At 35.4% G+C, this 120,269-nt stretch overlaps 12 protein-coding genes, 4 long non-coding RNA genes and 1 pseudogene across 35 annotated transcripts; 13 read left to right on the forward strand and 4 right to left on the reverse strand.

Annotated features, from left to right (window-relative positions):
- Nucleotides 1-25,417: 25,417 nt before the first annotated feature.
- On the forward strand, nt 25,418-29,826 carry LOC107414935 (SWR1 complex subunit 2). Of its 8 annotated transcripts, none has more exons than XR_001581188.4 (13): nt 25,418-25,688; nt 25,804-25,873; nt 25,960-26,031; nt 26,118-26,164; nt 26,306-26,573; nt 26,964-27,039; nt 27,142-27,261; nt 27,403-27,471; nt 27,914-27,956; nt 28,390-28,455; nt 28,675-28,865; nt 29,163-29,265; nt 29,367-29,826. XR_001581188.4 is itself a non-coding variant. In XM_016023145.4 (13 exons), exons 1-12 carry the CDS (start codon nt 25,621-25,623, stop codon nt 29,201-29,203), a joined length of 1,131 nt encoding a protein of 376 aa, XP_015878631.3. In that variant the 5' UTR covers nt 25,418-25,620; the 3' UTR covers nt 29,204-29,247; nt 29,367-29,826. The 8 variants fall into 8 exon arrangements, 2 of the variants coding, with proteins under 2 accessions (XP_015878631.3, XP_015878632.3); XM_016023145.4 differs by having other exon boundaries at nt 29,163-29,247; XR_003055066.3 differs by having other exon boundaries at nt 25,420-25,688; nt 29,166-29,265.
- Nucleotides 29,827-30,461: 635 nt separating this feature from the next.
- LOC107414997 (uncharacterized) lies at nt 30,462-44,490 on the forward strand. 3 transcript variants are annotated; one of them, XM_016023238.4, is made up of 23 exons: nt 30,462-30,798; nt 30,903-31,005; nt 31,400-31,476; nt 31,584-31,775; nt 31,858-31,977; nt 32,070-32,132; nt 32,247-32,399; nt 33,142-33,306; nt 33,917-33,994; nt 34,110-34,187; nt 34,988-35,170; nt 35,281-35,349; nt 35,433-35,528; nt 35,748-35,818; nt 36,749-36,877; nt 36,960-37,036; nt 37,112-37,152; nt 37,708-37,782; nt 37,857-38,014; nt 38,789-38,893; nt 38,980-39,055; nt 39,665-39,747; nt 39,968-44,490. In XM_016023238.4, the coding sequence occupies exons 1-23, from the start codon at nt 30,604-30,606 to the stop codon at nt 43,638-43,640; spliced, it is 6,060 nt and encodes a 2,019-aa protein (XP_015878724.3). In that variant the 5' UTR covers nt 30,462-30,603; the 3' UTR covers nt 43,641-44,490. The 3 variants fall into 3 exon arrangements, with proteins under 3 accessions (XP_015878724.3, XP_060675701.1, XP_048326258.2); XM_060819718.1 differs by lacking the exons at nt 30,462-30,798; nt 30,903-31,005; nt 31,400-31,476; ... (2 more) ...; nt 32,070-32,132; nt 32,247-32,399 and having other exon boundaries at nt 33,248-33,306; nt 34,972-35,170; XM_048470301.2 differs by lacking the exons at nt 30,462-30,798; nt 30,903-31,005; nt 31,400-31,476; ... (2 more) ...; nt 32,070-32,132; nt 32,247-32,399 and having other exon boundaries at nt 33,248-33,306; nt 34,110-34,179.
- A 912-nt stretch (nt 44,491-45,402) lies between these two features.
- On the forward strand, nt 45,403-48,767 carry LOC107414912 (protein AGENET DOMAIN (AGD)-CONTAINING P1-like). The gene is made up of 3 exons (XM_025072203.3): nt 45,403-46,300; nt 47,493-47,939; nt 48,412-48,767. Exons 1-3 carry the CDS (start codon nt 45,818-45,820, stop codon nt 48,445-48,447), a joined length of 966 nt encoding a protein of 321 aa, XP_024927971.3. The 5' UTR covers nt 45,403-45,817; the 3' UTR covers nt 48,448-48,767.
- Nucleotides 48,768-49,276: 509 nt separating this feature from the next.
- LOC107414925 (large ribosomal subunit protein eL13z) lies at nt 49,277-51,296 on the reverse strand. Of its 2 annotated transcripts, none has more exons than XM_016023134.4 (5): nt 51,144-51,296; nt 50,316-50,448; nt 50,026-50,159; nt 49,718-49,876; nt 49,277-49,644 (listed from the first exon to the last, which is right to left on the reverse strand). In XM_016023134.4, the coding sequence occupies exons 2-5, from the start codon at nt 50,422-50,424 to the stop codon at nt 49,423-49,425; spliced, it is 624 nt and encodes a 207-aa protein (XP_015878620.1). In that variant the 5' UTR covers nt 50,425-50,448; nt 51,144-51,296; the 3' UTR covers nt 49,277-49,422. The 2 variants fall into 2 exon arrangements, with proteins under 2 accessions (XP_015878620.1, XP_015878621.1); XM_016023135.4 differs by having other exon boundaries at nt 50,316-50,431; nt 51,144-51,294.
- Nucleotides 51,297-54,799: 3,503 nt separating this feature from the next.
- LOC132805132 (uncharacterized) lies at nt 54,800-56,144 on the forward strand. The gene has a single exon (XM_060819978.1). It carries the CDS (start codon nt 55,406-55,408, stop codon nt 56,057-56,059), a length of 654 nt encoding a protein of 217 aa, XP_060675961.1. The 5' UTR covers nt 54,800-55,405; the 3' UTR covers nt 56,060-56,144.
- A 716-nt stretch (nt 56,145-56,860) lies between these two features.
- Nucleotides 56,861-58,805, forward strand: LOC107414960 (protein TAB2 homolog, chloroplastic-like; annotated as a pseudogene).
- A 6,220-nt stretch (nt 58,806-65,025) lies between these two features.
- On the forward strand, nt 65,026-68,542 carry LOC125421455 (uncharacterized). Of its 2 annotated transcripts, XR_009640494.1 has the most exons (7): nt 65,026-65,364; nt 65,607-65,674; nt 66,235-66,402; nt 66,524-67,615; nt 67,842-67,929; nt 68,055-68,112; nt 68,194-68,542. It is a non-coding gene; the product is annotated as an uncharacterized LOC125421455 (long non-coding RNA). The 2 variants fall into 2 exon arrangements; XR_007239806.2 differs by lacking the exon at nt 65,607-65,674.
- A 585-nt stretch (nt 68,543-69,127) lies between these two features.
- Nucleotides 69,128-70,530, forward strand: LOC125421468 (uncharacterized). The gene is made up of 3 exons (XR_007239814.2): nt 69,128-69,206; nt 69,457-69,522; nt 70,095-70,530. It is a non-coding gene; the product is annotated as an uncharacterized LOC125421468 (long non-coding RNA).
- A 3,018-nt stretch (nt 70,531-73,548) lies between these two features.
- LOC107415006 (pentatricopeptide repeat-containing protein CRP1, chloroplastic-like) lies at nt 73,549-80,739 on the forward strand. 4 transcript variants are annotated; one of them, XM_060819714.1, is made up of 6 exons: nt 73,550-74,894; nt 75,030-75,182; nt 75,373-75,444; nt 75,633-76,424; nt 77,312-80,080; nt 80,255-80,739. In XM_060819714.1, the coding sequence occupies exons 1-4, from the start codon at nt 73,674-73,676 to the stop codon at nt 75,738-75,740; spliced, it is 1,554 nt and encodes a 517-aa protein (XP_060675697.1). In that variant the 5' UTR covers nt 73,550-73,673; the 3' UTR covers nt 75,741-76,424; nt 77,312-80,080; nt 80,255-80,739. The 4 variants fall into 4 exon arrangements, with proteins under 4 accessions (XP_060675698.1, XP_060675699.1, XP_060675697.1 ...); XM_060819715.1 differs by having other exon boundaries at nt 73,549-74,894; nt 75,373-75,540; nt 77,312-80,739; XM_016023254.4 differs by having other exon boundaries at nt 77,312-80,739.
- LOC132805107 (uncharacterized) lies at nt 77,396-78,175 on the reverse strand. Its single transcript, XM_060819903.1, has 2 exons — nt 77,755-78,175; nt 77,396-77,697 (listed from the first exon to the last, which is right to left on the reverse strand). The coding sequence occupies exons 1-2, from the start codon at nt 78,173-78,175 to the stop codon at nt 77,396-77,398; spliced, it is 723 nt and encodes a 240-aa protein (XP_060675886.1).
- Nucleotides 80,740-81,387: 648 nt separating the features above from the next.
- On the forward strand, nt 81,388-82,668 carry LOC132804928 (uncharacterized). Its single transcript, XR_009640151.1, has 3 exons — nt 81,388-81,839; nt 81,985-82,140; nt 82,264-82,668. It is a non-coding gene; the product is annotated as an uncharacterized LOC132804928 (long non-coding RNA).
- Nucleotides 82,669-87,375: 4,707 nt separating this feature from the next.
- Nucleotides 87,376-91,010, reverse strand: LOC107414996 (late embryogenesis abundant protein At5g17165). 2 transcript variants are annotated; one of them, XM_016023236.4, is made up of 2 exons: nt 90,647-91,010; nt 87,376-87,935 (listed from the first exon to the last, which is right to left on the reverse strand). In XM_016023236.4, exons 1-2 carry the CDS (start codon nt 90,763-90,765, stop codon nt 87,656-87,658), a joined length of 399 nt encoding a protein of 132 aa, XP_015878722.3. In that variant the 5' UTR covers nt 90,766-91,010; the 3' UTR covers nt 87,376-87,655. The 2 variants fall into 2 exon arrangements, with proteins under 2 accessions (XP_015878722.3, XP_015878723.3); XM_016023237.4 differs by having other exon boundaries at nt 87,376-87,932; nt 90,647-91,001.
- Nucleotides 91,011-93,658: 2,648 nt separating this feature from the next.
- On the forward strand, nt 93,659-95,851 carry LOC107414941 (uncharacterized). Its single transcript, XM_016023158.4, has 6 exons — nt 93,659-93,894; nt 94,011-94,223; nt 94,648-94,814; nt 95,120-95,201; nt 95,297-95,365; nt 95,527-95,851. Exons 1-6 carry the CDS (start codon nt 93,769-93,771, stop codon nt 95,695-95,697), a joined length of 828 nt encoding a protein of 275 aa, XP_015878644.1. The 5' UTR covers nt 93,659-93,768; the 3' UTR covers nt 95,698-95,851.
- A 685-nt stretch (nt 95,852-96,536) lies between these two features.
- On the forward strand, nt 96,537-98,402 carry LOC107414948 (B3 domain-containing protein At4g01580-like). The gene is made up of 3 exons (XM_016023168.4): nt 96,537-96,806; nt 97,145-97,681; nt 97,837-98,402. The coding sequence occupies exons 1-3, from the start codon at nt 96,678-96,680 to the stop codon at nt 98,110-98,112; spliced, it is 942 nt and encodes a 313-aa protein (XP_015878654.3). The 5' UTR covers nt 96,537-96,677; the 3' UTR covers nt 98,113-98,402.
- Nucleotides 98,403-99,273: 871 nt separating this feature from the next.
- Nucleotides 99,274-101,901, forward strand: LOC107414962 (putative B3 domain-containing protein Os03g0621600). Its single transcript, XM_016023179.4, has 3 exons — nt 99,274-99,600; nt 100,673-101,173; nt 101,300-101,901. Exons 1-3 carry the CDS (start codon nt 99,481-99,483, stop codon nt 101,573-101,575), a joined length of 897 nt encoding a protein of 298 aa, XP_015878665.3. The 5' UTR covers nt 99,274-99,480; the 3' UTR covers nt 101,576-101,901.
- A 509-nt stretch (nt 101,902-102,410) lies between these two features.
- Nucleotides 102,411-105,595, forward strand: LOC107414947 (B3 domain-containing transcription factor VRN1-like). The gene is made up of 4 exons (XM_016023167.4): nt 102,411-102,726; nt 103,118-103,816; nt 104,142-104,434; nt 105,320-105,595. Exons 1-4 carry the CDS (start codon nt 102,625-102,627, stop codon nt 105,327-105,329), a joined length of 1,104 nt encoding a protein of 367 aa, XP_015878653.3. The 5' UTR covers nt 102,411-102,624; the 3' UTR covers nt 105,330-105,595.
- Nucleotides 105,596-108,802: 3,207 nt separating this feature from the next.
- Nucleotides 108,803-112,187, reverse strand: LOC107414957 (uncharacterized). Of its 5 annotated transcripts, none has more exons than XR_007239421.2 (7): nt 112,096-112,187; nt 111,939-111,987; nt 111,175-111,285; nt 110,538-110,677; nt 110,131-110,190; nt 109,541-109,653; nt 108,803-109,355 (listed from the first exon to the last, which is right to left on the reverse strand). It is a non-coding gene; the product is annotated as an uncharacterized LOC107414957 (long non-coding RNA). The 5 variants fall into 5 exon arrangements; XR_009640118.1 differs by lacking the exon at nt 112,096-112,187 and adding an exon at nt 110,814-110,917 and having other exon boundaries at nt 111,939-112,089; XR_007239419.2 differs by lacking the exon at nt 112,096-112,187 and having other exon boundaries at nt 111,939-112,089.
- Between the last annotated feature and the right edge of the window lie 8,082 nt (nt 112,188-120,269).

Consider the following 120,269-nt stretch of genomic DNA (forward strand, 5'->3'; position numbering starts at 1 on the left):
TGTAGTACTTCATAAAGCTCTGTATACTGTATGGGACACTTATGTATTTGTATTGCACTGGATTACTGTATTTTTATTTTGGAGTGCTGAAATTTGTGGAACCAGTTCGTCGTACTGTGGGAGGAATAAGGGAACAATTATAGAAGTGTGTTTTCAGTGCAGGAAATTTTGTGGTAAGTCCATCCCTTAGGGGAGGTTCTGCCGGATCTTCCACAGAAGGGTCCGGTAGGGTTTCCCTGGGATCAGGGCTTGTCTAGGGTTCCGGTGGGGAACTTTGGACGGGTCCTGACAGTTGGTATCAGAGCATAGGTTCTTGTAATCCTAAGGGACTGTGCATTGCTGTACAGCCCATCCGTAAAGTCCTTCCTTTTGTAATCGTGCTTAAGTGTCCCTGTTTCTAAACTCTTGTTTGTTTCTTCAGTTTTTAATCGACTACGATGAGTCGGCGGGACACACGTAGAACTCGGGAACGCTCGGCTGAGAGTTCCGGGAGTCGATCAAGCCTTAGAGATCTGGTCTCTCAGCTAACTAGAGCCTTAGGAGGTTCAAGCTCTAGTAACCGATCCGTGGATCAGGCTCGACGTTTAGGAGCCGTGGAGTTCGATGGAAGCCAAGGCCCAGCTGCAGCCTTGAAGTGGCTATCCAGCATGGAGAAAATCTTGGAAGAGGGGATGCAGTGCCCCGATGAGGATATGGTGAGGATTTCTGGGTTCATGTTAGAGGGAGACGCCCGGAAGTGGTGGCAAATGGAGAAGACCCGCAGAAGGCATACGTGGGACCAGTTCAAGATTGCCTTCTCTACTGAGTTCTGTCCTCCTGCCTACCGTGAGGCGAGAAGGAGAGAGTTCGAGGGACTGCGCCAGGGAAACATGACGGTGACAGAGTACGAGAGGAGGTTCCGGGAGCTGTCAGAGTTCTGCATGCACTTGATTCCCGACGATCACGCGAAGAAGGTGAGGTTCATAGACGGGTTGAACGAGAGCATCGGCTACACCCTTTCTGGGTCAGTACACCCCACCTATCAGTCCGCCAGGGATGCAGCGCTCGAGCTAGAGAGACAGGCGGAGATACACAGACCCTCGAGGCGCAGACCGTTCGAAGGTTCGTATAGCGGGGTACCTCGACAGGGGGCATCTAAGAAGAGTCATAGTTCAGGCTCAGACAGTGGTGGGTTCAGCCCTCGAGGCAGATTTCAGAGGAGAGGCGGCTATCGTATGCCCCAACCAGCGCGCCATTCCATCAGCGGCGGCACGAGCTCATATCACTCTGGGTTTAGCCCCAAGCCATTCTGCAGACGTTGCAATAGAGCACACCATGGGATTTGCCAGTTTGAGGGTGTGTGCTTTCAGTGTGGACAGGCGGGACATATTAAGAGAAATTGCCCTTATGGAGAGGCGGGAGTGTTAGGGGCGAGCCCACCATCACATCAGGCCAGTGGGTCGCGGGGTCAGAGTTCCCGAGGGAGTTATGCAGTAGGAGGTTCATCGGGATCAGTCCCACAGCCTGTTGGACCGAGCAGGGGTAGAGGACGGAGGCCCCAGCAGACAGGGCAGGGTCGAGTGTTTGCGATGACGCAGCAGGAGGCCCTAGCTACACCGGACGTCGTGGCAGGTACGTTGAATATATTTGGTAATGATGCATTAGTACTTATAGACCCGGGAGCAACACATTCATTCATCTCCAAGGAATTCGTCACTCGGGTCGGTATGACCCCTACTCCTTTAGAATGTCTAGTAGAGATAGCCACTCCTGCAGGAGAATCCTTGTGGCCTAGCCAGTTAATCAAGGAATGTTTCTTCTGCATCGAAGATCAAGTGATGGAGGCGGACTTGATCCTGTTGGATCTGTCCGGACTTGATGTAATTTTGGGCATGGATTGGTTGGCAAGGAACCATGCATCTGTAGACTGTTTCAGCAAGGAAGTTACATTCAGGAGGCCAGGGTTGCCAGAAGTAGTATTCCGTGGAGGAGTTGGAAGGCCCTTACCGAGGTTGATATCTACCCTTACCGCCAAGAAGCTACTGAATAAAGGTTGCCATGGGTATTTGGCTCATGTGATAGATACCCGAGTAAGTGGGGTCAGGTTGGAAGACATGCCCGTTGTGAGGGATTTCCCGGACGTGTTTCCTGAGGAGTTACCAGGATTGCCTCCGGAAAGGGAAGTTGACTTTCCCATTGAATTGATTCCAGGCACCGTGCCTATTTCTCTACCACCGTATCGGATGGCTCCAGCGGAGTTAAGGGAGCTAAAGGTCCAGTTGCAAGATTTGGTAGATAAGGGGTTTATTAGACCAAGTATATCGCCGTGGGGAGCCCCAGTTTTGTTTGTAAAGAAAAAGGATGGTAGTCTAAGGCTATGTATAGACTACCGACAACTTAATAAGGTCACCATTCCTAATCGCTATCCGTTGCCAAGGATAGATGATCTATTCGACCAACTCCAAGGTGCCAAGGTGTTCTCCAAGATCGACTTGAGGTCGGGATACCATCAGTTAAGGATCCGAGAGTCGGACATTCCTAAGACTGCCTTTAGGACGAGGTACGGACATTATGAATTCCTAGTGATGTCGTTCGGACTCACCAATGCCCCAGCAGCTTTCATGGACTTGATGAATAGGGTGTTTCGTCCGTACTTGGATCATTTTGTCATTGTATTTATCGATGACATTCTGATCTATTCAAGGAGCCAAGAAGAGCACGTGAGGCATTTGAAGAGAGTGCTCCAAACTTTAAGGCAGCATCAGCTATATGCTAAGTTCGACAAGTGTGAATTCTGGTTGAATCAAGTGGGTTTTCTCGGACATATCGTGTCGGCAGAAGGTATCTATGTGGACCCTGATAAGGTAAAGGCAGTGTTGAGTTGGGAGCGCCCTACCACTGTGAGGGAGGTACGAAGTTTTCTTGGATTAGCGGGTTACTACCGTCGTTTTATTGAAGGGTTTTCAAGGATTGCCGGGCCGCTTCATAGATTGACCCGAAAGAATGTTGAATTTAGTTGGACGGACAGGTGTGAACAGAGTTTTCAGGAGTTGAAGCAAAAGTTGACATCCGCACCTGTTTTAACTTTACCTGATGGGAATGAAGGTTTTGAAGTTTATTGTGATGCATCCCATCAAGGGTTGGGTTGCGTGCTAATGCAGAATCAAAGGGTGGTAGCGTATGCATCTCGGCAATTGAAGCAGCACGAACAGAATTACCCTACGCACGACTTAGAATTGGCGGCGGTAGTCTTTGCTCTAAAGAAGTGGAGGCACTACTTGTATGGGGCCGCGTGCCAAATCTATACCGACCACAAGAGCCTCAAGTATATTTTCACTCAGAAGGAGTTAAATATGAGGCAAAGGCGATGGATGGAGTTGTTAAAGGATTATGACTGTGTGATTGACTATCACCCGGGTAAGGCGAATGTAGTGGCAGATGCTTTGAGTAGGAAGGCTACTGAATCCCTTGCTCACATCCAAGTCATCCAACTACCTCTCATGGTGGAGTTGAAGAAGATGGGGGTGTTAATGCATATGCATCCTTCAGGAGTTCTCATGGCTAGCTTCCAGGTACGACCGGTGTTGGTGGATCGTATAGTAGAGACCCAAATGGAAGATCCTAAGTTGAGGACAATTAAGGGCAAGGTACAAGAAGGTCTTGATCCGGAATTTTCCATAAGGAGGGATGGAGCCCTCGTGTATAAAGGACGACTTTGCGTTCCGGATATCCCAGGACTCAAGAAGGAGATTTTGGAGGAGGCGCATAGCTCGATGTCTGCGATGCATCCTGGGAGTACCAAGATGTATCGGACGCTTGTTAAGTATTATTGGTGGATTGGTATGAAGAGAGAAGTGGCAGACTTTGTATCAAAATGTTTGATTTGTCAACAAGTGAAAGCAGAAAGACAGAAGCCTTCGGGACTACTCCAACCTTTACCGATTCCCGTGTGGAAGTGGGAAGAACTCAACATGGACTTCGTATTCAAGCTTCCTTCCACACCTAGAAGGTACGACGGCATTTGGGTAATCATTGATCGTCTCACCAAGTCGGCACACTTCCTACCGGTACGAGAACGTTTTTCGCCCGAGAAGTTAGCCCAGTTGTTCGTGCAACGCATTGTAAGTCTTCATGGAGTACCGTTAGCCATCGTCTCCGATCGAGATCCGCGCTTTACTTCACGACTATGGCGGAAGTTGGCTGATGCACTAGGAGCAAGACTTAACTACAGCACCGCTTTTCACCCACAATCTGATGGACAAGCAGAGCGCACAATCCAGACATTAGAAGACATGCTAAGGTCTTGCATTATGCAATTTAGCGGTAGCTGGGATGAACAACTGCCACTGATAGAGTTTGTCTACAACAACAGTTATCAAGCGAGTACTGGAATGTCCCCGTATGAAGCTTTATATGGGAGGCAGTGTCGGACACCTTTGTGTTGGAGTGAGGTAGGAGAAGAGAGGCTCCTTGCAACAACTAATGCGGTCGGATCTGAGTATTTAAGGATGACCTTGGACAAGGTGAAGATCGTTAGGGATCGATTGAAGGTTGCCCAAGATAGACAGAAGAGTTACGCCGATGTGCGTAGAAAGGATTTGGAATTCGAGGTAGGAGATTGGGTATTCCTAAAACTATCTCCATGGAAAGGAGTAGTACGTTTTGGACGACGAGGTAAGTTGGGTCCTCGTTATATTGGGCCTTACGAGGTTACGGAGAGGATTGGCCCGGTGGCGTATAGGTTGGCGTTACCGGAAGAGCTAGCTCGAGTACACAACGTGTTTCATGTGTCGATGCTACGGAAGTATATTGCAGACCCTTCGCACGTACTCGAGAGTCCGGATATAGAGATAAGGGAAGATCTTTCGTATGTGGAGCAGCCAGTACAGATTTTGGATCGCGAGGAACGCACGCTACGCAACAAGACTATTCCTCTAGTTAAGGTCTTATGGCGGAACCACTTGGTCGAGGAAGCAACGTGGGAACCCGAAGCACAGATGCGTGAGCAGTACCCGTATCTGTTCCAGTGACGTGCGGAAATTTCGAGGACGAAATTTTTGTAAGGGGGGAAGGCTGTAACACCCCGTCCCGAATCGCACCGGAATCCGTGCACGTTGACCGAGGTTGACCGTTGACCGTTGACTGAAGGGGTCAAAGTTGACTTTTTGACTCGGTGGGAATTTCGAGTTGACCAGGGTACCGTGGCGAAGTGCATGACGCCCTGAGTTCGTAGACTAGTAGCACGTCGAAAACGGAACTACGGTTTGAAAGTTATGGACGAAACAAGTTGCGGTCCAAACTGTCCAAGGGGTGCCGGAGTTGACTTTTTGTTTATGGGGAATTGAGCTTTGACTCATGCATGGTTGTGAAGTGCTCGTCGATACGAGTTCACAGACTAGCGGCACGCTCAAAACGGACATCCGGTTAAAAAGTTATGGACGTTTGAAGTTTACCGGATACCGTATTATTTTAATATTTTTTTTGGGTCGGTGAACAGTGAAACGCCACGTGTCAGTTTCTGATTGGTCCACGTGGCATGAACAGTGTCATGCAGGGGTTTTATTTGTTAAAACACTCGGGGAAGAGAGAGAAAGAGAGAGAAGAGAGAGAAAGAGAGAGAGGAGAGAGAAAGAGAGAGCCACCGCCGGCCACCGGATTTTGCCACTGTTCCGGCCGAGTTACTGTACACGCGCCGGACAGAAAGGTTGCCCACCTCATTTCCGGCAAAACCTCCAAATTTCACGGCAAACGGCCGCCGGACGCGCCCGGATCGGACGTCCGAAGTTTGGCGGCGATTTTTCCCCTCCACCGCCGGCCACCGCGAATCGGCACTATTCCGGCCTATAAACAGTACACGCGCCTGACAGCCTTGATCCTCTCCTCAAGTCCGGCCTACCCACCAAAAATCACGGCCATCGGACCACCGACGCGCCGGGATCGGAGCGTTTTCCGGCGAGGGGTCGAAAATCTTCAAACGGTGATTTCTCCGCCGTCCGACCTCCGTTTTGCTCACCGTCGGTCCCGTTGGATTGCTCTCCTCACGATCTACAAATCTGCAAAATTTCACAGCAAACGGCCACCGTCGGAAATTACTGTTCCGGCGACGGTTGCCGGTGACGTGGCGGCCGCCGGAAAGTACTGTTCCGGCGAGTACCCCGAAAATTCCGGCCAGCTCCAGTCCGCAGTGTTCGACCTCCTGAACCCAAATCCGACTTCCGTTTCCACCAATTCGCGACGGTTTGGGAGAATTGCGGAGCCGAAACCCGAAAAGCTTCCCGATAAAATTCCGACCCCGTCGGGTACGATCATCGGAAATTAAGACCGGATCTGTGATTAGCATCACTCGAGCTTCGATTCGGTATATAATTCGTAAATTTTAGTTATCGTTTGGTGTTCGCTCCCCGGGTACCCATTTGGGGATTACCCGAATAAAATATTAATATTTGTGGTTTTGGTACTGTGGATGTTTTAGGTGCACGTGCAAGTAGCGGAGTCGATCCTGCGGAGGATCTTGATTGAGATACGTGCACAAGGTGAGTGACCCACCTTCAAATTAATTTGGGGAATTTAATTGATGAATATATTATGTGTGAATTAAATATTTGGAATTTAATTTCTATGTGCCAAATATTTATTGGATTTATTGTAGAATTATTTATGAATTTATTGGATTTAAGAAATGTGCATTTTATAAAAGTATGCCATGTGAAATTATTTTATGGATTTGAGGATTTTGAAATTAGTGTGGTTTTAATGGTAAATTGGGTACGATTTGATTTTCAAATATTTCAAGGAAAATATTTGGTTATGTTGGTGATTTCAATTTTTATGAAATATGCCCATAAAATATTATGGGATTTGATTATGATATTTCGAGAAATTATTTATGCTTGGAAAAAATGTGGATATTTGAATTGATGGATTTGGGAGTTGGTGGATTTGAAAATCATGGAATTTATGGTATGGATTATAAGGAAATTGTGGAGAATTTCCCGGTTCAAGCGGATGGATTATGCCCGCTATGCTTATGAAAAATGTGAAATTTGTTTTATGATTTAAATTTATGGATTTTATAATTTTTAGATGCACCGTGCACGTACTGGTGTTCTGATTATGTGATATGGTATATGTGATATGGTTAGTGTGCACACGGTTGTGATTAGCGCGCAGGTGGGTGTGAGTAGCGCGCGGTTGATATTATGAGGGTGTCCTGTGGATGCCATCGGAGAGGGCGGCCACCCCCCTTTGGCCGGGACACCAGGTTAGCAGCGGCGCAGTGGGACGCCACGCGACCGTATGCCGGTTTCTTTCTATAACCTCCTGTCTGGCGGTACCTTGGGACGCTGGGTACTGTTGGCGCCACTGGTATATAGTGAGTGCATCAAATGATTTTCAGAACTGTGTTTTAAAAATAAAATGTTTGGAAACTGTATTGGAATTAAAAATATAATATTACTGTTCTGGTATTTAATTGATGTCTTGGTTTTCGGGAAATATGAATAAAGGGTTTTGTGAAAATGTTTTAAAAGGGGAACCTTTCCAACTGAGAGAATTGTAAGGGTTTTGAGAGACATTATTATTTCCAAATAATTATTATTTATATACCTATTACCGTGGTATGATAGTGTAGAGTAGTAGGGTCGCTCACTGAGATGATTAGCATCTCACACTCTTAAATTTCGTTCCTCTAGGTACCAGGTAGTCGGTGTTCACTCGGAGCGGACTCGATCTTCCTCGCTGTATTTGTTCGCGCAGTACCTTGTTCTTCTTTTACTGCAGTTGTAATATTTCGTTCACTTTTGTTGTATTCTGTATTTTGTAGTACTTCATAAAGCTCTGTATACTGTATGGGACACTTATGTATTTGTATTGCACTGGATTACTGTATTTTTATTTTGGAGTGCTGAAATTTGTGGAACCAGTTCGTCGTACTGTGGGAGGAATAAGGGAACAATTATAGAAGTGTGTTTTCAGTGCAGGAAATTTTGTGGTAAGTCCATCCCTTAGGGGAGGTTCTGCCGGATCTTCCACAGAAGGGTCCGGTAGGGTTTCCCTGGGATCAGGGCTTGTCTAGGGTTCCGGTGGGGAACTTTGGACGGGTCCTGACAGTTGGTATCAGAGCATAGGTTCTTGTAATCCTAAGGGACTGTGCATTGCTGTACAGCCCATCCGTAAAGTCCTTCCTTTTGTAATCGTGCTTAAGTGTCCCTGTTTCTAAACTCTTGTTTGTTTCTTCAGTTTTTAATCGACTACGATGAGTCGGCGGGACACACGTAGAACTCGGGAACGCTCGGCTGAGAGTTCCGGGAGTCGATCAAGCCTTAGAGATCTGGTCTCTCAGCTAACTAGAGCCTTAGGAGGTTCAAGCTCTAGTAACCGATCCGTGGATCAGGCTCGACGTTTAGGAGCCGTGGAGTTCGATGGAAGCCAAGGCCCAGCTGCAGCCTTGAAGTGGCTATCCAGCATGGAGAAAATCTTGGAAGAGGGGATGCAGTGCCCCGATGAGGATATGGTGAGGATTTCTGGGTTCATGTTAGAGGGAGACGCCCGGAAGTGGTGGCAAATGGAGAAGACCCGCAGAAGGCATACGTGGGACCAGTTCAAGATTGCCTTCTCTACTGAGTTCTGTCCTCCTGCCTACCGTGAGGCGAGAAGGAGAGAGTTCGAGGGACTGCGCCAGGGAAACATGACGGTGACAGAGTACGAGAGGAGGTTCCGGGAGCTGTCAGAGTTCTGCATGCACTTGATTCCCGACGATCACGCGAAGAAGGTGAGGTTCATAGACGAGTTGAACGAGAGCATCGGCTACACCCTTTCTGGGTCAGTACACCCCACCTATCAGTCCGCCAGGGATGCAGCGCTCGAGCTAGAGAGACAGGCGGAGATACACAGACCCTCGAGGCGCAGACCGTTCGAAGGTTCGTATAGCGGGGTACCTCGACAGGGGGCATCTAAGAAGAGTCATAGTTCAGGCTCAGACAGTGGTGGGTTCAGCCCTCGAGGCAGATTTCAGAGGAGAGGCGGCTATCGTATGCCCCAACCAGCGCGCCATTCCATCAGCGGCGGCACGAGCTCATATCACTCTGGGTTTAGCCCCAAGCCATTCTGCAGACGTTGCAATAGAGCACACCATGGGATTTGCCAGTTTGAGGGTGTGTGCTTTCAGTGTGGACAGGCGGGACATATTAAGAGAAATTGCCCTTATGGAGAGGCGGGAGTGTTAGGGGCGAGCCCACCATCACATCAGGCCAGTGGGTCGCGGGGTCAGAGTTCCCGAGGGAGTTATGCAGTAGGAGGTTCATCGGGATCAGTCCCACAGCCTGTTGGACCGAGCAGGGGTAGAGGACGGAGGCCCCAGCAGACAGGGCAGGGTCGAGTGTTTGCGATGACGCAGCAGGAGGCCCTAGCTACACCGGACGTCGTGGCAGGTACGTTGAATATATTTGGTAATGATGCATTAGTACTTATAGACCCGGGAGCAACACATTCATTCATCTCCAAGGAATTCGTCACTCGGGTCGGTATGACCCCTACTCCTTTAGAATGTCTAGTAGAGATAGCCACTCCTGCAGGAGAATCCTTGTGGCCTAGCCAGTTAATCAAGGAATGTTTCTTCTGCATCGAAGATCAAGTGATGGAGGCGGACTTGATCCTGTTGGATCTGTCCGGACTTGATGTAATTTTGGGCATGGATTGGTTGGCAAGGAACCATGCATCTGTAGACTGTTTCAGCAAGGAAGTTACATTCAGGAGGCCAGGGTTGCCAGAAGTAGTATTCCGTGGAGGAGTTGGAAGGCCCTTACCGAGGTTGATATCTACCCTTACCGCCAAGAAGCTACTGAATAAAGGTTGCCATGGGTATTTGGCTCATGTGATAGATACCCGAGTAAGTGGGGTCAGGTTGGAAGACATGCCCGTTGTGAGGGATTTCCCGGACGTGTTTCCTGAGGAGTTACCAGGATTGCCTCCGGAAAGGGAAGTTGACTTTCCCATTGAATTGATTCCAGGCACCGTGCCTATTTCTCTACCACCGTATCGGATGGCTCCAGCGGAGTTAAGGGAGCTAAAGGTCCAGTTGCAAGATTTGGTAGATAAGGGGTTTATTAGACCAAGTATATCGCCGTGGGGAGCCCCAGTTTTGTTTGTAAAGAAAAAGGATGGTAGTCTAAGGCTATGTATAGACTACCGACAACTTAATAAGGTCACCATTCCTAATCGCTATCCGTTGCCAAGGATAGATGATCTATTCGACCAACTCCAAGGTGCCAAGGTGTTCTCCAAGATCGACTTGAGGTCGGGATACCATCAGTTAAGGATCCGAGAGTCGGACATTCCTAAGACTGCCTTTAGGACGAGGTACGGACATTATGAATTCCTAGTGATGTCGTTCGGACTCACCAATGCCCCAGCAGCTTTCATGGACTTGATGAATAGGGTGTTTCGTCCGTACTTGGATCATTTTGTCATTGTATTTATCGATGACATTCTGATCTATTCAAGGAGCCAAGAAGAGCACGTGAGGCATTTGAAGAGAGTGCTCCAAACTTTAAGGCAGCATCAGCTATATGCTAAGTTCGACAAGTGTGAATTCTGGTTGAATCAAGTGGGTTTTCTCGGACATATCGTGTCGGCAGAAGGTATCTATGTGGACCCTGATAAGGTAAAGGCAGTGTTGAGTTGGGAGCGCCCTACCACTGTGAGGGAGGTACGAAGTTTTCTTGGATTAGCGGGTTACTACCGTCGTTTTATTGAAGGGTTTTCAAGGATTGCCGGGCCGCTTCATAGATTGACCCGAAAGAATGTTGAATTTAGTTGGACGGACAGGTGTGAACAGAGTTTTCAGGAGTTGAAGCAAAAGTTGACATCCGCACCTGTTTTAACTTTACCTGATGGGAATGAAGGTTTTGAAGTTTATTGTGATGCATCCCATCAAGGGTTGGGTTGCGTGCTAATGCAGAATCAAAGGGTGGTAGCGTATGCATCTCGGCAATTGAAGCAGCACGAACAGAATTACCCTACGCACGACTTAGAATTGGCGGCGGTAGTCTTTGCTCTAAAGAAGTGGAGGCACTACTTGTATGGGGCCGCGTGCCAAATCTATACCGACCACAAGAGCCTCAAGTATATTTTCACTCAGAAGGAGTTAAATATGAGGCAAAGGCGATGGATGGAGTTGTTAAAGGATTATGACTGTGTGATTGACTATCACCCGGGTAAGGCGAATGTAGTGGCAGATGCTTTGAGTAGGAAGGCTACTGAATCCCTTGCTCACATCCAAGTCATCCAACTACCTCTCATGGTGGAGTTGAAGAAGATGGGGGTGTTAATGCATATGCATCCTTCAGGAGTTCTCATGGCTAGCTTCCAGGTACGACCGGTGTTGGTGGATCGTATAGTAGAGACCCAAATGGAAGATCCTAAGTTGAGGACAATTAAGGGCAAGGTACAAGAAGGTCTTGATCCGGAATTTTCCATAAGGAGGGATGGAGCCCTCGTGTATAAAGGACGACTTTGCGTTCCGGATATCCCAGGACTCAAGAAGGAGATTTTGGAGGAGGCGCATAGCTCGATGTCTGCGATGCATCCTGGGAGTACCAAGATGTATCGGACGCTTGTTAAGTATTATTGGTGGATTGGTATGAAGAGAGAAGTGGCAGACTTTGTATCAAAATGTTTGATTTGTCAACAAGTGAAAGCAGAAAGACAGAAGCCTTCGGGACTACTCCAACCTTTACCGATTCCCGTGTGGAAGTGGGAAGAACTCAACATGGACTTCGTATTCAAGCTTCCTTCCACACCTAGAAGGTACGACGGCATTTGGGTAATCATTGATCGTCTCACCAAGTCGGCACACTTCCTACCGGTACGAGAACGTTTTTCGCCCGAGAAGTTAGCCCAGTTGTTCGTGCAACGCATTGTAAGTCTTCATGGAGTACCGTTAGCCATCGTCTCCGATCGAGATCCGCGCTTTACTTCACGACTATGGCGGAAGTTGGCTGATGCACTAGGAGCAAGACTTAACTACAGCACCGCTTTTCACCCACAATCTGATGGACAAGCAGAGCGCACAATCCAGACATTAGAAGACATGCTAAGGTCTTGCATTATGCAATTTAGCGGTAGCTGGGATGAACAACTGCCACTGATAGAGTTTGTCTACAACAACAGTTATCAAGCGAGTACTGGAATGTCCCCGTATGAAGCTTTATATGGGAGGCAGTGTCGGACACCTTTGTGTTGGAGTGAGGTAGGAGAAGAGAGGCTCCTTGCAACAACTAATGCGGTCGGATCTGAGTATTTAAGGATGACCTTGGACAAGGTGAAGATCGTTAGGGATCGATTGAAGGTTGCCCAAGATAGACAGAAGAGTTACGCCGATGTGCGTAGAAAGGATTTGGAATTCGAGGTAGGAGATTGGGTATTCCTAAAACTATCTCCATGGAAAGGAGTAGTACGTTTTGGACGACGAGGTAAGTTGGGTCCTCGTTATATTGGGCCTTACGAGGTTACGGAGAGGATTGGCCCGGTGGCGTATAGGTTGGCGTTACCGGAAGAGCTAGCTCGAGTACACAACGTGTTTCATGTGTCGATGCTACGGAAGTATATTGCAGACCCTTCGCACGTACTCGAGAGTCCGGATATAGAGATAAGGGAAGATCTTTCGTATGTGGAGCAGCCAGTACAGATTTTGGATCGCGAGGAACGCACGCTACGCAACAAGACTATTCCTCTAGTTAAGGTCTTATGGCGGAACCACTTGGTCGAGGAAGCAACGTGGGAACCCGAAGCACAGATGCGTGAGCAGTACCCGTATCTGTTCCAGTGACGTGCGGAAATTTCGAGGACGAAATTTTTGTAAGGGGGGAAGGCTGTAACACCCCGTCCCGAATCGCACCGGAATCCGTGCACGTTGACCGAGGTTGACCGTTGACCGTTGACTGAAGGGGTCAAAGTTGACTTTTTGACTCGGTGGGAATTTCGAGTTGACCAGGGTACCGTGGCGAAGTGCATGACGCCCTGAGTTCGTAGACTAGTAGCACGTCGAAAACGGAACTACGGTTTGAAAGTTATGGACGAAACAAGTTGCGGTCCAAACTGTCCAAGGGGTGCCGGAGTTGACTTTTTGTTTATGGGGAATTGAGCTTTGACTCATGCATGGTTGTGAAGTGCTCGTCGATACGAGTTCACAGACTAGCGGCACGCTCAAAACGGACATCCGGTTAAAAAGTTATGGACGTTTGAAGTTTACCGGATACCGTATTATTTTAATATTTTTTTTGGGTCGGTGAACAGTGAAACGCCACGTGTCAGTTTCTGATTGGTCCACGTGGCATGAACAGTGTCATGCAGGGGTTTTATTTGTTAAAACACTCGGGGAAGAGAGAGAAAGAGAGAGAAGAGAGAGAAAGAGAGAGAGGAGAGAGAAAGAGAGAGCCACCGCCGGCCACCGGATTTTGCCACTGTTCCGGCCGAGTTACTGTACACGCGCCGGACAGAAAGGTTGCCCACCTCATTTCCGGCAAAACCTCCAAATTTCACGGCAAACGGCCGCCGGACGCGCCCGGATCGGACGTCCGAAGTTTGGCGGCGATTTTTCCCCTCCACCGCCGGCCACCGCGAATCGGCACTATTCCGGCCTATAAACAGTACACGCGCCTGACAGCCTTGATCCTCTCCTCAAGTCCGGCCTACCCACCAAAAATCACGGCCATCGGACCACCGACGCGCCGGGATCGGAGCGTTTTCCGGCGAGGGGTCGAAAATCTTCAAACGGTGATTTCTCCGCCGTCCGACCTCCGTTTTGCTCACCGTCGGTCCCGTTGGATTGCTCTCCTCACGATCTACAAATCTGCAAAATTTCACAGCAAACGGCCACCGTCGGAAATTACTGTTCCGGCGACGGTTGCCGGTGACGTGGCGGCCGCCGGAAAGTACTGTTCCGGCGAGTACCCCGAAAATTCCGGCCAGCTCCAGTCCGCAGTGTTCGACCTCCTGAACCCAAATCCGACTTCCGTTTCCACCAATTCGCGACGGTTTGGGAGAATTGCGGAGCCGAAACCCGAAAAGCTTCCCGATAAAATTCCGACCCCGTCGGGTACGATCATCGGAAATTAAGACCGGATCTGTGATTAGCATCACTCGAGCTTCGATTCGGTATATAATTCGTAAATTTTAGTTATCGTTTGGTGTTCGCTCCCCGGGTACCCATTTGGGGATTACCCGAATAAAATATTAATATTTGTGGTTTTGGTACTGTGGATGTTTTAGGTGCACGTGCAAGTAGCGGAGTCGATCCTGCGGAGGATCTTGATTGAGATACGTGCACAAGGTGAGTGACCCACCTTCAAATTAATTTGGGGAATTTAATTGATGAATATATTATGTGTGAATTAAATATTTGGAATTTAATTTCTATGTGCCAAATATTTATTGGATTTATTGTAGAATTATTTATGAATTTATTGGATTTAAGAAATGTGCATTTTATAAAAGTATGCCATGTGAAATTATTTTATGGATTTGAGGATTTTGAAATTAGTGTGGTTTTAATGGTAAATTGGGTACGATTTGATTTTCAAATATTTCAAGGAAAATATTTGGTTATGTTGGTGATTTCAATTTTTATGAAATATGCCCATAAAATATTATGGGATTTGATTATGATATTTCGAGAAATTATTTATGCTTGGAAAAAATGTGGATATTTGAATTGATGGATTTGGGAGTTGGTGGATTTGAAAATCATGGAATTTATGGTATGGATTATAAGGAAATTGTGGAGAATTTCCCGGTTCAAGCGGATGGATTATGCCCGCTATGCTTATGAAAAATGTGAAATTTGTTTTATGATTTAAATTTATGGATTTTATAATTTTTAGATGCACCGTGCACGTACTGGTGTTCTGATTATGTGATATGGTATATGTGATATGGTTAGTGTGCACACGGTTGTGATTAGCGCGCAGGTGGGTGTGAGTAGCGCGCGGTTGATATTATGAGGGTGTCCTGTGGATGCCATCGGAGAGGGCGGCCACCCCCCTTTGGCCGGGACACCAGGTTAGCAGCGGCGCAGTGGGACGCCACGCGACCGTATGCCGGTTTCTTTCTATAACCTCCTGTCTGGCGGTACCTTGGGACGCTGGGTACTGTTGGCGCCACTGGTATATAGTGAGTGCATCAAATGATTTTCAGAACTGTGTTTTAAAAATAAAATGTTTGGAAACTGTATTGGAATTAAAAATATAATATTACTGTTCTGGTATTTAATTGATGTCTTGGTTTTCGGGAAATATGAATAAAGGGTTTTGTGAAAATGTTTTAAAAGGGGAACCTTTCCAACTGAGAGAATTGTAAGGGTTTTGAGAGACATTATTATTTCCAAATAATTATTATTTATATACCTATTACCGTGGTATGATAGTGTAGAGTAGTAGGGTCGCTCACTGAGATGATTAGCATCTCACACTCTTAAATTTCGTTCCTCTAGGTACCAGGTAGTCGGTGTTCACTCGGAGCGGACTCGATCTTCCTCGCTGTATTTGTTCGCGCAGTACCTTGTTCTTCTTTTACTGCAGTTGTAATATTTCGTTCACTTTTGTTGTATTCTGTATTTTGTAGTACTTCATAAAGCTCTGTATACTGTATGGGACACTTATGTATTTGTATTGCACTGGATTACTGTATTTTTATTTTGGAGTGCTGAAATTTGTGGAACCAGTTCGTCGTACTGTGGGAGGAATAAGGGAACAATTATAGAAGTGTGTTTTCAGTGCAGGAAATTTTGTGGTAAGTCCATCCCTTAGGGGAGGTTCTGCCGGATCTTCCACAGAAGGGTCCGGTAGGGTTTCCCTGGGATCAGGGCTTGTCTAGGGTTCCGGTGGGGAACTTTGGACGGGTCCTGACAGTCCGTATGCCGGTTTCTCTCTATAACCTCCTGTCTGGCGGTACCTTGGGACGCTGGGTACTGTTGGCGCCACTGGTATATAGTGGGTGCATCAAATGATTTTCAAAACTGTGGTTTAAAAATAAAATGTTAATGAAAAATATAATTGTTACCGCTTCTGGTATTTAATTGATGTCTTGGTTTTCGGGGAATATGAATAAAGGGTTTTGTGAAATTGTTTTAAAAGGGGAACCTTTCCAACTGAGAGAATTGTAAGGGTTTTGAGAGAAAATATTATTTTCAAATAATTATTATTTATACTTATTACTGTGATATTATATGGTATAGTAGTAGGGTCGCTCACTGAGATGATTAGCATCTCACACTCTTAAATTCCGTTCCTCTAGGTACCAGGTTGTCGGTGTTCACTCGGAGCGGACTTGATCTTCCTCGCTGTTTTAGTTCGGCAGTACCCTGTTATTCTTTTATTGCAGTTGTAATATTTCTTTCACTCTTGTTGTATTTATTTTGCACTGGATTACTGTATTTATTTTTTTAAGTACTGCAATTTGTGGAACCAATTTGTAGTTTGTGGGAGGAATAAGGGGATATTTTTGAAGTGTGTTTTCAGTGCAGGTAAATTTGTGGTAAGTAAATCCCTTAGGGGAGGTGCTGCCGGATTTTCCGTTGGAAGGTTCGGTGGTATTTCCCTGGGATCAGGGCTGTCTAGGGTTCCGGAGGAGGAATTCTGGACGGGTCCTGACAGTTGGTATCAGAGCATAGGTTCTTGTAATCCTAAGGGACTGTGCATTGTTGTGTGTCCCATCCGTGTCTAATCTCTCGTTTTACCCGTGTGAAAGCGTTCTTTCTGTTTGTCTCGAAGTAAATTCGTTGCCCGAGTTTGAATAACTCTAATCTTCGAGGGTGTCAATTAGGATCATCTAGCCTAACAGGAAATTCCTATGGCCTAGTCGATGGTCGAGGATGCCTTTTCTTTTTGAAGGTCAAGCTTATCATCGTGAATGGTATCCGTTTCGTTCATGGAGAAGAATGATGATTGCCTAAGGATGTGTGTCGATCGATTTCAAGGCGTCAAAATATATTTCCAATCGATTATCAAAATTAAATGCTTTTCAACGTGGTATTGGAAATTAAAGGTGTTTTATTCAAGTATTTTTGGTTTGTGTTCGTACATGTATTTGTATGTTATATCGTTTGATATTATACTGCACCATATGGAGGCGGCGAACCAATGTGGTCCATGTAGAGCTAGCCCCATGATCATGTTGCCTATGAGCCCGAGGAATTGGACGGCCAATATAGGCAACCACCCTGGTTTGTATTGGTAGCAGAGTGTCGGCGACAGTTGGAATCATGGATTACGTAACATGTAGAAGGTATCGTACGTACCTCCATTATAAGCGTGCATATTTTATTTTATGCAATGGATTTTAAGATATGATTTTCAATGTGGAGTTTTAACAATTGCCTATGCAAGTTAGGTATATTTGAAAAATATATTTTATTATTTGTTTTATGTTATGGTTTTTCCAAAAGCGACTTAAGGTTAAGTATCGCCAATTAAGAATCCAAAGCAGGGTATCGTTGAGTTCAAAAAGGAGATCCTAAAGGAAGCACGTGATTCAATGTATGCGATACACCCCAAGGGTATAAAGACGTATGGAATGCTCACTGGATGACATGGTGGTTTGGCACGATAAAGGAAGTTGCAAGATCCGAATAAAGGTACTTAGGTCACCGATAAGTAAAAGTAGGGAGATGTAAACATGGATTTCGTGCTTAAACTATCGTTCACAAAGTGAAGGTACGACAGCGTTTAGAGAATCAAGCAAGATCCGGATAGCGACTAAAGTTCTACTTGGTGGTTGATGAGGTTAATGAGATGAGGATGATTCCTTAGGCATGGTTAGATGATTAAGCATGGTTATTTTCATTCTAGAAGCTAAGATCTTGATATCTTATTTCCTTGGAGATTTAAGGTTCGTATTGGTGGTGCTTCATCGATTCAAGGTGGTTGATATTGTTGGTGATAATTTACAATGATAAGGAGTATGATTTTTGGGACGGAGTTAGAATTTAAGAAGTGTGGAATACTTTATTGGGTTAAGGATCTAGTGATTTGTTCATAGTATTGGTGGTGATGCTAGAATTAAGATTTAAATTTCTTATTGCTTGAGGTGTGGATTCATGGAATTTATTTGAAATGAGGGAAACTTAGGGTTTTCAAGAATGGTATTTGGATGTTGAGAAATTTTATTCATGACCTTGATGAATTTAGTTAAAAGAAAGATTGATGTTTGTCGAGGTTAAGACTATTGGTTAATCAATGAGGAGCAAGGGTTTTATAATTGTAAGTACTAGGAGGGTAATCAAGGACAAGTGAATTAATCTCAACCTTAACTTGGTGATACCAGTATTTGAGGAAATTAGACTTAAGTTCTAATCTTACCTTTTGAATTGCTGATCGAGTTACGAGAGTTGGTTGTTGGTTTAAGGATGCATGCTTCAGAAGCACTTTATGGTTAGCGTTCGATTATGACCAAGATGACATTATTGGTGGATTGGTATGAAGAGAGAAGTGGCAGACTTCGTATCAAAGTGTTTGATTTGTCAACAAGTGAAAGCAGAAAGACAGAAGCCTTTGGGACTACTCCAATCTTTACCGATTCCCGTGTGGAAGTGGGAAGAACTCAACATGGACTTCGTATTCAAGCTTCCTTCCACACCTAGAAGGTACGACGGCATTTGGGTAATCATTGATCGTCTCACCAAGTCGGCACACTTCCTACCGGTACGAGAACATTTTTCACCCGAGAAGTTAGCTTAGTTGTTCGTGCAACGCATTGTAAGTCTTCATGGAGTACCGTTAGCCATCGTCTCCGATCGAGATCCGCGCTTTACTTCACGACTATGGCGGAAGTTGGCTGATGCACTAGGAGCAAGACTTAACTACAGCACCGCTTTTCACCCGCAATCTGATGGACAAGCAGAGTGCACAATTCAGACATTAGAAGACCTGCTAAGGTCTTGCATTATGCAGTTTCGTGGTAGCTGGGATGAACAACTGCCATTGATAGAGTTTTGTCCTCCTGCGTACCGTGAGGCGAGAAGGAGAGAGTTCAAGGAACTGCGACAGGGGAACATGACAGTGACCGAGTACGAGAGGAGATTCCGAGAACTATCAGAATTCTGCATGCACTTGATTCCCGACGATCACACGAAGAAGCTGAGGTTCATAGACGGATTGAAAGAGAGCATCGGCTACACCCTTTCTGGATCAGTACATCCCACCTATCAGTCCGCCAGGGATGCAGCGCTCGAGCTAGAGAGACAGGAGGAGATACACAGACCCTCGAGGCGCAGATCATTCGAAGGTTCGTATAGCGGAGTACCTCGACAGGGGGGCAGCTAAGAAGAGCCATAGCTCAGGCTCAGACAGTGATGGGTTAAGCCCACGAGGCAGATTCCAAAGGAGAGATAGTTATCGTATGCCCCAGCCAGCTCGCCATTCGATCAGTGTGGATACAAGCTCGTATCAGCAGTCACGCATTAGTTCTCCGCGGATTTGTCCACTTTGTAGGGGGAATCATTCTGGGCAGTGTCAGATGGATGGTTTATGCTTTCGGTGTGGGCAGCCAGGCCACATAAGGAGGGATTGCCCTTATGGTAGCGGCAGTGTGCTAGAAGCAGGTCGACGGACACAGCATACGGGGATATTTCCAGGACAGAGTTCCCAGGGGAGTCAGCCAGTAGGAGTTTCTTCGGGATCAGTCCAGCTGTCTGCAGGATCGAGTCGAGGTAGAGGAAGGAGACCCCAGCAGACAAGTCAAGGCCGGGTGTTTGCTATGACGCAGCAGGGAGCCAGGACTACGCCCGACGATTTCACAGATCAAGTGATGGAAGCAGACCTGATCCTGTTGGATCTATCCGGACTTGAAGTAGTGTTGGGCATGGATTGGTTGGCAAGGAACTACTTAGTCGAGGAAGCGACATGGGAGCCCGAAGCGCAGGTGCGTGATCAGAACCTTTGTTTGTTCCAGTGACGCGCGGAAATTTCGAGGACGAAATTTTTGTAAGGGGGGAAGGCTGTAACACCCCGTCCCAAATCGCACCGGAATCCGTGCATGTTGACCGAGGTTGACCGTTGACCGTTGATCGAAGGGGGTCAAAAGTTGACTTTTTGACTCGGTGAGAATTTTGAGTTGACTAGGGTACCGTGGCGAAGTGCACGATGCCACGAGTTCGTAGACTGGTAGCACGTCGAAAACGGAGCTACGGTTTGAAAGTTATGAGCAAAACAAGTTGAGGTCCAAACTGTCCAAGGGGTGCCAGAGTTGACTTTTTATTCATGCAAGGTTGAGTGTTGACTCATGCATGGTTGTGAAGTGCTCGTCGATACGAGTCCGTAGACTAGCGGCACGTCCGATTTGGACATGTGGTTTGAAAGTTATGGACCTGTAAAGTTTTTCAAATATTGTATTATTTTAATATTATTTTTACACGCATAACGAGGTGCCACGTGTGACTCAACGAAGGTGGCCATGTGTCAACATGGTGAAATGACACATGTCAACCATGTGTAAAAAAAATCAAATTATTTTATTATTATTTTAAATAATAATATTATTATTAATATTATTTAATTATTTCTTTTTTTTTATTTTATTTTTTTTTATTTCTTTTTCCTTTTCCTTTTTCTTTTTCTTTTCCTTTTTCTTTTCTTTTTCTTTTTCTTTTTCTTTTTCTTTCCCACGTGGGAAAACACCATTCTTTCTTTTTCTTTTTCTTTTTCTTTTTCTTTTCTTTTTTCCCTTCTTCTTCCCCGAAATACACACGCACGCAGCTTTTCTTTCTTCTCTCCCGACCGTCCCTCTCTCTCCCGTGTTTTTGAATTCTGGCCACCCATAGCCCTCACGCGCCAGCCACCAAGGAAGCCCACCACCTCGCGAGCTTGGCCGCCAAGTTTCACGGCCAGCCGCCGCCGGACGCGCGCCGATCGGGCCGGAGAAGCCGCCGGCCGGCCAAGTTTCTCTCTCCTCTTTTCTTGTGTTTTCCGGCCAGCCCACTCCCAATTGAGCCTCCTATCCCCCTATTTTGGGTCCTCTGAATCCAAAAATGGCCTCCAATCCCAGAAATTCGAAGCGGTTTGCGAGATATGGGGAAGTGAACACCGGCCGAAACTTTCCGACCAAATTCCGGCTACCTCCGGCGGAATTGGGGTCGACGGAGACCGGATTGGTGATCCTCGTCCCACAAGCTTCGATTCGGTATATCATTCGACCATTTTGGTTAAAGTTTGTGTTTGAGCCCCCGGGTACCGGATATTATTTACCTGAATAAAATATTAATTTATTTGACTGTCCGTGAATTTTGTTCTAGGAGCACCGGTGAGTCGTAGAATTGATCCCGTAGTGGATCATGGGTTAATTGCGTGCTCCAGGTGAGTGACCCACCTTCAAATTAATTTTGGGGAATTTAATTGATGAAGATATTATGTGTGAATTAAATATTTGGAATTTAATTTCTATGTGCCAAATATTTATTGGATTTATTGTAGAATTATTTATGAATTTATTGGATTTAAGAAAATGCGAATTCTACAAATTTATGCCGTGTGGAATTATTTTATGATTTTGAGGATTTTGAAATTGGTGTGGTTTTAATGGTAAATTGGGCACGATTTGATTTTCAAATATTTCAAGGAAAATATTTGGTTATGTTGGTGATTTCAATTTTTATGAAATATGCCCATAAAATATTATGGGATTTGATTATGATATTTCGAGAAATTATTTATGCTTGGAAAAAATGTGGATATTTGAATTGATGGATTTGGGAGTTGGTGGATTTGAAAATCATGGAGGAATTTATGGTATGGATTATAAGGAAATTGTGGAGAATTTCCCGGTTCAAGCGGATGGATTATGCCCGCTATGCTTATGAAAAATGTGAAATTTGTTTTATGATTTAAATTTATGGATTTTATAATTTTTAGATGCACCGTGCACGTACTGGTGTTCTGATTATGTGATATGGTATATGTGATATGGATATTGTGCACACGGATATGATTAGCGCGCAGGTGGGTGTGAGTAGCGCGCAGGTGATATTATGAGGGTGTCCTGTGGATGCCATCGGAGAGGGTGGCCACCCCCCTTTGGCCGGGACACCAGGTTAGCAGCGGCGCAGTGGGACGCCACGCGACCGTATGCCGGTTTCTCTCTATAACCTCCTGTCTGGCGGTACCTTGGGACGCTGGGTACTGTTGGCGCCACTGGTATATAGTGGGTGCATCAAATGATTTTCAAAACTGTGGTTTAAAAATAAAATGTTAATGAAAAATATAATTGTTACCGCTTCTGGTATTTAATTGATGTCTTGGTTTTCGGGGAATATGAATAAAGGGTTTTGTGAAATTGTTTTAAAAGGGGAACCTTTCCAACTGAGAGAATTGTAAGGGTTTTGAGAGAAAATATTATTTCCAAATAATTATTATTTATACTTATTACTGTGATATTATATGGTATAGTAGTAGGGTCGCTCACTGAGATGATTAGCATCTCACACTCTTAAATTCCGTTCCTCTAGGTACCAGGTTGTCGGTGTTCACTCGGAGCGGACTTGATCTTCCTCGCTGTTTTAGTTCGGCAGTACCCTGTTATTCTTTTATTGCAGTTGTAATATTTCTTTCACTCTTGTTGTATTTATTTTGCACTGGATTACTGTATTTATTTTTTTAAGTACTGCAATTTGTGGAACCAATTTGTAGTTTGTGGGAGGAATAAGGGGATATTTTTGAAGTGTGTTTTCAGTGCAGGTAAATTTGTGGTAAGTAAATCCCTTAGGGGAGGTGCTGCCGGATTTTCCGTTGGAAGGTTCGGTGGTATTTCCCTGGGATCAGGGCTGTCTAGGGTTCCGGAGGAGGAATTCTGGACGGGTCCTGACATAAACAGAATTGAAGGGGGGAAAAAAAGGGGTAAAAAACAAAGGATGTCCTTCCCAAGTGATTGATGTCCATTCGCTAACAACCATTAATGTCACGATTTCCATAATATCTTTAAATATGAGAAGGTAATTTGCTTTGGATAACATATATATATATATATATATACACACACCCACACACACACACACACATATTCGTAAATTTCTTTAAACAATATTTAGAAACATAAAGAAACTTAATTTTTATTAGTTTAAAATCAAACATTTTATTTTTTTCTATATACAAAAGAATATTTATTTATTCCATTCCACAAAATCAAACAAAAACTTTGAAATATATTTTTAATAGTTTTATCATTGGAGTAAATTTAGAAATATAGAATTATAATTCAATAAAATTTCATTAACAAACAAAATTAAATAATATAATAATTATAAAATCATCAACAAAAAGCAAAAGAGAAATCCAACTTTAATATTAGGTTAAAAGTATTGTAAATTATTGGAATGCTCAAACAAAATTCAGTTTTTATTTTTCGACATATTTTGGAAAATAGTAGAATGATTTAAGATGGAAAAATATTGTAATAAAAAATAATAATAAAACATTCAATTCCTAATTAAAAAAAAAAAAGAATTATAGTAATCATAATGAGAATTCCTGATGAAAAACAAAGAATTCTACTAATGAAAAACAAAAAAATTCTAATAATTTTAATTTCCTAATGAAAAACAAATTAATAAAGGAACTCTTTTTACATATATAGAAGTGTATATATATATATATATATAAAGAAGCTACGGTACGGTCCATCTACATGTGGATCTGCACCAAAGTCGATTTAAAAAAAAAAAAAAAAGTTAGCTTTGTTGTCTATGTGTACATAACTGTACACAGCAAAATCAACACTTCTTTTTTTTTTAAGTATCAACTTTGATACAGATCGGCATGCCCACGGACCGTACCGTAGTCTTTCTATATATATATATATATGTGTGTGTAAAGTTATACATTAAACATTATTGAAAAAAGAAAGAAAAAAATCTTCCATAAGTTGATAACGAGATTTATAATAATAATGTTCGTTATGATATTATTCAGTGTTTTCTTACCTCCAAACATAAGAATATTAATGTTTGATAAGTGGATATTTTGGATAAATTTTTGTAAGAATATCAAAGAAAACATTTTATTATACACTTAAACTTTGGAATTTGTGATAAGTGAAACAATGTTATATTGGATATGATAAAAATAAAGAAAATGAGAAATTTTCTATGTAAAATATAATTTTATTTGTTTTTCTAGATGGAAATGATTGTATTTGTATTTTATTTCTGATATAAAATTATGATTTCTCTATTGTTGGATTGTTTTGCTAAATAATATTCTCAAACTAATTTTATGCCTGCAATAATATAATGAATGATTATAATAAGTTAAATAGTTAAACTACTAGGGCCTAGCAATGTGTCAAACATATATTCATATCATATCCTGTTATATTGTGTTTATATCAAATTTTTTTATCCGAATACAACCGGTTAACTTTTTATATTTAGATATGTAGACTTGAATTCATTTAATAAATTTTTACATAATTTATCATCCAACATGTTAATCCATAAAGTATATATGTTAAATTTTGATTAAGTACCAAAATGATATAATAAAGCATTTTTTTTTAAGCAAAAACAATCAAATAGAAATGTTTATTGTAAGGTAAACATCTCAAAGAAAAAAAAAAGCATCCACGTACTAAAATTCCACGTACATTAATTATTGTCAATTCAAAATATTATAAATTAAATCTATATTAAACATCCATATAAGTAACATGCATTATCAATTTAAAATGTTCAAAAATTATAAATTGGGCCATTATTTAAAATTTAGAAGATAATAAATCTAGAATATATCACTATTTAAATTTTTAGATAAAATTAATTATGGGGTAAAATTATTATGTTATATAAAATTACATAAATATCCTAACTAATGGGTTTAATGGTTTTATCCATTATTATTTGATCTTTTAATGATTTTATTAATTAATATTGATTTAAACTCAAACTAATATCATAAATCAAAACTCATAAATTGTCATAAATTGTCGTATAAATTTATATTATATTAATAGATTGTGTTATATTTTGTCGGCCTATATAATACTTTAACAAATGGTAAACACCTGTGGTCCTGTACAAGTGGAAACCTTCGAAAACCTTCCTAACTTCCTTTGACATAAGTTTGATTGCACTGGAGAGTTGCTCATATTCCTGGTTGTTAGTAAATTAAAATTTTCTTTTTTTGGTTTTTGATTACACAAAATTTAGTATTCAAACAATATAAAAAACTATTATTAAATAAAATAAATATTAATTCAAATATAATTGAGTCATACTTGGACTCAGCCTTCCGGCCCATTCCATAAAAACTTTTAACCCAATGTGACCCATCGGACCTTTGATGGATAAAAGAGAACCAGATGCCCCATTCGGACTTATTACTTGAACGGGTTTTGAACAGGGCCAAGCCGACGGATGAATCTAACTTTTTTTCTTTTTTTGGTGGGGTAAAACGGATGAATCTAACTTCATAAATGAATTTTTTAGGGCATATAAATATTTTGATCGACTTAAACCAAAGAAAAAGAAAATATATATAACGATATCTATTTAATCCATCATCGAACTCGAATCGGTTCCTTCCTGTGCTTTCTGCCTCAAGCGCGAAGCAGCACCGGCAACAGTGAAACGCCACCGTTTTGGCTCTCACAATCTGTGTCGCTATGGACGCCTCCATGGATGACGCTCCCGTTCTTCTCGACCGCGCTTCTCGAGCTAGCAGAGGGAAGAGGTGACCCAAAAAACTATAATTAAAAAAAAAAAAAAATCTCCATTTTTGAAGTAGCATAAATGTTTCTTAATGGCTTCCTTCTCAGTTTGTTTCATTTATTTTCATTTTCTGTCAGGATGACAAAGTTGCTGGACGACGAAATTGAAGAGGACGAGTTGTTTTGGAACCAGGATGCTCTCAAAGAGGTTTTTCCTTTTTTTTTTTTTTTTTTTGGGAAGAATTAATGCGTTTGTTTCGAATTATCTAAATATATTTTGACTGCATTTGGTAGGAAGAGGATGATACTAACTATGAAGAAGAGCAAGAGGTTGCTGATGAGTTCGATAGCGATTTCGACGAAGATGTGAGTTCTTATTTGGCTTTCTTTGTGAATTATGAAAATCTTCTGTATTGCATTTCTTTTTGGGCTCAGTCAAAATTTGTTTGTAGGAACCTGAGCCAGAAGAAGAAGCGGAAAACAATGAACCAGACGACAGGTTTGAGTTTTTAAATTTAGATTTGTTTTAGAATTTTAGATATCCTTTTGGGTAGAATATTGGTGAAATCTGAGGGTTTTTTTTTTTTTTTTTGTTTTTTTTTGTTTGTTTGTTTGTTTGTTTGTTTGTCCCCTGTATTAGGGTGCGGCCCAAGAAGCGGCTAATTTTTCCGGGAAAAACATTGGCAAAGAGAAAGAAGAAAAAGAAAGTGCTTTCGGATCTTGAAGGTTCTCCCAAGGATGAAGATGAAACAATAAATGAACAGTCTACAGAGCAGCAGCATCATCATCATGACGCCCCTGAAGAAGGAGAAGGAGAGAGAACAGTGAGAAAATCTACCAGAACTGCTGTCATTATTAGGCAAGCTGAGAGAGATGCAATACGTGCAGCCTTGCAAGCCACTATGAGGGTCAGTTTTGTTTTTAACTTTTCTGTTTGTCGTTGTCAGAATTCTGATTGTGGAGTGAGTTACTTTTAGTGGGATAAGGATCATGATGAATGACTACATTATTGGTCATTTTGTCTGCGATGTAATGCATGGATATAAGCTTGAAATATGTATTACGATCAGGTGCATGATATAGACTTTGGACTTGTGAGCTGCCTTGGTATACTTGAGCATTCTTATGGGTACTTAGATTGTAGTGAGATCCTTATTGATGTGTCTTCCTAACTTGTTTAGTTCGTTTGGTATTTTACCATTTTATTATTTGTTTGATATGCATGCAAGCACTTCTTTCAACTATGGAGGAGTGCTATGAAACAAATTTGTCTTCAATGCCAGTTCCTTTTGTAACAGCCAATAAAGAGAAAAAAGGAGGGTGAAGAGAAGAGGATGACCCAGGAAGAGATGCTTTTGGAAGCAGCCCAAACAGGTTTATACAATTCCCAATGTTAGAAGATGAGAAATGGAATGGACTGCTGGCAACTTTATATTTTAATCTGATGTTTTGAACTTCATACATGTAACTTTTCAGAAATAATGAATTTGAGGAACCTGGAGCGTGTTTTAGCAAGGGAGGAAGAAGTTAAGAAAAGAGCTATCGTGCATAAAGCTATCTATAGTGGCCCACAAGTACGATACTTTTCAAAAGATGGTAAGCTTTTTCATTTTTTTGATTTTTCTGCTTTATGATGTAATTGTTCTAAGTATCGAAGTGTAGTTTCAACTTTTGATTTTTATGGAACATGATTTGATTTTAAATATCACTTGTCGTTGGATCATGCATTTTGTGCAGGTTATTCATCTTTGGAATTCAGTAAAGGATTGTCATTTCAGTCAGAGATTTCCACTACTCCGATTCCATGTAAGTCAATTGTAGTAAATTTTTAGTGAGCATTTAAATGCCAGTAACAATGCTTGGAGGATCTTCATGTCCACAATTTGGTTGATTGTTTAATTGTTCTTCTAGATCGTCATGCTATATGGCCTGGTGTTTTCGTTTGCTTCAGTAATTAATGCAGCTTGTTGGTGTTCACATAAAACTTATACCCTTCTCTATGGTCATTGACTTGTAGAAACAGTACTTCATAGCATTTTGCAGCTGAAGTGCATTGGCTTTCCTAATGGCGTCAAGGAAGTACATAGAATGAAACTGTTCTCCTTTCAAAATGATGTGTCTAGATTTTTAACGTACTTAAGATGATTTTGTAGTATTTCCTGGCTCTGTTGTATTCCTCTAGACTCTAGTTATGTTTTGTAACCAGGTTTGATTTATATATATATATATATATTTCTCTACTTTGCAGATCCTGAGAAAGCTGTCTGTGCCATTACCGGTTTACCTGCCAAGTAAGATATTTTATTTCTTAATGGTGGCTTTTAATTTATGATTGCAGTCTTTGTAGCCATATTTTTAGTGAGCATATTGTTTTGAACTTTTAATTTAAGGTGTCATCCCTAAGCTCGATTTCTAGAAGGTCCAACAGAAAATAAGAAAATAAAGACTATATGAAACGTGGTGGATTGTTTAATGTTTGTGATTGACCATACAGCCTTTTGCTTTGTCAACTGCTAAGACTTATTTTGGGTAACAAATGCTATTTAGTTCTCTTCATGAGTGAAAAAGAGAAAACAGAGAGAGTGTGGCAGTAAATGTTTAAATGAAATGTGTTCAAATGGCAATAAAATGGAGTATGATTGTCAATGAGGTTGGAGCCAAAAATTAACTACCTTGTTCTCTCCAACTGTAACTCCTGCTCACTGGATTTCATTGATGTTGTAGGTATCGTGACCCAAGGACAGGGCTACCTTATGCAACAAAAGAAGCGTTTAAAATCATACGAGAGCGGTATGGCTTTCCTTGCTTCCTATTAGCCTCTATCTCTTTCTTCCTCTTATCTCTTTTTCTTCTGTTTCTTTGAAATTTTGTTGTTCATCCTTGTGCAATATTTACCTTATTAACATTAAGGTTCCCTTGCATTATCTAAATCTCAATCACTAACATTAGTTTAAAATATATTTCAATACTTTTTTAACACATTAACTATATGTGATTTCCAGTTTTCAGGGTGAAAATAGTGGTGTCCAGAAACATATGGACATGGGAAATTTATTTGATTCACTTTCTGGGAAAGGTTTTTCAGCAAGGCATAAGAGATCAGCAAAGTCAATTAAAAATGAAGCGTCATTTTCTCGGCATTTGGCACGTTTCCGCAGAATTCCAGCGCTTGAAGATGAAGATTCAGATTAGCTGCCATGGTAATTACAAGGATTAATGACTATTTTTATTGTCTAATTTTATTGGTTTATTCTACAAACTGCTTTCAGTGAGAAATTTCAATATGTATTGCCATTTCCTGTTGCATATCTGTCATCAAAAGGATTTTCTCCTGCTGTTATGCATTTTTTTTTTTTGGGGAAAAAAAGGCTACATGTAGATGTCGGACTAAATTTATCTTATTGCATTTTACTACTACATTTAAATTTTTTTGGTTCTCTGTATTTTGTCTGTTGGTTTGCAGAATGATTCGCTTTTGATGTTTGTTCTTTTATTAGCAGAGAAACCCTTTGACAAAGATATAAGGATTCGATGGTGATAATAATGCTCTTCAAGCTATGAGAATTTGTCGTACATAAAAATGTGGGTTGATGTAATTGCGTGAGTATTACTACTTATTCTTGCATGTAACGTAATTGTTTTCTAATTCCTTTTCATGTAATTCTTTTCCAAATTCAAATATATGTTCAAATTTCCTGCAGCAAGATTTACATTAGGTTATGCCATGGAGTCTGGAGAGTGGAACCCGTGTCCAACTTCTTCATTGTTGATTAAAAGAAGCAAGCGTTGGAAGCAGTTTGTTGGTACATTTCCCATCACGAGTTCGTGTTTAGAAAGCCCTGGTCTCTAAAGCGCAATGGCACCGGCTTATAAAGGCTGTGGCTTTATATAATGAACAGGGCTGGCCCAACTTTATCTGTGGCCTTAGACCCAAAAAAAAAAAATAATAATAATAATAATAATTAAATAGTATATTTACGTAAATAATATTAATTATCATATATTTATAGTTATGCCTTTTTTTTTTTTTAAATAGGACAAAGACTTTGCTTTGAATTTCTAGTGAGAACTGTTTGTTGCTTCTAAACATTTTCTTTTTCAAGTGGATGTAGATTATAGTAATCTTTTTCAATGTAGTGATGATGTCGATAGTTTTTCTTATGATAATTTACAAATATGGATGCAATTTCATATTTTTATCAATTTTGACCCAACAAAACGTGATTTTTTATTTGAGCATAAATGTGATCTTGGAAGCCTCATCGTTATTTTCACCTTTTTAAACCTTTTTTTTTTTTTTTTTTTGGGGTAAACAGCCTTTCAAAACTATTAATTGAACTGCTTTGATTGCATGGTCATAATATATATGTTTATAAGTCTCAATATTTATAAAAGGGTGACATTGTAAGAAATGTTTTGGAACCGTGATAATGTATAAAAATTAATAGAAGAAAAAAGCCAAAAAGAAATACATTAGCGAATGATTTTTCTCCTTCATTGTTTCAAAGGAAATATTTCTCATATATATAAATGGTGTACCTTCACATGCCCGTATGATTCATCCAAAAATAAAAAAAATTAAAAAAAAAATAAAAACGTACGGAAACAAATTGACAATTTATGCTCTGATTTTCAAACATCGAATTTTGGTATTTTAAAAAAATTTCCCAACTAAAAACTAAAACATATCTACCACACGTCACTAAATCGGATGATGACGTGTCACTACATTATACGACACGTCGCTGTAAGTTATCGTGGCTAGGTTTTAAAAGCAACAGCCGGTCGTAACGGTCGGTTTTTACCATCTTTGAAGAAAATTAGGTTCATTATAAAAGTAAAACCCTAGAAAACCCTCAGCCGCAATCCACTGACTTTTAGTGCATTACCGGAAAGCGAAATTCCGGCGAAGCGCGGCTCCTATGCGGGTATCGAAAAATGGGAATACCGGCGTTTTATAAATGGCTGATGGACAGGTACCCTCGCACGGTGGTTGACGCAGTCGAAGAAGCCGCCGGATATGGAGGCTCTCCGATCGACACCACCCGACCTAACCCTAACGGTTTGGAGTTCGACAATCTCTACCTCGACATGAATGGGATCATCCACCCCTGTTTTCACCCCGAAGGACTGGTACTACTACTAGCAATTTTTCCTGTATTATATTTATACGTTTTTGTTTTTCCGTCAAGTTTGAAAATTGAGTGATGAAATTTTGTGAGCTATGGATATTGCAGCCTGCTCCCAAGACGTACGATGAGGTATTCAAGGCAGTTTTCAAGTACATTGACAAGATATTTTCCGTTGTCAGGCCTCGGAAGCTTCTGTTCCTCGCCATTGGTGAGTGATATTTGTTAAGAGTGCTTGATTTTTGTTAGTTGGGGATCGTTAATGGCAATGTTGTGGAATAATAAAACAAGTAGTGGAGATGTTTATCGTCTTAAGTGTATACTTTTTGATTCAATGATAGACAGTAAAATTTAGAATTTACGTTATTTCAAATTTAAAAGTATTGAATGGCAAAGGGACAATTTTTCGTCTGGTGAAAACTTTCAGTGTGTTGTTGGTTCTGCAACAACGGCAAGTATGGTTTTTGAATTGTGTGTCTGTATGGTCAAACTTTATTCTGTGAAGGAAAGAGCTTTGCCTGGTTTATCACCTTTGAATAACAAATGTATCTTATAGATATGCGTATCTTCTGTTTTTTTGATTTGTTGACATTTATTCTGTGCAGATGGTGTTGCACCTAGAGCTAAGATGAACCAACAACGGTCAAGGCGTTTCAAGGCTGCTAAAGATGCTGCGGATGAAGTGAGTCTTATAATCATTAGAAACTATACTAACTTGTAACATTCATGTTGATAATAAATTTTATTGCTATTGGTCTTTATTCTAATTGAGGATTTGATTTATTTCAGGCCGTGCAGAAACAGATGACAGGAAATGTTTGTGAATTAAAAGAGGAGAAGTTTCCTTCTTTGGAGCAGTCTAATAAGCTGGACTCAAATGTAATCACACCTGGAACTGAATTCATGTCGTTATTGTCTTCAGCGCTTCGTTATTACATAAATTTAAGAATGAATGAGGATTTGGGATGGCGTGGATTAAAGGTAGTCTTAAAAATCTTTTGCTATAGTATTCAAGTGTTTCTCTTTCTCTGTGTGCTAATTTTTAATCATGAGGGTTTTCTAGGTTATTCTTTCAGATGCCAGTGTTCCTGGTGAAGGGGAGCATAAAGTAATGTCTTATATCCGTTTGCAAAGAAATCTACCTGGATTTGATCCAAATATGAGCCACTGTCTCTACGGGCTGGTAAATATAATTATTTCTTGTGGTTGTAGACAAAATCTACTACAGATATTTCAAGGTATTGTCAATGGGGCTAACACTCTCTGTTGCTTTAGGATGCTGATCTTATTATGCTTGCACTGGCCACCCATGACATCCATTTCTCAATTCTTAGAGAGGTTTGTGATTCAGGGATGTGTACACTTAGAAAATTATTGCTATTTCTAAGATACTGTGGTATAGGGAAAGAAGAAATCCACTTAATTCCACTTGTACTTTTGTGTGTGCCATAGGATGTTCAGCTACGTAGGAAAAATTCAAATAGATCTTCAAAATTTGCAAGGCATTCTTCACTGATGGATCAGGGACAAGTTAGTAGATTTTTGGAACAAATGGAACCGGTTAGTGAGAATCTAGAAGCTTACATATCAAGACAGAGATTTCAGGTCTTTCTCTTTTTTATTTTACTTTATTTTATTTTATTTTTTGATGATGAACCTAGCTATATGTGGTTGAAGTAATGATGTTAACTATTTCTTGCTGATGTAGATTGAGCAATATAGTGCACATGACATAAGAACGAATTTTGTGTTCTTCCTGGTTTGATGATGTCTAAAGGATGATGCATATATGTTTACACAAACAAACATATTTATGTGTAACATGTATATGCTTTGGTAGTATACTTAAGTTGAGACAGCTATTCTTCTATGAATTTGTAGGTGGCCATAATTTTTGGTTCAGATTCTTTATGATCATAATATTTGTACAGCTCATATTTTTTCTTCTATTGCATTTCTAGTTCCCTTATTTTTAATTTTTTTTTTTTGTCCTGTTGCATTTTTAATTTCTTAATCCCTATGGGTTCTGGTTTTTGTGTATATATTTTAATGGTTTAATATGCAGATATTTTCTGTATGTCATAGAACAATTAGTTAGATTTAGCATGTGTTACATATTAAGATGTTTATATTAAAATAATGTGTTTAAATCAGCTGATATCATGTCATCCATTGCAAATAGCATTTTGAGATTGAAGTGTCAATGAAAGAAATTTTGTAATTTTAATACTAGAAATCAAAATCTTATATGTTTTGTCCTTCATTTTGTTGATAAATCTATGTCTGATTTAGATATTCTTGTTCTAAAAGCATTTTTTTTTTTTTTTCCTGGCATCTTCTGTTACAGTTCCTCAAAATTTGGGTTCTTAGAGAGTACTTAGTCCTTGACATGAAAACCACAGAGCCAAAGTTGGAGGGAGATTCGGAGCGTTTCATTGATGATTTTGTCTTCATGTGTTTGTTAGTGGGAAATGACTTTTTACCTCACATTCCCTCGTTGGAAATATCTGAGGTTGGCCAACTGAGATGCTTATGAACTCATATCAACTTGGAACTATTAATTGAGTTACTAATTCTTATATAGATTAGATTTTTCTTCTAGCTGTGCAACTTTTACTTTATTTGTTTACTATCAAAAAATAGATTGCAAAGAAATTTTGTTTATTGAATCTAATTAAGTGATTATTTCATTGTCTCTTCTCTCATTTTCTAAGTTTATTTCATGCTAAAAATCGAAGAATATAAATCTATAGCTGTGCGTCTTGATTTAATCTTCTAGAATATGTTAAAATTGACAGACCTTATGGTGATTGGATTAATCAATTTTTTTTTTTTTTTTTTTTTTGATTGTTGATTTTTTCTCACACGAATCAAAATCTCAGATATTAACGTCTTTGTCTAGGATAAGGATTTCATGCATACTTATATACAGTACATACAAATGTTAGAAATAATTCTCATCATGAATGTATGTGATATTTGAAATACTTTATTTATAATTTCTAGTATTTGTGTTCTTACATTTTTGGTGTATGTTTATGGGCTAATTTAACTATAGTCCTAATTTATATGGTCTTTGTTGTATGTCACTGAAGGTTCATATGGTTCTTGGTTTTTCTCAGGGAGCTATTGATCTGCTCATGATGACCTACAAAAGGGAATTTCAGAGAATGGGCGGTTACCTTACTAATTCTTTTGAGGTAAACAGCTGGAGTTTTTTGCTTATTCTTTGCTGCTGTTGATTTGTTTTCATCTTGCAGCTTTTTATCTTCTCCCTAGCTTACTAAAATCCTCACTTCTGTATGTTGTTTGCAGGTAAATCTGGAAAGGGTGCAGATTTTTATAGAAGCTGTGGGACAATATGAATGTGGAATCTTTAACAAACGTATGCAGGTACTGCTTAGTGATTATATGCTTTGTTTTGGTTCAAGAGACTGAGCAAATATTTTACTTCATTGCCGATTTGATGTTTTTGCACTTTGTGTATTATGTTGACCAAGGAAATTACTAATTTTAGTAAGCTTATCACTTGCTGATGAATTGGGAGTAAGAATATGGAAAGAAGAGTTTGCATTTTGTTAGATAGTTATTGGCTTGGAGAGAATCTTCAAGTGACTGATTGACTATGGTTTCTATAAGTGTATGTAGTCTTTTATTGTGGCCGCTAAATTGAGGAAGCCCTAAAAGTTGATAACAATGTTTTGCTTATCATCTCCCTTTGTTCTCTGGGCTAATTGAAACTTATACTGGGGGTCTAAAGCTATTTTTACTTCTTACCCTGCTGGTCCTTGTTAAGCCTTTTAGGTAAAATCCTAGTAAAAGATAGAATAAGTGCCTCCCATGGGTTGGGCAGCTTCAATGGCCTGCTGCCTGTTGAAGGATTAGCCTTTTCATACGAATATTTAGATGGTTCCATAATTGAACTTTTACATATGCATTATCAAACATTTTTATTTGGTAGAAATTTATGAAATTATATGTACACTCTGCTGGATGGCTGCTTCGGTTATGTAGTATTGTTTTGAGGAGGATTAGCCTTTTCATATGAATGTTTAGTTCGTTCCATGATTGAATTTTTACATATGCATTATTAAACATTTTTATTTGGTAGAAATTTATAAAATTAGATGTACACTATGCTGGATCGCTGGTTCGGTTATTTAGTATTGTTTTGAAGGATGCTTTTGATTCAGTTACAAAAACAAGGGGAGCTTCGCTATCAATGTGCTTCAAAGAATAAAGTTGTTTCCAATTATTCCACAACGCTTAAAAAGGCTAGGGTGGACCAAGATTTAACAAATGTGAGCATTTTGCAAGATTCAAATTTCAATTGCACTTCAAGTGCATGCGGTGGCTTGGATACTGTGATTGACAAGGTATACAAATTCAAATTTTGCAAAATTCTAAATTCAATTGTACTTCAAGTATCAATGGGAAATACTTTTTAACTGGGAATTTTGTTTTTGTGAACCTTTCATTGAATCAGCCAAGTGCTATGGAGATTCAAGCACCGCTCAACTCTGCATGCCGTGGCTTGGATACTGTGGTTGACAATGTATACAAATTATGTGCTTCGAATATTCCATTTTAATACATTGTAAATGTTTTTCATACTTGAAAGTCTTGGTTTCTTCGCAGATTAAATTTGGAGAAGAAGGTTGGAAAGAAAGATACTATGCTGAGAAGTTTGAAGTTAAGACTAAATCTGATTTTGAAAAAATGCTGAAGCATTTGGTAAGGGAAGTTAACATTGTTCCTTACTGTTTTTATACTTATGTAAGGATGGGGGAGTGTTGACTTGTGTTATAGTTCTCAATTTTAAGATTTCATTTTTAATTTCTACTGATGTTTTGACATCTCTTAAGTGTCAATTGAGATAATTCCTTTGCATATCATTTCTGTTTCACTTCTGTAAGGTGGTTTTAATTTTGAAATTTGTTGCAATATTTGCAGGTCTTGAAATATATAGAGGGAATATGCTGGGTCATGCGCTATTATTACGAAGGAGTATGCTCCTGGCAATGGTATGGTTCTCTTCTTCTACTTTAGGGAAGCGTCTAACTTTTGCCTGGTATTCATAATGTTTGGTTAGTCATATGAATTTTAGGACTTGGAAGTAATTAAATTAAATTTTAAGATACAAATTAAGGATAAATTTGTAGTTTTAGAAAATCTGATAACTATTTTTCTAGGGATTTTCATAATGACACTTATTTGGGTAGGAACAACTTTTCTACCACTTTGGAATTTGGGGATCCAATTTCCCAGGTCCACACTTTCCCATCTTCTAAAAACTATCCTAATGCAGGAAAGTTTTCACTTTTCCCAGGGATTTTAATTCCCACTATCTTTATCAGTTACCAATGGGGCCTTGGTTTTCAGCAATGCACTGTTTGCAATTGCCAGCCCAACAAGAATCAATCTGTTACAGTAATTGTTCTTCACAGCTCCCCATTTCCTTTTTTTCTTAGTATGAAGAACAAGTGGAATCATGGACTAACCATATGGTGCCTGGATCATTCTGATTTTTGCATGTTTTGCTTTGTATGTGTTCTGAACCTATGGTGCGCTTGAAAGAGACTTTTAGTATCTTGGGCTACTCTTTTTTGCATTGGCAATTGTGATGTGTACTTTAACCTAGTCTGTGTATCTGCCTGTTTGGTGTATAAATTCTGTACCTACCGTGTGAATAATCTGGCTGTTCATGTTTGTGAACATGTATTCTTTTGTAGTATTAAAATGCTACCTATTATTAACTTGAGCTGTTCTTCTCCACCGGTATGCAAGCATATTACATGCTTGGCCCATGCATTTACATGATTTTGAACAAGAATTGTTTGAAAATATCAAATGCTGACCATATCTTCAATCAATTAGTATTTCAAATATATTTTAAATCTGATTGAAATAAATCTAATTGAAATCAAGTTGATAATGTCAGTTTTAATCTGCAGGTTTTACCCGTATCATTATGCTCCATTGGCCACAGATTTTTGTGATATTGGCATTTTAAAGATTCAGTTCACACTTGGTGAACCATTCAAGCCATTTGATCAGTTGATGGCTGTATTGCCTGCAGCAAGGTTTTTACCAAACCCTTTTTTTTTTTTATTTTGGTGTGTGTGTGTCTAGTTGCAGAATCTGACTCAATTGGTGCACCTACAGTGCACATGCTCTTCCTTCGTGTTACAGGAAACTTATGACTGATAAGTTTTCACCTTTGTTAGATTTTTATCCTACAGGTATGATTTTGTTAACTAGGTTTATCTTTCTTGTATTAGCCAATATATCACTTCTAATTAGAATTCGCTTGGCAGATTTTGATCTTGACATGAATGGGAAACGATTTTCTTGGCAGGTAGGGTTTGTTTTTGGCTTTCTTATTTTTGTTTTTTTTCAGCATATTACAACTATATTTCTTTATTTAAATTGGTCAATGTGAACATCATAGATATTGAGAAGTTGGCTTCGCATGCTAGCTAGCTCATACTGAAATATTTTAGGCATCTCTGATGCTAGGTTTAGATATCACCATGCAGAAAAACTATTCTAAATTTTTAAAGGACCCGTTTACATGTACAGACTTCTTCGCTATCAGGTTCAAACTATTGTTCAATGGCAAGGCACCTCAAAATGATTTCTTTCTACACCACCTCACGATGGCTTTCTTATCTGCAGTTTTCCTAATACTATTGTTTATATTTATACTTAGATAATTTCCTTTAACCGAAAAATGTTAGCGTTCAAAATTGCTGTGCTTATTGAGAATTAGAGTGCCTTTCCACTGGGCCACTTTTTAGGTGTTGTGCTGTGTGTTATTTGCCAATCTTGTTATCAAGTAAAATGTTATGCTAACATTTTGATATCTGTCTTTGGAATGATTTTTTATTTGAACATTTCCCTGGACTATCAGGCTGTCTGTAAACTTCCATTTATTGAAGAATCCCGCCTTCTTGCAGAGATAGCAAGAGTTGAACACACACTGACGGTAATATTTCTTAACTTATAATTTCACCATGTTTTCCTTTTTCAAGGTTTCTCACTGGCAGCATCTGTATGTAGGATGAAGAGAGACTTCGGAACAATTTGGGTTTGGATATACTATTTGTTCACATGTCTCATCCTTTAGCAGTGAAGATAGTTTCATTCTCCAGGGAGCATACTAGCCCTCTGGAATTTCCTAAGTCTGAAGTTAAGCAAGAAATTGACCCGAAATTCAGGTATATTGTTATAGTTGTTATTTGTTTTCTAATCATCCTTAAAGATTGTGTGAAACTAGTAATTAACATTGTGCTTCCTGTCCTTTTTGTGCACAATATTCTCTTTCCATTAACTTGCAAGCTTCAAAAAGATTGAATTTTTTATGAATCTTGTTACAATTTAACCCTTTAATTGTGCAAAACGAATATTCAGTTTATGTTACCTGCTATTTGACCTAGGATTCAGAGAAGTTCAAAATATAAGAGAATGCACTAAATATTCAACTTGCATCTACTATCTTTAACCTGCTTCTTACATATGGCCTTAAACAATTAAGGAACAAAATATTGTTGAGTTGTTGAGACTAGAGGTGAGAAATTATAAAACTTTGGTTTACGCAGGGCAACTTACATTCTTATATTTGTAAGTATTCCTTCTCTGTAATATGTGCTGAAGATAAGTTCCTGACTTACCATTGAACCTGTTGATTAAGGTGTTTTGGTTCTTGTGGGTTGTTTGATGCTATGACCTTAGCATGTGAAAGACTTGTGTTTTGACTGCTATGAAAATGGCAGTTCATGGTAGAAAAGTAGCTCACTATGCTATGATAATGATAATAATAATGATAAAGATAATGAAGATATCCTTACAAGGCAAGGCAAATTGTTAATGGGAATTCTGAACTTTCAATACAGTTTTATATAAAACTGTTGGAGGATGGAGTTTTAATCTTCTTTCTCTTGGTTCTCTTGCAATTCTTGTGCTAATCAAACAGCATTTTCTTTAATGTGCAGTGGTGGAATGAATGGCTATATGGTTATCTCTGATAAACCTGTGCAGCCTGCACAAATTTATTCACCAATTGAAGGCATGGAGATAATTTCAAATAATGAAGTCTTGTATGTTATGCTTGCTGAACTTGTTGATTACTTCCAATTCTATTTTTCTGTAATATCTGATGAATCCTACTCTCCATCTTCTATAGATCCATTTTCTACAAGAACCCTCCTTTCCATGCCCACATTCCAAGACCACCGGAGGGAGTATACGTGCCTGGCAAGGTATAATTTCATTTTCTTTTTTAGAAATTCAGACGATTTATCAAAGCTGTAGTTTTCCTGAATTCTGGAAACTTGACCTTCAGTTCTTTTTAATTGTTCCGAGCTGAATTACATCTTGTTATAGACTTATAGTTGATTAATGAAATTTTTATAGTAAGTGAATACTTGTATTGATTTGATAACGCGGTTGTTATTTCTGAAACTCCACATCCATGACATTAGTCAATGAAAGCTTGTACCTAGTCTAGAAAAGAATTTTTTGAACATGAAATATACTTTTTTGAAGCCATATTTTTTGGAGGTAATTTTAATCAGTCAGGTTTAATTTATGACAATCATGAAAATTCTATAATGTTTCTTTGGGAAAGCTTTTTAGATTTTTATTTGTTTATTTATTTTCGGTTGGGAATACTTTGTATGTTTTTCCATGTAGTTACTATAGTATCTGCCATATTCTTCTTCTTCATTTTTTATTTTTTTATTTTTTGCTAACGGATTGGTATTTGACTGTGTGTGGATGCTCCTGATAGTATATTAAGATGTCTTCCTGAACCTTTTTTTCCTCCTATATCTTGCAATTTTTTTGAAGTGTGTGCTTTTCCGTGTCAGTCTATTGGTAAGCAGGACACATTACCTCCCCTAATTCTATGGCATCAGAAGACAACTGTTGTTGGACGCTTACATTTTAAAAGGTGAGAATCTCTAACCATATCCTCTTTCTATATGCAGTGTCCTAAACTGTGAAGCCCAAATGTAATTAATTAAGGATAGATAAGCCCTCATATTAGGTGAAATTTTTTAGAGCTCATCATTTATTTTACGTGCTATATCTTTTCTTCTATCAATTTATCAAAATTGAGGTTGCATTTGTTTGAATTTACTTTGCTGAGCACAGTTCAATTGTTTTGCTAGGATCCCAATCCCCAATTCTATTTGTGGCCCACCTCTTGCGAAATGGGCTCATGAACTTGTGTCCAAGTATTATCCTGCAAAGCCACTAAACACCTTGGTAAGCAAGAGACAAATTGGTCAGATAAGTGCAGATGGAATAACAAGCTATACAAATTCTCAAACAGTTTGTGTAGATGGGAGAACTAAAAATCGCAAACGGAGACGTAAACAATGTAGTAGTGATGCTATCATCCTCGCTGATAGCCATGTAGGTGTAAAAGATGCAATTTCCAATTTGTACTTAGGAGAAAAAGTAGCTTTGAGTGACAATGGAGGTGATAAAAGCTGCAGTAATGAAAGATCTAGCAAACAAGGCAACTGTATTCTAGATAACAATCGAGGTGCTGAGCAATTGTCATGTGGATTGAAAAGCTCTGTTGATGGTAGATTAGTTGATGCTGAAGGTGAAAATGTTGTGGCTGAATCTCAAAAACGGAGAAGAAAACGTAAGCGTAGTAAAGGGAATGGCATGCCAGGTAATCATATTGCCAGAGATGGAATGGAATGTTTGAGTGACAATGCAGGTGATAAAAGCTGCAGTAATGAAAGATCTAGCAGCCAAGGCAATTGTATTCTAGATAACAACCGAGGTGCTGAGCAATTGTCATGTGGATTGAAAAGCTCTGTTGATGGTAGATTAGTTGATGCTGAAGGTGAAAATGTTGTAGCTGAATCTCAAAAACGTAGAAGAAAACGTAAACGTAGTAAAGGGAATGGCATGCCAGGTAATCATATTGGCAGAGAAGGAATTGAATGTTTGAATTCAGGAGAAGCTATCAGTCTGGTTGGGACTGAGAGTAATGGAAACTGCACCAATGGTATTAAAATCTTGGATAGCCATATGGCTGATGATGGATGCAAACAGACTGAAGGAATTGGTATTCCAGATGACCATGCACGTGTAGGTGGATTAGCTTGTGATTCAAATTTGGAAAAAGGAATTTGTTCGGGTGGTGCTGAAGGTGAGAAGGTTGTGGAATCTCGAAAAAAGAAAAGAAGACGGAAACGTAACAAAGGTAATGGCGTTCCAGAAACCATTGTTGGGGGAGATGGTTTGGCATGTTCAAGTATGAGAGAAGCAATTAGTGCTGTAGGGACTAAGAGTAACGGAGACTGGATAGATGGCTATAGGATCTTGGATAACCATGTGACTGGAGATGGACAGAAAAAGACTGAAGGGACTGGTATTCCAGAAACCATTGTTGGGGGAGATGGTTTGGCATGTTCAAGTATGAGAGAAGCAATTAGTGCTGTAGGTACTAAGAGTAACGGAGACTGCATAGATGGCTATAGGATCTTGGATAACCATGTGACCGGAGATGGACAGAAAAAGACTGAAGGGATTGGTATTCCAGATGGCCATGTAGGTGCCAATGGATTAGCTTGTGCTTCAAAATTGGAGGAAAAAACATGTTTAGCTGGTGCTGAAGGCAAGAAAGTTGTTGAGTCTCGGAAAAAGAAAAGAAGACGGAAACGTAACAAAGGGAATGGCATTCCAGATAACAGTGTTGGGGGAGATGGATCAGCATGTTCAAACATGAGAGAAGAAATTATTTTGGTTGGGCATGAGAGTAATGGAGATAAAATACACGGCAATAGGGTCTTGGATAACCATGTGTCTGAAGATGAAAAGAAACATACTTTAAGAACTGGCCCGTTAGATGACAATGAAGGCGGAGGTGGATTAGCTTGCGATTCAAATTTGGAAAAGAGAATTTGTATAGCTGGCAATGAAGGTGAGAAAAAAGTTGTTGAATCTCAAAAAAAGAAAAGAAGGAAACGTAGAAAAGGTAATGGCATTCCAGAAATCAATGTTGGGGGAGATGGTTTGGCATGTTCAAGTATGAGAGAAGCAATTAGTGTTGTTGGGACTGAGAATAACAGAGACTGCATAGATGGCTGTAGGATCTTGGATAACCATGTGACCGGAGATGGACAGACAAAGACTGAAGGGATTGGTATTCCAGATGGCCATGTAGGTGCCAATGGATTAGCTTGTGATTCAAAATTGGAGGAAAAAATATGTTTAGCTGGTGCTGAAGGTGAGAAAGTTGTTGAGTCTCAGGAAAAGGAAAGAAGATGGATACGTAACAAAGGGAATGGCATTCCAGATAACAGTGTTGGGGGAGATGGATCAGCATGTTCAAACATGAGAGAAGAAATTAGTGTGGTTGGGCATGAGAGTAATGGAGATAAAAGACACGGCAATAGGGTCTTGGATAACCATGTGTCTGAAGATGAAAAGAAACAGACTTTGAAACAGACTTTAAGAACTGGCCCGTTAGATGACAATGAAGGCGGAGGTGGATTAGCTTGCGATTCAAATTTGGAAGGAACAATTTGTTTAGCTGGCAATGAAGGTGAGAAAAAAGTTGTTGAATCTCAAAAAAAGAAAAGAAGGAAACGTAGAAAAGGTAATGGCATTCCAGAAATCAATGTTGGGGGAGATGGTTTGGCATGTTCGAGTATGAGAGAAGCAATTAGTGTTGTTGGGACTGAGAGTAACAGAGACTGCATAGATGGCTGTAGGATCTTGGATAACCATGTGACCGGAGATGGACAGACAAAGACTGAAGGGATTGGTATTCCAGATGGCCATGTAGGTGCCAATGGATTTGCTTGTGATTCAAAATTGGAGGAAAAAATATGTTTAGCTGGTGCTGAAGGTGAGAAAGTTGTTGAGTCTCAGGAAAAGAAAAGAAGATGGAAACTTAACAAAGGGAATGGCATTCCTGATAACAGTGTTGGGGGAGATGGATCAGCATGTTCAAACATGAGAGAAGAAATTAGTGTGGTTGGGCATGAGAGTCATGGAGATAAAAGACACGGCAATAGGGTCTTGGATAACCATGTGTCTGAAGATGAAAAGAAACAGACATTAGGAACTGGCCCGTTAGATGACAATGAAGGCGGAGGTGGATTAGCTTGCGATTCAAATTTGGAAGGAAGAATTTGTGTAGCTGGCAATGAAGGCAAGAAAAAAGTTGTTGAATCTCATAAAAAGAAAAGAAGGAAACGTAGAAAAGGTAATGGCATTCCAGAAATCAATGTTGGGGGAGATGGTTTGGCATGTTCAAGTATGAGAGAAGCAATTAGTGTTGTTGGGACTGAGAGTAACAGAGACTGCATAGATGGCTGTAGGATCTTGGATAACCATGTGACCGGAGATGGACAGACAAAGACTGAAGGGATTGGTATTCCAGATGGCCATGTAGGTGCCAATGGATTAGCTTGTGATTCAAAATTGGAGGAAAAAATATGTTTAGCTGGTGCTGAAGGTGAGAAAGTTGTTGAGTCTCAGGAAAAGAAGAGAAGATGGAAACTTAACAAAGGGAATGGCATTCCAGATAACAGTGTTGGGGGAGATGGATCAGCATGTTCAAACATGAGAGAAGAAATTAGTGTGGTCGGGCATGAGAGTCATGGAGATAAAAGACACGGCAATAGGGTCTTGGATAACCATGTGTCTGAAGATGAAAAGAAACAGACATTAGGAACTGGCCCGTTAGATGCCAATGAAGGCGGAGGTGGATTAGCTTGCAATTCAAATTTGGAAGAAAGAATTTGTTTAGCTGGCAATGAAGGTGAGAAAAAAGTTGTTGAATCTCAAAAAAAAGAAAAGAAGGAAACGTAGCAAAGGGAATGGCATTCCTGGTAGTGATGTTGGGGGAGATGGATTGGCTTGTTTGAATATGAGTGAAGCAATTAATATGGCTGGGACTCAGAGTAGGGACTAAAAGGGAATGGTGCTTCTAATGAACATAAAGCTGCAAATGGATTAGCTTGCCAATTAAATTTGATATGAAATTGTTTTGCTCAAATTGGTAATTCCAAGTTCGTAACACCCAAGTCTCAAAACCAGGAAAGAAATGAATGGAATGGAATGGGTTGAATTCGAGAGAAGCTCTTATTGTGGTTTGGGCTTGGAGTTAGGGAAACTGCACAGGCAACAAAATTTGGAGGATGGAAAGAAACAGACAAAAGGGAATGGCATCCCTGACAACCATGCAAGTGCTCGCAGATTAGCTTGACATTTGAATTTGGAAGATAGAAATAGTTTAGGCAATGCTGAAGGTGAGAAAAGTGTATTGGTTGAATCTCATAAAAAGAGACAAAAGCGGAAACATGGAAGAGAGTGATGTTCCTGGTAACCATGTGCCCGAGTATGTACGGATATGCCGTTTGAATTCTATCGAGAAGGAGACCGAATCTCCATGGATGGGACTGGGACTGGGACTGGGACTGGAGGTGATGATGGTGGATCTGAAAAACAGAGGAAGAAGCAAAAAGGGGAAGCAAAGGGTAAAGTTAGTAGCCTAGTGCTAGAAGTCTTATAGAGCCATAAATTTTTGTATTCTTAGTGTTGTAACGATAAAATTTTGCTTCTTGTTAAATTACATTAGTTTGTTTTGTTATTTTGCCTCTGTGTTTTAACAATATCATTTTTCTGAAAAAAGTAAAATTTTGCGATTCTTGTTGGTCAATATGCTTGACGTATAGACCACAATTAAAATATGCTGTATTAGTTAATTCCTATTAAGGCAATTTTCATTTTCATCTGCTTAAAACTAAAGCTGCAAACAGCATTATTTTTTTTAGCAAATTGCAATGTTTCCTTATTGGTTTTTTGTTTTGGGGTTACAATAATTTTCCTAAACAAAAGGGGTTTTCCATTTTTGTTTGTTCTTTTTGTTCTTTTGTTTCTTTTTATATGACCATGTACGAGACTATCTTCGAAAGATAAAAGTAAGTAAGAAGCTTCTTTCGTTTCCGTTTTAGAAAACAGTTGTCTATTTTCTTGTTTCTTGCTTGGAAGAAAACAAGTGACTAATAAAACATCTCTTGTTCTCTTTATTTCAAACTAATTTCTCATAACTTGAAACAATTTAATAAAATATCTGTCAATTTGATCTTTATAAGATTTACAAGATTTTTAAATTTCACACCCAACACAATCTCCCATTCTTAAATCTATTAATAGTGTAAAAACTATATTTAAACAACAAAGCATATTAAACTATATTTAATAGTTTGGGTAAAGCATATTTCACTTTGTAATATATACAGGTATTCACGTTCCACAATAAGAAAAAAAAGTACTCATGTTGCACTTTAACATCATATATATATATATACATATATATATATATATTTTTTTTGGGTAATAACCCACTCTTACATCTCGTGTTTGAATGGAAAGCGAGAATTCTCAAAAAATAACACATTTTTGTTCCCAGTTATATATTATATTATAATGGTAAACACATATAATTTTCTTTTTATCAAACACACTAATTTTCTTTATTTTAATCATGTATTCAATACTCTAAAAATAAGCTTACAAGTTTCAAATAATTCTTCGCAAAATAAAATGCGAAAAATATTAAAATATATATATAAAATAAAAATAATACTTTCTTCAAAATTGGAAACTCTCGCCAACTCAAATAAAAATAAAGGAAAAAAAAAAAATGAAAAGGAAGGCAGAAGCGAGAGGTTGAGTGGCAATTGGTAAAAACCGGACAATAAACGAGGGTGTTTACGTCCAATGAAAATACGAGGGTGGTTAAGTGGCAATTGGTAAATCCCAACAATAACCTAGGGTATTTACGTCTAATAGAAAATAAAATTTCCCGCCATGGCCTTTTCTTTTTTGTTTTTCGCTCTTTGTATGCCAACCTTGTCGCTTCGTTACCTCTTCACATTCCATACATTTTCCATATTTCTTTTTTCCACAGAATTCCATTTCAGGAAAACGCTAGCGAAAACGAAACCCTCATTTTCACACAGAGAGCTCCAAAGAAACCATCCATGGCGGACGAGATCGGTAATTACTTGGAAGCAGGCCAAGAAGTTGAAGTCATCAACAAGGTTCCGAACAAACATACCATGATGCTCCCGGCCATCATCATCCAGAAAGGTTCGGACACGGCCTTCTTGGTCGAGTACAAAGCGGCATCGGTGGCGAAGCCTGAGAGTTCCAAGATTGGCTCCGGAAGCAAGCGCAAAAGCACTGGTGGTGTTTCCAGAGAGGAGGTGGACGTGGAGCTCTTGAGGCCCGTCCCTGCCAGAGAGAGCGACGACTATGAGTTCCGTTTCGCCGAGAAAGTCGATGCGTTGTTTGGTGAAGGTTGGCGTTACGGCGTCGTCGTTGACGTCAAGAAGAATTTGACGTTCGACATTTTCTTGGAGTTCGAGAAGAAGCCACTCAAGTTTGCTTTGTCGGAGATCAGGGTTCATCGCGACTGGGTTAACGGAGCTTGGGATCCTCCTCTGCAAGAAAAGCAAGAAATGGTATAATAAGTTTTTTAACATTTCTAGTTTACTTTTCTTTATCTCTCTCTCTCTTTTTTTTTTTTTTTTTTTGGGGACATATTTTAGTCTTCTGGATTATCGATTCCCTTTGTTTGTCAGTTTTCACTATTGTATGTGTTAAATCATGATCAACCACGGAGATTGATAATTTATTAGTTTCTTGTTCGTAAAAATTTCAGGTTTCTTTCCTTATTTATTTATTTATTTTATGCATTTATAGGAAATCGAATGGAGAATTTATTAGATGAGGTTAGAAGTTTTCTATTAATGTGCAAAGTGTAACCCCTAACCGTGATCATCGATCATCTTCGGATAGAAGATTTCTATATTAATGTCTTTTTATTTGTAATTTTTTTGTTTTTAACGGAAACAATGATATGGAAACCCTAAATAATGTATAGTTTATTTTAATACGTTTTCTGTTAAGTAGCTTAAGTATAACTAGGGGGGTTGAATTTTTTTCTCATATATATATATATATATATGTATATATATATTTAAAAGAAGTTTCAACTTAAAAAGTCTCCTAATGGACACATTTTCCCTCTGAAAGAGCCATGCATTTTTACGAAATAGACTGTTGTTGAAGATCTTATGTAGATTGTAACAGTAGTTTGATATATTGTTTATGAAGTGTTTGTGTATACAATCAAGCATTTAAAGAAACAAGATAATTGGTTTGGTTTCTTTTGTTTTTTGGTTTGCTGAGCTATTTGACATCCCCATTTTGGTATATTCTGTATTGGCTATAATTTTAGAAACTCCTAAATGGTTCTTGATTTCGTTCAGGGGATAGTATTATGCCCATATATTTTCGAGATTTATATCAATTTAATACCTAAAAGCTAGCTATGGTTTAATTAATTATGAAAACTGCAGAGCTTACATAAAAGCCAGCTTGTACATCGGTTTCCCCTATGAAGCATTTATTTGCCTTTATTTTTTTTTCATCCTTTTGATTTTTATTTGGATTAATTGCCCATGTCATGTATGGAACGTGTGACAATACATGAGGAAAATCTTCCATTTAGAATAGATATATAACCAGATGAATGTGCAAGATTCATATAGGCATCGTCATATCAACTTCTAGTTTTTCATTATTTTATCTTTTGAATTTTTGGGGCTTCTTTTCGTTATTTAACTTGGCTCCCCAAAATTTATCTTGTAGGATGTATCAGTTGCTGCAGAAGAAACACCAAAAAAGAAGATGAAACTAAGCAAAGGGGCAGATGTTGAGGTTCGTAGTGATGAAGATGGACTTCAAGGTGCTTGGTTTGCTGCAACTGTTGTCAAAACGTTGGGGAAGGACAAGTTTCTCATTGAGCATAAGAACATAATGAGCAACGATAAAAAAGAGCTTCTCACTGAAGAGGTTGATTCACAGCACGTAAGGCCTAATCCACCAGAATGTGTTGCCGTTGATGCTTTCAGTCTCAATGAAAAAGTTGATGCTATGTATAGAGATGCATGGTGGGAGGGTGAGATTATCAAGGTCCTTCGTGGGGGAAAGTATAGAGTTCACTTTGAAGGAACAGGGGACAGAATGACTTTTGAACACTCTCTCTTAAGGCAGCACCAAGATTGGACTGATGGCAAATGGGTGTTGGCTTCTCAGGTATGATTATAAATACCAAACACTACCCTTTTTCTATTGATGCCCTTTCCTTCATTGCTTGTTGATGTGTATTCACAATCTGTCGATCAAATTCTGTTCATCTGGGTACTTGATATGTGACTTGGTTAATAGATTGTGAATGGAACAGTCATCACTTTTCCAGACAATTTAGTCCAAAAATATCAAGATTTGAGATTTCAAATACAACTTTTGAAAATTTAGATGAGGTAGTGTAGAATTTCGAATCACATTTGGAGGACATATTGGCTTCAAAGTAATCTTGAGAAAGTGCAGATACAGAACAAAAACAGAGGAAAAAACAAAAGGGAAATTCTACTGAAATTTCATGCTGCATCATTGCAGCTATTCAGTGATTAAAAATATTGTACTTTCAAAGAAGCGCCTTCATTATTAGTATGTAAATTCATGCAGAGATTCTTTTTCTGATTTGCTGATGGATGACTTTTCTCAGGCCACGGAAGACAAGAGTCACAAAACTGATCCATGAACAGTGGAAAGAGTAACTTTGCAATTTGAAATGAAGTGCTGAAAGCTTACCATCCGGAGAAGTTGTCCATGTTGGCTATTCATTGGCATGTTGCCCGACCCTTTTGGAGAGTTTCTTTGAAGAACATTTTTACCGGTCTAACAAAGAAAACTCTTACTAGTTTTTTGGATATACTCTTAGGTAGTTGGAATTGCCTATCACTGTAAGAAAATGCTTTGGGAATGTTTCATGGTTAGCATTTACTTCACGAGGTAGCAGATGCATACCATACCATAGATTTTTGATTGATCTGAAACTTTTTCTTGAATAATAGGAAATAATGCTCTATTAATCTGGAATTACCTTTATCCTTGCATTTCTTTTGATGACACCAGTTAAGTAATATTCTATTGGTCAATTATCGATGACTTCATAATCTTTCTTAAGTTTAATGTTTATGGATTAAGCTTTCCGCCCTACTTCCTACATTTGCATTCACGGACAGAAGATATATGCTTGGTTTATTATTACTAACTTTTGCTCTTCTACAATGAACATCAGCCTAGGCATTAATCAAACAACAATACCATATGCCCAAAATATGCACGTTAACTGTCTGCAACCCTGTAACTAGACTCCAAATCAAATATGCAGCAGACTTTTTAATCACACTAATCATCGGACACAAGCTGATCATGAAAAAGGAGTTGCCTTTTGATCAAGGTATTCTCCATTTGACTAGAAGATCACTTTCAAATTAATAATTCTAACTTTTCACCCCCCCATATGTCTACAAATGCCATAACATATTCGATCCCAAATGATCCCAAATGAACCATATACAACGTCATAACCATAAAAATTTTCTAATATTGATTAACCAAGCAGTATCATGATATTAAAATTGGTCTCCAAAGAAGTATATCAAAAAGAACCAAACAAAAACCGGGACATTTCTAGACCAGTAAATTTTAAAGCCTATGACATTAAAAATAACTACTTCTTATCTTCCTTCTCAGCCTCTGCTGCCTTCTTTAATCTGGCACCAATATGACGTTTGTTCGTCCGCTCCACACGAAGTTTGTCATATGCCTTGAATGATTTCAACTCATCAGTTACCTTCACAAGCTCCACGGATGGCTTCTCAGGCACTATAGGCAAGTATGGTCCCTGGACCTGGGTTGCATTGGCTAGTTCCTCCGGAACAGAATCTCCAGCCTAAAGCAAAATGAGTAAATTTGTGTATCATGCACGCAATTAGTTGTAAACTGTTTTACCATTCAGTACTTACCTTGAATTTGCGAGCACGTCTTGGAAAGACCACTAATTTAGCCTTATAAGTTTTGAGCCTCTGAACATTAGTTTGAAGACCTTCCAAAGATCGATTTTTTCTGCGATGATCAACTGCTATACCAATTGTCGGTGCAAGCTTCTTTGGAATACCAGCAGCCTAGTTATCAATAAGAGCGGAAAACCATTACTAGCAGATATATTAATACCAATGGTCAGTGTAACAATCAACAATATTTAACAGTACTATAAGCCACCTCAAAGGGCATTTGAAGGCCATAAAAACTAAGGTAAATATAGCAAACCCACCTTTAACTCTTCCAGGCTAAAGCCCCTTCCAGCCCTGACTTTCATGTTATACTTCAATGTCTGTCCATGAACAACTGGCCGGAGAGGTCCAGCAGTGGGTCGGGGAAAATCCTTCACAGCCTTTTTCTGCCGAGCTGGTACCAGTTTCAAAAGCAAAAAAATATTACAAGTAATCCAAATTGCTTAGTGAGTGTTCTGTGCATTATGTAAGTCTATCAAAAGACAAAATATTACAACTAAGGGTCAAAAGCAGAGGGCAAATCCATAATAAGTATAATAAAGTCACAAACCAGTCCTTCTTCTGGCTTTCCGGGCTGGTTGATTGAACCAAGTCTTGACATAATTCTGCCAATGCTTTTTGAAGTGACCATTAGGGATAACATTGTTGTGCTTCACCATTGCTTACCTATAAAATCACGGAATCTGTTAAGAGACTATTTTCAATTCTTTGCTGATATTAATGTCATATTATAGTGAACACCTAATGCAACTTGTCACAATACAAAGAAATGTTACTAAAGGACTAACTTAATAAGCAAAGATAAACATATAACCTGAGATTACTTAAGGACAAATTTCCAGTAAGCAATCCAAGAAGTAAGAAACTCGTAATTAAAGTAAAAACACTTTAAAAAAAAAAAGTTCAAACTTTTCTGACCCTTCTTTCTTTCTTTCACTTGCTATTCCGGAAAACCAAATTGAAAACAAGCACCATGACAAACAAAAACCATGAACCAAGTTAACAAAATATCCACATCATATGAAGCAACAACTAGATCCTACATATCTAAGAACAGCTTCTAAACGACTTAAACCATCAAGTGAAATGGGAGACAAATGCTAAGATAAATAAATACAAAAAGCACGTTTTTCTATAGATACAGAGCTTTACAAATTCTGATTCAGCAAGTACAGAACACCTCTTTTAGCAAATAAATATATATATGTATATATGTATATATCACAACTTGAAATTTGAAATTTTTAGCAAATGCTACTGCTCGGAACCTAAGAAAATGAAAAGAAAGTTCACACAAAAAAAAAACAAAAACTTTGAAGCTGAAAGAATTGAAAACAGGAAGCTAAGAGAGGGAGAGACAAAGCGAGAGAAAACTTACAATCGACAATCGCCTTCGCCGCAGAGCACAATGGTGAAGCTAGGGTTTCTCTTCCTGGAAGAATGGTTTCTTTTCGTTATCGGGTCGAATTTAAGTTTGGCTAGGGTGGTTCAAAACAATCTAATGAGCCCTCTTGGCCCATATAACAAAAATAATGGGTTTAAATCGGCCCAAAATAAGTCAGGATAAAAAAATGGGGAATTTGGTGCGTGACCCTGTTGGAAGGGCACTCACGATTGTTGGAAGGGCACTCATGATATATGCCCGTCCATTCCTAAATTTTTTTATTTTATTCTCTTATTTTTTAATATTTTTAAAATACCTTTTTACCACTGCCTCAAAAATTTAGAATCTGTTTGGCCGGCTATTTTTAGAACAGTTTTCTGTTTTTAAAAACAGAAATTTATTTCTAAAACAACAATATAGCTGTTTGGCCATTTGTTCCTAAAAACAAATTTAAAAAAAAAAATTAGAAAAACATCAAAAAGATGTTTCTACCTGCTCTCTCACCTTCGTCACTCGACGCACTCCTTCATTGGTTTTCAAAACTTTCACCGCTTTTCGACCCACTCACACCAGCTAACCTTCATCGAACAGATCTTAAATAGCCAGTCGTTCCTTCAACAAATTTTGAACAGATCTGTAACACCCCGTCCCAAATCGCACCGGAATCCGTGCACGTTGACCGTTGACCGTTGACCGAAGGGGTCAAAAGTTGACTTTTTGACTCGGTGGGAATTGCGAGATGACTAGGGTACCGTGGCGAAGTGCACGATGCCACGAGTTCGTAGACTGGTAGCACGTCGAAAACGGAGCTACGGTTTGGAAGTTATGGACGAAACAAGTTGCGGTCCAAACTGTCCAAGGAGTGCCGAGATTGACTTTTTGTTTATGGGGAATTGAGCTTTAACTTGTGCATGGTTGTGAAGTGCTTGTCGATACGAGTTCACAGACTAGCGGCACGCTCAAAACGGACATCCGGTTAAGAAGTTATGGACGTTTGAAGTTTACCGGATACCGTATTATTTTAATGTTTTTTTGGGTTGGTGAACAGTGAAATGCCACGTGTCAACTTCTGATTGGTCCACGTGGCATGAACAGTGTCACACAAGGGTTTTTATTTGTTAAAATTCCCGGGGAAGAGAGAGAAAGAGAGAGAGGAGAGAGAAAGAGAGAGAGAGAGCCACCGCCGGCCACCGGAGTTTTCCACTGTTCCGGCCGAGTTACTGTACACGCACCGGACAGAAAGCTTGCCCACCTCATTTCCGGCAAAACCTCCAAGTTTCACGGTGAACGGCCGCCGGACGCGCCCGGATCGGACGTCCGAAGTTTGGCGGCGATTTTTCCCCTCCACCGCCGGCCACCTTGAATCGGCATTGTTCCGGCCATTTTCCGGCCACACGCGCCTGACAGCCTTGATCCTCTCCTCAAGTCCGGCCTACCCACCAAAAATCACGGCCATCGGACCACCGACGCGCCGGGATCGGAGCGTTTTCCGGCGAGGGGTCGAAAATCTTCAAACGGTGATTTCTCCACCGTCCGACCTCCGTTTTGCTCACCGTCGGTCCCGTTGGATTGCTCTCCTCACGATCTACAAATCTGCAAAATTTCACAGCAAACGGCCACCGTCGGAAAATACTGTTCCGGTGACGGTTGCCGGTGATGTGGCAGCCCGCCGGAAATTACTGTTCCGGCGAGTACCCGAAAATTCCGGCCAGCTCCAGTCCGTAGTGTTCGACCTCCTGAACCCAAATCCGACTTCCATTTCCGCCAATTCGCGACGGTTTGGGAGAATTGCGGAGCCGAAACTCGAAAAGCTTTCCGGCGAGATTCCGACCCCGTCGGGTTCGATCACCGGAAAGTAAGACCGAATCCGTGATCCTCATCACGCGAGCTTCGATTCGGTATATAACTCGTAACCCTTAGATGTCGCTTGGTGTTCGCTCCCCGGGTATCCATTTGAGAATTACCCGAATAAAATATTAATATTTTTGGTTTGTGCACTGTGGTTGTTTAGGTGCACGCGCGAGTAGTGGAGTGGATCCCGAGGAGGATCTTAGTTGATTTGCGCTCTCCAGGTGAGTGACCCACCTTCAAAAATTATTTTGGGCAATTAATTAAATTTAATTGGTATTTAATTTAGTATTTAATTACGCTCATGTGGTGTGGTTTAATTATGGTTTTAATGCGGTTTAATTTAATTTATTTGTTATGCATGAGCAAGGTATGTTTCGGTATTAATTTTACGTGGTTTCAAATGTGATTTCTCGGGCATAATTGGGTTAAATATTTTGTGAAAATATTTGGTTAAATTTTATAAATTATGCCCGCGGTATTTTTTTATGGTTGCATTTTGTATTTCGAGAAAATTGTGGTTTGTTGTTATCGCTGTTTCGTACCGGGTGATTGGATAAAATATGTGGGATGGTGTTTTGTGAAATTTTGGTATACTTCCCACGGTGGTTTTTGGAAAAACGATACGGTTGGATGTTTATGTTTATTTTTAGACGCACTCATACAGTATTGGTGTTCTGGTGTATGGTGTATGGACACGTGGTTTAGCACGCGGTTATTATATGGTTTAGCGTGCGGTTATTACTTCACCCGTGAGTTGCCATTGGACCGTGGGCAGGCAAGGTTATTGTTGCGCACAGCCGCCCCCCTCCTTGGCCGGGTGATGGTTTTTAGCAGTCGGTACTGTCGGGACGCCGAAGTGACCACTGCAGGTTTCTCTCTTTAACCTCCCGCCAGTCGGTGCTCGGGACGCTGGGTATCGGAGGGCATCACCGGTATATGGTGTGGTGCGTCAGGTGTAATTGTCGGTGTAATTGCAAATAATGGTTTAAACCTCAAAGGTGTTCAAAATTTATTTATTATAATTTATTATATTTTTATTATATATTTGGGGTATGTATTTATTTAATTGTTGTTGTTAAATTATTTAATCCCTTGGTTTTTGGGAGGTATGCACATTGGGTTTTGCGAAAAGGTTTTAAAAAGGGAACATTTCAAACGGAGCGATTGGTGAGAGTTTTGAGGGAAATCATTATTTTCCAAAGGTTATTATTATTTATTATTAATTGTTGGTATTTGTTCCACTCCTTAATTATTATTATTTTATTATTATTATTAAAAGGTGTTCAGTAGTTCGGGTTACTCACGGAGATGATTAGCATCTCACACTCTTAAATTCCGTTCCCTTAGGTGCAAGTGGTGGTAGACGTTCTTCCGGAGCGAACCAAGTTTTCCGCTGCTGTTGTGTTTCGAGAAGTTTCTTTGTACTCTTTCATTTCAGTGTATTATTTCTTTTCAGCCTTGTTGTATTTCTGTTGTTTAGCACTTCTTAAAGCTCTGTATACTATTGGAATACTTCTGTTTTATTTATGCACTGGACTGTTGTTGCTTTGCGAAGTGCTGGAATTTGTGGAATCAGTTTGTAGTTTGTGGGAGGAATAAGGGGATGTTTTTAGAAGTGTGTTTTCAGTGCAGGTAAATTGTGGTAAGTAAATCCCTTAGGGGAGGCTCTGTCGGATTTTCCTTTGGAAGGTCCGGTAGGGTTTCCCTGGGATCAGGGCTGTCTAGGGTTCCGGGGAAGGGATTCTGGACGGGTCCTGACAAGATCTCTGCTCTTAAAGTTCACCGATCGAGGTTTTTCTTCTGTTCTCAAATCTTTCAATGTTCTATATTGTTATACTAATATACTGGTTGGATTTCATATTTCTGTGGATAAATTAAGTGTGTTTGTAGTTTTGTTGGATTTGGATTTAATTGCTTATTATCGATTGTGAATTTTTCTTGGTTAACATTTGAGTCTCATACCAATTTCATGATACTCTACAACTTTCTTTCTTCTTCTTCTTCTTCTTCCTCCTGACATCTTCGATGAAACTTCTTTATCTTTTCCCTCTGCCAAGCTTGCCATTCCTAAAATAGAAAAAAAAAATTAAAAAAAAAGGGGCTCAAATTCAATCCAATTTTGCACATATACTAAGTGGTATTCGAAACCAGTCAGAAAGTCACTTTACATCGAATACATGGTCGAAGATGAACTGGTAATGGTGCGGGTGGCGTGCAAGTCAGCCTCAAAACCTTGCCTTCCATTTTCCTTTTTTTTTTTTTTTTTGGGTTTTTTCTTTGGGGTCTTTTCCTTCTTTATCAGATAACCCGATACAGAGGGTGTGAGAGTGCGACTGAATAATTGTACTTGGGATAGACGGAGATAGATAAATAATCTTCAAAAATGGATCAAGGATCCTCTAAACATGGTCTTGCTTTTATGGATAGGTTGTGTTACTGTATCTGGTGCAATCCTTTTTCTTGTAATGACAAGAATGTTAAATGGTGTCCTGCCTAAGAAATCACAAATAAATGTTTGGTTCGAGGTCAATAATCAAATCCTTAATGCTCTCTTTACCCTCATGTGCTTGTACCAACATCCAAAGCGGTTCCACCACCTAGTACTTCTAATCAGGTGGAAGCCAAAGGATGTAACCACACTAAGAGAGATGTACTGCAAGAACGGTAAAAAGAAGCCCCATGGCCGAGCTCACATTATGGTAGTTATTGTGTTACTCCTTGTGAATTGCTTCGCTCAATATACACTTTGCGGACTTAACTGGGGATATAAGAGATCTGAACGACCTGCTGCTGGTGATGGCATCAGCCTCTCTGTTGCAATTGCTGGCGCAGCAATTGCTGGTGTGTACACCATGATGAGCTCCTTTGGAAAGGAGTATGACTTGGAAGTTGATGAGGAAGTGCAGGATCAAATTCTCATTAATATCACTAGGCAAGCCAAGCACTTGGGATCATTTGAGAGGAGATTCTCATTTGCATCAAGAAATGAGCATAGTTGGTGGAGCATGAACCTGAATGGAATGGAGGGTTATTTGATATTGGGAATGATTTTTCTGTAGCTTATTTTTCTCTCTTCTGCTGCATATGCCTTTTCCGGTGGAATATGGAAAGGCTTGGTTTTGGTAACATGTATGTTCACATTGCAACTTTCTTCCTCTTTTGCTCAGCTCCTTTTTGGATCTTCAATTTAGCTGTTGTCAATATTGATAATGAAACTATAAGGGAAGCATTGGGGTTAACCGGTATTGTCCTTTTTGGATCTTCAATTTAGCTGCCGTCAATTACGTTTAATAATTTATTAATAAAAAAATAATTGATTGATAATGTAGCACATATGGAATGAAGAGATATAGTTCTAGAAAGCTAATTATAAACCAATAAAAAATTATATACATACAGTTAAAAAATATATATAACTATATATATATATATATATTATAATATCAATAAATCAATACTAATAGGAAAAAAATTAATTAATAATAATAGACAAAAAAAGTTCTAACGGGAAAAAAAAATTATATTATATTTCAATATATATTTTATATTATATATATGTATATAATTTATGAATATATAAATGAATTAATATAATGTAAATATATATAAATATATTATAGCTACATATATTATATATAAGGTTCTTTGTATGGAAAAAAAAAAATCTTATATGTAATCTAAAAAAATAAAAAAATAAAAAACTGTTTAAAAACATATAACTAAATATGTTTTCTATTTTTTGGTATTGAAAATTGTTTTCAAACATCAATACTCAAATACTCTTTGTTTTCGTTAAATAAAAAAAAAACAGTTTTCTATTTTTATTTTTAAAAATAATGTTTAAAAAAGGAAAAAAAGTTTTAGGCCATTAACTTTTACCGCTGCCTCCAAAACTTATCAGTGGTCTTATCAGTTACTACTGAAGAAAACTTCCATGGCGAGCTTAAGCTTCAACCCCACTGACTCAGAACCCCAACCGTTAAATCCCATAAACCCATCTCCAACTCCACCTCTCTCGCAAAACCCACCAAAATCTCATACAGTTTCTCCACAAATCACTCAAGAAAATGGCAAAGATTGGAACTTTTTCAACCCAATTCAGCGTCCAAGAGCGCACTTTCTGTTGAGCAAGAAGAAGTGGAATTCGATTATGAAGAAGAGGAAGACGACCCAACTGCTGAATTAAGCTATCTTGATCCGGAAACTGATCCCGATAGTATTTCTGAATGGGAATTGGACTTTTGCTCAAGACCCATATTAGATATCAGAGGGAAAAAGGTTTGAAAAAGGTTTGGGAGCTAGTAGTTTGTGATGAATCTCTGTCTTTACAGTTCACAAAGTACTTTCCAAACAATGTGATCAACATCGTTACTTTGAAAGATGCTCTTGTTTCGATTAGTGATTGTTTGGGCGTCCCTCTACCTGATAAAATCCGCTTCTTCAGGTAAATTTTAGCTCAAATATGCAGTTTTCTTTGTAGACTATAAGAATATATTGTCAGGTTTGTATGAATGGTTCTGTATAATGAAGTATAGGTCACAGATGCAGACCATTATATCAAGATCGTGTAACGGGCTTGGTATAAAACCAGTTCCTAGTAAAAGGGAATGTATGGAATTCTTATTTACAGTCTTTTTCTTTATAGTTTCTTAGTTTCATAAACAATTTTCTTTACTGCAATTTTCCATAAGAAAAATTGGGGTTTTGCTAGTAAGTCTGATTCTTGGATTATTAGTAACCTGTGTTGAAGTTACAATCTCTGAATCTGCTTAGTTTAGAAAACATTCTTATGGTTTGCTTTTTTTATTTTTTTTTTTTCAGTGTCTGTCACTGCTGCTGTGGTTGGATGAACGTTATGAAAGTGTATATACTCGACATCCTGGTTTTCAGAAAGGATCTAAGCCACTTCTTATATTAGATAACCCTTTCCCAATGGAACTTCCGGAAAATCCTTTTAGGGAGAAATGGGCTTTCGTCCAGTTACCATTGTCAAGTACAGAAGTACTAAACAGCAACTTTAGCCTGCTATATTGACGATTACAATTCAATTCTATACTAGAAACCACTATATTAATCTGTTATTTGCTGCTGATATTACATTTAGGAAGAATTGTGGCAAAAAAATGCGTCGTTTTTGAACTATTTCTCATTTTATATACTAACTTTGAGTCTCCTGTTTTCAGATGTAAAGAAGGAGGTCTCATCCTTAGAAACAAAACCTGTATTTGGTGCAAGTTTAGATTTGGATTTACTGGGAATTGAAATCGATGAAAATACACTTATTCCAGGACTAGCTGTTGCTTCTTCACGTGCTAAACTATTAGCAGGTAACTTTTATACATCGATGATGTTATTTTTCTTGTGCAAATGATAATTTTGCTCTTACAACTTGAAGTTTGGATATTCTTACAATCTTTCTGCTCCTTGAACAATTGTGTGCTATTCCTATTTTCAATTAACAAGCTCCATTTTTATGTTCTGTTGCAGCTTGGATAATGGATTGGAAGTGTGCTCCGTAGAAGTTGATGTATCCAAGGCAAGCTTGATTCTTTCAGTTGGAATTTCTACGCGTTATGTCTATGCTAGATATAAGAAAACCCGAACGACAACAAATGAAGCCGAATCTTGGGAAGCAGCTAAGAAAGCTTGTGGAGGTTTACACTTCCTTGCTGTACAGGAAGAGTTGGATTCTGATGATTGTGTTGGGTTCTGGCTTCTACTAGATTTGCCACCTCCACCTGTATAATTTTAAGAGTTTCTTAAACAAAAAAGTTTACTATATCAATTTTTCTTTTCTTTTCTTTTCTCTCTCTCTCTCTCTCTCTCTCTCTCTCTCTCTCTCCATTCATATATATATATATATATATACTAATTTTTCCATTCTTCCAGCCACGAAGGCTATAGCTTATTTTCATTTGGGAGTAGGACATGTTGGTATATTTACCAAAACAGTGATGGAAACTGAAAATGGAATTCGTTCCATGAACCAAAGGTACCACACAGATGTCTTTTAACTTAACAACAAACCCAATTTCAGATAATAACTTTTCTTGACATTTAACCAAATTATTTCCTATTTCTAGTTTTTTAATGTGGACATATATTTAGTTTTTTTGTTATTTTCTTATTTTCTCATCATATCTATCTCTACTTTTTATCTTTTTCAATGACCTAACTTCTATCTACTACAACGTTCTACTCTTCAATTACTTAAGCACTTATTTTCAATTTTAATTAGCATCGCATTCTTCATTTTCTTTTATAAAATTACAAATTTTCATGGGAAAGAAAAATGATTATCCACATTATTTAACAAAAAAATTGATTAATTGACATCACATTCAAGAAAGTGTAAAAGCCATGAAGGGCTTTCTTCAAGCCAAACATTCTAACTACCTTCAAATCAAAGGAAGAAAAATAAATTTAAATATATCGTTAACATAAATTAATTAATATTATTTATATAAAGGAAAAAAAAAAAAAACTACATAAGCCCCTTTTTTTTCTCTCGCCTATGGCCATGTATAAATTTTGTCCGGCCATGGAATCTTCCGGCCTTTATTTTCTAGGTCTCTTCATTTGTGGTATTGTTTTGGTTAAATAGTATTGCGTGTTCAGTATTTTGTGTGTTTTTTTACCGTTACAGAGATGCTATTCGATAATAATGATAATACGATATTAATGTGTTCATGGAATTCTGGTGGGAATAATAATTTATTCTTGGCGCTCATACACATTATCTTCCAGATGTATTAATTTGTAATGATTCATAACATTTTTAAAAGAATTGATGGCAAAAAATTGGCAATTACCGATGGTCCATCGATAATCAAGTATATTAGTGTTATTTGCTTTATTTGCACACTTTTTGTGTTATCTAATCTTAATAATCACATTAAACTTTACATCAAGGTGTATTAAGCATTTATTTTCATTCACATAGGCCCCATTATTGTATTCGTATAGAAGTGTGGTGATTTGAACTGAAAAATTTAAGAATCAACAATTATCGATGGATCACTAGTAATTACCGATACAACATTGGTAATTTAAATTTGTCTGTTTCTTCAAAGTAAATCACCACAATTCCATCGAACAACTTTGATAATGTTTATTTTGACCAAGAACATGGAAAATATAATTTTATTAATGATCCTCAACAAAAGAATCCACAAAAAATTATGATTTGAAAAAATTGGACAAATGGAAATTACCGATGGGCCATCTGTATTACCGATGGTCTCCATCGGTAATGTTTTCAGCTACTATATGGAGATCTGTATTGGATTACCTACAGTTTTCATCGGTAATATCGATTGCCTATCGGTAATTATGGTTGTTTGTATTTTTAGTCATTTTTTCGAAATCTTTTGTATATTCTTCTGTTTAGGAGTAATATTTAGCATATTCTTGGTGGAAACACCCACTATCAAAGTTGTTGGATTGAATTGTGGTGAGTTGTTTTGAAAAAGTGGACAAATTGAAATTACCGACAAGGTTTCGATAATTACCGATGAAACTGTCGGTAATCTTTCTAGTAAGTATTTTGGATTACCAATGGTTTCATCGGTAATTACTGATAGACTGTGGATAATCAACAAAGTTTGTAATTTTCTCACTTTTTTCAAACTTTTTGTGAATGCTTTTGTTCAGGAGTAATATTTAGCATGTTCTTGGTGGAAACATGCATTATCAAAGTTGTTGGATTGAATTGTAGTGAGTTGCTTTGAAAAAATGGACAAATTGAAATTACTGATGGGTTTCGGTAATTACCGATGAAACCCTCGGTAATTTTTTCAGCAAGTATTTTGGATTATCAACGGTTTCATTGGTAATTACTGATGGACCGTCGGTAATAAACAAAGTTTGTAATTTTCTTACTTTTTCTGAACCTTTTGTGGATTCTTTTGTTCAGGAGTTATATTTAGCATGTTCTTAGTAGAAACATACATTATCGAAATTGTTGGATTGAATTGTGATGAGTAGCTTTGAAAAAATGGACAAATTGCAATTACCGATGAGGTTTCGGTAATTACCAATGAAACCGTCGGTAATATTTTCAGCAAGTATTTTGGATTATTGACTGTTTGATCGGTAATTACCGATGGACCGTTCGTAATCAACAAAGTTTGTAATTTTCTCACTTTTTCTGAACCTTTTGTGGATTCTTTTGTTTAGAAGTTATATTTAACATGTTCTTGGTGGCAACACACATTATTGAAGTTGTCAGATTGAATTGTGGTGGTTAATTGCTTTCAAAAAAAGGGATAAATTGAAATTATCGATGGGGTTTTGGTAATTACAGATTAAAACATCGGTAATATTTCCAGTAAGTATTTTGGATTACCGACGTTTTCATCCGTAATTACCGATGAACCGGTGGTAATAAAATTTTTTTGTAATTTTCTCACTTTTTTCTGAATCTTTTATGGATTCTTTTGTTCAGAAGTTATATTTAGCTTGTTTTTGGTGGAAACACACATTATCGAAGTTGTCGAATTGAATTGTGATGAGTTGCTTTGAAACAATGGACAAATTGAAATTACAGATAGAGTTTCAGTAATTACCGATTCAACCGTTGGTAATTTTTCCAGCAAGTATTTTGGATTACCAACGATTTTATCGTTAATTACTGATGGAAAGTCGATAATTAACAAAGTTTGTAATTTTCCCACTTTTTCCGAACTTTTTGTGTATTCTTTTATTCAAGAGTTATATTTAGCATGTTCTTGGTGGAAACACACATTATCGAAGTTGTCCGATTGAATTGTGGTGATTTGCTTTGAAAAAATTGGACAAATGTAAATTACCAACGGCCCATCACTAATTACCGATGAAAATCGTCGGTAATTTTTCCACCAAGTACATGGAGACCTATATTGGATTACTGACAGTTTTCATCGGTAATTACTGATGGCCATCGATAATCAATTTTGTTTGTAATTTTTTCATTTTTTCCAAACCTTTTGTGGATTCTTTTATTCATTATCATTCACCTTCTTCAATGATAAAAACCATAAGAAAGAGAAGAAAACACAAAATGGTAATCCAATCTGGATGACCAAAATTACCAAAGGGCTATCCGTATTACCAATGGAAGCCATCGGTAATCTCTCCAAAATTTGTGAAGGTTACTGGAAAAGTTATCGAAGCCGTCGGTAATACCGATGGCCCATTGGTAATTTTTCCTTTTAAATTTTTTGATCACAAATCATCAAAATTCATTACAACTACTTTTCAATTATGTATTGAACAATAAAATATAAGAAGGAAAAGTAAACACAAATAGATGATGGTCCCAAGTTTTCCGCTCAAACAATACATACTTTGCTTAAAAGTAATCATCTCTTCGATACAGAAAACTCTTTTTGAAGTGGATAGATTGAAATAGTGTTCTCGGATCAAAATTGTCAGTTACTATAGTTTAAAAGAAAAGGTTAAATAATTAAGAGAATAATTATAGAATGACAAATTGATTTAATTGCTCAATCAGTTTTAATATTATTATTTAATTGACAATCAATAATATTCAAGGTACTTGCTAGGATGCCAAAATTAACACTGACTTGCAAAATTCTTTTTCTAACAAATTTTACATCACAATGAGATAATGGTTTCAATAAACAGCATACGATTTCAACAATTTTCATCCAAGAGTCAAATCCACAAATGAAATCCTGCTCTTTCCTGAAAAAACTTAAGCTGAAAAATATAACATTGAAACTCGAATTCAAGTTTGCTCGAATTGAGAACAACTGTGTGTCCACATATTATTTAGATGATCCAATATGGTTCAACCTACCATGCTAACCAGGCCTCTCAGTTGATCAATTTTTTGCTTCTTCCGGTAAAGATAGTAAAACCTTCTTGCTCGAACCAACATGATTGCAAAGAAGCTTCAGCATTTTCCTTCCTCTCATCTATTTAAGCATCAACTTCATGTGAGTTTTGCTGTTCAATCCACTGATACCAGAATCCTATTTTATTACAAATAAAATCCAATTAGAGACATCAACTTAAACTAATATAAAACATTTAATTTTTCTTACATTATGTAAAAGGCTATGGTCTCCATTGCATTAAACTAATATGTCGCATCTGGTGCGCTTTTTGGACAACTGGGAGCCATGCTTTTAGAGCTTCTTTTACCTGTGAGGATATAAATATATATATACACATCCATTTATAGGCTTCTATTCTAATGTATGAATGGAAGCTAAAAACTAAAACACAGTCCTATATTTTCCTTTTCTAATACATAAATATATTTGTGCAGCCTTCAATTCCAATAAACAGGTATAACCTATTAATACCATGGAGCAAAACATCACGGCTAAAATCCAATAACATAGAAACTAAGAAGAAATATTAGACTAGGAGAAGTGACATTACCAAACAAACATTGTATTCAAGAACAAATCATCATTTCATTAAATATATGCACAAATAGATTTAACTGTTTTGTTATAATTCCATTTTCATTTCTACTTGAGCCAAAGTATAATACAGCGGACAAAAACAAGACGTATACCATAACCACTTTCCACTTATAAACATGATGCAATAAAATTGATGGATTATTGAGGGAGGTGCAGAAAAACGGCAACAGCAGCAGCACCACAGCAGCAACAGCAGGAGCAACAGCAAGCTCAAAACGACGGCCACTTTGGCATGAACAGTAAAAGCACCTAAAACAAGGGAGAATAGAGTACTACAGTGGCTGAGAAACAACTAAGATTCTTTTTTGTGGTGGTTACTGGATGAAGGGAAAATTATACCTGGCAATTCGGGTTGGTGGGTCGTGTTCGTGTCAACCCGTTTAATAATCGTTTCAAAAAAGCCTAACCCGAACACGACCCATTTATTAATCGTGTCAGGTACCTAAAACACTAACCCGACCTGTTTATAAATAGGTCAACACGACACGACCCGTTTAACACGATTATTTTAACGGGTCGTGTTGACCTATTAACCCGTTAACCTGAAATTGACCTATTAACCCGAAAACTAACCTATTAACCCGTTAACCCGAAAATTAACCTATTAACCAGAAAATTTTTTTATTTTATTTTTATTTTTATGTTTTTGTTTTATTAAAAATGTATTTTTTGTTTTTAAAAAATTAGTAATAGAAAATTATTTTTATAAAATTTTTAATTTATAATATTTTTTAGTTATTAAATATTATATTAGTGATAAAATATTAATTTAAAATTAAATTTAAATGGGTTGTAATAGGTATATAATCGTGTCGGGTTGAAACTGACACGTTTAATAAATGGGTCGTAACGGGTCAATTTCGAGTTAAACAGGTCAACCCGAAAATGACACGATTAATAATCGTGTTAAACAGGTTGACCCGATTATGATCCGAACCCATTTATAATAAACCCAAACCCATTTATTTTGTGTCATTTTCGAGTCGTGTCGCCGTGTCATGATCCAAATTGCCAGGTCTAGGGAAAATAAAATAAATGGATATGGATGTCATTTTTTACTTTTATTAAGGTTAAACTTGATATGGAGGGTAGAACAAAAACGATAAAAACGAGATGGGCAAATATCTTTAAGGCCCTTAAAAAAAGGATATTGGGCCAAATTCTCCTAGAAAAATTGGTTCTTTTTGTTATTGGGTCAAAATTTAGATAAGCCCATTTAACTAAAATGGTGGGCCTAAAATAGAAATGGTTTTTACCAAGTATGGCCCAGCCTAGCCCAATTAAGTATAATGGCCCAATTGGGCATATAACTAAAATAATGGGCCTATATCGGCCCAAGATAAGTCAAAATCGATACGATTTCTATTCATTAACTGGTGGAAATTTAGCTACGCTAGGCCTGATTTGAAATAAAATAATGGGCCTCAATTGGCCCATATGACAAAAATATTGGGCCTCTATCGTCCTAAAAGCATTCAATAGAAAAAGGGAAATTTGGTGCAATATCCTTTTTTAAAGGGCTATAAGGATATTTGCCCTTCTCATCTCAAATGTTTTTGTTTTGCCATTTAATTTTTCAATATTCCTAGATTATCCTTTTCAAATATAAAAGAAAAAGAAAAAACTAATGAGACGTATTCCATTTTTTCTCTAACCTGGACGGAGCATGAAGAAAAGAGGAAGAGAAAGTGAGAGAGAATGAGGTCGTTGCTAGCGATCGGAGGCAGAGAGAGGTTAGCACCATTTGAATCGAAGATGGAGAGAAGCCACCTCAAGTAGCCAATTGACGATTCGAGAAGGTTCGCGCTTTTCGATAATCGGCAGTGGTTGTGTGGTGAAAACCTGATGGAGAACACCGTTGTGCTTTCGCTTACGGACCAAAGTGAGGGCACGATCGAAATTCCAACACAAAAGAAGCATTTTGGGTGAGTTTTCATTTCATAAGAAAAATATATATATATACACATTATAACTTTTCGTTTCCCTCCCCATTTTTTGTCTTTCCTGTCTTCTTTTCTCTTTTGTTTCTGACATTTTGTCTGAACCATGGCAATTTCAAGCTACATTGTCCCCGGGTATCTCCTATAATTTCTCATCAATTTCTTACTTGAATTGGATATTGCTTCAAAAAAATTTCAAAACCCGTGCAATTTTTTTTTTTTGTTAGGGCATGGAAATAGGAGAAACTGTGATTTGAAACTCAGTCCAATGGGATTCCTTATAAAAGGAGGTTTGGTGAGCCTTCAAACGCTAACCTACAGTTCTGCTTCAAACAAATTCCATACTAGGAGCACTTTGGCTAGTTTTATATAAATCATTTGTATTTCAAAGCTAGACACAATGTGGTATGCATATTTCATCTTAAACATAAATGCATATATCGCACTCAAGCATTACTATACATAATTTGAAAAGGAAAATTGATGACATTATTATGGTATGTGCTGCAGTGACAATAAAAATGATAGCTTTATAAATTTTGGAGAAAGCAATAGGAGTTATTGTGAGAGAAAAGGAAGTTCATGCTTATTTTTATGATATTAAGACCAGTAATTATTTTCACCTAAAGATGACTACCTCAGCCAAAATAGAGTAGAATATATAGCTGCCAATAGCTGAATATAGCGTAATCCTCTATAGAAAGTAGCCCTGTAAGTACTAGATTGTGAGGGAGGAAAGGAGGAAGAACAAATGGTACCTAGGTTTAATCTATCATGTATACTTCCTTTAACATACTCTAGACATTCAAAACCTTGTGCATACATACTGAATATTCTTCATCTTTTTGGTGTCAGGTCAGTCATCATCCAATGATTGTTGCTTGCCACTGTGAGGGTAAAGGATGGAAATTTTGGGGTGATAGCAATTTGAAGAGTAAATTTTAGGGTCACTCAATTCAGCTTGATCATGTTGTTCTTTTAATGGTGGAATTTGATGACAGAGAAATTTTTCAATGGAGTAAGGTAATGACTAATGATTCGACTAATATTCCTTCTTCTTCTTTTTTTTTTCTTTTTTTTTGTTAAAAGAAATATTTTTTATATTATTTATTCCTTATTGTGTTTCTGTTCTTTTTTCTGCCAGGTTACAACATCAATTAACAACCTTATATTGGGAAAGCTCTATTGTGACCACTGTGGTACAATGCGTATACAAGGGAATCATAACTATTCTTGCAAGCTGAAATTCAAGGAGCAATCTATCATTGACCAAACTCCTCACTAGATATTCTTTCTTTATCTTTTAATTTTCAAATGTTTACTTGCATATAGTTTTATATGGATATTTGGAGGTCTTCTTAGATGACTGAAAAAAAGCATGGCAATTTTTTTCTCTAGGAACGTAATGTGGCATAACTTCTTCAATTGTTTGGTTTGTTTCTTTGTGGAATGAGATATAATTATGTTGTTTAATAACTTTAATTTAATTTGATGGAAATTATATTAGGTGGAGGCTATCAAATTATTGAAATCTCTCTCCATATTTGTTGACAAAGGATTTATTTTATTTTATGTTATTTTTTTGAAAGCCTAATATATAATAAAGTCTGGACAGCCTATAATCCCATTATATTGGAAATATAATTCCTTTAGTTTCTAAATATGATGATACCAACTTCGAATCCTCCAAAGGGGTTGGAGTTGACAGCAACAGAAATTTTTATTAGTTAATCCTTTATGGGAGTTGAAGTTGTCTGCAAGAACAATATGTATGGATTATGAGAGGTGGAGCATCAATCATTTTCTTACCCCTTTGGTTTTATTTTGCTTCTAGAAGAAAGCCATTTTTTATTTTTTTTAAAATAAATACATCAAACCAAAGGATTCTATTTTTGGGTGAACAAAATGGATTGAGGGTATAGATTCTGTTAATAAGTACTATAATATTGTTAACAAGCTTAAGGATTGTTCTTTTAAAATTATTGCTGTTTTCTTTTTCGGTCAGATACATGGTTTAGTTCAAGATAGAAATGGAAAAACAATAGCAATACTATTTGGAAAATGGGATGAGAGCATGCATTATGTGGATGGAAATTGTTCTGGGAAGGGAAAAGGATTGGAGTCTTGACCTGATGCCCAGTTGCTTTGGAAGAGGAGCAAGCCACCCCAGTTTCCTACAAGATATAACTTGCCACGCTTTGCCATCACCATGAATGAACTCACCCATGGATTAAGGGTAGTTTCGATGACTTCATTACTATTACTTAATGCCCTGGTTTGAAACACTACACTGGAACATTTTTTCTTTATTTTTTTATTTTTCCCAATTGCATTTTTAGCATGGACATGAATTGATGACAAGAGATTTTAGAACATGCAAACAAAATAAAATCACTCAAGTGCTTTTAATTTTACTATTGTGTGAGTGGATGAGGACTTCTTAATCTTGATTTTAATTGCAGGAAAAGTTATCCCCTATAGATTTAAGGCTCAGGCCCGATCAAAGGTATCTAGACATTGATTGCTACAACTTTTTATCCCTCGCCACAGGTAACATACATTTAAGTAACCGTTGTTGTTAAATTATTCATTTAAGTTATAATTTAAGTTATAATTTCCTGAAGCTTGTATCCCGAGGTACATAACAACACATTGATTATTATGTTTTCTTGCAGTCTTGATGTTACAGATAATGAAATTCAAACCATGCCATGGGCAGCGATTCTTGAAAAGGTTGTCTAGCTACAAAGTTCACAATAGCTCTGTGTGGTTAAGGATCTTTCTGCTCATGATGTTGTGATGCGATTGATGCAGAAGGAAAACTACTTGATTGGAATGCTTAACAAGGGAGTACTTGCATTTCCAATCTCAAAATGGGTCCCTGGTGTTGGTCCAACTGTCAAATCTGGTTCAAAGGGAAAGCGTCATTGTTTGATACTGACTAAAACCCTTGAGTGGACCTTAAATTGGTGCATACTACAAAGCATGTTTGATAGGTATGTTAAACTTGACCGTGCATTTCTTGTCATGGATTTCTGTTCATATTTAAGATACATATTTTGATTGGTGCGTACAGTTGGACATATGTCAAGATGTAATATGTAAAATGTCCATTTCATATTTCTTAGACAATATGTAGAAGACAAGAAGTTATTTTTAAATTTGGCAGTTCTTACAAGTTTGTTCTTTTTAAGGGATGGTTACTTCTTATCCTAGATGCTTTATTGAACTTTATACCTTGCCTTTTAAAAGACAAGGTGGCAACGCAAATTAGAGATAGCCCTCAAATAGTCAAACAACCTTTTATAACGAGGAAATTTAAAATGTTTAAAAACTTGATATAATTAAACCTATGATTTTATCCAAGGATTTGACTTTTGTTCATTTTCCAGTAAAAACATGTCACGTTTAATTTTCTATTTGCAAATTGATATCTTATAATGAATAAATTTTTTGCAATCAATTTATTTGGTTTGAATTCTGATTCTTCCTTATTTTATTTACAACTGATAATTTAAAAACTTAGAACCCAGTGGAGTTGGAAGGTTTGAAAAAAGCACACATTCGAGGTGGCATTGCAGTGGTGCAATATCTTATCTAGTTGGATAAGCAGGTAGTCCGTGAAACTTGTGCATCTGTTTATTTCTTAGACAAGTAGTCAATATACCCTTTTTGGAGGAAAAGCTTTTTATGAAAACAATAAAACTAAAAAAAAAATAAATAAATAAAAAGATGTTTAAGCTTTTAGTGCATATACAGATGCAGGAGATATATGGGGTTTCTGGTTACTTCTTGAAGGGAGATGAAGTGACTAAGAAAAAGCAATTGTAAGTTTATTTTTTGTTTTTTGTTTTTTTGTTTTTCTAGGTTGTTATGCAACATCTAACATTTGATTGAAATACTAGTTGAGATGTATTGTGGCCTAAATATTGCCTGAAAGAGGAATGTAAAAGGACATAAACCATATTAGACAACTTGTCAATACACAGCTTGTGTATACTTCTATGTGTCTGCATGCAATGCTCTGCTTGTGCAGTTTCAATACACACTAATCAAATAATGATGCAATGATTGCAGGCAGACACGTAAACTGACAGAGGTGACTGCAAGCGATAAGCTTGAGAGTTTTCGTGCAGGAAAAAGGTACTGTGAACTTCAAATGAAAATTCTATATGATAATAAGTGGTAATTGTTGAAAATTCTATATGATATCTATGAACTTCAAAAGAGGTATCTCTGACATTGTCATTTATGCACATGAGTGGTAATGGTTCTTAAGTTGTATTGCATGGGCACAACCTGCTTTTGAAGCAAGCATGGCAAATTTCACCATATAAAGATAAATAAAGTGTTTTCCAATTTCAAATGAACTTTGACATGGATATGCTAATTCCTACTTTAGCAACCACTTTCAAAAGCTAGCATGACATTCTATGCATAACAAATTCCAATATAGCAAGAGAAATAAAGGGTTTTCCACTTTTAAAATGAACTTTGACATGGATATGTTAATTCTTACTTTATCAACTACTTTCAAATGTTCTTGTTAAAAAGTGATATAGTTGAAAACGCTATACTGCAGTAAGTGCTAATCTATTTAAAGCATGCTATACTGCAGTAAGTGCTAATCTATTTTATTTTTCCTTTTTATTATCATTATTATTATTGTATTTTTTCAAGTCTTGCAAAGTAATTTTGTTTGCTTCATTTTGCAGGTCCTCAAGGGTCATATTGCACTTGGGAATGCTCAATTTCCGAATGGAATCAACCGTATTTTATTTTATTTTTTAAATTATGTATTTCATTTTAAGTGAAATGTATTGACTATATTCTTGTAAGATTGTGTGATGGGAAGGTACATGTTCATTTTCCTTCAGGTAATGCCCTAGACATTCTTGCTTGAGTTCCACTATAGAAAAATGGTCTTGATTATCGGCATGGTACAGGCCACGGAATTAGGTCTTACCTTAATGTTCATGAAGGCAAGTGTGTTTTACTACTTTCCTCTATTATTACTGGGTATGAGCTATTGCCTCAATTGTTAGATTTGAACCTTTATACTTCTTTATGGATACTCTAGATATTTAATTATTTTCTTTGAAACATATATGCTAAATATTGTAACTAACCGCAGATATTTCGTTTGATTTCATCCAGATATCAAATCGGTCTCTGTTATAATGGAGGTGCCCCGTATGCTTTTAATGTTGTCACTAAAGTTTGGCATTATACCAATTGTAGTGCCAATTGGTGTTCGAGATTTTGACATTAATGGGGAACTTTGGGTCAAATTAGGATTGATACCAACAGAGCCTTTTGTAGGAGTTGTAATATTCTCTAGATTTTATTCATAAAACACTTGTACATTTTTCTCTTGCTAATTCAGATTTAGTTTTTAGTTTTTCTACATGATTCTCATGTCAAGATGAAGTGTAAGGACCCAATTTCATTATTAAATTCTCCATATTATTTGAGATGTGGAAAAGCAAGAAATAAGAAGGATGAGAATTTAAATGTATGGTAATTGAGTTCTCAAATATTGGCTCTCTAGTTTGGGACCATTTGAACTTGTTTAAATGGTATGCATTGAAATTTAGTTAGTTTTAAATTGGAGATTATTCCCAGCTTGAAAGCTTCTTTCAATCTCTTTTAAAATGTGGCTTTATTGTAGTATGTCCAAAAGAGAGTAGTCAGGAGGGAATTAATTGTGCAATTGTGGAAAATATTTAAATAAATGGATATGAAAGTGTCGAATAAATGGAACCATCTTCCATTTCTCATCTACCCTCATTTCTCATTAACTGTCGAATAAAGTGGAAAATATTTTACATGTTGTTGCATTTAACACATATTAGGGGACTTGTGGGGGCCAAAAAATTGATAAAATGTGATAACTATAGGGGTTTCAATAATTACTGATGTAACCTACGGTAATTGTTCCAGCAACTACAAATTGATTACCATAGGTTTCATTGGTAATTACTGAAGGTCCTGCGGTAATCAAATTTTTGTGCCAATTTGAGAATTTTTTCAGAACTTTTGGGGTTTTTTCTTTTTAGGATCATTGAATAATGTATATTTTGAATGTTGTTGCATTTAAAACACATTAGGGGACTTGTGGGGGCTAAAAAATTGGTAAAATATGATAAACATAGGGACTTCGGTAATTACTGATGAGACCTACGGTAATTTTTCAAGCAAGGACAAATTGATTACCGTAGGTTTCATCGGTAATTACCGAAGGCCCTACAGTAATCAAATTTTTGTGCCAATTTGAGAACTTTTTCAAAAATTTTGGGATTTTTTCTCCTTAGGATCATTGAAGAAAGTATATTTTGCATGTTGTTGCATTTAACACACATTACGGGACTTGTGGGGGCCAAAAAATTGGTAAAATGTGATAACCATAGGGGTTTCGGTAATTACCGATGAAACCTACGGTAATTTTTCCAACAACTACAAATTGATTATTGTAGGTTTCATCGATAATTACTAAAAGCCCTACGGTAATCAAATTTTTGTGCCCATTTAATAATTTTTTCAGAATTTTTGCGGTTTTTTCTCTTTAGGATCATTGAAGAAAGTATATTTTACATGTTGTTGCATTTAACACACATTAGGGGACTTGTGGGGGCAAAAAAATTGGTAAAATGTGATTACCACAGGGGTTTTGGTAATTATCGATGAAACCTATGGTAATTTTTCCAGCAAGGACAAATTGATTACCATAGGTTGCATCGTTAATTACCGAAGACCCTACGGTAATAAATTGTTTTTGGCAATTTAAGAACTTTTTCAGAATTTTTTGGATTTTTTCTTCTTAGGATCCTGAAAGAATGTATATTTTGGATGTTGTTTCATTTAACACACATTAGGAGACTTGTGGGGGCCAAAAAATTAGTAAAATGTGATAACCATATGGGTTTCGGTAATTAACGATGAAACCTACGGTAATTTTTCCAGCAACTACAAATTGATTGTCGTAGGTTTCATCGGTAATTACCGAAGGCCCTACAGTAATCAAATTTTTGTGCCCATTTGAGAACTTTTCAGAACTTTTGGGGTTTTTTCTCTTTAGGATCATTGAAGAAAGTATATTTTGCATGTTGTTGCATTTAACACACATTAGGGGACTTGTGGGTGCTAAAAAATTGGTAAAATGTGATTACCACAGGGATTTCGGTAATTACCGATGAAACGTATGGTAATTTTTCCAGCAAGGACAAATTGATTACTGTAGGTTTCATCGGTAATTACCGAAGGCCCTACAGTAATCAAATTTTTTTGCCAATTTGCTAACGTTTTCAGAATTTTTGGTGATTCTATTCACAGCTTCTCCGACCTCCTTGATGCTGATTTTTCAAAAGAAACCTTGGCGAGCAACGTTAGAAACTTAAAAACACCCACAAATCCTAGTAGAACGGGAACAAAACCACCATTTGCTAAAGACCCAGATTCTTCCGATCCACCATTAAAGTATTTCTGAAGCAGCAGAGAAGAAACAACCACAAGTGAGAAGGTAAAAGCATTTCGATACTCATAGAAATAAAGGCGGGATTGAAGATGGGCATCGTCGAGCATTAGCCTGAAGATCTGAGTATTGCTTTCTTCGAACTCAAACTTGTTGTCTTTACATTTGGTCCTCTTTCTAATCTCACAATTGGTTTTTTATGGGAACCCAGAAGCCAAATCGGAGGAACCACAAAAGGTTTTCTTATATTAAATCTAAAATAAAGGATATACAGGTCTTTTGAAATTTTTTTAAGGATGTAATGGATATTAAAAGGCAAAAAAAAAAAAGATTGACTGATGAAGGGGTATATATCATCATAGCTCTTCTAAAAGGGACATTGGGCCAAATTACCCATAGAAGAATGGTTATCTTTAATGGGTCGAGCCTAAGGCTAGCTCAATTAATTATAATGGGCGCCCATATAATGAAACCAATGGGTCTACATCAGCCCAAAATAAGTCACAATAGAAGAATGGTTTCTTTTTGTTATCAGGTCGAAATTTATTGGGCTAGACCTGGTTCGAAATAAAATAATAGGCCTAATCTGGCCCATATAAGTAAATAGTGCGCTTACGTCAGCCTAAATGTCACAAAAACCTTGTAAACTTTTGTTGCTAGACCCACTAATGTCAACCCATTTACCGAAAGTAAATTAATTAATTGGGTTGGGTGCTTACGTAATTTGCGATTGTTGAGCGTGTATCTATATCTGGGTAGGTTTTTTAGAACTCAAAACTTTCGGTCTCTGAATTTGAAATTCTCTGCCTGTGCTGTTAGTGACATGGATGTGCAATCCATATTTGGTAGCAATCCGCTTTCGCCATTTTCTGTTGGTGGGTTTTCTGTTCTCTGTCCAAGTTGCCACAATCGCCATATGAAGTGTACAATCTTTGGTTCCTTGAACCGCTTGAGGCATAACAAGAAGGTAAAAAATGAAGTCAATGTTTTAGCAATGGATAATGAGAGCTCGACCACAAGGAGCCCAACTGCTCCTAGAGCTGGAGAGGAACTTTCTGGTAATTCATACAACCATATGATTCGTGATTACTGTAGACGAGGAGAGATTGATAAGGCTATGGCTCTTCTTGCTCAAATGGAGGCCCTGGGATTCCACCCAAGCTCCTTCTCTTACGCTTATTTGATTGAAGCTCTTGGAAGTGTTGGAAGGACTTTGGAAGCTGATTGCTTGTTTCAAGAAATGATTTTTTTTGGGTTTGTGCCGAGAATCAAGCTGTACAATGTTTTGCTTAGAGGGTTTTTGAAGAAAGGCCTGTTAGGGGTTGGAGTTAAAGTTTTGAGGGTAATGGATGATCTGGGTATTCAAAGGAATAGAGAAACATATGAGATTCTGCTGGATTACTTTGTCAATGCCGGGAGGTTGGAGGATACTTGGTCAATAATCAATGAGATGAAAAGGAGAAGGTTTAGGCTGCGTTCATTTGTATATGGTAAGGTAATTGCTCTTTATAGGGACAATGGGATGTGGAAGAAAGCCATGGACATTGTGGTAGAGATTAGGGAGATGGGGCTTTCACTAGACAAACATATGTATAATAGTATCATTGACACTTTTGGGAAATACGGTGAGCTAGATGAAGCTGCGGAAATGTTTAACAAGATGAAACAAGAAAGTATAGAACCCGATATAATGACTTGGAATTCTTTGATAAGGTGGCATTTTAAGGCTGGGGATATTAACAAGGCCATTGACCTGTTCACTGAGATGCAGGAAGAAGGGTTATATCCTGATCCAAAGGTCTTTATTACTATTATTAGCCGTTTGGGAGAGCAGGGGAAGTGGGATTTGATAAAGAAGATTTTTGAAACTATGAAATACAGAGGGCATAAAGGAAGTGGTACGGTATATGCTGTTTTGGTCGATATCTATGGACAGTATGGGAAATTTCGGGATGCCGAAGAGTGTATATCTGCTCTAAGGTCAGAAGGTCTTCTGACTTCAGCCAGCATATTTTGTGCCATTGCCAATGCTTATGCTCAACAGGTTTTTGGTCTCTTGCATCATATTGTCAATTAGATGCAATCTGTGTTTTCCTTTGTTAAATTTTGGATCCGTTCAGCATGAATGTGGAGATAAAACGCTATCATTCATGGTCTGTATGTGTGTGTTTTTGTTCAGGGACTATGTGATCAGACAGTTAAGGTGCTTCAGCTTATGGAAGCAGAGGGCATTGAGCTAAACGTTGTAATGCTAAATGTGTTGATGAATGCATTCGGTATAGCCGGTAGACATTTGGAGGCTTTATCCATTTATCACCATATACAAGAAATTGTAAGTCTTGTACTGTTTTTTTTTTTTTTTTTTTTTTTTTTTTTTTTTTTTTGCTTTAAGAATAAGTCTTGTTTTTTGGCATCAAATCTGTTACTTAGGCATGATAAGGTTGCAGGACTTTTTGAATTTCTTCAAGCAATTTGTTTTGTTAAATAGTGAATTTCTAATGGTGTTTATTTTGTTTCTTAAGGGTCTAAGTCCCGATGTTGTCACATATACTACACTCATGAAGGCATTTATTCGGGCAAAGAAGTTCGATAAGGTGCCATACACATTCCTTGGTAGCTTTAATTGATCACTTCCATCTTTCTGCTTGATGTGGGGAAGATTAACAATAAAAGTATAAAATTGATTGAAGGTTGCTAAACAACCAACCTACTTCTGTCTGATAGAGGAACATAAAATAGAATATAAGATAAATTCCATGACAGAATCTAATTATTTGGGCAGGTCCCTGAGATATACGAGGAAATGGAACGTGCTGGGTGCACTCCAGATAGGAAGGCTAGGCAGATGTTGCAAGTTGCTATGATGGTTCTTCAACATAGAGGCATTTAACTTGGTCATTGGACTTCCTATTGTCTTTGATGCTTTGATAGTCCAAAGGCTGAGCAAATGTGGATGCAATCTGAACGAGCAGTGTGAAGAGGTGGAAATTCTGCCCCGTCTACTTCCTCAAAGACCATATGCTGGTTTTGCTGTGAGTATGAGATGTCCTCAGCCCGATTCCTTCTCAAAAGATTAGGAACTTGAGGCACCGGCCCTTGTGATGCTCAGTGATCCACCATGCCTATGAAATTCTGCATGGGAAAGAGTTCAGGATCTATGATATTCAAGAGCCACTATGAAAGCTTTTTTTTACTGGAATATTGGGAAGCATGCTAGCACGCATGCTAGCACACAAGCTAGTTCTGTCAAAAACGCTACTAAACTTGCTATGGAGGCTGTTGGTGGAACCGCGAAGGTATGCACACAATATTTTGGTGCATAACAAGGGCAAGGGAATGGATATTAACCCTGAGGGAGTTGTGGAAGATGATGGGGGAAAGAAGAAACAGAAAACTCTGGTTTAATTTACAGGGTGAAAGGTTGGAGTGGCAGATTTGCTGGACGAGTTTTTGTCCAATGATGTTTTAGAATTTGTTCTTAATTGCTTCTTAACTCAAAAGTGGAGGGTGTTTTCAAATTGCTTTTGAGAATTATAAGATGGAAAAAATTAACGGCAGATCAGCCTGTTTGTCTGTGAGTATATCTTCTAACCTCATAATATCTTTGGTCAAAAAACTGATAAAACTTCAAACGAATTGATAAGTACATGCACATTCTATTATATATATTAGACAATTATGATATGGAAAGAAATCCTTCCCATTTCACTTTTCTTATGAAGGATCTCTAGTCTTTGAATTTCAAACAATAAAAGAAAGGCAATTAGCTTTTTAAGCTACTATAAATGGTCGTTTGAAATATACAACAACAGAACCATACGAACCTATAAACCATGATATCGTTATCTACGTGTAGTGTAGGCTCAAACAACAAACGTTTATACTATTCAGTTGTTATCCAAGCTCATACGCAGCATAGCCATCCAAGCAATTTTTTTTTTTTTTTTTGTCCATTTTGTTGTCCTCTTTCCATAAGTTTCCAATTATTTTCTCATCCATGTAGATTAAACTGATAAAAATGCCATTTCAAAAGAATGAAGAATTGTAGCTTCTGCATGTTCTATTGTTCCTTTTCATTCCACTCGATTAGCCACTTTGGAGGCACTCTCATTCCTTGTTTCCAACATGAGAAGAGCCTGGTCAAAATAATATATATTGTGAATTTTGAAATTTTCATATTACTATAGGAATCTCTCTCTTTATATATATATATATATATATATGCATTTGTCATGCATGTTTTCATGTGTGTGAGAATAAAATGAAAGAGTTCATGAGTGATTTAAAGATTAGAAAGATATATGGCACAATATGGCACTTAGAACACAGATATTCTAATCCATAAGAATGTAAAATTTGACATACCAAAAAAGTAAAATAGGTTAAAAAGTGCGACAAGTGAAGCATCATTTCTTTATATTATTGCACACAAGGAAATATTACCTGTTTATTCCCTTGCAGACAACTCAGTCGTAGACATCCTGTGTTCAAATCTGCTGTTTATTGGCGAGGTGGCATTTCACTATTGATTTGCAGCAATTGATTCTAGGGAGATTCAATGTTGATTTGCAACATTGAATCCGCTGCAATTGGCAGTTGCTGTGGAGGTTGGAAGCCTGAAAACTTGTCACAATATTTTACAAGCTTGTCTTTGAGTAAAGGCCATTGGATGGTTTCACTCCCTCCATAGATTGAGGTAAGCATTGGCAGAGAAATAAGGGATAATTTCTTCAAGAGAGGGAATGGTTTTGCTTCCTGTTCAGTACCATCCTTCACAATTACGTTCTCCAATTTTGGACAATTCTCCACATAGAGCTCTTCCAACTGCGACAAACCTTGGAACAATGCTGGAGGGAAAATATATTTCAGCTTCCGACAGTCTTTCACTTCAACAACTCAAAGACTGTTCAACTTTGCATGCTCCACAGGACCATTCCATATGTGTTCAAGTCTATACAAATTGTTCAACTTCAATTCTTTCAGTCTGGTCAAGAAGTAAGATTGTGGCCTCGGTTCATCAAACTTGAAAAGCTCTGACACAGGATTTCCATCCACTTCAACCCTTTCGAGATTGTTGAGATTCTTTATCAAAGTTGAAGGAAGGAGAGGTTTAACCAAGGACAGGCACTGTTGCACACGGAAGAACTTCAGCTTTCCAAAAGATCCTTCTGGTAGTTCACCGGGACATATCTCTTGGAAATTATCATTGTGGTATATTATCAATGTTTCTAAGCTTTTGAGAATAGGATTTTCTTGGGAAGTTTGATCTTGTCCGTGCACGAGATGCGTTGCATCTTCACATTGCTCAATCTGGAGAGACTTCATTTGGCTAAACCTTTCTTTATCTTGTTCAAAAATACTATTGAATCGGGGACAACAATGGTACCAAAGATTCTCAACTCTGTTTGGTACAAAGTTTCTGAACCATTCTGGTAATGCATAGATGCCTATGTTCAGAACAAAAGTTCTTCCTTGTGAACCTAAGTTTGCGGATCTTGTAGTTTTATCACGACAAATGCATATATTAAATTGGTTCCATCTTGGAGAGAATCTGACTTCATTTGGTATGCATTCTGAATCATCAATATCAATCCTCAACACTGTCAACTAGCTCCACAAAGCTTGCATTCTCTCCTTGGTTTCCACTTTTCCCCCAGTTGGCAAAGCTGAGTTGCATGTACAACTCTTCTAATCGAGACAATTCTGATATCACTTTCGGTGGAATCCTCTTAAGATCCTTACACGAATTGAGATCTAAAACTCTTAAATCTGTCAATTGTCTTAATTCTTCTGGCAATGCCCTGATGCCAGAGTTTCCAAGACTTATCTTGAGTTTCTTGAGTTCTCCAATTGTAGATACGTCTGTCAATTTGCATGCATTGAGTCTGTCAATTTGCATGCATTGAGGGACAGCGCCCGGAGGTTTGTTAGCTCTTTAATTGATTCTGGAAGTTTGGTAATTGCAAGATTCTGACTTAAATCCAACACTTTAAGTGCTTTCTTCTTTTCAAAAAAATCCTCTGAAATTGGACTTGCATGGTGATTATTCTGCAGTAGCAACATCTCAAGGTTAGTGTACTCTTCACCATCTTGGACGAGGTCAATTTCTTTGCACATGAAAGAAACTGCTTTGTAGCTTTCAAAATTCTCTGTTGGCCAGTCCTAAACCTTGTAGGCATGTTCTGGCGCTGATGATATTCTAATTGCCTCATGACGAATGACATCATGCATTTTTATAAACCCCATTCGATCACCTTCTAACAGCAGATGCAAATCAATAAGTTGCTTGGCATGTCTATCCACACCGTCTTGCATCTTCTACTTTTCCCTCAAAAAAACCCATCCCCTTACCATACCTTAAAACATCTTTCCTAATGTTGATATCTTCAGCAAAAAGACAACATATCAGCAAGTATCTCTTTGCTTCTTCATCCTTCAAGAAATTGTAGCTAAATGTTACACAGTTTAAAAGCTTATCATCTTGATCAACAATTCTAAGATGGGATGCTTCAAGTTCTTGAGCTGCCTTTTTCCACTCTTCCATACTTTCACCTCGGAGTGCACTTGCAACAATTACGAGCGCTATAGGAAGATTTCCACAATTTTCAGCTACATTCCTTCCCACTTCCTCAAACTCCCGCGGCTCTGCAAAATCTGTACCTGCAGCCCACTTAAACAGGATCCAAGAATCTGCTACAGAGAGAAGATTCAGTTGGATTCTTTCTTGGCACATCATGGTATTACAGACTTTCTTATCTCTACTGGTGAGCAAGATTTTGGATTCTTGGGTCTTGAGGTCTCGAACAGATACTGGAATTCATATCTCGGATGATTTTAGAGGACCCCAAAGATCATCCAAGATTATAAGAACTTTCTTCTGCCCCATCAGTCTAGCACTCAGCTCATCTGCTCTCCCTTGATCAGTCTCTTTTGTTAAGTGAGATTGAGTGAATCTGTAATTTGACCTTGAATTCTTCTCACATCCTGGTCTTGGGAAACAGTCACCATAACCACACGGTCAAAAAGCTCCTGGTTTCAGCCTTTTCCCTTAGTTTTTCCAAAGATGTCTTCCCCGAACCACCCATTCCATACACCCCAACAATGAAAACCGTGTCACTTTTGAGTGCTTCCAGGACATCCACCATAGCTTTCCTTGTGGATTCAAATTCCATTAGATCACCTGTAAAAGTTGTTTGAGAAACCTGCAGAGTGGTACATGGTGTGTCAAAGGTATGGAAACTGCTTCCTTGATCAATTATGTTGCGACCTTCTTTGGCCATCTCCTTTGCTTTCTTGCTATGTGCGTAGAATGAATAAACATAGGCAAACCATTTCTTTTTGGATTTGATTTCGCTATCAAAAGTGGTCATCTCCTTAAATTTTTCATCTGTTCTCTGTATCCAGTCTTCCACTGCAGGATTGATTTGTCTTGTATTTCTTTGGGGCTCAGAAATGCGCGATTTAACAGCCTTTATAGTGGCTTCCAGACTAGTCTTCTCCTCCATGAGCTTGTTTATGTTCTTCTGGTATTTAACAAAATAATGGATTTGACGCAGAATTGGGATGCGAAAAGCTCCTACTGCTCCAACCATCAGAGAGAAAGCAGTTAGTACAATTGCTAAAGTTTCCATTGCTAGCTCAAGTTGTACTCAATCTTTATCTTCTTCTTTTTTCTTTTTTTCTTTTTTGTTTCCTTGTCCTTTTTGTTGTTTCTCAATGGTGCATGTAAATGCAGTATCAGAGAGATCAGAAAGAATGGAAGACTTGTATGTATTTGCGATCAGATGGAGGAGGAGGAAGGTTGTTATCATATTATTTTTGACGAATTTTCGAAGAAACAGGAAATAAAGTTCTGCCAAATCTTAAATATACATATTATTCATTTTCAAGCTGAGGTTGGTGTAGTTATTTTATAGTTGATCAAATCATTGGTTTCCGGATCGCCAATAACTTGCTTGAATGATGCTAGGACTCAGTACCAACTTGAACTTATTGTATGTGTGAAGATGATCAATTGGGCAAGTTCCTCGAAACAGACAAGAAATATAATACATTAAATCATCTAATATCTAGGTAAACCTGTCTTGATCAATTGAATTTCAAACTAAAGAGAAATCCCTAACATATATATATACATACATATATATATATATATACATATAGAGAGAGAGAGAGAGAGATAATATTATGGCATAAAATACCAATCTAAAACACTGCGATTTGTGGGTTGAATTGTGTTTCTTATTGCCAATAGGCCACCGACATGGTATTTAAGAAGGAAAAATTATTACAATTATTATATATATAGAAAAAAAAAAGTACGTTATATATATATATATATATATAGAAAAAAAAAAAGTACCAAAACTAATTTTGACCAATATATCCATTGTCTATATATACATATGGTATATATATATGGTAACAAACCAACCTACAATCAACTAAAAAAGTTGCTTCATTCATTATTATTTATTAATAATAATGGGAGAGTTGCAAAAATTGGTAGAAGCTTTTGAGAAAATAGCCAACTCCAAGGCAGATGGAAATGATCAGCCACAAATCAAGGTCACTGACTTTGTTGCCGCCTGCCGGCTTGCCACTCCTATTATCTTTTCCTTTAGATCCGTAGCTGATCTTGCCAACCGTGAATTTAATCGCCAGGTTAATTTTCACTAATTAATAATTATACACTCTTGATTCTTATTAATTTCAACTTTATTATTTTCCGTTTAATTTTAAGAAAATTCATAATATTCGTGTTCATATTCATATTGTATTGTAAGATTTAGATTGAGAATATAGAAAAACTCTGCAATGGGGACGACACAATTAAATCTGTTGTGGAACGTGAAATTAGCCAAGATGTTGCACAGAACGACAGCAGTAGTTGTTCAAGAAGCATAGTTAGAGCAAGACGTGCAACTGAGATGGTTATGATACTCTTTCAGACTCTCCTCCACGACCACTATAATAATGATGATAATAGGTGGTGCTCAATTCTATATATATATATATATATATACTGCAACATAATTACCCTGTTCACCAAACTAGCTATTAGCTAGGTAGTAATTTCATAAAAATAAATTTCTTTTATTAAAATTAATATATGTTTATTATTTTCCCTGTAGTGGTGGAGCTTCTGTTGCTAATTAATCCACTTATAAAAGCTTACGAGCAAACGTTCGGTAAATTCCATTTACCCACTGTAAAAGGTCTCGTTGCCAATTACTTACTGGATAATGCTCCGACCAAGTCCTAACTTTGGACAAGTTTAGGTGAAGATGGTGAGTAACTGTATCTTCCATTAGTTAAATGAAATATATTTATATTACTATACAAAAGAAAAAAAAAAAAAAGGTTAATTAAGTGAATATATGATAATGATATATGATGCTGTTGTTGATCAGATGATTCGGCAAACAAACTGATGGAAACTTTTGTGAAGGCATCAACTGTTGTGATACAAACCATTGATGAAATATATTTATCATCCGATGAGGGATATGAGATGCTTAAAGTTTTAATCTGAACGTGAATTTCATTCATCAACAATAATAAATAAAACACAATCCTATGTTCTGCTGGAGTCAGAATATTGAAACTCATCAGCAAATGATTTGAATCTGATTATCCAAAGAGATATGAGTTTCTTATGTAGTGGTTTTTTACCATCAAATTTGTTGATTTTGCATCATGTTGAAGAGCGCGCGTGTACGTTGAGGATAATTTGAGCTTGCTATTATATTTTTACTTGATTTAATTGGTACGTTAATTTTGATTTGTTCATTTATATATTTAGATTAAATTGTGTCTGACTGGCTAGCTACCGCATTATATATTGTTTAGTCGACTGGGTGATGAGTTATAGCTGCAATATTAGTTTATAGCAAAAAATTCAATTTTAAGTTAATTAGATTTTGATATTACCATCATGAACCAAGTACATCTCCAAAATGAGTTTAATCCAACATGCAGGAATAAAATTTAAAACATATATATAAATATATAACAATATCATATTCATATCCAAGAAATTTTTCTAGGTATATTAGGCGTAATATTTTCTCCTGGCAACAATATTCAGATATTTATTTATTTTGTGGACGTCAATGTTGGCTATTTTGATCTTCAAATACAAATTTCAACTGTGAAAAAGAAATTATCATTTGTTCTACAATTAATTTATTTCCTATATGGCTTCCCTTTTAAAAAGATAAATTTTTAGGAGGTTATTAAGTGTAGTATTTCTATATATATATATATATATATATATATGGAGAGAGAGAGAGAGAGAGAGAGAGAGAGAGAGAGAGAGAGAGAGAGAGAGAGAGAGAGAGAGAGAGAGAGAGAGAGAACTATACATACATATATATATATAAAACATTTCATTTTATTACATTAAAAAATTAAAAACAGAAAATTTGTACACAAATTTAGTAGCTTTTTACTTCCTTGTTAGTGTAATTTTAATTACTTTCATCCACCGTTTATTGTACTTTTTGTCCTTTCTATATAAACACAGAATTCGTATTTTTCTGTCTTTCGGTTCACTATTTTACCTAGGTTTGACTAGATATTTAATGGCTTAAGCAAATACAACTCCAAATTAAAGTGACTTCGTTCGGATTTTCGGGTTTTATTTGAGATAGATTGTAGGAAAGAAGAGAAATTACAAGTCTTTAAAATATATATCTAGAAATGTTTTCATCTAATTTTTAGGGGAAAAAAAAATGAGACGTCTTTATGTAAACAAAGTTTTAGTAGGTCAAGAAATAATGTTGTTTGCTTTTAATAATATTGAAATTTTAAACGATAAAAAAGTCCAAATAAAATTTAAACTTCAACCCAAATGGCATAACTCTCGTTGCAAGCCAGAAAGAAAAAATGTGAAGGTCTAATTCGATATATTAAAGTGATACTTAACTAAATAAATAAATTTCAAGATTATGCTAGTTGGTATTCAGAACAAACCAAAGATTAGCAAGTTCAGCAATTAAGGGTGGTGGAAGAGAAGTACGTACAAAAAATAATAATAATAATGTTTACTATAAACCAACCCACAATCATAGTGGTTTTTTATTTTTTAATATGTTATACTGTTTTTTCAAGTCTCTACTCTACCCAACCAACAGAGGCTTCGCTGCATTGACAGGGTTTAGCGGCCATATGTACAAGCGTGTGGAAGAGAGGGTGGTTGCACAAGCTGATTTGGTGCCATTGACCTTCGTCGTACTGAAGACTATCTGACGTGGTGCGATGGTTGTATGACTGAAGACTTTTCTACATGATGCAAAATGCATCCCTATATATATATATATATATATATTAGCTTTGGGTTTAGAAAGCACAAAGTTGTCCATGGTGCTTGGCCTCAAAGAATGAAATTAACACAATCGGAATAATTCTGAATATATAACTAATCGCCATGCCGAATTTGATTTCCAACAGGATCAATAGGACCCAACTCCAACGAGCAGATCATATTTACAGCTACAGAAATGGCCATATATATTCCCACCAAGGTAATCACCCATTTTAAAATTAACAAAATATGTAACATATACTACTTCTATATAATATATTAATTTGATGGGTACTTTTATATAAATAAAGTATAATCGCAGGAATATATATTGGAGACAACAAAGTGATCCCTTCACGAGAACAGAAGAAGAGAAATCCAATTCCAACTCCATTTATATTCGAAAAGACCAGGAACTTGCAACACCAGCGCTTCTGACCCACCTGAGAAGGTCATCGAGCGTGCCACTTCTATGCTACATGGCAACGGTTTCGGGGACTACCATGTTTCCCACAACAACTGCGAGAGCTTTGCTGTTTACTGTAAGACTGGGAAACGTGCCAGTGCCCAAGCTGATTCCTACATGCTAAGCACGGTTCACCGTATGAGAAGCATGGTTCACAATACGCTAAACAAGGTTAAGCACAAAACCCACAATGGTCAGCTAAAGATCAGCCTAGATTATTCCGTTGCATAACATATCAGACAAAGACGTCCGTCTGATTATAATAGCATTGTTGACATAGCTTAATATATAATGTTGATGAAATCGAAAAAGAAAGAGAAATCCAAAGTAAACAAGAAAGAAAAAAACAAAAAAAAAAAAAAAAAAAACGGAGAGGAAAAAGAAAGAAAGAGAAAAAGTAGAAAAAGAGTTGCAATTTTCCTGGAAACTTGGTATTGACTTTCCCTTCAATAATAGACAGTATTTATACAAAGATAAATTGCGCACCCTTACCCAGCACCTAACCAAATCGGTTGAGACTTCTATCCAAAAAAAAAAAAAAAAAAACCAAATCGGTTGAGACTCCTAACCAAGTCGGTCAAGACTTTTCAACTAAATCTGCCACAAATGTTAAGCGACCACTTCCCAATAGCTCAATTTTAAGGAATAATGTTAATTTAATATGGTATTAGAGTTTGGAATTTTATACTCTTATATGTTTAAGTCACACTATTATTTATTAAAAATAATTAGCACTTCTAATGACCAAAGTAGCCTACAAATGAATAAAATATTGACATTGTTTTATATTCAATATTAAATTTATAGTTTGATATTTAATATTAATGTTTTAAAAGACATCAAAAGATATTAGGTGCATCTAAACGTGATGTGTTTAGATAAAATATCGTATAATAATAAGGTTTAAACAAAGACGGTCAACTTAGTATTGACAATTTAATGTGCACTTTTTTTGTGCAAGGCTTTTTATTCAACTTTTTTTTTTAATTTTTCAAAAATTTATTTTTTTGAAAAATTTAAAAAATAATTCATAAAAAATTAGAAAAAAAATATAAAATATAAAACAATAAAAAAAAAATAGTGTTAAAAATGGAAACCTTTTTAAAATCAAGTTTTTTTCCCTTTTTTTTTTTAAAAAAAAAAGTAAAAATATAATATACAAAAAAGAAAATCTTAAATTGGAATCCAATAAAAATTTAAATAAAAGTTAATTAGACTATAAGCATACCTAAAATATATATAAAAAATATATATTAATTTAGAAATTATTAAATAATTTGTAAATTTATAATAGATATATATATATATATATACACTTTGATATTGATCGGATTACTTTGTTTAATAAATAATCTTATAATAATTAAAATAATAATATAATAGCATAGTGCCTTTTTATATTTAGGTTTCGCATAAACAAGCTTAGGTTTAAAACTTGACCCTACTACCTTACAATGCCTTACATTCTTTAGAACCCTGTTCAATGTTAAACTTGCTTTCTAGTAGCTTTTATGCTTTTAGGAAAAATGTAACGAGGCTTACTACAACTGTATATTTACTTGTATGTTCTCATATACATATATATATATATATATATATATACAATGGCTGCGGCCCAGCGTCTTTTGAATCCCTACCTAATACAAAGAGTCAAATACCATTTGGTTTTATTTTATTATTATTTTTTTTGTTTGGGACTCTTTTCACTTCAGAACTGTTACTCCTGTCAAAAGTTTTTATGAGGAGATGGATCATGCTGAAGAGGAGGATGAGCTACGATAATAATTGTTATATTTCTTGGGGCCGGATGATCAGTTTATGCCAAATGAATTTTTCGACTTTTTTTTTTTTTTTTTTGGGTACTTATATGGTTAAATGACCATTATTCAGCAAGGGCCAAAATATGTCTTCGACACTTGCACTGGCTCATTTTGGACAGAAATTGGATTCCGGTGAACGTATAACCTTTATATAGGTCCCATGTTGAGTTGTTATACTACTACTCAAATAGCGATGATAACCCTTTTGAATCCAAATAGAAATAGTCAAATACCATTTATTTAGGTGTTTAGTTTAATTTTCTTGTTTTCTTTTTGGCTCTTTTCACTTCAGAACTGTTTCTAAAGCTCCTGTCAATAGTTTTTATGAGGAGATGTATCATGCTGAGGAGGAGGTTGAGCTACGATAGCAATTAATTGTTATATTCCTTGTGGCTGGATGAGTTTATGTCAACTGAATTCTAGTCATTTTATTTTTTGGACTCCGATATGTCGCTAAATGACCATTAAGGGCCAACTATAAATATGTCTTCAACACTTGCATTGGCTCATTTTGGACCGAAATTGCATCCTAGTGAAGCTTTCAGAAAATGGGCCAATTGTGTATATATTTTTAATCATATAAATTAAGCAGGGAAGTGGGAGATTTTCTACATATCTGCTGTCAAAGTAAATTAATTAGTAAATTAAAAACAAAAAAGTCATATCGTTACCGATCAGAATTATAAGGTTGGATAAATACATACATGCTTATTTCGAAGCATATACACCTTTTAGAACACTGCGATGCGCATTAGGAGCGGTCAGCTTTATAGTTTATCTTACAAGCCATGATCTTTCATGATCTACTAAAATACCCTCATTTACTGATTTGAGCTAAAAGTTTACAATATGTTTCGGTAAGCATTTTAATACCACTTAGGGGCAATTAAGGATGAATACAGGGTCAAAAAGGTGACAAAAGTAGGGCAGCTTTTTCACAAGCACAACATAGTATGTCATACCAAGATACCTTGAAATACATAGAGTCCACAGCCATTAGATACATAACAGGGTTCATAGCTACCCAGGAAAGTTGAATATATCACATTCAACTCCCAACTTCCCCACTGCACCAAGTACTACAATAGGTTGCAGCACGCAAAATCTAGTTTTATTTATAATATAGTTGTTCAACTGTTCTTATAAACTCTGAAAACCCCAACCTATATATGTTATATAAGAACGGATTTTTAGCCACTTCAGCAATTGCCTTAGTTGTGATGAGGCTTCTCCAAGTCCTCTATGCTGGTAGGGCGGAACCAAGCCTTCTGCTCCAGCACGGAGCCCTCACCACCATCCGAAGAAGAGGCGTGTAACCCACGCTCCCCACCTGCGGCCGAGGTGCTCTCGGTCGCAGGCCCAAATACCCCAGTTTTGGGATGTGGTGCCCAGTACTTGTCCGATTGAGGCTGAATCAGTTCATCCGGAACCACACTTGGTCGAATCTGCTCATCAGGATTCTTGTCGTACGCCGAGTTGTGAACAGCCCTGCTAAAATGCAGTAATATGAACTTGTTAATTACCCATGAACTCATCAATCCAGTAACGTAAACAACAACATAAAAAAGTAGCTCAATGATTTTTAGTAGGCAATGAACCACGTTTTGGCTTACAAGATATCAAGGACATTATAGTAATTATTCGTTGTAATTTGGCCTTCATTAATTAAAGATGAGGACCACCCACTTAACCTTCCTCCAGAATACTACAAAAGAAGATGGTAGGACATAGTTCTCTTACCTAATAATAACAGTGTCCTAATCAGCTTTCGAAAGGATAAAACATATATCCCTCCCACCACCCTGTACCTGTTACCTTCTTCTCCCGCACGTTGGGCATATATGTTTATCTAATCAGATTAGCTTTTTACCAAAGCGTAAAAGATGGCTTGGGGCTAGGTGCCAACCATGTGGTGTTCATTGTGATGGGTAGGTGTCCGTGTCACCCATCAACAATATTCAAAGTGCTTTGTGCCCACCATAACGTGATGGTGATCACGTGACCAACATCTGACCCCAATAAGATAATGACTGGAAACCGACCCAACAACTTTTCTCTTTCAAAAAATAAATATTAAGTTTCATATCAAACAATAAATAAATAAATAAATATTAAGCCACGCATTTTCCACGCTTGGTAATACATATTGAACGGCACGTTACGGTGATCTGAAAACCCGACAAACGAGCGTCTATAAGATCTTGTCACATGGCAGTTGACTATTTGTCCACATAGAAGCATCATTATCTCTAATTTTGTTAAAACCCAACCTTTCATATAGACACTAGGTTAAGGATAACAGGTGGATAACGTTCTGATCCTTCATGTATACATCCAAAAACAGGAGAGAAAAAATAAATAAATAAATCTTCAAGGAGGTCAAAATCAAAAAATTGCAGGTTATAGAAAGGTTATAAAATATCCAGAGTCGCAGAATCCACCTCACCAGCTCTTCAAGATGACATTATATGCTGGAGTCTTAATGACCATCCAATCAGTATAAGCTTTATTTTAAAAAAACAATTTCTCTTAGTGCCAGAATAACTACTGATAGGGAGAGATTTACGGCTTAAAAAGCAAGCAAGGGAAATTCTTGCAGCAAAAAAACAGACGTGAAACTTCTACACAAGGGAGACGAAAAAAAAGTCGGAGGTATCATATGCTTAAAAGTAATATTTTTCTTCTCATAATTGACACGTAGACACACCACGGGGCACCGTAACTCAATTCCATACCAAGAAAGTTGCCGATGCAGGGAGCAGAATATAAATTCATACAAGGAAAAGAAAAAGGGCAAAATAAACATATGTATGACATTTAATACACCATGGAAATATTAGACAGCTTATAATGCTACATAACTATAACAAAATATTTCCTTCAGCACTATTCAAAAGTATGGCAGATTATTTATGGATCTAGCGTTTAATTCTCTACCAATATCAGGTAGTGATGTAAGATTGTAATAGAATATGTCCTTCAGCACTCTTCATTCAAAAGTATGGCATATTATTTATAGATCTAGCATTTAATTCTACCAAAATTAGGTGTCGATATACTCCATAACTCTGCCACTTCTATTCCATAAAAAAGGTAAATATATTACTCGTACGTAGTATATATTTTATTCAATAAATAAACCCCTTCGCATTCTATTTTTCTACGAAACTGCAAAAGTGGAGGTGCAGAAGCCAAGCCATAGTAGTAAATGAACTCAATCTCAACAACACAGATATTCTTCCTCAATTCTGAGTCCGAAGAGGCAGTCTCAATTGAACCTTTAATTACCATTACCCTAACAAATTTCTTTATTTACACTTGATAAACTATCTTAATAATGCATCGAGATTTCCATTAAAAAAGGCCATTAATGCTAATTACATCTTACACCAAAAAAAAAAATATATATATATATATATGCTCATATTATGTCGTCAGGCACTTAAATGGCTTAGAGTATCAAATTTTTTTTTTTTTTTTTTGGGGTAAATATCAAATTTCTCACTTTGAAATGGAAAACAGAAAAATATCGTGCGATGGAGATTGGTCGTTAAAGACATATCGGTGGACACATGTGCAATAAAGGTGATTTAAATCCGTCCTTATCCAAACCTCACTTAGCAGTACGGTGGGATGCTCTATGTACGTACAAAATACAAAAAACACTACCCTTTTTTTAATTTTAAAATTCCATGAAAATGGAGTCGGCTAAAAATAAATCTGAAGATCCAAGCTCTTCAAACCATTGTGGCAGAAAAAAAAAAAAAAAAAAATGCAACTCCCAAAAGAAAATAGTCGGAAGCCTAGCAATATATCAGACAAAATCGTCTCAAAAAGAAATTGCAAAAGACCTTATTGAAGACGTAACTAATTAATTTATTCCTTTTTCAAACAAAACTTCTTTTTTTTTTTTTTTTTTTTTCCTCTTTCAAATCATCACTGCCTTCCGAAAAAAAAAATTTATGCAAGGATTTTTCTTTTTTCCCCTTATCCAAACAAAAGGAAATGAGAAAGCAAGCGACGATTTAGTTGCAGTAATTATATATATATATATATATATAAATACGAACAATAAGCTCAGAAATAATCAACAACAAAATTGAAAACCAAATTCACCTACTCCATATCTAATTGACGACCAAAAACATCAGAAATTTGAACTATTAATTCCAGAAAAATAAGTATGATTTATGATAATATACCTGATAGACAGAGCAGGGGAAGAGACAGAAGCTTGGTGAGTCGGATCGCGGATCCAGATCTGGTTGACCACTCGCTTCCCAAAGTTCGCGATCCCTCGGCTACTCGAATTGGCGGCCATACAATTGAGACTAAGCAGCAGTTAAACAACAGAGAGAGCAGCTCAAAAAGCTTGACTAACACTCAGAAAGAAAGAGCGAAAGAAGGGGACTGAGTTTGATTTTTAATTATCTCCAAGAAATCGTTCTTTATATAGACAAGGAGGAGAGTGGAGGGAATGAATGAATGGTAAGTGTGTCGTTGTGTGCGGGCGCGCGTGTGTTTGTGCTGTCTGTCTTTACCCGCCCAAGAGTCTCGCTACCTCAGGCTGTACCTAACCCCCTCCCACCCGTACGCTTTTACTAGTACCAAAACGGTACCGTTCGAATATTTATGGATGGAATATTCTAGTCTCCGTTGAAAATTAGAAAACGGCGTTATGAAAAAAGGTCGATTTTTTTTTTTTCTTTTTTGGCAATAAGTTGCAAAAATTAAACAATTTTTTTTTTTTTTTTTTTTGGGTAATAAAATTAAAAAGTTGTTGGATGACGGTCGGTCATACAAAGCTCACCGCCTGTGCGAAATGACCGTTTTGTCCCAGCGAGAGTTAAGACTCTCTCTACTCTTTTCGATTCCTTTGACCGTTTCGATTTCGTTTAGTATCCAATTTGGCACCTTTCTAATGCTAATTTAGACGAATATTCGCGACTTATTTGCCATCTTAACATCTAAGGACAAAAAAAAAAAAAAAAAGATAATCAAGATATTATTTTTATATTTGGCTGCCCAATTTAGACCTAGACTCAAATTAGAAAGAGGTCAAGTAAAAAATAATAATAATAATAATTAAAAAAAAGTCTTAGCGGATTATTAATTAAATAAAAATAAAAAATAACTGAGCTGGATAAAGTTCGTTTTCCACTTCCTTATATGCTTAAAAATAGTAAACAACTCCATGCCACGGAGTTTATCTTTTTTGAAAATTAAAATTATTAAAAACCATAGCATTGAGTTATTGACTAAAGACTAAATAACTAATATTTATATAATATACTTTTTGCTAAAAAATATTTATAGAATATCACACCCAGTGTTTTCTCCAAGTGGATGGTCATTGTTAGTATTTTTTTAGTTCATCAGTTGGACGGTCATATTATGCCAGTAGAAAATTGTGATTTATTATAATATAATCAACAATAATTTCATTTATAACATAATTAATAGTAATTTCATTGAAAAAAATAATTATAAATAATATGCCAATACACGTGCATGAATCGCCATAAGCCATCCATTTTTGTCTTTTAAATATTAGTGGTGCGTCAGGCCTCTGAATTGTACTATTTTAGAGTAAAGGAGTCCTCATGCTTCATACCCTATTGTTGCCACGTGTAATGTGAATAGAATCTAGTAGATTTTAATTTTTAACAATTATAAACTTATAAGTTATTGGAATTTTTTTTTTTTTTTTTTTTGGGTCGAATATAAGTTATCGGATTGGTGTGAGAGATTTTTATAAGATATTCATGAATCACGTTATCATTTTTTTTTTTTTTTTTATATATGCTTTGAACTGTCTCTAGTGGAGTAACATGTGAGATTTCTTGGATTCAGTTTTTTTAATTTATATTAGATTTATGTTACCTTATATGTAATTCTGCAATAAACAATTTAGGACTCAAAGGTTTGAGGTAATAGCCCAAGCTCACATTAATCAACATTTTTTTATTCTATATTTGTTTTCCAATGATTATTAGGAATTAAATAGGAATTGAAGGTTTTAACATCATTTATTTAGATAAGGATTTTTTCTTATGAGATGAGTGAATGTTTCTCAAAATGGAAACAATTTTGTAATATGAGACCCAAAGAAAAGCAATAAGTACGATCAAAGTTCACAGGCCTAACCAACTTTCTAAACAAGTCACGGGCTCAACAAAGTATGGAGATCAATTGAAGCCCAACAAATACTTCCTGGGCAAATGACAAAAAGGCCCACAACCGTTTCACATTGATATGTAAGCCCTAGGCCCCAAAACTTTTTTTTTCACCCTCGGCCCAAAAAAATTATAAAATTCAAACTCATTGTTTGGAGTTCATAATCCCCTGGGAAAGTTAAAATGAGAAAGGTATTATTTTTTAGGACAAAATTTTCAACATTAAATTCTCTACCTTCAATACCGAAAACAAGCTTGAGGTTGGAGACTAGGAATTTATTTTATTTTATTTTTTTGCAAGCTCACAAATTCTTCAAATAATTGGTGAATTTGGATTCAAATTTTTGAACTAATGTTGATATAGTTCTTAAACTTTTTTTCTTTTTTTTCAGAAAGAATGTGAACTAGGAGTGGACAAAAATCCATCCAAACTGATTAAATTAATGGAATAGAATTGGTTTAGTTCGGTTAAATTTGGATTGAAAATAATCGAAACCAAACCATACCCATCATATATATTTTATATATTTTATATTATAATTAATTATATTTTTAATTTATTTTTATGTTTATTTAATTAAATATATTAAGAATATTAAATACAAATTACCAAAAAATAATAATATTTTTAAAAATTATCAAAAAATAAAATAGTATCAAACCGAATCAAATTAAATCACCTATCTTCAATTTAGTGTGGTTTGCTTTTCTTTTATAATTTGATTGGATTCAATTTCTGAAAAATTAAAAAAACTGACTGAACCAAACTAACATCCCGCCCTAATGTGAACTAGGAACCCATGTTACCGTCTTAAAACTGAAAAAGGAAACAGTAAAATTAAGAATTTTATTTTTTTAAAAAAAATCATTGCTTATTCATTGCATTTTCAAGTTGTCTCCAAAAAAATAAAATAAAATACAGAAGAAGGTGGGGAAAATATAGTTCATATACAGAATATGTGGCTGGCTGTAAAAGAGACAGCGTGGCTGTATGGGAGTCCACCATCTTCCGATGCCAAACAAAAGTTATCCGTTCATGCAATCTTGTCCACAGCTCCACAAGCCACCACATTCACTGCCACACACACACGCACTCTCTCTCTCTCTCTCTCTCTGTGGACTGCGGTTGAGTTTCTTTGGTACCAAAAATGTCGTCAGCTGTGGTTGCTGGTGGTTCATCTTCTTCTTGTTCTGCTACCATCAACAGGCAATGCCACTCCATCAAGACTCCTGCAATCCTCCCTTCAAAGCCATTGCCATCCTCACAATCCCAGGTATGAATGAATGGTTCACCATTGTTTCACCTTCGCCCGAAGCAACCCATTTTTTCTCTTCCACCAACCCAAACAAGAAATTAAGGAAAGTCTTTACTCTTTCTGTATCTCCATAGAAAACTACCTTCCAAGGGCTGTCACTTCAAGAGGTGAAAAGGGGTGTCTCAGATTCCTTTATAGCTCAAAATAGAAGCGGTGGTTTCACCAGCGTTAGAAAGCTAAATATCAAAGCCAGAACTGCTGGGGCTTCAAAGACCATTGAAGCTGACGTTGACAAGCCATTAGGCCTCACTTTGGGTCAAAAGTCTGGTGGTGGTGTTATCATCACTGTAAGTTTCATTTAATCTATGTTTTTCAATCTTAAGCTGTACCTTTTATCATGCAAAGAATAGAAAGATAAAGAAAAATTTTGGTTGTATTCTTGTTAGTGTTCTTTCGCAATTAGGGATTCTTTTGAGAGAATTTATTACCTTTTAAGTGTCAAACTCCATGATTGCTCGAGTGGGAGTTGTTGCTCCAGCAAAAGAGAGATTGGATTGGATCGGATCGCCTCCAAAATTAACTTTTAAAATCCCCGAATTGGCTCATTTATTGCTATAAGCCATGTGCTTCTGGGGGAGGAGTAGACAGCTTATAAACAGATTATTATTATGTTTTGATTATCCTCCACCATTATATATATATATATATATATATTGCCAACAGAATTTTGTGATTATTTGTGATGGTTTGCAGCTTTTCTTTTTGGTTTAGGCCGTTGATGGAGGTGGCAATGCTGCAAAGGCAGGACTAAAGGCAGGGGACCAAGTCCTCTACACTAGCAGCTTCTTTGGGGATGAATTATGGCCAGCAGACAAATTGGGATTCACTAAAACTGCTATCCAAGCAAAGCCAGACTCTGTCTACTTTGTTGTTAGCAGGTTCTCTCTCTTATGTTTATTTCCTTATCATCCTTCACTTCTTTTCTCTGATATCACAATTAAGACATGCTGAGGCAACAAAGCAGACATTAGTTTTAGCTAAAAGAGTTTACATTGAATGTATGCTCTCCCATTGTTCCTACAAAATGTCATATCGGTTAGAATTCAAAGTTCATATTCACAAAGCCCATCCATAAAATGATCATAGTTTGATCAGAACGTTTTGCTCAAAACAATGCCATCTGTGTTCAATTAGTTGAAAAATCCTTGTATGATGATCAGTAAGCAAATTTTTTTTTCTCCAGAGGTGCAGATGTAGATGTTAAACGACTACCAAAACGTCCTGCTCCTCCCCGGTTTGGAAGGAAACTAACTGAGGCTCAAAAGGCAAGCATGAATATGGAATTATAAGCTTCAAAAATGGTTTTTGAATGCAATATCATTTTGTTGTTTCTAATCTAAGTAATTAACCATTTTGACAGGCTAGAGCTACACACATATGCCTTGACTGTGGATACATATACACATTGCAGAAACCTTTTGATGAGCAGGTACATGATGAAAAGCTTATCTCTAACTTGTAACGTGGTTTTTATCCTGTATTTTACATTGAAAACCAGTTTAAACCTATGCAAAATGGAAATTATTACCAGTTAATTCTAAACTTTGGCAAAACGATTGAGGAATTTTGTGTCTCGTGTTTTTTATGTAGCCGGATGGATATGTATGCCCTCAGTGTCAAGCACCAAAAAAGAGGTTTGCAAGATATGACGTGAACACTGGAAAACCAATTGGTGGAGGATTGCCTCCGATTGGGGTCATTATTGGTCTGGTGGCTGGTATTGGTGCAGTTGGAGCTCTGCTTGTTTATGGTCTTCAATGATCTTGTTACCTGTATAAAATCACGCGTTTATAGTCCTTTTTATCTTTGGTTCCTTATCGGTTGATTACAATCAGCCTTGTCTTCTGGGCTTTATAAGTATATGTATTTGACACTGCCTGTTTAGTTAATCAAATGTTGCAAAAAGTTTTCTTGAGGTTTTTTTATTTTATTTTATTTTATTTTTATCTAGGAGAACAACACCATTACATATATATTGGACTTTTATCTCATTATTTAGTATATTGTTTCCCTAATCAACTTGTTCTTTTAGACTCTTATAATGATTTCATTGTAACATGAGAAACTTGAGGCAATTAGTGGAGTAAAATATCTTATAAGTACAGATTGTTAGCATCAGTTAATATAATAAAAGTGAATAATAATTGAGTTTATAAAGTAACATAATATAGATGACGAAAAAAATTAAAATAAATGTATATAATTCTCAAGAGGGTGGCTAAGGTTACACTCTAATTAACCATCAGGAACATATATATATATATATATATATAAATACATATACCAGAACGCTAGAAGAAATATTAACATAAAGGAATTTACTTTTATTCACCAAGAAATTTGAATTGGCATGTTTATGTCTTCGAAATTGGAATATGAGGTTTGGTTGAAAACGAACGAGGTGTGAGACGAGCCGTACCAATTCCTTGGGATTGTTGTTGGCATCACTTTCCATGCACATAGAAATAGACCAAAAGGACAAGCTTTTTATTTTTGGCTTGCGTGTGAACACAGATAGTTTGCTTGAAAGGTGAAAGTAGTCTTTCGAAGCAGCAGTAGATGTTGATCCAAGAGTCATGTTAATAAACTTTTTTTATTGGATTATTGGTTAGACAGGCTACAGAGAAGTTCTCTAGATATAATACTTTGTTTTTTCATATCAGAACTAGTCTCTCTAAGCTTAGTTAGGCTGGCTTTCCCTTCCTTATCTTTGGATTTCCTTGAAGCTTTTTGGGTTTCCAATGGCTGTTAAGCAAAAGGGTCCTTGGAGAAATTCTGGACCAAGCAGGAGCAGAATGCAGGGGTTGGATTCTCCTTCAGTACATTTCTTCAAGATAATACTTCCCTCCACCCTTGATGACCAAAAACTGGTAAAAAAAAAAAAAAAAGAAAAAGTTTTTATTTATTTATTTATTTTATTCATTTTAATTTTGGTTCTACAGAAGATTTGCAAATATTCCATTTGTGTAGGTTCAGAGTTGTGTTTTTTTCCCATCATTAAAGACTTTTTTTTTTTTTTTTTTTTGTTGAATAATTTCTGAGTTCAAGTGGTTTCTATTGTTTCAATGGAGGTTTGGCGTAATCCTATAATTAAGAATAAGTGGGATGCGGTATTAACGTTTGAAGACTTGCATTTTGCCTCGTAAGAATGTTTTCCTATGTAGTGTTTAGAAACTGAAACTGAAGAGTCTAAATCTGGGTCTTGCAGGAAATCCCAAAAAAGTTTGGTGAAAGATTTGGCAATGAACTCTCTACAATTGCTACCATCATAGTCCCCAACGGCCGCATTTGGCAACTGGGATTGCAGAAATCAGAGGGGAGTTTTTTTTTTGTTGATGGTTGGCAGGAATTTGTGGAATATCACTCTATAGATTCAGGCTACTTCTTAGTATTCAGATACGACGGGTTTTCAAAATTCCATGTCTGTATATTTAATAAAACTGCTACTGAGATTGATTACCCATGGAGTGCTCCAAGCAGTGATGTGGAGCCTCATTTTGACAAGGAGTCTTCAGAAGATCATGATGTTGATGATGAAGATGATGATGCTGATGATGATGAAATTTCAAAGACCAAACAACCCGTTTCTTCTAATGAATTTATAGATAAACTGATGTTTGCTAGTAGGCATATCTCCAGATTAAAATTGTCTATGCAAAGTAAGAGGGCACTCCATGCTGCCAGAAGTTGCAAATGCACACGTCCTTCTTTCATTGTTCTCTTGCATAAATATAACAAGCATCTGGTGAGACCATATATATATATATATATATATATATATATATGTATATTTACTGTTAGCTTTGAATTTGTTTTTTTTTTTTTTTTTTTTTTTCGTGGTCATTATAAATAACATATATAGCTTTATATATGCTTTTTTCTTAAACCTAATGTCTGCAGCATGTGCCTACGGAATTTGTGATGAAGTACATGCAGAGCTGTTCAGAAGTTATAACACTTGAGGCTTTTAATGGGAAACAGTGGCATGTTAGTTGCAATTCGAAAGATCTTAGAAGTTCAAATAAGAGAAGCCTAACCAAAGGATGGCGTAGATTTGCGAGGGACAACAATTTGAAAGCAGGCGATGTCTGTGTTTTTGAGCTGATCAAGCGGAAGGATACTCTGCTGAAAGTTTCGATATATTATGCAGATCCAGCAAAGAAATGCTCAAAGTAATATTAAGCTTAGTTTGAACTTTGTAACAAAAGGGACTAGTAAACTAGATATAAATCTTTTTTTCCCGTATTTTGAGTGTTTGTTTAGTGATATGGCCCATCCAAATGGGTATTGAAATAGCATATGAACCTTGTTAATCTTGATGGTTTTGAACTTACTGATGTATGGTTAACTAGGCTGTTGAATCACAAGCTTCTTTAAGTATCTTCTTTGTGACTGAAATGTTTGAAGTGATTTAAGCTTTTCATGTATATTTTAAGATATTTATCGATTTATCTTGGTTCAGCTAATCTGTGGTATACTATCGATGGTTGAGCTAAGGTCAAGTATCTTCTTGCTGAGCATGAGAATTCTGGTAATATGAAATATAAGTGAGAAATCCTTAAAATGATCATGAATTATGTTTTCCAAATCTTCCAATGTATATGTGTCTCTTAACGTTAAGCAACATTGGTTCTCAAAAGGAGACAGGGCCCAATTTTGCTTATTCCTGGTTCTCAACAGAAATGGATCAACTGTGAAATTAAAGTCAATTTATATTGAGATAATTTATATAATAAAATATAATTTTTCTAAATAATTATTAAATTTCTCTTGCTGTTTAAACAATAAACAACTATATGACTATAGATTTACATCACCATAGATCAACTAGATTAAAACCATTACAGATTGGAGGATCAAATAAAGCTCCATTTTCTTCCTAATCTTGAAAATGTGTTTGCAAATTATATACCACCCTCAAGTGTTTACCAACGTGTTTATGCCAGTTTATTGAAAATTGGCAGTTTTATATGCCTTGGAAATTGGAATATCAGGTTTGGTTGAAAATGAACGAGTTGTGGAGCGAGCCGTACCAATTTTTCGAGAAAATCAAGTTTTCGTTTCCCTTTTCATGCATGGGATGATACCATGATAGATAGATATAAGTAGACCAAAAATGATAAATTTTCTTTGGCTTGTCTAATAGCACTGATATTTTGCTTCAAAATTGAAAGTAGTCTTCCAAAGCAGAACACTAGACTGTGGATTGAATAGTCATGTCAATAGACTTGTTTTGGGAATTTGTTGAAAAAGAACCCAGTTCTGAATCTTTCTTCTTTATGTATCCCATCGTAAAATGTAACGAGTTTTTTCACCAAAACTACTATGTCTGAATCTGATGTGAAAAAGGAAAAAGTCATTACTCTCCCTATTCTCCAAAAGAGAAACTACTCTGTCTTTCTTTCTTCTTGTTTTTAAGATTAACTTCCTTGAAGTTTTGTTTTTCACATTTCGTTGAAGCTTTTGTTAGGTTCACATTTCCTTGAAGCTTTGTTTTTCACATTTCGTTGAAGCTCTGTTTTTCCTTGAAGCTTTGTTTTTCACATGGGTGCTAAGCAAAAGGGTGGACCAAGCACTAGCAGTGGTAGAATGCAGGAGTCACATTCTCCTCCAATGCATTTCTTTAAGGCAATAATTACGTCTACCATTCGAAACCAAAAACTGGTAATACCAAGTTCTTCTCTTCTTTTCCTTTTTTTTTTTCTTTTTTTTTTTTCCCAGAAAAAAAAAAAAAAAAGAACTTGCTATTATCAATTTTTGGTTGCCAATGGTAGATAGAATTATTGCCTTGAAGAATCGCATTGGAGGAGGATGTGAGGCGTTTCTTCAAGGCAATAATTCCATTTACCATTACCATTCGCAACCAAAAACTGGTAATGGCAAGTTCTTTTTTTCTTTTTCTGTTTTTTTTTTTTTCCCCCCCAAGAAAAAAGACATGCTGGCTGTTTTCTTCTTCTTCAAGGTTAAGCACTTAAAAATATATACATGATTAAGATAAAATGTGAACTTGTGCTTACCTCGTAATGTCTTTTGTTGTTGATTTACCCAAAAAAAAAAAAAAATTGCCTTTTGTTGTTGCCCGTTGATAAAATTAAAGTATGCCATTTGTGTGGATTTAAAGTTGTCTATTTTTTATTTTCCCCATTTCTGAACTTGAGTGGTTTTGAGTAATAATATTAATAAAGTTAAATAAGATACGGTATACAAGTCTGATAGAAGGAAAACAACAATGAAAGCAAGATTGAAACCATTAAAACTTTGTAGAAGCAAAAAAGAAGAATAAGACGAACAACAAAATCCTCAGCTTTTCTCATTCATAGACCACGTAGTTACACTGACTTGGTTATTTCTATTTATAGGGAAAATAAGAACCAAAAACTACTTTAACAAACTGACACAGACTAACTAATCTGGCCCACGTAACTAAACTGTTGATAGACCACTTTAATCAACATGATACAGTTTTAATCTGTTGATAGACCACTTTAATCAACATGATACAGTTTTAGAACAGCTTTTTAATTCATTGCTTCAGATTTGCCTGCTCACCATTCTTATTAATCAAAGCAGTGCGTTTTGACAATATCATTTTGTCTTTTTTTTTAATGTGATCGTGTGACAATATAGAATGCTACAATATTATTGTTTAGGGACTTCATTCTATATACTGCAAGCATGTTTTCCTGCTTATCAGAAACCGAAACCATAAGGAGTCTAATAAATCTGGGTCTTGCAGAAACTCCCAAGAAAGTTTAGTAGAAAGTTTGGTAATGAACTGTCTGCCATTGCTACCATAACAGTTCCCAATGGCCGAATTTGGAAACTGGGCTTGCAGAAAATTGGGGGGAGAATCGTGTTTGTTGATGGTTGGCAGGAATTTGTGGAGTATCATTCTATTGATTCAGGCTACTTTCTTGTATTTAGATACGATGGATTTTCGAAATTCCATGTTCGTATACTTGATAAAAGTGCTACTGAGATTGATTACCCATGGAATGCTCCAAGCAGTGATGTGGAGCCTCATTCTGACGAGGAGTCTCCAGAGGATCATGATCAAGATGATGAAGATGATGACGATGACGATGTTGAAATTATAGATAACAAGATGTTTGCTAGTACACATCTCTGTAGACGTCAAATGTCTATGAAAAATAAGAGGGCAATCCGCGCCGCCACAAGTTGCAAATATGCACATCCTTCTTTCATTGTTCTGTTGCCCGGTCATAAAAAGAATCTGGTGAGCCTATATGTATATATATATATATATATACATACAATCTACTCTGAATTTCTTGCTTTTTTTCTTGTTTCTTTATAAATAACATATGTGGCTTTATACATGCTTTTTCCTAAATTTCTGCAGCATGTGCCTATGGGATTTGTGATGAAGTACATGCAGGGCTGTTCGCAAGTTATAACACTTGAGACGTGCAATGGGAAAAAGTGGCAAGTTACTTTCAGTTTGAAAGAGCGCAGAACTACCAACAAGATTAGAATATCCAAAGGTTGGCGTGGATTTTTGAGGGACAACAATTTGGGGGCAGGTGATGTCTGTGTTTTTGAGCTGATCAAGAAAAAGGCAACTCTTCTAAAAGTTTCAATATATTATGCTGATCCAGAGAAGAAATGCTCAAAGTAATTTAATTAAGTTTGAACTATATGGCAAAAGGACTAGTTAAGCTAGATATCTAAATCTCTTTTCTCTTTCTTTTAAGTGTTTTTGTTTATTGATATGCCCACCCAAGTCGCCCTTGACATAGCATATTATAATTGTTATTAATCCTGATGGTTTTGAACTTTTAGTTACTTACTTATGTATGGTTGGTTGGGCCAGCTGAATCACCAAGGAGACCAGTTTAATCAGGTCTCTACTTTGTGACTGATTTGTTTGAAGTGATTTAAGCTTTTCATGTATACTTTAAAGACACTTATGATTTATAGATTAACAACTAATTGTTTTTGTGATTTGTGACTAAATGTTTTTACAATTTCTAACCAAACAAATAATTGTTTCGGTTGATAAGGTTATTTATTTCTAACCAAACAAATAATTGTTTCGGTTAATAAGATTATTTCTCTAAAAAGAACATTTTGTTTAACTAAACTGGAAAAGAAAAACATTTTTCCAAACAATACCGGCAAACAATCCATGAAAATGTCTTACCCCAATTTTTTACATGCATTTAATGAAATAAAATTTTCAATTTTTAATTTTCTGTTTATTTCAATATCTTTTCTAATTCATCATTTACCACACAATGAAAAATAGTGATTTTACCCAAAAAAAAATAATAATAAATAAATAAATAGTGACGGTGGTATTTTATTTATTTATTTATTTTGACTTCTATTGAAAAGAAGTCATCGGTTACGGAATGCATGTACATAGAAGTGCAATTTACTGAAAAAGAAAAAGAAAATGACATAAAAGTGCAATACAGGTCAGAACTTTTGAAAAAAATAAAAAAATAAAAAAAAGAAAGAAAAAAAATGACAATAAATAATGAAATAGAAAAACGACGAATACTGTGTGAAAATCTACGATGGATTCCTCTGTCGCTGTGCTTATTGTACACCTTTTTGCAGAAGGTGGTCCAGAGAGCCAGGCTTTTGCTTTCTTCGATACATGTTTTCCCATCATTTCTCACGAGAACTTCTTGAAGGCTAAAGCATTGACCTTGGTTTCCCATGGCTGCTACTAAACTTAACAATCATCTACGGGGCTCAGATTGTCTTCCAATGCATTTCTTCAAAATAATACTTCCCTCTACACTTAAAGACCAAAAACTGGTAAAGACAGCTCTCTTTTTCTTCTTTTTTTCATTTCATTTATATGTTTGGTTTTTGATAAAACTGGTAAAGGGGTTTTTGTTTTTTGTCATAAATACTGTTTCTTTCTGCTTTTAGCTAAGAATATCTTGAAAATGTGAACTACTGTTTACTTCATTATCTCTCTGTTTTTAGTTATCATTTTTTCTTTTCCCCTTTAATTAGTTATGATTTTTACTATATTTATTCTTCATGTTTCCTGTCTAAGTGTTACAATTCTTGACATATAGTTATAATCCCATTTTTTGGTGAATTATGGGAGCCCCATTTTAGATCTTGGAAGAATTATGTATGTAATTTCATTTTATTACTTAAAAAAATTGAAAACCGAGTATAAATCTGGCTCTTGCAGAAAATCCCAAGAAAGTTTGGTAAAAAAATTGTCAATGAATTGTCTTCAATTGCTACCATCACTGTTCCCAATTGTCACACTTGGAAGCTGGGATTGGAGAAAGCTAATGGAAGAATTTCGTTTGTTGATGGTTGGCAACAATTTGTGGACTACCATTCTATAGCGTCTGGCTATTTTTTAGTATTTAGATATGAAGGGTTTTCAAAATTCCATGTCTATATATTTGATAAAAGTTGTACAGAGATTGACTACCCAATCATGAATGGTGTATGCAATAAGTTGGAGCCCAAGAAGGAAGTTGCAGATGATGATAGTGATGATGATGTTGAAATTTTAGAACATTATGCAGATCAACAGGGTTGTAAAAAAAGGAAGAAGCCTTGCCAGTGTGCTACTTGTATGAAGTGCAAAGTACCTAGAAAGAGCAAAAACTGTAAATTGGAAGAACAAGAAGATGAAATAGCATTATCAGGGGATGTGAATATATTTAATGGGAATAAAATGCCTGCCTCATATGGTTTGACAACAATTGATGAAGATGGATTGATGTTCATCTGTAGATCTTTCCTTAGCTCTAAAATTAAACCTGTGATTTCCAAGGAAAGTGAGAGGGCAATCAATGCTGCCAGAAGCTGCAAGCGCACACATCCTTCTTTCTTGGTTCTCTTGAGGAGATATAATTTAAGCTGTCATTATGTGGTGAGCCTATATAAACTCAATAATTTCCTATTTTGCATTGTGGCGTCCAATTACATGTGATCCGGTTGAATTATACAATGGATTACATGTAATTGGACGCCCTCTAGAACAAATTATGGACGATTACAATACATAAAGGATTGAAAATTAGAAACCGTTGTGAATACGAGTCTTCTAACTTCCAATCATATAATCATGACATTTTGCTATTGAGATGATTTGTCAAATACTTTGGTATATAGAACAGCCGTTTATTTAGCCTTTTTTTATTGTTGCTTTGTTGTATAATAACATATAGTAATTGTAAGTTTGTAACTATGTTTAGGATGTGCCTGGAGAATTTGTGATGAAATACATGAGGAATTGTTCAGATTTCATAAAACTGAAAAGTTTTAGTGGAAACAAGAAATGGCATGTAAAGTGCAGTTTGCAAAAGGGGAAAAAATCTATTAAGAGAATAACCAAAGGATGGAATGTTTTTGTCAAGGACAACAATTTGAAAGTAGATGATGTGTGCGTATTTGAGCTGGTCAAGCACAAGCAGGATGATATTTTGTTGGAAGTTTCAATATACTATGCTGATGAATATGCAGATCCAGTTAAGAAATGCTCAAAGTGGTAATGTATTCATATCATATATAAACTTGTTCCAAGTTTGGAAATGTTATATTTATTTGCAATGTATTAGCAAACTAGATAACTTAAAGGTGTTATTTACCTAAATAATAATAAATAAATAAAAATTGGGTGTTTTATTTAATACTGGTATGGAGCACCATTCAAATGTAGTGGATCTTACATTATTTCAAAATTTATTTTTATTTCCTTCTTCATTCCATAGGTATCTCGTCTTATTTATAATTTCTCACACAAATCCAAAAAGGGAAAACGAAAAAAGAAAGGTGCTGTGTAATGTTAGGTTTGTTGGGGCACTTGATTTTCTCCTTTCTTTGGATCCTTCTATTCTTAAATTTCTTGTGCTGATTCCACTGCTTCTTTCTCTATTCTTATGTTGTTATACTTTCTCATCTCTTCCTACAATTTCTCTCTTTCCCTCCACCCTGCTACTTCTCTCCTGTGTAAGAAATTCCTCTCCCCTTCCTATGTTTGGGCCCACTGAATTACCATGTGGGATTCTCCTCTTTCACTCATGTTTGGATCTGATTGGAATGTGTGGATCAATTATTTTGTTCTTGTGCTATGGGTCTATCAATGTACGCATATGTATTGGATCTTGGGCTCTCTGTATTTGTTGTCTCGGAAAGTTTTTCCAATGTTCCTTTGCTGTGAAAGTTAGAAATCTTCTTTAATGCTGGTCGAGCAGGTTTCATTAGAAGTGATAAAAGGATTTTGTGTTAAAATAATAATAACGTATAATTAAGTAAATAAAAAATTGAATGGAAAACCATTATATATATATATATATATAATGCACTTTGTGTACATGTAGATTAAGAAAAGGACAAGGTTTTCTGATATTCCAGTATCTTTCTTGTGTTTCAGTGGCTGCTAGGCAGAGACGTGGGCGGGCAAACATGGGGATAAGCTTGGGGGGTCAGATTCTCCATCCAATTTCTTCAAGATAATAACTTCCTTCCGTCTACCCCTGAAGTCCAAAGATTGGCAAAAAGGAATAATCACTTTCATTTATATATATATATATGATATAAGAGGATGTAATTAACTTTGTTCCTTTAATATGTTTTCTCCATGAAGTTTGTAACATTGAGAACGTTACATTTGGATTTGGCATTTTAATTGTATTTTATTTTATTTTTATTTTTTTGTAATGCTTTGTTCCTGGATGATAACCTGAGTTTGAATTCTCCTAACCCTAATATCAAAAGCAACCAAAAAAAAAAAATGTAAAAAAAAAAAAAAAGAAAAAAAGAAAGAATGTGCTAGCTGTGTAATATTATGTTTTCTATTTAAAACAACAAAAAGGTGATTATTATCCAATCTTAATTAATTCAAATTTGGAGTTGGCTTAGATGAAACTAAAATATTTACTGTTAAAGGAAATTACAAATAAATAAAAAAATGAAATAGAGTGCATGGCCATGGTTATACGACGTTTTTTAAGTCAAAATGATTAAAATTTTAAATTTTTATAGTTCCACAAAAAGCTGTTAATAACATATTTGTTATTTAAATGTAAAGTAATTTAGCTCATATATATTTGGACATCTTTCCTTTAGGACTAAGAAAGAATAAGACTAACATTTTCTTTTTCCTACAAAAATAGCATTGGTGGGTTCATGTCAAAAGCACATTAATTTTACAAGTCAAATCATATTAACATTTATGCGAAATATTGTTAAATGAGTTTTGTTTTTATACTTTCATTTGTAAATGAATTGAATGACTTTAGTATTATACAAAATGCTGTATATCATCTATTTGTTATTTCATATGAAGATAAAGAAATTTAGTTTATATATATTTGGACATTTTTTTTAAGACTCAACACTAAACATTTTTTTTTCCCTAAAATATGTAAAGAGCTACCTACACCATAAAAAAACATGCAGTCTTGTAAAGAGCAAGCTTTTGTTGATAATGGATCATGAGTTTCACTTAATTAAGTATGTTAGTTTAGGACTACTTGTCAAGTTTAGGACTACTTGTCAATCAACTCTCTATTTAAACTACACAAAAATAAAAAATAAAAAAATAAACAAAAGGTTTTATATGTTTTTTTTTCTGTTGTTAGTAGATCACAAGATCAGGGCTAATCGCGCATTAAGTATAAGAAAATTTGATTGGCCAAATCAACATATTCCTGGATTATCAAGTCCTTAAAAAGTAACATATTTGAATATTGATTTTTGGGTAGATGTTGAGCAAGCACCATATTTAGTTGGGTAATATCAACCGAGGTAAACTCTAAACCAAGTAACATTAACATTGTCTGCAAGCTGGTGGGGATCATTTCAAAGCTTACCTTCGGTTAAAGCAATCTTTGTAAGAAGGGAAAAAAATAAATGCAAATAAAAATAACTAATTTTTATTTGCAACTTGTTGTATAGAATTAGTTTGCAATTTCTTGTACAAGGTGTAAATTAACTGCTGAAATTTTAATGCATACTGCATAACCTCTTGTCTAGATAGCCTTTGTTGATTCCATCTTGTTGAATCTTTGTTTCTTCTTCTTCTTCTTCTTTTTCAATCTTTATTCGTTGTTTTTTATGTGGGAAAGTAAGTGCATTTCTAGACTAGGTTGGAGAAAGATATTAACTTGCGAGTAACGAAGGATTTATGATACAGAATGAGACTCACAAAACGCAAAAAAGAAGCATTAAATATGCGTAATCTAAAGAATATATTTTTGTTTCAGTTTAACTTAGAGTCTCCTATACAAAATTAGATAATGGATGGCATAAAAGGGAGAAGTAAAAATATCTTTTAGGCTGATGGCACTCAACCAGACCATTTACCTTAGTCAAAGTTGTTACGAGTTTCACTTTAGTTAAAGCTGCAAGATAAAGTTGTGGATGCCTTCTTCAAACTATTTTGAGTTATGCATTGAAAGTGAAATCAAAATCAAGTAAAATTTGAATTGAAATGAGAAAAGAAAAAAAAAAAAAAACTATTTAATTCTCACAAATATTACATGATAATTACTCTTGAAAAAAACAAAAAAAACTCCCCCCCTAAAGTATTCCCCATCTTTCTTTTCTCTCTTCTTTATCCATTCCCTCCCCAACATTCCCTCTCTGCATCCTCTTTTCACTTTCCAAACTTCCCTCCCTCTTTTCTTCTACTTCCCTCTTCTCCCCACCTCTCTTTGCCTTCACTTTACTTTCTCTCCTTAACTTCTCTTTGCCACTTTCCTCTGTTCTCTTTCTCTACTTTCTTTGCTTGGTTTGCCTCCGCTTTCTTTATGCTCTCTTCTCTTTCTACACTTTCTCTTACTAATTTCTCTCTTTAATCTCCAGTTGCAAAATTCTAATTGCTTTTCCTTTGACACTTTTGTCATGGGGTAAAACAATTTGTTCCAACTATCAAATCTAGTTTTGAGAAATTTCCATTTATGTCCTCATATCCTTAGTTTATAAAAGTTTAAAGCTTATCCATTTAATTTCTGTCTAATAACTATCCTAATTTTGTAAAACTATTGTTTAAAAAGAGTTTAAAATTTTTCATATAGTAAATTAATTTTTTATATTTTGTTCTTGTAAACTTTTTGAGATAAAACTTTTATGAGAGAATTGTTATGAAACAAAAGCTTTGCTTTTCTTTTATAGTAATAATAAAATAAAATAGCAAAGTAAAAAATATATACTTTCTCTTTCAAACATATATATAAATATATACCATCAACATGTGAAAAATAATTCAAAACTATATGTAGTTTTCAACTTAGTAGTGTTTTAAACAATTTACATGTGAAAACTATATAGTTTTTTATTTTTGTTATTATTATTATTATTTTTTTATAATTTGCATGTAATCTTAGGATTGGTCTATTTTTAATTGTAAAAAACTACGTATAATTAGGTTTATTTTGTATGTATATTGGAAAATATCTATTATTTTTGGAAAAGGTCTTTTCCATGTAAAAAGACAGTTGCATTCTTCGGTTTCGTAAAGTAGCATTTATTTACTCCACTCAAAGTAGCATATATTATAAAAAAAAATATAGTTTTTTTTTTTTTTTTTAAAAAGAGTTAAAAAGTATAGTTGATTATTTTTATTTTGAAACAAAAAAGTTTTGTTGATTAAAAATGTTGAGATCATTTTCTCTTTTTTCCTTTTCCATGGAAAAATCAGTGCATTTTCCTTTATTTTTGTTTCTTTAATATTTATTCCCATAAAAGCAATAATTTTTTTAAGAAAAAAAGAATTAAAAAATATTGTTTTTTTTTTCTTTTTTAAATTTAAATTAGAGGACATGAGTGGAATTTCACAAAATGCAAAATTGATAGTCCAAACAAACCATTATACAACATAACAATAAGGTCAATAAGAATTGCAACAAGAAAGTGCAAAGAGAAATTAATTTGAGAAAATAGAAAAGAATTGTAATAACAAGAAAAGTGAAAAGATAAAAAGCATAAGCAGAGGAGATAAACTAAAACAAAGTCGGTAGAAATATATAGACAGAGAAAAGCAGAAAAGAAATGAAGAGAGAAAATGAAAGAGAAAGCAGAGAAATAAAAGGAAGAGAGAAAACAGACAGAAAGTCAAGAGGGAAAAATAGAGAAAGAGAAAAGAGAAAGCATAGAGAGGAAAGTAAATAGAAATTGGAGGGGAAGTGAAAGAGAGAGAAAGGGGACACACACCTTACCACACACCCACAGCTAGCAGAGACTAGATAGAGGAAGAGACCTGGCAAATCCCAGCAATCTTCTTCCTCCCCAACCCAAAAAATCTATCTTTTATTATTTACAATATTATTCTACAATAATTTCTAACCCCAAAAAAAAAAAATATATATATATATATATAATTGTAGATAATAGAATTAAATTAACACTCTATAAGACTCTCTTCTGCAGTTTCTCAATTCTTCATTTGCATTTTGTAGCAGATTGCACTGCAAAAAGGAAAGAGCAATTGCAAAGTGACATTCAAAAGTTGAGCAAAACCATAAACATAAATTGTAAAACCACAGTGAGAGCATACAGCATAACTAAATACAAAAAACGGCTGTAATTCTCTGTTCAACAAAAGCATTAAATTAGGAGGCAAAGCAAATTTCAGAAGAACAGCTATACATACATTTCAATCTTATCGTCAATGGGTGCATTGGGGTGAAACACAGAAAAGGGCACGGACAAACTCTTCAACAACTAGTATCCACATTGTGGCTTTGTTTCAAACAAGTCAAATACCTACAATTTTGAAAAACAAAGGGGATAAAATATAGCATATACTTTATATTAAAGGCCCACATGGAGTATATCATGAGCATGTGCACAGGTGAATTTGTTGAATGCATATGTGAAATAATGTAAATACACACACATATACAAAAATATAAATACATGTACATGTTTGTTGTGTGATCATACAGGTTATGGGACAACTAAAGAATTATGTCAGCTCAAACTTAACCCCAGTGCTAATAAAACACCCAATTACCAACCTGAGTACTAAGAATTATGGCTTGCAGAACAGATGTCTTAAAGGCAAAGAAAGGTCAATCAAAAGGCAAACAGATGATTAACATAACCAACAATTAATCCCACAAAACACAATAACATATTCTGGATACTTATTGTTCAAATATTATTTCATGTCTACTAAGTGACATATATGAAGATGCAAGAAGTGAAACACCATAAAGACACATAAAGTAAGAATAGTACCCAATCTGCAAATAAACTCTCCTTTTTGTTCGACTTGAACAATGCAAGCTGGAACTCCTCCTGAAATGGCATATTTGGAAAACCAACAAACTAAATGTAAGTGCTATAGTAAATTAAAGTTGCCTAAATAATACACGGATAATAGTGCACATACAAATAGATGCAAAAACGACCAGTTTCTATTATGTTCCACAAAGGAAACAGACATATGTGGATATACCTTAGACAATTTTCTCTGCCTTTTTGACTTGTTCTTACATAAACTATTTTCTGATTCTTCAAACTTACCCCCAGAAGAAAGTTTGTCAAAACACAAGACATGGATTATTTTTTATCTATATTCACCAAAACCAGATTTTTTTTTTTTTTTTTTAATTTCCAGAAACTGAAAAAAAGTAAAGCTTTACCTGCTTAGTGGGTAACAATTATCTCACTTCCATCCAGAAACATGGTCAAATTCAGAAACAGTTTGAGAAGCAATGACCCCCATCTAGTTGTTTTCCATTTTTGTTTGCCCTTTGACTTCTTCATAGACTATTTTCAGATTCTACAAAAATTTCCGTCAAGAAAGATTGTCAAAATACACGAGAAATGAATTATCCGAATCTATAAAACAAGATAACGGATTAAAACCACAGATTTTTTTCCCAGAAAACAATAATAAACAAACATAAAAACTTTACTTTTTTTGGCAGTAAACAACATTTCTCTTCCATCCACAAAAAAAAAAGATCATTTTCAGATTCTTGTTGATAAAACTAATCTGACTTCTTCTATCTTCTATCCCCTAAGAAAAGATTATCGAAAACACAAGAAACAAATTTTCTCATTTTCTGCCGTATAGAATATTATATATCACAAAGCCATCAGAGAATTAAATATAATACAGAGACTGCATTAATTAAAGACTATGTAAGCGCTTAGCTTGAGCCAAAACAATATTAAAATGGAATTGTTTCTCGTTAGGGAGCTATTTTTTCAGGGTTACCATGAAAAAGTGAAAAAGGAAGATCAAGAGGGGAATGGAAAGCTAAACGTACGAACCTTTCATCTGGGTTCATCGGATTTGGAACCAGAAAAACTTAGACCTGCCGTGTGGTTTGAGATCCAGTTTCTTCGGCCTTTGCTTTTTGTCATCTGGGTGTGGACGAATTCCTTGAACAATAGAACAGAGAAGAAATCATGTTTAGTGGGTGTATTATATTAGAAAAGAAACCCAATCAGTTTTTGTGTGTATGAGAAAAACAGAGAAAACACAGAGATAGAGGAAAGAAGAAGATAATCGGGTTAAAATACGAAAAACAGAAAGGAAAAGCAGATTCTTATTTGAAAATGTGACCGTTGCTTCAAACTAGCCGCTGGGATGGAATTTCAAATAAAACCAACCGTTGGCTTGGTCATACACTTGTTTTTTTTTTTTTCTTCGTTTATATATTTTTAGAAGCACAAATAATCTATATAACACGTTTTTATTTGAAAACAAATAATATTTGAGAAAATTTTCAAACTAGAAAAGTAAATCAATTGGAGAATCAGATTAAATAATGAATTTGGAATAGTCCATTTAGAAAACAGTTATTCCACAACAAACGAATATTTAAAAACCAAAAACCAAAAAAGAAAACAAAACAAAACAAAATTTGTTCAATCTTCTTTCCTTGAATAAAGATTGTCAAAAAAAAAAAAAACACAAAAACGAATTATTTGATCTATATATGTATATACATTCTTCAAGGTGAAAAGAAAATTGGATCAAAACCCAGATTTTATTTTTCCCAGAAACCAGATTCAAAAGTAAAGGGTTTTACCTGCTTGGTAGAAAAGTTATATTCCGCTTCCATCCAGGAAAAAAATAGTCTGCAGAAGCAATAAAATTGATTATTGATATAAGGGATTCCTTTCCATTAAAACAGAATCAAGATAAGAATAGCAAAAACACAAACTGGATCTCTTTAGAAAACAGACCAAAAAGAAAAAGGAAAGGAGAGGATGATCCCCTTAAGATCGAAAAAGAAAGGAAAAAAAAAAAGTACAGTTTTTTGGAGAAGAGCTGGTGATCTATTTATATTAGTGTTAAAATGGTTTGAGTTTTGAAATATGAGTGTTGGTCATCGAGCTAATTGGGCCGCTGGGATAGGTGGAATTTAAACCCAAAAAGGACGGCTAATTGGGCGTTTGGAGGATTGGGCTATATTTGGGCTGGAAACATCTCAACACCTAGCCTGTTGGGTGGGTTTGGACTAATATATGATATATTTCGTTAACATTTAATTTTTCCTGTTAAAATTATTTATAAATATAAATAATTTTGTATATATATTTTTTTGGTCGATAAATTTTTTTTTTATAAATATGTTATGGCTTCTTTGATGGTTCAATTTCTGTTCATATGTGCATAGAACAAATATTTTTAAATGCATGTATTCTTAGTTATTAGTTTCGTCCTCATGTATTGCATGAATTTTATTGCTAATAAATATATTTAAATTTTTTTTCTTTTTTAATTTATAATATAACAACTATAAATTTGAGTTCTATAGATAATATTATTCAGTTATTAATTATGCAATTTAAATTCAAAAATTATCCATATAAATAACTTATATAAATTTTTTTCATTTATAAAATTTTTTATTTAATTTTTCCATTTATGGAATTTAAATTCAAATTCATATGCATTTATATAACTTAATTTAAATTCAAATGTATTTAAATAATATCTATAAAATTCAAATTTCAATTTAAATGTATTTTTTTGGTTCCTTAAAAATAATTAATTTTTATATATTCAATACTAATAATATAATTTAATTATTAATCATCATCATCATCATTATTATTATTATTATTATTATTATTTATTCTATAAATATAATTTTACCTTATATGATAAATTATTTATGAAATTCAATTGAAAAATATTTACCTATTTAATTTTTCCATCTATAAAATACAAATTCAAATCCAAATCCAAATGTATTTATATGATTTAGTTCAAGCTCAAATATATTAATATAATATTTTCTATCTATAAAATTCAAATTCAAATTCAACTATATTTTTAATTCTTTGTCAATAATTAATTTTTCTATATTAAATCCTAATATTTAATTTGATTAGATAAATAATTCAATTTAAATGAAATAATATTATCCTCTATATCTCTTCCATTATATAATATGTATATATATAAATATATATATATTAATTTTAGGGATTTTTCCTTTTATATAGATTTAAAAATATTTTTCATAAAATAATTATTTTCATTAAATTTTATAACTCATTGTTTTTATTTAAAATTATATATACCATAGAATATTTTAACTTGTAAATATTAGTAAAACCTTGTACAAATATATATATATATATATATATATATATTTATAATTAATAAAAATTATGTCTTAACATATTTCTGAAAAATCTTCAATTTTGTTTAATATTAAATATTAGACATTAGATTATTTTAATATCGAATATTAAATATTAAAAATATAGATAATAATTATTTTCAATTTAAATTTAAATTTAATAACTATAATTCCAAATCGATTTTATCATTTTTTAAGAATATAATAATATAATTATAAAAATAATTAAATAGAAGAATAATTGTTTAATAATATTATTATTCTTATTAATAAATAAAATCAGCATGGGATAGCAATTAAAATTCGAGATTGAATAAGATCACAAAAGTTAACTCAGTTATAATTACAAATCAAATTAATGGTCTTTAGTTGTTTTATAATTTTTATTACATTGTAAGTATCCAATTATACTTTTAAATATGAAATCCACATTTTATATAAAATTGATTTTATAGTGCTCCATATTGATTAAATCTTGTCATGTGTGTACATATATATATAAGTATAATTTGAGCAAATTTTGAAAAATATTGAAAAAAATGTATTATTCATTTTAAATTTCTGATAAAGAGATCAGTTTAATTAGTAATTATCATATATTAATCTTATTATTTTATAATAAAATTTCATTTATTGCATATCTATGTATAAATATGTATGTGTATAGAGTTTTTGTATGAAATATATTTAATAATAAAAATATCTTTTAGTATATATATATATGTTTTTTTACCTAATCTGTAAAAAATTGAAAAAGTAACAAAATCAAAAAGTTACAAAATAAGGAGAGAAAAAAATTTTCCCTTGCTAAGTTTAATTCCATCACCAAAAACAAAATCTTCATAACCACATATTATGGAAATTTTCAAAAATTAAGATCAAATTTTTTATTCCAAGTTTTAAAAAGATTGTATAATTTTTATTTTTGGAAATATTATTTATATAAATTATTTGTGAAAATATTATTTATATAAATCATGCTAAAACCATTGTACATGTTATTGCAAAGATTTAGAGCTAAATCATGATAATGCCCATTTATTATGGAAATTTTCAAAAAATCAAGATCAAATTATTCCGTTCAAGTTTTATTAAGATTGTGAAATTTTTTAATCAATTTTATTTATGGATTTTAATTATTTATAATGCCTTTAACAAGAAATAAAATTAATATAAGGAAATATATGGTAATAATTTTAACATTGTAGAATTTTTAAGGTAATTTTATTTTTGAATTTTAATTTTTTAATGATTTTGGAGGAACAGAATGAATATGAGAATGGCACATGATAAAAATTTTTACTCACTCTTTTACTTTTATATATTATATAGATGATCTCTTTTTGAATTATATAATACTATTTAGTAATAATAATAATAATAATAATAATAATAATAATAATATAATTTAAAAAGGATAAAAATATATATTTGGTAAATAAGATAAAATCGAATATTTTATTTATTTTAAATTTATTTCAAAATTATAACCATGTGTAATTTTATCAATTGTTTGATATTTATGGATAGTTATATCAAAAATTAATTTTATATATAGTTGATTATATCCATAAAAGATAAGATAATGAATAATGAATAATAAATAAAATAAAATAAAAAAAGATGTTTTTGGAGAGAATTTGGAAAAAGCCTAAAGGGGATGTATTCAATTTAGAATTTGAAGGATTTTAAAAGTCTTTTAAAGTTTTGAGGTATTTGATTTAGATTTTAAAGAAGTCCATACAAATCTAATGATATTCAATTCAGATTTTGATGGATTTTATAAAAGTCTATTAAAATCTAGATGTATTCAATTAGGACTTTATAGAATTCTTTTAAAATCTGGTGGTATTCAAAAAGTCATTGATTTTAAAAGACTTTAAAAAATGATGGATTTTAATGGATTTGAAAGGATTTTAACAGGGAAATTGTGAAGAAAATTGTCAATATGAAATCCACCTTTAAATCCAAAGATTTCATTGGATTCTTACAAAATTTTTATGAAGTCTGTAGAATTCCATAATAATCCATCAAATCCTTTAAAGTTTATAATTCATTTTAAATCCATCAAACTCTAAATTGAATACATCCCTCTAAGCGTCTCCTGTCAGCATGATGCAACTTTTTAAGTATACTGACAGGAGCTACAACAGGTCCTCTAATGGCGAATCACACATAAATACCCAAACCAACCCGTATGCCCAAATACACCCTCTCACAGCTCTCATTCAATGTTTTCACAAAAAAAACACTAAGCCACTCATATAACACCTCAAAGAATTGGTAAAACAATGAAAGACTCATATTTTCTCTCTCAAACCCTGAAAACCAACTCAATCTCTACGTTCTGCAACTCTATATTCATGAAGAAGATGCAGTTCATTATATATAGACTGTAGCTCCAGCTAATGTGGAGAAGACTGCTGACGTGGACCAATAAATTTAAACTTTCCCTAACAACTGCACTAACAACTCACATATCTAGCACATGATTCAATTAAGTTTGTTAAGCCGGTTTAACACCCAAAATGTCATCATCCTTCTTAAGTCACTCGAACTAAGCAAAACGTCGTCGTCCTTCTTAAATCATTTAAGCTCGTGTCACAAACCTATTGGCTCATTCCAAAACCTGAAAATCTTCTTTCTCTTCTTCCTTGACTTTGAGCTCGTGTTCGAATGATTGAAGCTCAAATAGGCTTCACAATTCCTCTACTCTTGAGGATTAAATCTTCATATATTGAAAAATTAAAACTTGTCTCTGTTTTTAATCAACTGATTGCTTATATATATATATATATTTTTTTCTTGGTAATAACTAATTGCTTTTATATCCGAAAAAAGAATAGCCAAATGTGCAACGTTTCATCAATCTGAGCCTTTTTTCCCTCGTAATATGAAAAAAGTACACGGTTTGACACTCCCAATGTGACAGTTATAAAAGATACCCAACAAGCATGTAAATTTCGGTTTGAAAGAGTGCCAAACTACCTATAAGATTAGACTAACCAAAGGTTGGCATGGATTTGTGATGGACAACGATTGGTAGGCAGGGGATGTTTGTGTTTTTGAGGTGATTAAAAAAAAAAAAACAAAGGTTTTCTACTCAAAGTTTCAATATACCATGCTGATTCAGCAGAGAAATGCTCAAAGTAATATAATTTTTAGTTTGACCTTTTTGACTTAAGGAGTAGTTAAGTTAGATATCTAATTGTTTTCTCTTTCTTTGAATGTATTTGTTGATTGATATGGCCCAGACAAATGGGTCTTGAAATAGAGCGTATGAGACTTGTTATTAATCTTATTGGTAAATAATATAAAATTCAAGTCGTGAATTTTTATTAGCATCATGACTTTTTATTTATGTCATGTTTTAAAGAGCCAACCACTAAAATATAGTCCAATCGAGAGGTGGCAATCTGGGTCATAATACGGCGATATGATTCGAAAATGACACGGAATAAATGAATTTAGATTTATTATAAATGGGTTCCAGTCATAATTGAGTTAACTTGTTTAACACGATTATTAATCGTGTCATTTTCAAGTTGATCCGTTTAACTCGAAATTGACCTGTTATGATCATTTTATTAAACGTGTCAGTTTCAATCTGACATAATTATATATCTATTACAACCCATTTAAATTTAATTTTAAATTATGATTTTACCCCTAATATATTATTTAATAAGTAAAAAATATTATAAATTAAAAAACTTTATAAAAGTAATTTTTTATTATAAAATTTTTAAAGATAAATTTTAAAAAGTAATTTTTATTATTAATAGGTTAATTTTTAATAAATATGTTAATTTTTAGGTTAACATATCAATATTTAAGTTAATAGATTAACGAGTCAACACAACATTTTAAAGTAATCATGTTAAACGGGTCGCATCGGGTTAACCTGTTTATAAAAAGGTCGGATTAGTGTTTTAAATATCTGACACGATTAATAAACGGATCGAATTAGAATTGAGCATTTTTTATACGATTATTAAATGGATCGACACGAACCTAACACGTGAACACAAATTGCCATCACTACTCCAACCTACTTTTTAATTTTGATTTTTTAAAATAAAAAGTTGGTATTCCCTTTATAATTGAATTTGTATTATTTTTAGTTTATGATATACAAGTCTAACGCCCCTATTACAAATTTTATAGAAAAATATTCATATTATTTTTTATTCAATTGTGAACTATTATAAATGTTTATTGAAAAAATAAAACAAAGAAATAACAACTAAAAGAATTGTTGTAGTACTTATTTTAAATTGTATTTTTTTTTAATATTTAGAGGATAATATTAATCTATAAAATGTATGTAAATTTTTTTGTATCTATTAACTAAAAGTAAATTTTGACAAAAAAAATAAAAATAATATAAAATTCAAATAGGGTAAATTTGGTAGAATTCTACATTTTTTTATTATTTAGATATTAAACATAGACTCTAATCCATTATTTATTTTATGAAAAAAGGTTGGCATTTTCTTTCTATTTGCATTTTATACTATTTTAATTAAATTGATACAACTTCCAACACCATTATCACAGTATTTTATTGAAAAGTATTTATATGATTTTTTATTTTAAGTAAAAAATAATAAATGCTCATAGACGAAAAAGTAATAAAATTGCATGCACAATATTTAAAAGTTGTGCTTTATTATGAGAATGATGCTCTTTATAAGATTGCTTTTTTTTTTTTTTTTTTAATTGGATCTTTGGAATGCTCTAAGAGTGAAGAAAGTAGAAAGAGAATTGTTCTTAAAAAACAAAAAAAAAATTCCAATACTAACATATTGTAGAAAGAGAATTGTTCTTAAAAAACAAAAAAAAAAAAAAAATTTCAATACTAACATAATGACCCCAATCTTACGTGGAAACAAGCAATTGGCAAATGTTGTCTCGGCGATGTTTTCCTTTTCCTTCTCTTTGAAACTTGGAATTAATCTTGTGTAATGCTTCAGCAGGTTTTCTTTAGAAGTTGAAAATAATTATTAACAATTCCAGAAAAAATTAAACGGTTTAATGGAAAACAGCATTGATTGAATGGAAAACCGCAAATATTCTTCATATCCATATACTATTTTCCTGTATATAATATACATGCATACATACATACGCACATTTTGTACATCATGTTTATTACGTAAAGGGCAACTGGTTTTTTGGAAATTTCAGAATCTTAAACCCTATTTGGCCATTCGTTTTAAAATCAAAAAATTATCTGTTAGCCATCAGTTTTCAAAAAATTTTAAAAACAAATGAAAAAAAAAATTGAAAATCAATAAAATAATATTTTTATCTGTTTTGAAAATAATAAAATACATATTATTTTAATTTATTTTTTTATTATTTTTTTTAGTCTGCGTTTTTCTATCTTATAGAGAAAAAATTGTAGAGAGAAAATATTACTGTAATTCTTTGGAATAGCTTAGAGAGAAAAAGTTATAGAGAGAGAAAAATAGAATATTATGCTTTGATATATATATATCCATTTAAAATTTTTTTATTCTCTTATTTTATCTTCCTCTTTTTCTTTAAATTTTTTTTAATAGAACAATTTAAAAAAATAGTTATCTCTCTTTTTTTTTTTTATCCTTTATAAATTACATCAATTATTTTTTTATTATTATTTTTTATTTTTCTTTCCTCCATTATATACCTACTATTTTTTTATTATTTTTTTATCAGTTTTTTTTAGACAAATATTTCTTATATCAATTATTTATTTTGCTATTTTGTTTTTTTTCCTTATTTTCTGTTTTTTTCTTATCAAATATTCTCTCTCTCTCTCTCTCTCTCTTTTCTATTTTGTTCTTTTTCCTAATTTTTCATTATTTTTTTTCTTACTTTCCATTTCTATCATATATTTTTTTAATTTTTCAATTTTTACTTTTTCTTTTTCATTGTCTTTCTGTTTTTCTATAAGTTATTCTTTTTTTTTTTCCTTATCTCCATTTTTTATTTCCCCTTATCTTCCTTTGTATTTTTTTTTTCTTTTCATTGTTTATTTTTGTTTTTACCTTTCATCTGTAGCAGTGTCATGAAGGTCTAAACATGTGGCTTGACTATGTTGGTAACATATAAAAATTAATAGTTTTACTATTATGCTAATATGAGATTTTATGGATGTTTAGAGTTGAAAATATTATTTTAGACTTGTAGAATTTAATTTTTTAATTAATGCAAAATCCTAAGTCCTAATAGTTATTTTATTTATATATACACATGAATTTATTTGCTTGAAACTCACATTAAAGAATTAATAACATATATTGTATAATATCAACGAGGTTTAAAAATTAATTAATGAAAAGATAATTGACTGATAATGTGGAACAACTATTAGTCATATAAGGAGTGGAAAGACGTAGCTCTGAAAGGCCAACTATAATCAATGAAAAATTAAATACATATAATAATAAAAAAATGATATATGTATATATACATATATTATAATGTGAATGAATTAATAATAATGAACCAAACTAATACTATGAATGCTGCAAAGGAAATGTGGCAAAACTATATACAGGTATATGTATTATCATTTGAGGATATACAATATACTATTATTATTAGTGATGAATATATTATTTATTCATTTAAGCACACCTTAAAGCAACTTCATTTTGAAAGAAAAGATGTGAGCATTACAAGCTATTAGAAATTATATTTAACAAATTGACTACCACTAGAGTGTTTTGTCATGCATCTATTAATGACCCACCTAATACAAATGATGAGATGGAA

The sequence above is a fragment of the Ziziphus jujuba genome, chromosome 8 (assembly GCF_031755915.1).
Source record: "Ziziphus jujuba cultivar Dongzao chromosome 8, ASM3175591v1".
Lineage (NCBI taxonomy): Eukaryota > Viridiplantae > Streptophyta > Magnoliopsida > Rosales > Rhamnaceae > Ziziphus > Ziziphus jujuba.

Excerpts from the sequence above, each read along its gene's own strand:
- LOC107414925 (XM_016023134.4), bottom strand. The coding sequence starts at position 50,424 with ATGGTGAAGCACAACAATGTTATCCCTAATGGTCACTTCAAAAAGCAT. Across the intron at positions 49,877-50,025 it reads TTAGCCTGGAAGAGTTAAAG|GCTGCTGGTATTCCAAAGAA; the intron begins GTGGGTTTGCTA and ends ATTGATAACTAG. Across the intron at positions 49,645-49,717 it reads GACGTGCTCGCAAATTCAAG|GCTGGAGATTCTGTTCCGGA; the intron begins GTAAGTACTGAA and ends ATTTTGCTTTAG.
- LOC132805132 (XM_060819978.1), top strand. The coding sequence starts at position 55,406 with ATGGTCTTGCTTTTATGGATAGGTTGTGTTACTGTATCTGGTGCAATC.
- LOC107414941 (XM_016023158.4), top strand. The coding sequence starts at position 93,769 with ATGTCGTCAGCTGTGGTTGCTGGTGGTTCATCTTCTTCTTGTTCTGCT. Across the intron at positions 94,224-94,647 it reads GTGGTGGTGTTATCATCACT|GCCGTTGATGGAGGTGGCAA; the intron begins GTAAGTTTCATT and ends TTTTTGGTTTAG. Across the intron at positions 94,815-95,119 it reads GTCTACTTTGTTGTTAGCAG|AGGTGCAGATGTAGATGTTA; the intron begins GTTCTCTCTCTT and ends TTTTTTCTCCAG.
- LOC107414997 (XM_016023238.4), top strand. The coding sequence starts at position 30,604 with ATGGGAATACCGGCGTTTTATAAATGGCTGATGGACAGGTACCCTCGC. Across the intron at positions 32,133-32,246 it reads ATTTCTCAATTCTTAGAGAG|GATGTTCAGCTACGTAGGAA; the intron begins GTTTGTGATTCA and ends TGTGTGCCATAG. Across the intron at positions 34,188-34,987 it reads TCTTTAACAAACGTATGCAG|TTACAAAAACAAGGGGAGCT; the intron begins GTACTGCTTAGT and ends CTTTTGATTCAG.
- LOC107414948 (XM_016023168.4), top strand. The coding sequence starts at position 96,678 with ATGGCTGTTAAGCAAAAGGGTCCTTGGAGAAATTCTGGACCAAGCAGG. Across the intron at positions 96,807-97,144 it reads CCCTTGATGACCAAAAACTG|GAAATCCCAAAAAAGTTTGG; the intron begins GTAAAAAAAAAA and ends TGGGTCTTGCAG. Across the intron at positions 97,682-97,836 it reads ATAAATATAACAAGCATCTG|CATGTGCCTACGGAATTTGT; the intron begins GTGAGACCATAT and ends TAATGTCTGCAG.
- LOC107415006 (XM_016023254.4), top strand. The coding sequence starts at position 73,674 with ATGGATGTGCAATCCATATTTGGTAGCAATCCGCTTTCGCCATTTTCT. Across the intron at positions 75,183-75,372 it reads ATCACCATATACAAGAAATT|GGTCTAAGTCCCGATGTTGT; the intron begins GTAAGTCTTGTA and ends TTGTTTCTTAAG. Across the intron at positions 75,445-75,632 it reads GGGCAAAGAAGTTCGATAAG|GTCCCTGAGATATACGAGGA; the intron begins GTGCCATACACA and ends TTATTTGGGCAG.
- LOC107414912 (XM_025072203.3), top strand. The coding sequence starts at position 45,818 with ATGGCGGACGAGATCGGTAATTACTTGGAAGCAGGCCAAGAAGTTGAA. Across the intron at positions 46,301-47,492 it reads TGCAAGAAAAGCAAGAAATG|GATGTATCAGTTGCTGCAGA; the intron begins GTATAATAAGTT and ends TTTATCTTGTAG. Across the intron at positions 47,940-48,411 it reads AATGGGTGTTGGCTTCTCAG|GCCACGGAAGACAAGAGTCA; the intron begins GTATGATTATAA and ends GACTTTTCTCAG.
- LOC107414935 (XM_016023145.4), top strand. The coding sequence starts at position 25,621 with ATGGACGCCTCCATGGATGACGCTCCCGTTCTTCTCGACCGCGCTTCT. Across the intron at positions 26,165-26,305 it reads AACAATGAACCAGACGACAG|GGTGCGGCCCAAGAAGCGGC; the intron begins GTTTGAGTTTTT and ends CCCCTGTATTAG. Across the intron at positions 28,456-28,674 it reads TTTAAAATCATACGAGAGCG|GGTGAAAATAGTGGTGTCCA; the intron begins GTATGGCTTTCC and ends TCCAGTTTTCAG.
- LOC107414996 (XM_016023236.4), bottom strand. The coding sequence starts at position 90,765 with ATGGCCGCCAATTCGAGTAGCCGAGGGATCGCGAACTTTGGGAAGCGA. Across the intron at positions 87,936-90,646 it reads TCCCCTGCTCTGTCTATCAG|CAGGGCTGTTCACAACTCGG; the intron begins GTATATTATCAT and ends ACTGCATTTTAG.
- LOC132805107 (XM_060819903.1), bottom strand. The coding sequence starts at position 78,175 with ATGAAGTCTCTCCAGATTGAGCAATGTGAAGATGCAACGCATCTCGTG. Across the intron at positions 77,698-77,754 it reads GGAGCATGCAAAGTTGAACA|CATTGTTCCAAGGTTTGTCG; the intron begins GTCTTTGAGTTG and ends TTTTCCCTCCAG.
- LOC107414947 (XM_016023167.4), top strand. The coding sequence starts at position 102,625 with ATGGCTGCTACTAAACTTAACAATCATCTACGGGGCTCAGATTGTCTT. Across the intron at positions 102,727-103,117 it reads CACTTAAAGACCAAAAACTG|AAAATCCCAAGAAAGTTTGG; the intron begins GTAAAGACAGCT and ends TGGCTCTTGCAG. Across the intron at positions 103,817-104,141 it reads ATTTAAGCTGTCATTATGTG|GATGTGCCTGGAGAATTTGT; the intron begins GTGAGCCTATAT and ends AACTATGTTTAG.
- LOC107414962 (XM_016023179.4), top strand. The coding sequence starts at position 99,481 with ATGGGTGCTAAGCAAAAGGGTGGACCAAGCACTAGCAGTGGTAGAATG. Across the intron at positions 99,601-100,672 it reads CCATTCGAAACCAAAAACTG|AAACTCCCAAGAAAGTTTAG; the intron begins GTAATACCAAGT and ends TGGGTCTTGCAG. Across the intron at positions 101,174-101,299 it reads CCGGTCATAAAAAGAATCTG|CATGTGCCTATGGGATTTGT; the intron begins GTGAGCCTATAT and ends AAATTTCTGCAG.